At 43.9% G+C, this 144,179-nt stretch overlaps 5 protein-coding genes across 11 annotated transcripts in view; 3 read left to right on the top strand and 2 right to left on the bottom strand.

The window, feature by feature from the left end:
* pde1a (phosphodiesterase 1A, calmodulin-dependent) overlaps positions 1-4,750 on the top strand; it is a 95,555-nt gene extending 90,805 nt beyond the window's left edge. For all 3 annotated transcript variants that reach the window (XM_064976645.1, XM_064976648.1, XM_064976646.1), the window contains 7 exons: positions 1-22; positions 2,278-2,398; positions 2,780-2,861; positions 3,123-3,243; positions 3,564-3,757; positions 3,925-4,206; positions 4,566-4,750. The exon at positions 1-22 is cut by the window's left edge and continues 80 nt beyond it. In XM_064976645.1, the coding sequence (XP_064832717.1) occupies positions 1-22; positions 2,278-2,398; positions 2,780-2,861; positions 3,123-3,243; positions 3,564-3,757; positions 3,925-4,206; positions 4,566-4,621 (878 nt within the window). In that variant the 3' untranslated portion in view covers positions 4,622-4,750. The remainder of the gene's footprint in view (positions 23-2,277; positions 2,399-2,779; positions 2,862-3,122; positions 3,244-3,563; positions 3,758-3,924; positions 4,207-4,565) is intronic.
* An 8,655-nt stretch (positions 4,751-13,405) lies between these two features.
* ppp1r1c (protein phosphatase 1, regulatory (inhibitor) subunit 1C) lies at positions 13,406-33,675 on the bottom strand. The gene is made up of 6 exons (XM_064976649.1): positions 33,400-33,675; positions 30,654-30,720; positions 22,344-22,363; positions 20,673-20,739; positions 18,910-19,098; positions 13,406-14,073 (listed from the first exon to the last, which is right to left on the bottom strand). The coding sequence occupies exons 1-6, from the start codon at positions 33,490-33,492 to the stop codon at positions 13,985-13,987; spliced, it is 525 nt and encodes a 174-aa protein (XP_064832721.1). The 5' UTR covers positions 33,493-33,675; the 3' UTR covers positions 13,406-13,984.
* Positions 33,676-36,821: 3,146 nt separating this feature from the next.
* On the bottom strand, positions 36,822-84,888 carry itprid2 (ITPR interacting domain containing 2). 4 transcript variants are annotated; one of them, XM_064976650.1, is made up of 18 exons: positions 84,755-84,888; positions 62,422-62,693; positions 62,104-62,146; positions 60,494-60,543; positions 59,784-59,837; positions 57,571-57,613; positions 57,316-57,414; positions 56,823-57,031; positions 50,643-51,283; positions 47,411-47,471; positions 42,354-44,434; positions 41,015-41,089; positions 40,713-40,840; positions 40,413-40,557; positions 40,056-40,121; positions 39,334-39,777; positions 38,600-38,719; positions 36,822-38,473 (listed from the first exon to the last, which is right to left on the bottom strand). In XM_064976650.1, exons 2-17 carry the CDS (start codon positions 62,624-62,626, stop codon positions 38,612-38,614), a joined length of 4,452 nt encoding a protein of 1,483 aa, XP_064832722.1. In that variant the 5' UTR covers positions 62,627-62,693; positions 84,755-84,888; the 3' UTR covers positions 36,822-38,473; positions 38,600-38,611. The 4 variants fall into 4 exon arrangements, with proteins under 4 accessions (XP_064832722.1, XP_064832723.1, XP_064832725.1 ...); XM_064976651.1 differs by lacking the exon at positions 84,755-84,888 and adding an exon at positions 63,196-63,374; XM_064976653.1 differs by lacking the exons at positions 60,494-60,543; positions 62,104-62,146; positions 62,422-62,693; positions 84,755-84,888 and adding an exon at positions 60,188-60,205.
* Positions 84,889-100,105: 15,217 nt separating this feature from the next.
* On the top strand, positions 100,106-103,137 carry LOC135547553 (neurogenic differentiation factor 1-like). The gene is made up of 2 exons (XM_064976658.1): positions 100,106-100,246; positions 100,875-103,137. The coding sequence occupies exon 2, from the start codon at positions 100,884-100,886 to the stop codon at positions 101,952-101,954; it is 1,071 nt and encodes a 356-aa protein (XP_064832730.1). The 5' UTR covers positions 100,106-100,246; positions 100,875-100,883; the 3' UTR covers positions 101,955-103,137.
* Positions 103,138-106,249: 3,112 nt separating this feature from the next.
* Positions 106,250-144,179, top strand: part of LOC135547552 (ceramide kinase-like protein) — a 92,719-nt gene continuing 54,789 nt past the window's right edge. For both annotated transcript variants that reach the window (XM_064976655.1, XM_064976657.1), the window contains exons 1-2: positions 106,250-106,741; positions 129,137-129,370. In XM_064976655.1, the coding sequence (XP_064832727.1) occupies positions 106,390-106,741; positions 129,137-129,370 (586 nt within the window). In that variant the 5' untranslated portion in view covers positions 106,250-106,389. The remainder of the gene's footprint in view (positions 106,742-129,136; positions 129,371-144,179) is intronic.

Genomic DNA, 144,179 nt, shown 5'->3' on the forward strand with positions numbered 1-144,179 from the left:
ACGCCCTGCAGCAGCCCGAGGGGTGAGTGGACTGTCTCTGGACCCTGACCTATGACCCCTGAACCCTTAGCCCCCACCGCTAAACCCTAACGTCTAACCTATAGCCCCAGCTCTCTGGACCATGCCTTTCATCTTGATCCTTTATGTGTCCCTGTATGATATCTGTGTGTGTGTGTGTGTGTGCGCCCGTCCGTCCGTCTGTCTGTTTGTCTTGAGTGTATCTGATGTACTGTTGTCTGTGTGGTTGATTGACCGAGTAGACCAGGCTAAAGCCCTACTGCATCTCTGATGCTGTCTGGCTGTCTGTCTTAGTGAATCAGTGTATATGTATTTGTGTTATCAAATCAAATCAAATTTTATTTGTCACATACACATGATTAGCAGATGTTAATGCGAGTGTAGCGAAATGCTTGTGCTTCTAGTTCCGACAATGCAGTAATAACCAACGAGTAATCTAACTAACAATTCCAAAACTACTACCTTATACACACAAGTGTAAAGAGATAAAGAATATGTACATAAAGATATATGAATGAGTGATGGTACAGAGCGGCATAGGCAAGATGCAGTAGATGGTATCGAGTACAGTATATACATATGAGATGAGTATGTAAACAAAGTGGCATAGTTAAAGTGGCTAGTGATACATGTATTACATAAAGATGCAGTAGATGATATAGAGTACAGTATATACGTAGACATATGAGATGAATAATGTATGTATGTAAACATTATATTATGTAGCATTGTTTAAAGTGGCTAGTGATATATTTTACATCAATTCCCATTATTAAAGTGGCTGGAGTTGAGTCAGTGTGTTGGCAGCAGCCACTCAATGTTAGTGGTGGCTGTTTAACAGTCTGATGGCCTTGAGATAGAAGCTGTTTTTCAGTCTCTCGGTCCCAGCTTTGATGCACCTGTACTGACCTCACCTTCTGGATGAGCGGGGTGAACAGGCAGTGGCTCGGGTGGTTGTTGTCCTTGATGATCTTTATGGCCTTCCTGTGACATCGGGTGGTGTAGGTGTCCTGGAGGGCAGGTAGTTTGCCCCCGGTGATGCGTTGTGCAGACCTCACTACCCTCTGGAGAGCCTTACGGTTGTGGGCGGAGCAGTTGCCGTACAAGGCGGTGATACAGCCCGACAGGATGCTCTCGATTGAGCATCTGTAGAAGTTTGTGAGTGCTTTTGGTGACAAGCCGAATTTCTTCAGCCTCCTGAGGTTGAAGAGGCGCTGCTGCGCCTTCTTCACGATGCTGTCTGTGTGGGTGGACCAATTCAGTGTGTCTGTGATGTGTACGCCGAGGAACTTAAAACCCTCTCCACTACTGTTCCATCGATGTGGATAGGGGGGTGTTCCCTCTGCTGTTTCCTGAAGTCCACAATCATCTCCTTAGTTTTGTTGACGTTGAGTGTGAGGTTATTTTCCTGACACCACACTCCGAGGGCCCTCACCTCATCCCTGTAGGCCGTCTCGTCGTTGTTGGTAATCAAGCCTACCACTGTTGTGTCGTCCGCAAACTTGATGATTGAGTTGGAGGCGTGCGTGGCCACGCAGTCGTGGGTGAACAGGGAGTACAGGAGAGGGCGCAGAACGCACCCTTGTGGGGCCCCAGTGTTGAGGATCAGCGGGGTGGAGATGGTGTTACCTACCCTCACCACCTGGGGGCGGCCCATCAGGAAGTCCAGGACCCAGTTGCACAGGGTGGGGTCGAGACCCAGGGTCTCGAGCTTGATTACGAGTTTGGAGAGTAATATGGTGTTAAATGCTGAGCTGTAGTCGATGAACAGCATTCTCACATAGGTATTCCTCTTGTCCAGATGGGTTAGGGCAGTGTGCAGTGTGGTTGAGATTGCATCGTCTGTGGACCTATTTGGGCAGTAAGCAAATTAGAGTGGGTCTAGGGTGTCAGGTAGGGTGGAGGTGATATGGTCCTTGACTAGTCTCTCAAAGCACTTCATGATGACAGAAGTGAGTGCTACGGGGCGGTAGTCGTTTAGCTCAGTTACCTTAGCTTTCTTGGGAACAGGAACAATGGTGGCCCTCTTGAAGCATGCGGGAACAGCAGACTGGGATAGGGATTGATTGAATATGTCCGTAAACACACCAGCCAGCTGGCCTGCGCATGCTCTGAGGGCGCGGCTGGGGATGCCGTCTGGGCCTGCAGCCTTGCGAGGGTTAACACGTTTAAATGTTTTACTCACCTCGGCTGCAGTGAAGGAGAGTCTGCATGTTTTGGTTGCGGGCCATGTTAGATGATGTACTGTTGTTTCTACAGAGTAGACAAGGCTAAAGCCCTATCTCTGATGCTGCATGCAGCTGACATCAGCCACCCAGCCAAGGCCTGGAAGCTGCACTACCGATGGACACAGGCCCTGATGGAGGAGTTCTTCAGACAGGTACAGTACCAACAACGTCCTACCCTACAGTCCCTGACAGATACCACGAGAGAGGGAAACTTGACCACTGTATTATGTATGTATCCTGTATTGCTAAGGATATGGGATACCATTCCAATAGCTTTAGGAATATCTTCACTTGGATCAACTGGATATGTTACATTGAGCATTATGGGTATTGTAGTGAATCATGTTACATTGAGCATTATGGGTATTGTAGTGAATCATGTTACATTGAGCATTATGGGTATTGTAGTGAATCATGTTACATTGAGCATTATGGGTATTGTAGTGAATCATGTTACATTATACAGTAGAGCCGCTCCTGCCATTCTGCATTGATATGGTTATAAAGGCTGGTATTGTTGTTGTTTCTTACAGGGTGATAAGGAGGTTGAGTTAGGGCTGCCATTCTCCCCTCTGTGTGATCGTAAAGCTACCATGATTGCCCAGTCACAAATAGGTGAGCATCACATCCTGTTATTGCCCCCCTGTGAGCTATTTCATACAGCTCTGAAGGGTTTGTGTACTCAGACAGGCCAGAGCGCAAATGCACCACCATGTGGACATTGAGAAATGATCAGATATTTTTCCCTTGCTACGATAAGGCATGGGAATCTTCACTGTCTGTCATCATAAATTACATTTGCTGTAACATCACACACTGTTTTTTCTCCTGTTTCTCTGAAAAGTACAATCATCAGTTTCTCTGTCTGTCTCCCAGGGTTCATTGACTTCATAGTAGAACCCACATTCTCTGTGTTGGTGGACACGACAGAGAAGATCATTACACCTCTCATAGAGGATACCTTAAAGTCACACGACACTGGTGTCCGCAGGTCAAGGTGAGACACATTCCCATTATTATAAACTCTGGAAAATCCCAGTTTTCCCGGCTCAGTTTTCCCAGATTAGCATCTCTGACGTATTCAAAATGCCTACCAGTATCACCAGTACCACTCACACTCAGAATGGATCTGTCTTCTATCTCTATGATCATTCTAAGCTGTGGAATAAGCAAACAAGTATTACTGCCGTGTTTTCTGTTCTATATAATATGTCCATATTAGGACAGCCACACAAAGAGTTGGTGTCATTGTCATTCTGACTTACGGAATGGACATAATTTGACAGAGTTTCTGTTGTAAGTTGCTTGTTGGTTCAGTTTGACAGGTAGTGGGTCAGTGACGGTGGTGGAGTCAGTCCAGAGACACAGTGGTCGAGGGTCCAGCCAGGGGGTCGACAAGGGGCTCACTACAGACTATAGCCTGGCTGGCATTGACTTGAAACGGGTCAGACACACACTGGCAGAGGTCATCCAACACAACAAAGACAGATGGAAGGAGCTCTCTGTACAAGGTATAGTTGTTGTTGTTGTTGTTGCTCTTCTTCCTTTTTTTTCTTTGTCTTCTTCAGTCACCTGAATACCTATCCTTCTTTGTGTTTTATGTTATTTCCATTGTCAGAAGACTATGACATGACATTACAGGTTCATTCCTGTTGCTTGTGTTATCTCGTTTCTTCAGAGTTGGCGAGGAAAGAGCAAGCTGAGTTGACTTCTGACCCAGAGGAGGAGTCCCTGATGAACACAGAGGTTACGTTGACTCACACCAGCCCTGAGAGACACAGCCAGGAGCTTCAATCAGAGCCCTTCATTGAACTGATGAACAACACAAACACAAACTCCAATAACTCTTCCCAGGAGGACTCAGAGCTGGACCACAGTCCTCACAGGCCTCTGTCACCGTCTGAGGATAAAGAGACAACATCACATGGTTCCATCTCTCCTGAACACCTACCATGGAACGGTAGGAATGCTAGCTAGCGATATGATATGATACGATATACAACACAATATACGATAGAATGTACAATACAACAATGCAACATAATGTAGTGCAACGTAACATAACGCAACACAACAACATGCAATGCAATACAACACAGCACAATAGCACAGTGAAACCAACAGTCATGCCTTTTAACAATGCTGTTGCCCTGTCAGTAAGCTATAGCTATGTGGTATTTTTCTCGTTTCTATAATTGTGTTGTCAGTTACAGCCATCTGTGACCAAGTGTCGAAGAAATAGATAGCTGCCGAGTGGAGGGTTGTCAAGGTTACAGCTGAGTGACGCTGTGTTGTCATGGTAACTGTTGTTGCTTGCAGGAGAAGGCCCTGAGCCAGTCCTTGAGCATGGGGAGGAGTCTCTTCAGAGCCCTTGATTTTGATAGGCTACCCAACAACACTGCCACTTCCTGATTCAACAGGCATTATATTTGTTTGTTTTTTTATTGTAAATTTGTTCTGATTCATTTTATTGTTATTTATTAAAGATAGGGGTCTTCATGCTCCATGTGGTTTTTGTCTATTTTCATTCAGTCTTTATGGTCTATTTATCAGTCTATTTTCATTCGGTCTTTTAGATGGGTCTGCACCGTACACACTCACTATATTAGACTGCAAGGGTAATAATAGGACGATCACGATAGTGTTCTCTGTTGATCTGTTGACATACACAGATTTACTCTAGACCAGGCCTGGGCAAAGGCTGGCCCGGGGGCCGTATGCAGCCCGCGACCTGATTCAATACGGGCCGCGGAATCATGCTCAGATCACATAAAGAATTTGTGATAGTAAAGTTTTGAAGAACATATTTGTTGTTCAAATTTAAAGCCCAATGAATACTCGCCTTTTTGTAATGATTTAACTCCCACCGCTTGTGGGACATTTATTTTGAAGGATTGTATAAATAACAACTGCACGAGGACCGACAGTGACTGACAGGATGACACACATTTCACAGTTACAAATAGTAGCTAGCTAGAAATTGCGCAAAGAGGAGTTTTTCAAAGAAAAGGAAAGTAGACAATGAATGTAGGGTGTTCCAACAAGAGTGGACATTGAAATATTTCTTTATTGAGGTATCAGGGAAAGCTGTGTGCAAACAGAGAATCGCTGTCTTGAAAGACTACAACTTGTCCCGACACTTCCAGACAAAGCATGTAGAGAAATATAGGAACATGTCTTCAGAGCAGAGAGCAAGTGCATCAAAAGAGTTGCTTTCTCAGTTGCAAAAGCAGCAAGGACTTTTCACAAAGCTGCATTCAGCAAATGACGGAATTGTGAGAGCTAGCTATGTACTGTCCCACAAAAATGCTAAACATAGCAAGCCATTCGCGGAGGCCAAATTCATTAAAGAATGTTTAATTGACTCTGCAGCAATACTTTGCTCCGACAAGAAAAAGCTGTTTGAAAATGTTTCCCTGTCTAGATGAACAGTGACACGGCGTGTTGAGGACATCACAGAGAATATGGAACAACAGTTGAAAGACGAGGTGAAGGATTTCACCTATTTCTCCTTGGCCCTGGATGAGACCAGTGATGTACGTGACACGGCGCAGTAATATTCTTACGAGGCATAACCCCAGACTTTGAAATTACAGAGGAGCTTGCTTCAGTGCAGTCAATGAAGAGCACAACCACAGGGAAAGATTTATTGGAGGAGGTTAATAAGTGTGTGGGACTGAGTTGTGAAAAGTTATCCAGTGTGACCACTGATGGGGGCCCAAAATTGACAGGAAAAAACTGGATACAAGATCATGTATCAAGAGTTGAACCCAGGTCAGATTTTTTTCCCTGCATTGCATTATTCATCAGGAGGTGCTCTGTAAATGTTTTCTGAAAATGAGCCATGTTGTAGATACAGTCACTAAAGTGGAGCAAAATCTTTAAACCACAGGCAGTTTGTCTCACTGTTGGAAGACACAGAGTCATGCAGATCTCCCCTACCACACAGGCAGTTTGTCTCACTGTTGGAAGACACAGAGTCATGCAGATCTCCCCTACCACACAGGCAGTTTGTCTCACTGTTGGAAGACACAGAGTCGGGTCATGCAGATCTCCCCTACCACACAAACGTGATGTCGTGTCTTTGGCATCATTAAAGTGAAGACTGTTATTTTATCAAATCAATTCTCTGTAATAATTATTATGTGATTAAACTAATCATGTAAATGTAATTAACTAGGAAGTTGGGGCACCAAGGAAAATCTTCAGATTACAAAGTTATAATTTTCCTAATATAATTCTTCAGATATTTTAATATCTGATCAATTAGTCTTCTAATTAATGAATTATTCTTTAACTCAGTCTCATTCCAAACGTCGTAAATTGTTGGTTATCTGCACGTACCCAGCCTTTACTATGAATCATCCATACATCAATTTTCTTAATCATTAATTTACTAACTAACTAAATAATCACAAACAAACAGTAGATATGGTTACAAGGAAATGATAGGGGATGTTCCCTAGTGGGCTCAGCCAACATGACGGCTTGGTGGACAAAGGGTAGAGGGTGAAAGAGAAGGGTGGGAATTACAAAAGAGTCACTACACAGTTGATAATTATATTAAATGAAATGCTAATCCTTTGCACATGAACGCTCACTCATTTGAGAATAATTGCAATCAATATATATTCACGCCCATTGTGTCGCCGTGATCTCTGTTGGAATCATCAGTCCTTCTGTTGGAAAGTTCATCCGAGCATCTCTCTGCTTCCCTGGAGTCTTTCGTGGTTAGAATGGATACTTCAGAGTACCATTCAGAAATCAAATCAAAAAAAATATATATAGCCCTTCGTACATCAGCTGATATCTCAAAGTGCTGTACAGAAACCCAGCTTAAAACCCCAAACAGCAAGCAATGCAGGTGTAGAAGCACGGTGGCTAGGAAAAACTCCCTAGAAAGGCCAAAACCTAGGAAGAAACCTAGAGAGGAACCAGGCTATGTGGGGTGGCCAGTCCTCTTCTGGCTGTGACGGGTGGAGATTATAACAGAACATGGCCAAGATGTTCAAATGTTCATAAATGACCAGCATGGTTGAATAATAATAAGGCAGAACAATTGAAACTGGAGCAGCAGCACGGTCAGGTGGACTGGGGACAGCAAGGAGTCATCATGTCAGGTAGTCCTGGGGCATGGTCCTAGGGCTCAGGTCCTCCGAGAGAGAGAAAGAGAAGGAGAGAATGAGAGAACGAAAACTTAGATTCACACAGGACACCGAATAGGACAGGAGAAGTACTCCAGATATAACAAACTGACCCTAGCCCCCGACACATAAACTACTGCAGCATAAATACTGGAGGCTGAGACAGGAGGGGTCAGGAGACACTGTGGCCCCATCCGAGGACACACCCGGACAGGGCCAAACAGGAAGGATAGAAATGTTCTTATAGATTAGATGTTTCGGTGGTTGTCGCTCTTCTCATCCCATGGTACATAATTTCTAGCTGCAGACTAGTAATTAGTATCTAAGATTTGCTCTTATTCTGTCGGGATCAATAATCTCAGAGTTGAACCATTTCCACCCGTGTAGCCATTGCTCCATGTGGTATGGTTAGGAATTAAACAACCATTGTAACCTTAGCGGACACTGAGGTTTTTGTGGTCTCTACTCAAACTTTCGCCCCCTCAGCTGACCGAGGTACGCATGGTCTGAATATGATTTCTTCAGGTGGGGTTTTTATTCGGAACAGTAGAAAATGACTGTCCCATGAGAGAGATGATGTCTGTGCTCATGGGGGCAGGCCGATGAGTTAAACGTTAAAGGGAATACAATTCTCTCACATTAACATCATTACATCATTTCACAAATAGTTTCATCTTTACTCATTTATTTTATACAATAATTAGACGCAAACCTCATAATGGAGGCACCTGTATTAGCAGAGTTATGGTAATGTGGCTGTATTGTCTTTCATGAGGTCACAAACATGAAACAAAATGGACCGGGTCATAGCTGGCTTCTCCACCGACCATTTACAAATTCTCCAAAACATATAAATAGATATTGTTCAGTTCTCAAGTTCTGTGATGTAGAAGAAGTTCCTTTATTCTACTGTGAAACTCTCTATATACACTGCTCAAAAAAATAACGGGAACACTTAAACAACACAATGTAACTCCAAGTCTATCACACTTCTATGAAATCAAACTGTCCACTTAGGAAGCAACACTGATTGACAATAAATTTCACATGCTGTTGTGCAAATGGAATAGACAACAGGTGGAAATTATAGGCAATTAGCAAGACACCCCCAATAAAGGAGTGGTTCTACAGGTGGTGACCACAGACCACTTCTCAGTTCCTATGCTTCCTGGCTGATGTTTTGGTCACTTTTGAATGCTGGCGGTGCTTTCACTCTAGTGGTAGCATGAGACGGAGTCTACAACCCACACAAGTGGCTCAGGTAGTGCAGCTCATCCAGGATGGCACATCAATGCGAGCTGTGGCAAGAAGGTTTGCTGTGTCTGTCAGCGTAGTGTCCAGAGCATGGAGGCACTACCAGGAGACAGGCAAGTACATCAGGAGACGTGGAGGAGGCCGTAGGAGGGCAACAACCCAGCAGCAGGACCGCTACCTCCGCCTTTGTGCAAGGAGGAGCAGGAGGAGCACTGCCAGAGCAATGCAAAATGACCTCCAGCAGGCCACAAATATGCATGTGTCTGCTCAAACGGTCAGAAACAGACTCCATGAGGGTGGTATGAGGGCCCGACATCCACAGGTGGGGGTTGTGCTTACAGCCCAACACCATGCAGGACATTTTTCAATTGCCAGAGAACACCAAGATTGGCAAATTCGCCACTGTGCTCTTCACAGATGAAAGCAGGTTCACACTGAGCACGTGACAGACTTTACAGAGTCTGGAGACGCCATGGAGAACGTTCTGCTCCCTGCAACATCCTCCAGCATGACTGCTTTGGCGGTGGGTCAGTCATGGTGTGGGGTGGCATTTCTTTGGGGGGCCGCACAGCCCTCCATGTGCTCACCAGAGGGAGCCTGACTGCCATTAGGTGCCGAGATGAGATCCTCAGTCCCCTTGTGAGACCATATGCTGGTGCGGTTGGCCCTGGGTTCCTCCTAATGCAAGACAATGCTAGACCTCATGTGGCTGGAGTGTGTCAGCAGTTCCTGCAAGAGGAAGGCATTGATGCTATGGATTGGCCCGCCCGTTCCCCAGACTTGAATACAATTGAGCACATCTGGGACATCATGTCTCGCTCCATCCACCAACGCCACGTTGCACCAGACTGTCCAGGAGTTGGTGGATGCTTTAGTCCAGGTCTGGGAGGAGATCCCTCAGGAGACCATCCACCACCTCATCAGGAGCATGCCCAGGCGTTGTAGGGAGGTCATACAGGCACGTGGAGGCCACACACACTACTGAGCCTCATTTTTACTTATTTTAAGGACATTACATCAAAGTTGGATCAGCCTGTAGTGTGGTTTTCCACTTTAATTTTGAGTGTGACTCCAAATCCAGACCTCCATGGGTTGATAAATTTGATTTCCATTGATAATTTTTGTGTGATTTTGTTGTCAGCACATTCAACTATGTAAAGAAAAAAGTATTTAATAAGAATATTTCATTCATTCAGATCTAGGATGTGTTATTTTAGTGTTCCCTTTATTTTTTTGAGCAGTGTATATACTGCATGGCCAGGAGAGAGTCTCCTGCAGGAATTTATGACGTGAGATAACAGAACCTGGGTGTAGGAGAGTGAGAGGAGGACGCCACGTTCTGTTCCCAGAAAGGGCCACGTCATGACAGTGAGATGGCTGAGTTTGGGGAAGGTGCTTAAAAGGGTGTGGGACCTGAAGTCGGAGATTGCTGAGTTTTTGCAAATTAAAGGAACGTGGATTTCCCTTAACTGCAAGATAAAGAAGGATTGGCTGATTTTACCTTCACCGTGGACATCATGGCCCTCATGAACGAACTGAATTCCAAACTACAAGGGAAGGGCCTTTTTGCACATCAGATGTACAGCCTGATCAAAACCTTCAAGGGAAAATTACTCCTCCACCAAGTAGAAGCCAACAATCTCACCCACCTTCCGACACTACAAGTCCCTATCAGATGACCAGCGGGAGAAGTATACATCACTGCTGCGTGCTTTGAACTGTGAGTTTTCTTGTCGTTTTGAGGATTTCAAAGTGCTGTAAAATTACATGTTGTTTGTTTCCTCTCCTTTCACCTTCAATGTGGATAACACTCCCACTGACCTGTAACTTGAGCTTATCGACCTTCAGTCTGATGCAGTGATTGTTGTGAATAGTTCTCCACTGTCACTGACGAGGTTCTAAGCATCTTTCGATGAACAAAACTTTCCAAACATTAGGAGTCATGCTCAGAAGATGTTTGTACTGTTTGGGTCAACCTATGTATGTGAACAGACATTTTCAGTTATAAATATAGCAAGTCAAGGCACAGGTCATCTCCTACTGACTCTCACCTCTCAGCAATCCTGCGCATAGCGACGTCAGAAACTATACCTGACTTCACTGCTCTAGTCAATGCCTATCAGAAACTATACTTGACTTCACTGCTCTAGTCAATGCCTATCAGAAACTATACCTGACTTCACTGCTCTAGTCAATGCCTATCAGAAACTATACCTGACTTCACTGCTCTAGTCAATGCCCATCAGAGACTTCACTCTTCACACTGATTGAGTAGTTTAAATGTAATGTTGAGCTCTCTCTCTGTTTATTGTGTTTTTGTGCATACCCGTTAAAACAAGAGTTCTGTCCATGGTGCTGAATGCACAGTGTACTTTTCCCTCCGTGTAGTTCATTGCATGTTTAATAATGATAATACCTACCAAAAGGAGAACCTGGATGTGGTTAACTTCTGTGCACGTGCAAAAAGTAAAATAAGTAGCATATCTGGACATGATTTACAGTAGATATATCTGTCAACACAGTCATACACATGTTGTATAATTCTGTAATATGATTCTGGCCCGCGATGGCAAAAATATATTTTATTGTGGCACTCCATAGAATATAATTTCCCAGGCCTGCTCGAGAGGTAATATTGGAATGTTGGCCTCTAGACGTGGTGTGGTCACAACAACATACAGGAACTCAAGTCCTTCTGTTCACCTGATTTTAGAATTCCTCACAATCAAATATCGACCGCATTATCTACCAAGGGAATTCTCTTCGATTATAATCACAGCCTTATATATTCCCCCCTAAGCAGACACATCGATGGCTCTAAAACAACTTTATTTGACTCTTTGCAAACTGGAAACCACATATCCTGAGGCTGCATTCATTGTAGCTGGGTATTTTAACAAGGCTAATCTGAAAACAAGACTCCCTAAATTGTATCAGCATATCGATTGTGCAACCAGGGCTGGTAAAACCTTGGATCATTGCTATTCTAACTTCCGTGACGCATGTAAGGACCTCCCCCGCACTCCTTTCGGAAAAGCTCACTACGACTCCATTTTGTTGCTCCCTGCCTACAGACAGAAGCTAAAAACAAGAAGCTCCCGCGCTCAGGTCTGTTCAACGCTGGTCCGACCAATCTGATTCCACGCTCCAAGACTGCTTCCATCACGTGGACTGGGATATGTTCCGCACAATCCTTATCCCAGTCTGCTGTTCCCACATGCTTCAAGAGGGCCACCATTGTTCCAGTTCCCAAGAAAGCTAAGGTAACTGAGCTAAACGACTACCGCCCCGTAGCACTCACTTCCATCATCATGAAGTGCTTTGAGAGACTAGTCAAGGACCGTATCACCTCCACCCTACCTGACACCCTGGACCCACTCTAATTTGCTTACCGCCCAAATAGGTCCACAGACGACACAATACTGGACTTCCTGACGGGCCGCCCCCAGGTGGTGAGGGTAGGTAACAACATCTCCTCCCCGCTGATACTCAACACTGGGGCCGCACAAGGGTGCGTTCTGAGCCCTCTCCTGTACTCCCTGTTCAACCACGACTGCGTGGCCACGCACGCCTCCAACTCAATCATCAAGATTGCGGACAACACTATAGTGGCAGGCTTGATTACCAACAACGATGAGACGGCCTACAGGGAGGTGGTGAGGGCCCTCTGAGTGTGGTGTCAGGAAAATAACCTCACACTCAACGTCAACAAAACTAAGGAGATGGTTGTGGACTTCAGGAAACAGCAGAGGGAGCACCCCCCTATCCACATCGATGGGACAGTAGTGGAAAGAGTAGTAAGTTTTAAGTTCCTCGGCGTACACATCACAGACAAACTGAATTGGTCCACCCACACAGACAGCATCGTGAAGAAGGCGCAGCAGCGCCTCTTCAACTTCAGGAGGCTGAAGAAATTCGGCTTGTCACCAAAAGCGCTCACAAACTTCTACAGATGCTCAATCGATAGCATCCTGTCGGGCTGTATCACCGCCTGGTACGGCAACTGCTCCGCCCACAACCGTAAGGCTCTCCAGAAGGTAGTGAGGTCTGCACAACGCATCACCGGGGACAAACTATCTACCTTCCAGGACACCTACACCACCCGATGTCACAGGAAGGCCATAAAGATCATCAAGGACAACAACCACCTGAGCCACTGCCTGTTCACCCCGCTAGGTCAGTACAGGTGCATCAAAGCAGGGACAGAGAGACTGAAAAACAGCTTCTATCTCAAGGCCATCAGACTGTTAAACAGCCACCACTAACATTGAGTGTAACATGTAAAATATATCACTAGCCACTTTAAACATTGCTACTTAATATAATGTTTAAATACCCTACACTACTCATCTCATATGTATATGTATATACTGTACTCTATATCATCTACCGCATCTTGTCTATGCCATTCTGTACCATCACTCATTCATATATCTTTATGTACATAATATTACCCACTTGGGGGTGCTGTTGCATACCTTTCCCCTTGTAATGCTGTTAACATACAGTTACACTCCCTTTATTGACACAAGATATACACTGACGACATGTATGGGTACATATTTTTATTTTGTTTTATGAAATCTTCCCATAATTCATTTGCTGAGATAAGAATTAGCCTACTAAAATAATGGTGCCTGCCATTCAGGAGAGGGTTTGGCAATAGATGTTAAATTACGTGTCCGTGAGGCTGTAGAAATGACATTTGTTTGTCATTTTTGTACAAAATGAATGATGAAAAAACATACAGGTTTCGCCAAGTGTTCATAAAGTGAGTAACTTTATTAGGGCTTAAGACACTCCAGAGAAGACCCTTGTTTGCAGGACGTCTTTGTTTGTACCTCAGTGTACTGTATGTAGTACACAAGTCTGCTATACTGTATGCACAAAAGCCCAGTTTCAGTATAAAATACTACAAAAATATATGTGAAATATCAGCAAGTGTTTTTACATTATGAGATGACAATGTGAGATGCAAAAAATAGAAGTAGATATTTTCTTTTATAAGAAAATTAAAACTAAAACCTGTATATTTCCAGTGAATGTTAAGTGCATATCAGTCAGTATTGCTGTTGATATTCCCCACATACTCTCTTATTACAATATATAACAATAATACACCATACATTACCAAGACCTAAAAGAAGAGTTTGAGATAGAGAAATTCATTAAATTGTCCTTTCTTGACCTCAACAATACAAGGCTGAATAAAATGGATTATAAGTTTAGAAATTATAACCTAATTAAGTTTAGATACATTTCTAACCAAGAGTTCTTAACCCAGTCATGTGTTTGAACTTTTAACCATCAGAAACATGGATCTGCAGTTTGTGTTCCTCTTCACTTTGGATCCTTGTGCTTGTCTTCCTCCTCTTTCTCTTCTTCCTCAGGGAAGGATACTTTTGATTTGCTCTTGAGCAGCTTGACCCCTGGGGATTGGACAGACAGAGTGCAGGATAGTCATGGGTAATGTGGCAGACTGTGACTGCAGTCACATCAGAGAGATCAATAGGAAACCCACTCAGTGTGTTCTAACCGCTACTAGCTCTTCACACTGACACACACTGTGTCATGATCTACAAGCCTAAACTACAATCATTTCTGTCTGTGTAGTCCCCTTGCTGTCAAAGGATGAAACTATATGTCCATCAGTGTTGGGACTGTAGTAAGTGTTTCTGAGGATGATGCTGTGTTGATGTTGTGTGTAAGCATGATGCTGTTTGAGTCAGAATAGGGGCCAACTGTCATCTGTCCTGTGACCAGACCATCTGTTAGTTAAGGTTACCAGAGTGCTCCTTGCAGCTACAATCAACAGCTCATGTTTCAAAGAGCTTTTTTCACTCTCTTGATAAACACTCAGTGATGACCACACTTATGACTCAATATTCTTTCTGACTCATATCCGCTGACTACAATCTACATCAGTGGTATAGTGGTTTACCCACCTTTTTTTGTGGAAAAAAGCATTGAAAGGATAAGGAGCGTTACATTTTTCAACACAACTGGTGATTAGTCCCCCCCCCACACTACAGCACTGATCAACATCAACCCACAAGCCGTTGTCTCAAGAAAATACAGTACATAGTGTGTGACTCACTAGACTTGACAATGTGAATTTGTTCACCCGCACCTCCTAAACAACAGTATTGAGATACAACTGTTAGTAAGCATTCTACAAATAAAACAACATTGGCTTTTCCTGGCCTACTTGACTGGCCTGGTCTTAGATCGCTTGAGGTGACAAGGCAGCACATAGGCCCAGATTCCAACTCCAGTTCCTCCCACCAGCAAACTCTGCTCTACAGATATGCCATATTCTGTCCTTGACTAAATTCTCTAATTAATTCCACCACCTTTAAGCGTGAAGAAACCATGAATATGGTTGAGCGAACCTACTGGTTCCAAGTGGAAAAAGCATCTACTTTCTTTTTTCTATAGAGAACACCATTCTCCATGCACTGCTTTATTCATTATATTTTTTTCAATAATTTTAATATATATATTATTATTATGAACAAAACAAATACCAAAACATAATTATACAAACAAATGTACATAAACCTAACAGACGGGCATTACATATCGAGATACATTTTCAATTTGCCAAAACGTTTGATGGTACGCAATTGCATTTTTGTTTTTACACTGACTGATCATTTCAAAATAATAATTCTATCTTAAACATTGTGAAGAGCAGTTTGTACTCCACCCATTTCATTTTATGGATAAAGAATATGCCATGAAAAATAAACACATGAACAATGAAAGTTAAAATCGGGGTCCATATCATTTGTTTCCAAATAAAACATAATATCAGAGTCTTTGAAATGAACATGAACTCACTCCAAAATCATCTGACATAAGAACAGTCCCAAAATAAATGTTCAAGACTCACTGGGTCACAACCACAAAATACACATTTGTTATCAATAGCTATTTTGAATCTGTGTATAATAAAGGTCTTTACAGGGTAGATTCTATGAATGAGTTTGTATGATACTTCACTTTATTAGATATAACATATTTTCCAGACAACAACAAGACTTTGTTCCAGTTCACTTGTCCTAGGACTGCATTCTAGTATCTTCTAGCAGAGGGAATAGTAACATATTGACATTGTTTTTTTATATACACATTATTACATTTATAGTTTAATATATAAATTCCTTCTAACTGTGTCGAAGCTACAAAATCCTCAACAGTTGCACTTGGAGTACTGTTATATTCTAAACGAAGAATAGCACCTTAAGGGACAGCTCTAACGACTATTTGAAACGACTCAAGAGTGAATGTAACATTGTGTGTTCTCATGAATTCTGGGTAACAAGTTTCTCTTCCCTCAATCTTTTAAGTTCAGCCATTTCTTTACCTCTCTTCAAGGCTGTTTGTCATACTTCATTAATTCCCAATATTTCCCATAAAACTTAAATAGTTGGGCTTTCCTCCAATTATCTTGTATATCTTTGGCATCCATCTTGAAATTATCATCTTCCAACAGTCTAATATTGAGTTTCCAATAACTCTGATTTGATTTATTAACTTCAGATCCATTAATATTTAAAGATGAGAATATATTTTTATGATCAGTAAGAATTGATGGTTCAATTGATACCCTGACTCATTCTTGATTGTCTGGACATGTCCTTGTTACTCCAAGTGAAGTCCTTTTTATCTGGATATTTAGATCTCCAAATATCGAATAATCCAAGACCAAGACATAGATTATTAAACTCAGGATTAACAATGCTGGATCTGTTAGTTTTTACTTCTCCATAAAGTCAACATATTTTTTGTATGGCCTCAATTTTCATAGTTTTTTCCCTAACCGTGTCCTCCAAGCCATATGCCCTTTCACCCATCTTTGCTGTCAAAAGCATCACAATATTGTTTTGCATCTCAAGAGGTGACACCCTCTTGCCCTCTCATCTTTTTCCCCTGGGGCTTGACTGGAGTGTCGTGGTTGTAAAGTGACAGCCTGAGCTGGGGACTGGATGGGTGCAAGTTGTCAGCATTGTTATCCGTGCTCACCAGATTTTCATCACCCACAGCAGTATTTCACCCCACAGTTACATTCTGAAGAGGAGTCCCCAAAACCATACCATCTTTTGTGGTTAATTGTCCATCTGATGATCGATCAATTTATTTTATTTTGGTTCTGGAAGTTTTCATGAAGACATTCTCGTTTTTGAGCTAGCTAGCTGATCTGGCTATCTAGTGTTGTCACTAAGTTAATAGTTTGAAGTGAATAACTTGCAGAAAGTAATCAATTACTTTGGTAAACACACTACACCATATTCATACAGGGTTTTATGACCATAGAAATTACCACGTGGTCCTATTTGGGTGAGGAAATCCAATCATTCCTTCAGCTACCAGAAATCGCATCTGCACTGACCACCATCTTGGGCGCCTGCACGGCGTTTTGATAAATGTATCATGTTAGACACTATCGGGCGCCACCGTCGGTAATAACCACATAAATTCATTTTCGCATAATTCCATTCCGTTTACCTTTTTTTTCCGCTGTCACATCCTTGTAAATTGTTCCTAAGGGTCGCTAGCGTTAGTGGATCATGGCGCACGGTTCACGACAACTGGACCGTTGTCATACAGTTCCATGATAGTGAAAATTAGGGTAGATTCATAGGCTTATTGTTCGACATTCCAATATTTCATGTATTGAACTTGAATATGACATCATTCAGGATTAATCAAACCTCTGTATTTTGTATTCATCAATAGAAAGTATTCCGTGCATAAATGTGCATAAATAATCTATAAAATCAGAGTATTTGTATTCTTCCAGTTGGTGCTGAAATGGAGACGAATATGCATAGATTGCCTTCTTTCTTTGATCCCTATAATGTGAACCTCTCTCGATGTATTTGTTCTATTGAGTCTGTCGACAGAATTCTAATTAATGTGTAACGTATTTAAAGGGATGAATAAAAACTTGTTTTTCTGAGGTCTTGGCTGATATCTTTTGATTTTCCCATGATGCCAAGCAAAGAGCCACTGATTTGAAGGTAGGTCTTGAAATGCATCTACAGGTACACCTCCAATTGACTCAAATGATGTCAATTAGCCTATCAGAAGCTTCTAAAGCCATGACATAATTTTCTGGATTTTTCCAAGCTGTTTAAAGGCACAGTCAACTTACTGTATGTAAACGTCTGGCACACTGGACACATTATAAGTGAAATAATCTGTTTGTAAACAATTGCTGGAAAAATTATTTGTGTCATGCACAAAGTAGATGTCCTAACCGACTTGCCAAAACTATAGTTTGTTAACAAGACATTTGTGGAGTGGTTGAAAAACAAGTTTGAATGACTCCAACCTAAGTGTATGTAAACTTCCGACTTCTACTGTAGATAGCGGAATAGGCCGAGCATAAATCAAATAAATCAAAAAATACTTTAATTTTGCAGCTCAGGATGTTATTCTAGACAAATCTCTTCTGTGTCTTTATCATTCTCACACAAGTCATTTGCTGATGGCCCAAGCCTATACTACGCCATCTACTGGTACAACGTTGTTATTGAATGCAGTTCTAAAACAAGCTCTCGATGTGGTGTATTGAGAAATGTGTTATGTGTTAATGAGTTTAGATTTAAAATGGTTGCACATAGCCAATGGGATTTCTATGCAGAGGTTGAGTTATTTGAATTAACAAATGACAATGGGGTTTCCATTCTTGCATTGAACTGATTGGATTATGAGATGCAAAGGGGGTTAAAGTTCAATGATGTATTGGGGAGTTGGGCTGAAAACACTATACAGAGTAGTAGACTGGAATGTGTTAAGGAGAACATGAAATGAATCTGTTCCGTTTATTATAAGCACGCTTCGGTGTCTTCAGTAAAATAACCCAGCATCTTAGGATGCAACACTAGACTTTTATTATGAAAATGAAACCAGAAGCTGCAAAGCAACTCTAACATCTGGGCAAGAGTTGCTTGATTGACTAGCTAACTTCAACTAGCTACTGTTTGTCTACTGCCAAAAGTTTGTACATATACAAAAAGATCTGTAACTGAGTAAATGGTGACGTAAAGTAAGAATCCAACATGTGAATGTTCATTCAGAGTTGTAACATAGGGTTTGTACGTACTAATTGAACATTTAGGTTTTATGTCTCAAGCATGGCTTTTCTTACGATCCTAACAATTTACGTATGGATTTTCGTGCGATCAAAACGATACGTACGTTCAACCTTTTGGCAGCTATCTCACTCCATATGTGTGGAGTTGTGATGGCCTTACCTGGAGTAAAGGGAGGCTGGTGTTGATAGGGGGTGTCTTTGCGCCTTGGTGTGTCTGCCAGTCGCGGCAGATCCCCTGATAGCTCATCTGCTTGGGCCAGTGTATCTGTGTGGGACTGGGGCAGTCTGGTAGGAGGCAGGCTGTCTCTGTCCTCACTGTGGCCTCTACAGCAGTCTGTGGGCTCTCTGCCTGTGGAGGACACACACAGTACATTATAGAGGTCCACAGTATGGCGAAGTGGGTGGGGTTACATCCTGCCTGTTTAGCCCTGTCCGGGGGTATCATCAGATGGGGCCACAGTGTCTCCTGACCACTCCTGTCTCAGCCTCCAGTATTAATGCTGCAGTAGTTTATGTGTCGGGGGGCTGGGTCAGTTTGTTATATCTGGAGTATTTCTCCTGTCTTATCCGGTGTCCTGTGTGAACTTAAGTATGCTCTCTAATTCTCTCTTTATTTCTTTCTCTCTCTCTCTCGGAGGACCAGAGCCCTAGGACCATTCTTCAGGAATACCTGGCATGATGACTCCTTGCAGTTCCCAGTCCTCCTGGCTGTGCTGCTGCTCCAGTTTCAACTGTTCCTCCTGCGGCTATGGAACCCTGACCTGTTCACCGGACGTGCTACCTTGTCCCAGACCTGCTGTTTTCAACTCGCTAGAGACAGCAGGAGCGGTAGAGATACTCTTAATGATCGGCTATGAAAAGCCAACTGACATATACTCCTGAGGTGCTGACTTGCTGCACCCTCGACAACTACTGTGATTATTATTATTTGACCATGCTGGTAATTTATGAACATTTGAACATCTTGGCCATGTTCTGTTATAATCTCAGAAGAGGACTGGCCACCCCTCATAGCCTGGTTCCTGTCTATGTTTCTTCCTAGGGAGTTTTTCCTAGCCACCGTGCTTCTACAACTGCATTGTTTGCTGTTTGGGGTTTTGGTCTGGGTTTCTGTATAGCACTTTGAGATATCAGCTGATGTAAGACAGGCTATATAAATTAATTTGATTTAATTTGAGTCCAATGATCACAATTATAATGGTGTGCTTAATTTGTACGGAAATTGGTCTCCCACTCTTAACCTTTGCTCTCGTGACTGAGAAATGTGTGTTTTCTATTTCCTTTCAGATTTTTTTCTGGGAACACAGAATGTTGTTTTTGTGTTTCCGTAATTGCATGAATGACCAGTATAATCTGCAGCCCGATGCCTTCCAGCCATGTACAAACCTGTGCCGGTTATTTTACTGGACCATATACAGCATGCAACTGAATTCAAGGCCATCCAGCCTGGGGTGTTTGGCCATGTTGGATACTTTCTCATCTACACACTAATTAACAAGCCAGGTTTGTGAAGAAAATATTTGTTGTGGTATAAAATTGGACCATAAATAGGCTGCTGTGCTGAAATGAATTTTGATCCTCTGTACATATTGTCTGATTAACAACTATCTATTTGAGAGACATGCAGTAGGATGGTGTAGCTCTCTCTTTGCCCTGTCTATCACTGTAGCTAAAGTAGCATTGTGTAGCTTCCCTGGTCAGTCAATCAATATCTAATGGAGATTTACAGTGCTACCTCCTGTCTAAGTCGGCACCTGACTAGCTCTGTCACACATTTCAGTGGTCTCTGTGGAGGTATAATGCTGACTACAGACGTTTCATCAGTTTCCTACACTCACCAGAATAAAAGGGAGAGTATGAACTAATGGCACTTCCATCTCATCATGTTATGGCAGTTTGTGTAAACAATGTTCTGTACTGTACCTTTCATGGTGGGTGGAGAGTAGACGCTGTGTTTCCTCTGAGCAGGAGACGACTCTGCACTCTGGACCTGGTGGTGTAGAGGGATGGAGGGAGGAGATGTCGAGGGATGGAAGGAGGAGGTATAGGGTGGAGGGAAGAGGTGTAGAGGGATGGAGGGAAGAGGTGTAGAGGGATGGAGGGAGGAGGTGTAGAGGGATGGAGGGAGGAGGTGTAGAGGGATGGAGGGAGGAGGTATAGAGGGATGGAGGGAAGAGGTATAGAGGGATGGAGGGAGGAGGTGTAAAGGGATGGAGGGAGGAGGTGTAGAGGGATGGAGGGAGGAGGTATAGAGGGATGGAGGGAAGAGGTATAGAGGGATGGAGGGAAGAGGTGTAGAGGGATGGAGGGAGGAGGTGTAGAGGGATGGAAGGAGGAGGTGTCGAGGGATGGAAGGAGGAGGTGTCGAGGGATGGAGGGAGGAGGTATAGAGGGATGGAAGGAGGAGGTGTCGAGGGATGGAGGGAGGAGGTGTAGAGGGATGGAGGGAGGAGGTGTAGAGGGATGGAGGGAGGAGGTATAGAGGGATGGAGGGAAGAGGTATAGAGGGATGGAGGGAAGAGGTGTAGAGGGATGGAGGGAGGAGGTGTAGAGGGATGGAGGGAGGAGGTGTAGAGGGATGGAGGGAGGAGGTGTAAAGGGATGGAGGGAGGAGGTGTAGAGGGATGGAGGGAGGAGGTATAGAGGGATGGAGGGAGGAGGTGTAGAGGGATGGAGGGAGGAGGTATAGAGGGAGGAGGTGTAGAGGGATGGAGGGAGGATGTGTTGAGGGATGGAGGGAGGAGGTGTAGAGGGATGGTGGGAGGAGGTGCAGAGGGATGGAGGGAGGAGGTGTATAGGGATGGAGGGAGGAGGTGTAGAGGGATGGAGGGAGGAGGTGTAGAGGGATGGAGGGAGGATGTGTAGAGGGATGGAGGGAGGAGGTGTAGAGGGATGGAGGGAGGAGGTGTAGAGGGATGGAGGGAGGAGGTGTAGAGGGATGGAGGGAGGAGGTATAGAGGGAGGAGGTGTAGAGGGATGGAGGGAGGATGTGTTGAGGGATGGAGGGAGGAGGTATAGAGGGATGGAGGGAGGAGGTGTAGAGGGATGGAGGGAGGAGGTATGGAGGGAGGAGGTGTAGAGGGATGGAGGGAGGAGGTGTAGAGGGATGGAGGGAGGAGGTGTAGAGGGATGGAGGGAGGAGGTGTAGAGGGATGGAGGGAGGAGGTGTAGAGGGATGGAGGGAGGATGTGTAGAGGGATGGAGGGAGGAGGTGTAGAGGGATGGAGGGAGGAGGTGTAGAGGGATGGATGGAGGAGGTGTAGAGGGATGGAGGGAGGAGGTGTAGAGGGATGGAGGGAGGAGGTGTCGAGGAGGAATGGTGCGGGTGGAAAAGAACAGCATGAGAACCAACAAGGCAGATCCAGAGATCCCATTTCACTGATGCTATTTCAGGAATCAATGACAACTGCATCAGAAATGCCTCCTGAACCATAGACAACAGCTAGAGATGAGGTTTTTGCAATCTGGCTATTCTGTCCATATCCAAACATGCAACATTTAAATAAAAGTTGATGTTATGGGAAATTATATTTGTGACATCACATGAATTTGAAACAGAGCAGTCGGCTATGGTTGACAGTGTGTGTAACCTACCTCTCCTTGATGCTTGTCATCTGTGGGAGAGAAAAGCAGACAGTTAGTGATGTGCAGCCTATCTGTGTGTTGAGGCTCTGCACCCACCCACCCACCCACCCACACACACACACACACACACACACACAGAGAGAGAGAGAGAGAGAGAGACAGCGTGTGACATGTGACTTGGTTAATTATAGACTAAGACCCTGGGAGAGAGATGGAGAGCGATAAGATGGACGCCATGAGGCTGAGAGTTTATGGTTCAGTGTCAAAACCACTGCTGACCTCAGGCTCTAATGGCTGACTGGTGACTATTCCACTCCACCTCTATTGACATTTCTCTGAATTGAAATTGAGATCTCCAGCAAGCAGAGGGTGATTCATAGGGTGTCATTGAGACAGTTCTGATGATGGGTTTTATCACCATGAACATGACAGCTGGAGCTTAAAATCAATAACTAGCTAACCATTTTGTTGAATGAACAGCACTGGGCCATTGATAAAACCTTCTTGCCTTTGCTTGATGAGGAGAACACAAGGACAGGACAAACATGTGAAACACACATGAGCACGTTTATAAATGAATTGGACTGCATCACAGACACACCTATGTTGTATTCTGAAGGTCAACACAGTACAAGAGTACATTCTTTGTCCCCAACGCTCTCGGTGACCAGTTTTGATAGCTTTTAGCCGCACCCTTATACTACTCCTCCTCTGTTCTGCGGGTGATGTGGAGGTAAACCCAGGCCCTGCATGTCCCCAGGCACCCTCATTTGTTGACTTCTGTGATCGAAAAAGCCTTGGTTTCATGCATGTCAACATCAGAAGCCTCCTCCCTAAGTTTGTTTTACTCACTGCTTTAGCACACTCTGCCAACCCTGATGTCCTTGCCGTGTCTGAATCCTGGCTCAGGAAGGCCACCAAAAATTCTGAGATTTCCATACCCAACTATAACATTTTCCATCAAGATAGAACTGCCAAAGGGGAGGAGTTGCAGTCTACTGCAGAGATAGCCTGCAAAGTAATGTCATACTTTCCAGGTTCATACCAAAACAGTTCGAACTACTAATCTTAAAAATTACTCTCTCCAGAAATAAGTCTCTCACTGTTGCCGCCTGCTACCGACCCCCCTCATCCCCCAGCTATGCCCTGGACACCATTTGTGAATTGATCGCCCCCCATCTAGCTTCAGAGTTTGTTCTCTTAGGTGACTTAAACTGGGATATGCTTAACATCCTGGCAGTCTACAATCTAAGCTAGATGCCCTCAATCTCACATAAATCACAAGGAACCCACCAGATACAAACCTAAATCTGTAAACAAGGGCACCCTCATAGACGTCATCCTGACCAATTGGCCCTCCAAATACACCTCCGCCGTCTTCAACCAGGATCTCAGCGATCACTGCCTCATTGCCTGTATCCGCTATGGAACCGCAGTCAAACGACCACCCCTCATCACTGTCAAACGCTCCCTAAAACACTTCTGTGAGCAGGCCTTTATAGAAGGTCAATGTCCTGGAAGGACATTGACCTCATCCCGTCAGTTGAGGATGCCTGGTCATTCTTTAAAAGTAACTTCCTCACCATTTTAGATAAGCATGCTCCGTTCAAAAAATGCAGAACCAAGAACAGATACAGCCGTTGGTTCACTCCAGACCTGACTGCCCTCGACCAGCACAAAAACATCCTGTGGCAGACTGCAATAGCATCGAATAGTCCCCACGATATGCAACTGTTCAGGGAAGTCAGGAACCAATACACGCAGTCAGTCAGGAAAGCTAAGGCCAGCTTCTTCAGGCAGAAATTTGCATCCTGTAGCTCCAACTCCAAAACGTTCTGGGACACTGTGAAGTCAATGGAGAACAAGAGCTCCTCCTCCCAGCTGCCCACTGCACTGAGGCTAGGTAACACGGTCACCACCGATAAATCCATGATTATCGAAAACTTCAACAAGCATTTCTCAATGGCTGGCCATGCCTTCCGCCTGGCTACTCCAAACTCGGCCAACAGCCCCCCCCCCCCCCGCAGCTACTCGCCCAAGCCTCTCCAGGTTCTCTCCTTTACCCAAATCCAGATAGCAGATGTTCTGAAAGAGCTGCAAAACCTGGACCCGTACAAATCAGCTGGGCTTGGCAATCTGGACCCTCTATTTTTGAAACTATCCGCCGCCATTGTTGCAACCCCTATTACCAGCCTGTTCAACCTCTCTTTCATATCGTCTGAGATCCCCAAGGATTGGAAAGCTGCCGCAGTCAGACACCCTGGACCCAAACTGTTACAGACCTATATCCATCCTGCCCTGCCTATCTAAGGTCTTCGAAAGCCAAGTCAACAAACAGGTCACTGACCATCTCGAATCACACCGTACCTTCTCCGCTGTGCAATCTGGTTTCCGAGCCGGTCACGGGTGCACCTCAGCCACGCTCAAGGTACTAAAAGATATCATAACGGCCATAGATAAAAGACTGTACTGTGCAACCATCTTCATCGACCTTGCCAAGGCTTTCGACTCTGTCAATCAGCATATTCTTTTCGGCAGACTCAGTAACCTCGGTTTTTCTGATGACTGCCTTGCCTGGTTCACCAACTACATTGCAGACAGAGTTCAGAGTGTCAAATTGGAGGGCATGCTGTCCGGTCCTCTGGCAGTCTCTATGGGGGTGCCACAGGGTTCAATTCTCGGGCCAACTCTTTTCTCTCTATATATCAATGATGTTGCTCTTGCTGCGGGCGATTCCCTGATCCACCTCTACGCAGACAACACCATTCTATATACTTCCGGCCCGTCCTTGGACACTGTGCCATCTAACCTCCAAACGAGCTTCAATGCCATAACACTCCTTCCGTGGCCTCCAACTGCTCTTAAACGCTAGTAAAACCAAATGCATGCTTTTTAACCGTTCGCTGTCTGCACCCGCACGCCTGACTAGTATCACCACCCTGGATGGTTCCGACCTTGAATATGTGGACATCTATAAGTACTTAGGTGTCTGGCTAGACTGTAAACTCTCCTTCCAGACTCATATCAAACATCTCCAATCGAAAATCAAATCTAGAGTCGGCTTTCTATTCCGCAACAAAGCCTCCTTCACTCACGCCGCCAAACTTACCCTAGTAAAACTGACTATCCTACCGATCCTCGATGACGTCATCTACAAAATAGCTTCCAACACTCTACTCAGCAAACTGGATGCAGTTTATCACAGTGCCATCCGTTTTGTCACTAAAGCACCTTATACCACCCACCACTGCGACCTGTATGCTCTGGCTCTGTCAGCTGGCCCTCGCTACATATTCGTCGCCAGACCCACTGGTTCCAGGTCATCTACAAGTCCATGCTAGGTAAAGCTCCGCCTTATCTCAGTTCACTGGTCACGATGGCAACACCCACCTGTAGCACGCGCTCCAGCAGGTGTATCTCACTGATCATCCCTAAAGTCAACACCTAATTTGGCCGCCTTTCGTTCCAGTTCTCTGCTGCCTGTGACTGGAACGAATTGCAAAAATCACTGAAGTTGGAGACTTTTATCTCCCTCACCAACTTCAAACATCTGCTATCTGAGCAGCTAACCGATCGCTGCAGCTGTACATAGTCTTATCGGTAAATAGCCCACCCAATTTTACCTACCTCATCCCCATACTGTTTTTATTTATTTACTTTTCTGCTCTTTTGCACACCAATATCTCTACCTGTACATGACCATCTGATCATTTATCACTCCAGTGTTAATCTGCAAAATTGTAATTATTTGCCTACCTCCTCATGCCTTTTGAACACAATGTATATAGACTTGTTTATTGTTTACTCCATGTGTAACTCTGTGTTGTCTGTTCACACTGCTATGCTTTATCTTGGCCAGGTCGCAGTTGCAAATGAGAACTTGTTCTCAACTAGCCTACCTGGTTAAATAAAGGTGAAATAAAATAAAATAAATAAAATAAAAAAACGCATTAACATGACTCATTTGTTGAATGCATGGCAAGGGGCAACACACAAGCCCTGTATTGTACAGTATGTTGTCCTCTGAGGCCAGCTCCATGGTTTTCACATATTATATATCTGTTTGGGAGTGCTCAATTAAAGCCATAGGTCACTGCTTCTCAAATATTTTGATAACACATCTGGTTTTCAAGGATACAATTCTGATTCAGGACAAACAATAATCCAGAGACACAACACGACAGTAAGGTTCAGTATTAACCTTCCGAAGTGGCCTCTCTTCAAGAGACAGTTCAGATGACATTCACAGGGAAATATCAGCAAGACAAAGAGCTGCTTGTAGCTGAAATAATGGCTGTGAATAGTGAAAAGGGTCCCACGCACACTACAGTGTGCAGCTCACATACACAGACAGAGTTGAGCAAAACAAGTTTCACCCGACACAAGCAGACAAACTACAGACAGACTACATTACAGTACACCACCCAGTACCATTCACAACACACAGGCAGGGTAATGTCATTGTAAAAGGCCATATAGCATAAAGAGTTGATCAACTAAACAAAGAGCTTGACGAGACAACTCGGCTGGAGAAATCTGTCCATAAAGCCATTGACTACACCCATGGAGACGCAGGTGGAAAGAGGGATGGAGGGAGGGATAGAACCAGGCTCATGAAGGGAACAGAACTGTCCCATTGGCAGCAGTTCTTATCAAATCAAATTGTATTATTCACATGCGCCTAATACAACAGGTGAAATGCTTACTTACAGCAGCAGTAAAATAACAATAGCGAGACTATATACAGGGGGTACCGGTACAGAGTCAGTGTGTGTTGGCACTGGTTAGTTGAGGTAATATGTACATGTAGGTAGAGTTATTAAAGTGACTATGCATAGATGATAACAACCAAGAGTAGCAGCGGTATTAAAGGTGGGGCAATGCAAATAGTCTGGGTAGCCATTTGATTAGATGTTCAGGAGTCTTATGGCTTGGGGGTAGAAGCTGTTTAGAAGCCTCTTGGACCCAGACTTGGCGTTCCGGTACTGCTTACCATGTGGTAGCAGAGAGAACAGTCTATGACTAGGGTGGCTGGAGTCTTTGACAATTTTTAGGGCTTTCCTCTGACACTGCCTGGTATAAAGGTCCTAGATGGCAGGAAGCTTGGCCCGAGTGATGTACGGCGCTGTACGCACTACTCTCTGTATTGCCTTGCGGTCGGAAACCGATCAGTTGCCAAACCAGGAAGTGATGCAACCAGTCAGGATGCTCTCGATGGTGCAGCTGTAGAACCTTTTGAGGATCTGGGGACCGTGCCGAGTCTTTTCAGTCTCCTGAGGGGGAATAGGTTTTGTTGTGCCCTCTTCACGACTGTATTGGTGTGCTTGGACCATGTTAGTTTGTTGGTGATGTGGACACCAAGGAACTTGAAGCTCTCAACCTGCTCCACTGCGGCCCTGTTGATGAGAATGGGGGCGTGCTCTGTCCTCCTTTTCCTGCAGTCCACAATCATCTCCAGTTACCTAAGTATCACATAAACACAGACCTGGAACTGAGGAGGAAAGATCCATGGATAAAAGACAACCTGGGTCTATGATGCAACACACACACACATACCGATGCCATTCTGACAATGTAACAACTCTAAACTGGCTCCTGGATGCAGGGCCCAGGCCTGGCTTCTGTCAGACTATTTCATTGCCACCCAGTAGATTTGTGTTATATGGTTTGTCACTGAGACAGGAGTGGCCCAAATGGCACTCTATTTCCTATGAAGTGCACTACCTTTTACCAGAGCCAATAGGGTCAAAGGTAGTGCACTATATAGGGCCCTCAAACTCAACTCTGGACCTCGAAGCCAGTTCCACTGCTATTTTAAATTGTTCTCCTCTAATCAGGGATTTAGATGGGACACAAGGTGGGTGCAATAAATGATCACTTCTAACAGAAAACCATCAGGCGCCGGACCTTGAAGGGTAAGAGTTGAATATTCCTGATGTAGGGAATAGGGTTCCATTTGAGAAGCAGACAAGAACACCTCCTACTCTGCCAGGACCTCTCTATACGGGCCAGCACCCCCTCCATCAACTAACAGTACCAACCCTTTCCCTTTCTCAGTACAATGGGATAGATACAACCTGTTTGTATACTGTACAGGCACGCACAGCTTTCTATCAGCTTTGAAGTGTAAAACATACACCAGTGTTTCATTACAGACAGCTCCTGTACTCACATCTCTAGTTTGGTCCTTATGGCCTCTTCTAACTGTCTCACTGTCATCCACAGCTGTGCCTGGGGGCTTTTGGCATAGGTCCTCCCAGTCTTACTCTATGGTGACCTTTCCAAAAGTAGTGGGGAGGACCAGAGTGTGGACAAGGCAGCTTGTTTTGCTGTGACTGTGCTGCAGTGTATGAGTTGTGACTATGGCTAAGCAGCAGGCTGTGCTGCAGTCTGAGCTGTAAGCTGTGGCTGTGTCACAGGGAAGGTATTTGTGCTGATGTCACATTGTGACCCTCTCACACAATGTTCTGGATCTCTCACACCAGGTTAGATTTCAATCTCACTGTTTCAGGATGACACAACACAGACAGAACATTCACCTTGCTGTGCACAGCCTTGTCTTTCTTTTTTACTCTCTTCTGGTTACTCCCATTCACGAGGGCCGACATCACCCTCCATCCATCCTTCGGTCACCCCCATCCATCCTTCTATCACCCTCCATCCATCCTTCTATCACCCTCCATCCATCCTTCTATCACCCTCCATCCATCCTTCTATCAACCTCCATCCATCATTCTATCAACCTCCATCCATCATTCTATCAAACTCCATCCATCTTATCACCCTCCATCCATACTATTAACCTTAATTCCATCCTTCTATCAACCTCCATCCATCATTCTATCACCCTCCATCCATCATTCTATCCCCCTCCATCCATCCTATCACCCTCCATCCATCCTTCTATTAACCTTAATTCCACCTTTCTGTCAACCTACATCCATCCTATCACCCTCCATCCATCCTTCTATCAACCTCCATCCATCCTTCCATTACCTTCCATCCATCCTTCTATCACCCTCCATCCATCCTTCTATCAACCTACATCCATCCTGTCACCCTCCATCCATCCTTCTATCAACCTACATCCATCCTGTCACCCTGCATCCATCCTGTCACCCTACATCCATCCTTCTATCAACCTACATCCATCCTATCACCCTCCATCCATCCTTCTATCAACCTACATCCATCCTTCTTTCAGCCTCAATCCATCCATCCTATCACCCTCCATCCATCCTTTTATCACCCTCCATCCATCCTATCACCCTCCATCCATCCGGTCACCCTCCATCCATCCTTCTATCAACCTACATCCATCCTTGTTTCAGCCTCCATTCATTCTTCTATCACCCTCCATCCATCCTTCTATCACCCTCCATCCATCCTTCTATCCCCCTCCATCCATCCTTCTATCACTCTCCATCCATCCTTCTATCCCCCTCCATCCATCCTTCTATCACTCTCCAACCATCCTTCTATCACCCTCCATCCATCCTTCTATCACCCTCCATCCATCCTTCTATCACCCTCCATCCATCACCCTCCATCCATCCTTCTATCCCCCTCCATCCATCCTTCTATCACCCTCCAACCATCCTTCTATCACCCTCCATCCATCCTTCTATCACCCTCCATCCATCCTTCTATCACCCTCCATCCATCCTTCTATCACCCTCCATCCATCCTTCTATCACCCTCCATCCATCCTTCTATCACCCTCCATCCATCCTTCTATCACCCTCCATCCATCCTTCTATCACCCTCCATCCATCCTTCTATCACCCTCCAGACCTCTTATAGTAACACTCCATTTTGTGTTCCCCATAACAATAGTCTCAAGCCCTCATTCAACCCATATTAACAAAACTCCTTCATATCCCACAGCTCTTCATTAAATATCAACAGAGGGATGTGAAAGAAAACACTGTATTGACATAATGAGATCGAGCCAAAAAGTCTTCATTCTTCTCTTTAGCAGTAAAACTTGAGTAAATTGGGATACATACATAAACAAAACCCCTCTAAACCCAAATGAGCCTCTACTGAAGCATAACATACTCAATGCCAGTAGACTAGAGCATAACAAAAACAAAACAATTGTCACATGAAGACACACATAACTTCCATGACAGTTTGTGAGTCATGCGGAGTGAAGCTTGGCAAATGGCTTCAACATTCCATTGCGACACAGGAAATAAAATAAATTCCAATTCCATTGCTTTTCAGTGAGGAAAATTACAATTGGAATTTCAGTTTATTTGCGGAATTGAATGAATTGACCCCAACCCTGTTCTTCACTCAGAAGCAGTGTCTTACCTGCTGCAGTTAGGTCTGGTGGAAGATAAATGACATGGGTAGCTGGTGTAGGTCTCCTCTTACGGATCTGTTAGGTGGAGACAGGACATGGCGGGATAGGACAGGACAGTACAGGAAAGAGAGGTGTTCAAGTGTGGCACTGAAGATAACTGGAGACAGACAACAAGCACCAGTAACCCAGTAGCATATGATACAGACTTGCTGTGTGTGCATGTTTTACAAAGTGGTAGAGTTTAGTGTCAATACAATCAATGACCTACAGTACCAGTCAAAAGTTTGGACACACCCTACTCATTCCAGGGCTTTTCTTTATTTTTACTCTTTTCTACATTGTAGAATAATAGTGAAGACATCAAACTATGAAATAACACATATGGAATCATGTAGTTACTGAGAAATGTTTAAACAAATCAAAATATATTTTATATTTGAGATTCTCCAAAGTAGCCACCCCTTGCCTTGATGACAACTTTGCACACTATTGGCAATCTCTCAACCAGCTTCATGAGGTAGTCACCTGGAATGCATTTCAATTAACAGGTATGCCTTGTTAAAAGTTAATTTGTGGAATTTCTTCTTAATGCGTTTGAGCCAATCAGTTGTGTTGTGACAAGGTAGGGGTGGTATACAGAAGATGGCCCTATTTGGTAAAATACCAAGTCCATGTTATGGCAAGAACACCTCCAATAATGTTTCTTTATTCAACATTTAGTTAACTAGGCAAGTCTAACCTGGACTACGCTGGGGTAATTGCGCGACGTCATTTTGGACTCACAGCCAGTTGTGATACTGCCTGATGCAGTGCCTTAGACCACTGAGCCACTCAGGAGCCCAAAGAGAAACAACAGTCCATCATTACTTTAAAACATGAAGGTCAAAATTTCAAGAACTGAAAGTTTCTTAGAGTGCAGTGGCAAAAACCATCAAGCGCTATGATGAAACTGGCTCTCATGAGGACCGCCACAGGAAAGGAAGACCCAGAGTTACCTATTCTGCAAAGGATAAGACCATTAGAGTTACCAGCCTCAGAAATTGCAGCCCAAATAAACGCTTCACAGAGTTCAAGTATCAGACTCATCTCAACATCAACTGTTCAGAGGAGACTGTGTGAATCAGGCCTGGCTGTGTAAGGGCTATTTGACCTAGAAGGAGAGTGATGGAGTGCTGCATCAGATGACCTGGCCTCCACAATCACCTGACCTCAACCCAATTGAGATGGTTTGGGATGAGTTGGACCTCAGAGTGAAGGAAAAGCAGCCAACAAGTGCTCAGCATATGTGGAAACTCATTCAAGACTGTTGGATAAGGTTTCCAGGTGAAGCTGGTTGAGAGAATGCCAAGAGTGTGGAAAGCTGTCATCAAGGCAAAGGGTGGCAAATTTTTTAAAATTATTATTTTTATTTCACCTTTATTTAACCAGGTAAGCTAGTTGAGAACAAGTTCTCATTTACAACTGCGTCCTGGCCAAGATAAAGCATAGAAATTCGACACATACAACAACACAGAGTTACACGTGGAATAAACAAAACATAGTCAATAGTACAGTAGAACAAAAGATAACAAAAAGTCTATATACAGTGAGTGCAAATTAGGTAAGATAAGGGAGTTAAGGCAATAAATAGGCCATGGTGGCGAAGTAATTAGAATATAGCAATTAAACACTGGAATGGTAGATGTGCAGAAGATGAATGTGCAAGTTGAGATACAGGGGTGCAAAGGAGCAAGATAAATAAATAAATAAATACTGTATGGGGATGAGGTAGGTAGATAGATGGGCTGTTTACAGATGGGCTATGTACTATGTACAGGTGCAGTGATCTGTGAGCTGCTCTGACAGCTGGTGCTTAAAGCTAGTGAGGGAGATATGAGTCTCCAGATTCAGAGATTTTTGCAGTTCGTTCCAGTCATTGGCAGCAGAGAACTGGAAAGAAATACGACCAAAGGAGGAATTGGCTTTGGGGGTGACCAGTGAGATATACCTGCTGGAGTGCGTGCTACGACTGGGTGCTGCTATGGTGACCAGTGAGCTGAGATAAGGTGGGGCTTTACCTAGCAGAGACTTGTAGATAACCTGTAGCCAGTGGGTTTGGCGATGAATATGAAGCGAGGGCCAACCAACGAGAGCATACAGGTCGCAATGGTGGGTAGTGTATGGGGCTTTGGGTGACAAAACGGATGGCTCTGTGATAGACGGCATCCAGTTTGTTGAGTAGAGTGTTGGAGGCTATTTTATAGATGACATCACCGAAGTCGAGGATCGGTAGGATGGTCAGTTTTACGAGGATATGTTTGGCAGCATGAGTGAAGGATGCTTTGTTGCGATATAGGAAGCCAATTCTAGATTTAATTTGGATTGGAGATGGCCAAAAATGGGGATGAAGCGATCTTTCTAAAATCACAAAAATGACAAATAAGGATACAATGAAATAGTAAAAAAAATAAATCCCAATCAATATTCACTCAAAGCACTGATAAGTTGTAATAACATTTAGGCAACTAAGATTGTGACAAATAAATCCAGAAAGTGGTGGGGGCAGGGGAAATCCATGTCATAAAACATGTTTTCCTACCGGGCATTATATGATCAAAGTAAAGCTTATTCTGCCAGTCAGTCTCAAGAGGAGCTAGCTCTTCACCGTCCCCACTCATTCAACAAGCCCACCATCCCATTAACCTCACATTACCATGTCATAATGGTAAAAACATTTATTACCATATCGTGTTGAAACTGAATGTTCTTACTCACATGCTCTGATGCCTGAGGGTCCAGCTGACTCTGAAACACAGGCACAGAAAACTGGATCTTCTTAGGACTGTTGGACTCCATGCTGGACTCCATATTTGTGGAAAGAGAGAGTAGGAAAGAAAGTAAGAGAAAGAGACGAAGAGAGGGGACTGCGTTGGGAGCAGCTGCACACAGCAGCAGCCTCTCTTCTGTTCCTTTCCCTTCCTTATGAGCCCTGGGATAGCTTTACTGGACAGCCCAGCCTGCCTCCCCCTGCCCCCGTCCGAGAGAGAGAGGGAGAGAGGGAGAGAGAGAGAGAGAGAGAAAAGGAGAGAGAGATGGGGAGAGGGAGAGAGAGAGAGAGAGAGAAAGGAGAGAGAGAGGGGGAGAGAAAAGGAGAGAGAGAGAGAGAGAGAGTGAGAGAGAGGGAGGGAGAAAAGGAGAGAGAGAGAGAGAGAGAGGAGAAAAGGAGAGAGAGAGAGAGAGGAGAGAGGGAGGGAGAAAAGGAGAGGGAGGGATAGGGAGGGAGAAAAGGAGAGAGGGATAGGGAGGGAGAAAAGGAGAGAGGGAGGGAGAAAAGGAGAGGAGGGAGAAAAGGAGAGAGAGAGAGGGAGGGAGAAAAGGAGAGAGCGAGGAAGAAAAGGAGAGAGAGAGGGAGAAAAGGAGAGAGAGAGAGAGAGGGAGAGAGGGAGAAAAGGAGAGAGGGAGAGAGGGAGAGAGGGAGAGAGGGAGAAAAGGAGAGAGAGAGAGAGAGGGAGAGAGGGAGAAAAGGAGAGAGAGAGAGAGAGGGAGAGAGGGAGAAAGGAGAGAGAGAGGGAGAAAAGGAGAGAGAGAGAGGGAGAAAAGGAGAGAGGGAGAGAGGGAGAGAGAGAGAGAGGGAGAGAGGGAGAAAAGGAGAGAGAGAGGGAGAGAGGGAGAAAAGGAGAGAGAGAGGGAGAAAAGGAGAGAGAGAGGGAGAGAGGGAGAAAAGGAGAGAGGGAGAGAGGGAGAAAAGGAGAGTGTCCAGTTCACTACCTCAGCAGTCTCCCTTCCCCCAGCTGGGTCAAGTGCTCTCTCTCTCTGTATAATGACACCACAGCTCAGAAGTGCAATATAAGCCCCCGGAGGAACAAGGCTGGTGCAATGTTAATTATTGATAAACTAAGTTCAGGAAGTCACTGGCCTCTCACCCCCCTCTCTCTCCCCAGGGGAGGGGACTGAAAAATGCTAACATTCTGCGATGTATGCTCAAGCCTGTCATGTTTAACAGTAAAAATTACACATACAGAAGTTTCAAAAGAATAAAGGCATTACAAATGTCATATGTATATATACAGTGTTGTAACAATGTACAAATGGTTAAAGTACACAAGGGAAAATAAATAAGCATAAATATGGGTTGTATTTACAATGGTGTTTGTTCTTCACTGGTTGCCCGTTTCTTGTGGCAACAGGTCACAAATCTTGCTGCTGTGATTGCACACTGTGGTATTTCACCCAGTAGATATGGGAGTTTATCAAAATTGGGTTTGTTTTTGAATTCTTTGTGGATCTGTGTAATCTGAGGGAAATATGTGTCTCTAATATGGTCATACATTGGGCAGGAGGTTAGGAGCTCAGTTCTCTCTTAGCTCAGCAAGACTCACAATCCAAGAGAATGTTATGTATTGTTTGCCTTGGATTCCAATATTCCTCTCACCTGATATAAATCAAATGTACAAAGATAAATAAATACATAATAAATAAATAAAACGTTTGTGGGATGGTGTAGTAGTCTGCAAGGGCTGACCAACACTTTCCCATTTCAGTAAGATGAGGTGGCAATACCACAACAACATACTGACATGCTATCAGTCCTCAATGTGGAATTTGATAGATGAGCCGTAAATGAGCCATTTCTCTGTCTGGCATCTGTCTAGGAATGGCAGAGGATCCAAGCTGGAAAGACATGACACAAAACACAGTACACTGATGTAATGCTCACACCAAGTCCTCTAGTTCTCCAGGAGTCAAAGTGCTGTCCACAGTAAAACCATATAAAGGAAAGCTCTGGAGAAAAGTAATAACCTCAGCAACAGACCTGTTATTTACACCTCGCCAAGTCAGACAGCAAAACACAGGTCTGTGGCTTTCACAAATGGCACCCTTTTCCCTATGTAGTGCACTACTTTCACCAGAGCCCTGGTCATAAGGAGCCATTTGGGATGCAAACCTCAGTGCCCACATGTTGGGACAGTATGTTTTTGCACTGCTGTTAATAGTGCCCATTTATGCTCTGAGGTCATTCTGAGCCTCTAAACACCTACTACCTCTGGGGAATTAAAGGCAGGGGGTGGAGGTATGGAGCAGGCCAGACAGGCGACTCTGGGTGCCACTGCAGTTCAGCATTTAGGGGGAAGGTGATGTTATCAGTTGCATGTTAGTCTGAGTTTCACCAGAAGTACAGAATCTACAGGTATGCATTAAGCATCAAAAAATATCAACATACAGTACCAGTCAAAGGTTTGGACACACTTACTCATTCAAGGATATCTATATATATATATATATATATATATATATATATAAAATATATATATATATATACACACACAAATATTGTACATTGTTGGATAGGGAAGACATCAAATAACATTTTCAAAAGACATTAAATAACACATATGGAATCATGTTGTAACCCAAAAAGTGTTAAAGAAATCAAAATATATTTTAGATTCTTCTAAGCAGCCAGCCTTTGCCTTGACAGCTTTGCACACTCTTGGCATTCTCTCAACCAGCTTCACCTGGAATACTTTTCCAACAGTCTTGGAGTTCCTACATATGCTGAGAACTTGTTGGCTGCTTTTCCTTCACTCTGCAGTCCAACTCATCCCAAACCATCTCAATTGTGTTGAGGTCGGGGGATTGTAGAGGCCAGGTCATCTGATGCAGCACTATCACGAGAGGGGTTTTGATGTACCTGTGCTATCTATTGAGAAACATCATTGAATCCCTTAATGGAATATGTGTAAACTTCCAATGACCACCTCTATCAGCGGTTCATTCTCCTCCTATTCAGACCTCTTATTCTTGAACCACTAGTACAATAGCCTGGTCCCCTGTATCAAATCCCAGAACACACCTCAGAGCCCTACAATAAGCCCTCATGCACAGAGCCAGGTTACCATGGTGATCACAGGCTACATGGGATTTCTCTGCTTTCAAATTAAAGTGGTTTTATTTTTAGTCAAACAAACATTTGAGATGGACGTTGAACAGAGGAGCACACTATGAAAACAATGCTATCAACTCCGCATTAGTGTAGTCTAACTGAAAGTGGCTTTATATATTTGTCTCTACACATTGTCTATTTGGAGACGTCCCATGCTTTCAATATACCTTTTAGAATCCCAATCCCAGATGCAATCTGCTGAAAAGCCCTTTAAAAGCAAAAATATATCACAAATAAAACCACTCCAAATCTATTGAAAATAAATAAATCTTTATTATTTGCTATAGAGACAATCCCTCATGCATCCCAAAATAAAGATAAACAAAATCTGATTAAAAAGAAGCTCCCCATTAGCAGGAAGTAGCCACATGTGGAAATAAATCAGTTAGTAACAATAAATCATTTTGGAAAACAATATAATTAAACATCTGTGGTAAAATAAATGTCTGTTTCATCTTATAATTACAAATCCAGCAGGAAAATACAACATTATAATCCTCACATTTGAAATATAATATACTCATAAATACACAATGATTCTGTCCAAAAGTATGAGCGGGAACAATAGGCTCTATTGACAGTTCTACCAGAGTCTATCAGATGAGATAGACGGTTCATTCTACTCTCCAGTTCAAGACAGAAGTCTCTCTTTTACAGTATCTCTTTCCTCATTCCTTTAAAGAAAATATATCAGGACAAATACATTTAGTGGTTTTAACATCTGTTTAAGATAAGAAATACAGTTAGGAATGTGAACTTGGTTTGTTTTTCACGTGAGACAGTTTTCTAACAAAAACGCGTACATCTGGGTCGGATTCATTAACCACCAAACGGAGGAAAATGGACAAACAGGGAGAGACTTACTGGACTTATTAGTCCAATAAGAAACGTTCATTTAGTTGAAAAATGCTTTTAAACGTTTTCCATTGTTACCCTAATGAACACGACCCAGGACAAAAGTGTGGAATTAATATAATGCATACACTTATCTTCAAGTGGTGCGTTTCAAAAACAGTAGTTTCTACTATTGATCTTTTCAAGTTCAGAGACAGTGAAATGTATTGCACAGTTAGTTCTAGACCTGGGTGCAAATACTTTATCGGAGCATGCCTGGATTAATTCACTAATATAATAGTCCCAAAACAGTAAACCCCACCAATCTGACCCTCCTGGCAGGCAAGAGAAAATGTTCAAAGTACTTCAAAGATTTCAAATAGTATTTGAACCCAGGTCTGGTTCATTCCTCATAGAGGTTGCATTAGAAGAGGGCATGGTCATTTACAGCAGACACTAAACTCCCATACAACCATTATCATCAACCAGGCCTCAAGTCTCCTCAACCTTGGTCATCTTACACCTACAGGACAAGACATGCACTCTGACCCACATCTACGTGCTTAAATACAACCCATACACAACGTCAGAATAATGGCATAGGCCTAACGTAGCATAACGTCACACACAGCCAGGATGGAAAAACAAAATCCTAGAATTAACCTTAAACACATTTTTGCATGTCAAAATAATTTCATTTTGGGTTAATGTTCATGATTGTTTAACAACATAGTTAGTCTTCAGCTAAATAAACACACCAAGTAACATTCTGTGTTTGAAATTGGACCGTTAAGACAGAAGAAGAGTTCACTATAAAAGCAAATATATAGCATCATGTGTCTCCCAGGTCACCAGGCATACGGGTGTTAAGGTACCAGCCACAGTCACACTCTCTGAAGTAGAAACCATAGAAATATAATTCTATTCCTACGGTAGAAACACAGTGTTCACGTAGCTGCCATTATCTCTGTAAATAGTTGAAACAGTGTTAAGGGGTTGTTGGGCTGTTCAGTGCATGGCTTCACCAGTGTTCAGGTTGGGGAGACTACACCAGGCCTCATCAGTGTTCAACTGCAAGAGAAAACAACATTCTTTTAGAAATAGAAGCACCTGCCAAGGGGTATGGGTTGAATTGGAACAGGTCGATCCGGCTTGAAGAACCGATTTATACAACTAATGAATTAATGATATCAAGACCTGTCGTCAAGTTCACAGCGGATATTCTCTGGTCGACACAGGTGATCGTCGTGGAGACACGGCAGCTAGGAGCTCATTGACTATCTCCTGTCGGATCTCATCAGCTAGACTCTCTTTGATCTAAAGCGGGGAGAAGGTACAGAGATGGAACGATGATCAAACACACAAATACTATGAGGACACTAGGGAAAAGTCCATTTCCTGTAGGTTTGATAGCTTAACAAACATAATGGAACACTGTTATTTATTACATTTCTATCTGCAATGTTCTGAAGGTTTCACCTCACTGAAAACCAGGAACATCCTGTACTGAGAGGTGTCAGAGAACAGAGAACTGAGAAAGAACATCTCATCCCTCAGAAGAACTGGGACACTGCCAGACAGTTACATCAGGCCACATGGCTAAGACATAGCCAACAGGATTCAAAAGTTCCAAGTTTCCTTTTGGACCTTTAAAATGTGCTCCATTTGTCCCCTGCCAAGCTCTTAAAATTAGACCAGTAAATTATTTTTCATGTCAATAGCTACGTAATCACCTCTTCTGTCAGCAGAAAAAAGTTTATCCATATCGGCCAAGGACATAATAAAACATGTCCTGGACATTTGGGCAATATTGGCATTCCCTATTCAACAAATACTGTAGGGCAAGGCCAATTTAAGAAGTTCAGGTAAGGAAACTTCTTAATGTTCTCTACTATTCAAAACAGAAACGAAGAACTTCCGGTCTCACAAACCTCCTTGATGAGCTCCTGTAGATTGGAGTTGTCTGCTCTTCCTTCTCCTAGACCACCTCCTCCCTCTTTGCCCCTCTCCTCCAGTAGGTGAGGGTCTACAGCTGCTATCCCTCCTCCAACCTCCTCCTCCTCCTCTCCAGGACCTTGCACTGGCAGTGCCTGGTCTGAGCACTGGGATACCCATGTGGCAGCACCAGGCCGTGGAGGAGGTGCCGGGGTGAGGGAGACGGAAGCCCGGTACATCCCAGTCTTCTGGGGACCTGGGAGGGACAGCTCCGGGGCGTGGGCTGGGCCAGGGTGACGTCCAGAGGACCTCGTTGGACTGGCTGACCTGGAAGAGAGGCCCGAGCTAGGGGTGGGGGCCATGCTAGCTCCACCCTCTGCCCTGCCCTCATAGCCCAGCTCTGTCTGCAGGTACAGCTGCTCCCTCAGCAGGTCTGACATCTGGAAGGGAGAAACCACACCATACATGTCACACAGTGAGGAAAGAAGTGTGACAACAGTAGAACCATAAAATTAGATTGAGTAGTACAGACATTTATTTTCAAGTCAATGCTCTGATGGGTTGACCGGCAGCCATTGACGGTACAAATACTAGGAAGGAAGTAAAAACATTAATTTTTCATTCTATTTCTATGAATAGAGCACACACAATTAACAGGAGGAACAGTCTAGAGGAATGACCTAGAAAAGAACAGTCTTGAGTCAATGCAGGTACTCACCGGCTCCATAGCTCTCAGAGCAGAACTGTTAGACAGGCTGTCCATGCTGTGACCTCTCTTCATACCCTATAGGAGAGAAATATCAACAACACTAATGATACAATATAGGAGAGGAGGGGTAGGTGATGATATGATGGGTGGCTAAACAACAAACAAGAGTAGTGACGTACATGTAGCCTGATGTCAAATGAGAAGAACACAGAGGAACCCACAGTACTGGTGCCAAGTGGAAACATTCATGACAAACCATTTATCAAACATGTTTATGAGTTGAGAAAAGAGACAGAGAGAGAAAGATGGTATCTGCCTGTGTGTGTGTTTGTGCCTGTGTTCCAAGATGTAGTTCCAGGTACTGACCATGCTGTGGCGGTAGAGACTGTGCTGGCTGGCAGAGCGGAGCTGCTCGTTCAGGGTCAGCAGCCGATCCTCCAGCTGGAGCTCTAGTTCCTGCAGCTCCTGTCTCACTTCAGACCGTAGACCCTGCAGCTGCTCCGCCTCCTGCCTGGCAACCACAGACAGAGAGACCACTGTTAACACTGTCTGCCTGCCTGGCAACCACAAACAGACAGATAACAGTGCTAACACTGTGATAGCCAGGCAGGCAGACAGACTATGCCAACATCCGTGTGCTCGCCAGGGTGAGGGCATCGAGCCTACCTCTCGTCGTGACTGAGGTGCTGGTAGACTAAAGCCTGTTGTTTCATCAGGGACAGTTCCAGATCCATCATCTGAGTCCGGAACACATTCAGACTCCTCCTCTTAGCCTGCAGCTCCTGGAGAGAAGTCTGAAGGGAGGAGGAGGGGATGTAGAAGAGGAAGAATATGACTGTGCTGTCAAAGAGGCAGAGATTCTCCTTTATCCTAACCCACATGAGACACACCCACAGGGAGGTTTGAGGACAGAAGTGATAATCATTCGTTTCATTTGTTTAAGAGTGGCAGTTCAGCTGAGTGTATACCTCATACAGTGGCTGGGCAGGTCGCTGAGGGTTGAACATGTTGGAGGGAGTGTCTGCTCCGCGTTCTGATGAATTCTTGAGGGCAGAGAAACCATAGATAAAACACTTAGTCACTGAAACTGTTGCAAACGTCTGTTTGCATTATGGGTGGGATGGAAAGTGAAACAGCATATGATTAATCATTATAGTGCTCACATCAGAGACGAGTTGATAAAACTGCAAAGAGCCTGGCAAAAAGTTGTATAACACCTATGTACCTATGGTTCCCCTCTTTCCACTGGGATTCTCTGCCTCTAACCCTATTACAGGGGCTGAGTCACTGGCTTACTGAGGCTCTCTCATGCCGTCCCAGGAAGGGGTGCGTCACCCGAGTGGGTTGATTCACTGATGTGGTCATCCTGTCTGGGTTGGTGCCCCCCCCTTGGGTTGTGCCATGGCGGAGATCTTTGCGGGCTATACTCAGCTTTGTCTCAGGATGGTAAGTTGGTGGTTGAAGATATCCCTCTAGTGGTGTGGGGGCTGTGCTTTGGCAAAGTGGGTGGGGTTATATCCTTCCTGTTTGGCCCTGTCCGGAGGTGTCCTCGGATGGGGCCACAGTGTCTCCTGACCCCTCCTGTCTAAGCCTCCAGTATTTATGCTGCAGTAGTTTATGTGTCGGGGGGCTGGGGTCAGTTTGTTATATCTGGAGTACTTCTCCTGTCCAATTCGGTGTCCTGTGTGAATCTAAGTGTGCGTTCTCTAATTCTCTCCTTCTCTCTCTCGGAGGACCTGAGCCCTAGGACCATGCCCCAGGACTACCTGACATGATGACTCCTTGCTGTCTCCAGTCCACCTGGCCGTGCTGCTGCTCCAGTTTCAACTGTTCTGGCTTATTATTATTCGACCATGCTGGTCATTTATGAACATTTGAACATCTTGGCCATGTTCTTGGACTGGTCACCCCACATATAATTCTCTTTCTCTCTCGGAGGAGGTTCATGATGACTCCTTGCTGTCCCCAGTCCACCTGGCCGTGCTGCTGCTCCAGTTTCAACTGTTCTGCCTTATTATTATTCGACCATGCTGGTCATTTATCTCTGTTATAATCTCTACCGGCACAGCCAGAAGAGGACTGGCCACCCCACATAGCCTGGTTCTTCTCTAGGTTTCTTCCTAGGTTTTGGCCTTTCTAGGGAGTTTTTCCAAACCACCGTGCTTCTACACCTGCATTGCTTGCTGTTTGGGGGTTTAGGCTGGGTTTCTGTACAGCACTTTGAGATATCAGCTGATGTACGAAGGGCTATATAAATAAATTTGATTTGATTTTGATTTGATGTAGTTTGTGGTTGTTTTCTCTCACCTGAGCCAAGTTCTGCACAGTTCCTCTGATGTCGTGAAGGACCCTTCTCAGTTGCATCTCAGTGGTAGACAGGGCTGGGGGAAGACGGGAGGTTGTAGCCATAGGGTCATGAGGGTATGGGATCAGAGGGTGGTGGCCCAAATATGGAGTACTATATGGTCCTCCATAGGGGGCAGTAGAGAGATGAGGCAGGTTGGAAGGTGTGTTTGAAGGGTTAGAGTAAGAGCTATGGGCAGTATAAGGATTGTTGCTGGTTAGCTCATTGTAGGATCCACTATAGGGGTTACCGTTGTAGTTATGGTAAGTTGAACTGAAGGGGGCACTAAGGGGTGGGGTGTTACAGGAGGAGCTGTACAGGGAACATGGGAAGTTGTGTGGAAGAAGGTTACCCATGTTGTTAGTGTATGGAGCACTAGAAGGAGGACAGTTATGGGCCACATGATGGGGTAAGGTGGGAGCTGTGTGCTGGGGAAGGTTAGGTACACTACCATATGGATGGGTAGGGAGGCTATGGAGGGTGTGGTGGTGGTGGGTGGAGGGCTGATACTGGAACAAGTTGGGGATACTGCCATGGGGTAGGGTGGGACTATTGTGGTCGGACAAGTAGGGATTAGGGTTGCTGTATTGGGCTAGGTTGGGGACACTGCCATGGGGCAAAGTGGGGTTGTACTGGGCTGGGTTAGGGTTGTTGTGCTGAGCAAGGTTGTGTTGAGTAAGGTTAGGTTGATTGTGTTGGACTAGGTAGTGCTGTGTTAGGTTGGAGTTAGGGTTGATGTGCTGGGTGAGGTTAGGGTTATTGAAGTGGGCCAGGTTATGCTGGGTGAGGTTAGGGTTATTGAAGTGGGCCAGGTTACGTTGGGTAAGGTTAGGGTTATTGAAGTGGGCCAGGTTACGTTGGGTAAGGTTAGGTACGCTACAGGTGCTCCAGGCATGGTGGTGCTCCCCCAAAGGCCTCTCTCCCCACTCAGGAGGGGGGCTGTGGCTGTGCAGTGAGACGGTTGAGCGGGTCAGGTGGCGGGGGATGGCCAGGGGGTAAGGGGGCAACCTGCCCTGAAGGCCTCTCAGTTCACCATCTCTTTGTAGCCCGGGGCCATGCGATATCTCGGTCCCTCTGTTGATAATCAAGGTAGAGAGGCAGCTTTCTCTCCTCTGACACCCATCTTCAACAACCTCCTCCTCCTCCTCCTCCTCCTCCTCTTCCACGATGGACCCCACCTCCTCCTCCTCCTCTTCTGGGGTGTATTGGTAGGAGAAGGCTGGCTGGGTGCAGTGCCTGACTGTACCCTGGCCAAACTGGATCCTGACAGAGGAGACCACACGGGAGGGGATGAGGAGGGAGGTAGGCAGGGATCGGGACCTCGTCAGGGGGGCTCGTCTCCTGAACAGATCCCTGGCTGTCAACTTCCCCTCCATCCGGTGACCCTGGAGGCCTGAGGACAAGGCCCTCTGCTGGGCCCTGTGAAGGGCCCCTTGGACCCTGGTTGAGGCACCTAGGCTAGGGCAACTGGCGCTAGGGCTGGGGGTTCTGGCTTCCATCTCCACCTTGTCAGGCACACTCTCCCTGGCTGGGGCACCAGAAGAGCTACAGTCTGGTGCCGGGACAGAACCATGATCTTCTATAGAACCAGGATCATCTTCCACGTGAAGCTCAGCAGTACAGTAAGTCTCACGAGTTAACTGAACAGAAGCAGCTTCCTCAGCAGTGTTATGCTTCTGGTCCTGCTCTGAGTCTTGGGCCACCTCTCTGTCTCCTTGTTTAGCTAACTGATGGGTGGTGTACTGTGGCACTTCCTGTTGCTCCTCCTCCCCCCCATTAGGGCTCCGACTCCTCCTTCCGTCTGCCACAAGTTGTTTCTGTCCCTCCTCCTCCCCCTCCTCCTCCCCCTGCAGCCTCCCAAAGGCAGGGTGTTCCAGCGCTAGAGGAGTGGTCCCCTCCCCAGCGTGAGACGTCACTGTGGTCTCACTGTCACAGCTGTCCGAGCTCTCCTGTACCTTTAGATAGTTAGCTGAGCCGTCAGTAGAAGGGTCCTCTGCAAAGCCACTACTGTCTGACTGCTGGCTGGCTGTTCTTAGTAGTTGCTCTGTAATGGACAGAGGGAGGGAGAGAAAGTGAGAGAGAATTAAAAGAAGATGTCAGAGTGTAAGAAGAACCATCAATCTGGGTTTAAACAAAACAAATAATTTAACAATTCACAGTGTAGAGTCAAACATGTGTTCCATCAGTATATTTGCAACACAGTGAGATAACACACTTGTAATCCCTCTATAAAAGGTGTATTATACACCAGAGGGTAGACTTGATCAGCTCCAAATCAAATGACATGTCACATGCGCCGAATACAACAGGTAGACCTTACAGTGAAATGCTTACTTACAAGCCCTTAACCAACAATGCAGTGAAGAAAATAGTTAAGAGTAAAAGTAAAAAATTAACAATAACGAGGATATATACAGGGGGTACCAAGTCAATGTGTGGCGTTACAGGTTAGCTGAGGTAATATTTACATGTAAGTAGGGGTAAATAAACAGGTATAAACAAATAGGTAATAAACAGAAAGTAGCAGCAGCGTAAAAAAGGGTTTGGGGGGTGTGTCAAATCAAAGTTTATTTGTCACATGCGCTGAATACAATACAACATTTCACCTTACAGTGAAATGCTTACTTACAGGCTCTAACCAATGGTGCGGGGGATAAAAAGAAGGTGTGTGTGTGTAGGTAAGTAAAGAAACGCAAATAGTCCGGGTAACCATTTGGTTACCTGTTTAGGAGTCTTATGGCTTGGGGGTAAAAACTGTTGAGAAGCCTTTTTGTCCGAGACTTGATGCTCCGGTACCACTTGCCGTGTGGTAGCAGAGAGAACAGTCTATAACGAGGGTGGCTGGAATCTTTGGTCATTTTTAGAGTCTTCCTCTGACACCGCCTGGTATAGAGGTCGTGGATGGCAGGAATTTTGGCCCCAGTGATGTACTGTGCAGTACGCACTACCCTCTGTAGCGCCTTGCAGTCGGAGGCCGAGCAGTTGCCATACCAGGCGATGATGCAACCAGTCAGGATGCTCTCGATGGTGCAGCTGTAAAAACCTTTGAGAATCTGGTGACCCATGCCTAATCTTTTCAGTCTCCTGAGGGGGTATAGGTGTTGCCCTGCCCTCTTCATGACTGTCTTAGTGTCTTTAGACCATGATAGTTTATTGGTGGTGTGGACACCAAGGAACTTGAAGCTCTCAACCTGCTCCACTACAGCCCCGTCGATGAGAATGGGGGCGTGCTCAGCCCTCCTTCACCTGTAGTCCACTATCATCTCCTTTGTCTATCACGTTGAGGAAGAGGTTGTTGTCCTGGTAGCACACTGCCAGTTCTCTGATCTCCTCCCTATAGGCTGTCTCCTCGTTGTCGGTGATCAGGCCTACCACCGTTGTGTCGTCTGCAAACTTTAATGATGGTGTTGGAGTCGTGCTTGGCCACGCAGTCATGGGTGAACAGAGAGAATAGGAGGGGACTAGCACGCACCCCAGAGGAGCCCCGTGTTGAGGATCAGAGTGGCAGATTTGTTTCCTACCTTCACCACCTGGGGGCAGCCCATCAGGAAGTCCAGGATCCAGTTGCAGAAGGAGGTATTCAGTCCCAGGGTCCTTAGCTTAGTGATGAGCTTTGAGGACACTATGGGGTTGAATGCTGAGCTGCAGTCAATGAACAGCATTCTCACGTAGGTGTTCCTTTTGTCCTGGTGGGAAAGGGCAGTGTGGAGTGCAGTCTCCAGGGTAGAGTCCCGCTCCTTGAAAGCCGGCAGCTCTACCCTTTAGCTCAGTGCAGATGTTACCTGTAATCCATGGCTTCTGGTTGGGGTATGTACGTACGGTCACTGTGGGGATGACATTGTCGATGCACTTATTGATGAAGACAATGACCGATGTGGTGTACTCCACAATGCCATCGGATGAATCCCGGAACATATTCCAGTCAGTGCTAACAAAACAGTCCCGTAGCTTAGCATCTGCGTCATCTGACCACTTCCAAATTGAGCGAGTTACTGGTACTTCCTGCTTTAGTTTTTGCTTGTAAGCATAAATCAGGAGAATAGAGTTATGGTCAGATTTGTGAAATGGAGGATGAGGGAGAACTTTGTACGTGTCTCTGTGTGTGGAGAAAAGGTGGTCTGGTTGCACATGTAAAATGCTGGTAGAAATAGATTTAAGTATCCCTGCATTAAAGTTCCTGGCCACTAGGAGCCCTGCCTCTGGATGAGCATCTTCTCGTTTGCTTATGGCCTTATACAGCTTGTTGAGTGCGGTCTTAGTGCCAGCATCGGTTTGCGATGGTAAATTGACAGCTATGAAAAATAGATGAAAACTATTTGTAAATATTGTAGTCTGGAGTATAGTGATTCCCTAAAGAGCACACCCCTGAGGATTTACGTTGTTATCATGGTCAGTCGGGAAAGAAACATGCTTAGTGGTTACACAAGGTTTTTATCTACAAACGGCCCTCTGTTTTAGATGGGTCACCCACTTGTAATGGATTGTCATGGGGCCATGTGTTCTAAGTACCAATGTTCTTAGAAATAAAAGCTAAATTAAACTTAATTCAATCAGCATAATGAAGATGCATCCCTAAATATCTACCCTCCTCTTCCCTGACTTCACTAATCTAAAACGTATGCTATAATTTATTATCGGTGAACAAAACTGGACAGGAAAGACCTGTGTCTTTTTTTGTACAAGTATCTTTTGTACAAGAATTTTTTGTCTAAAAGGTCACTATGGAACATTTCATCAGAGTACACTGAAGCTAGAAAATATTTAATTACCTGCCATAAGACACAATTATTTCATATTTGAGAGATGGGTGATTATGACCAGTTAACTAATTCTACTGATAAAGCAGAGAGCATTGTTTTTATGTCATAATGTGATTATTCATATTAGTGGACATCCACTATGGAAAGTTCAGGAACACTTTGCATTCAGCTAAAAAGGTATACTGTTTTATGACTTGTTATAAGCATGTATGAGCCTCTATAATGTGTAATAAGGTATATAATATGCAGGCCAGACTCACCACTGCCAGCTCTAGAGGTGCTGTGTGTCCCAGGTAAAGCTTCATCCTCATTACTCTGGACCTGAAAGACACACACAGAGTGAAAGACATACACAGAGTGAAAAAGACACACACACAGAGCGAAAGACACACACACACAGAGCGAAAGACACACACACAGACAGAGCGAGAGAGAGACACACACACAGAGCGAGAGAGAGACACACACACAGACAGAGACACAGAGCGAGAGACAGACACACACACACACACGAGAGAGAGCGACACACAGACACAGAGAGACACACACACAGAGCGAGAGAGAGACACACAGAGACACACACACAGACACAGAGAGACAGACACACACACAGAGCGAGAGAGCGAGAGACACACACACACACACAGAGCGAGACACACACACACACACAGAGCGAGAGACACACACACACACAGAGCGAGAGACACACACACACACAGAGCGAGAGAGACACACACACACACACACACAGAGCGAGAGAGACACACACACACACACACACAGAGCGAGAGAGACACACACACACACACACACAGAGCGAGAGAGAGACACACACACACACAGAGCGAGAGACACACACACACACAGAGCGAGAGAGACACACACACAGACACAGAGCGAGAGAGACACACACACAGACACAGAGCGAGAGAGACACACACACAGACACAGAGCGAGAGACACACACACAGACAGAGCGAGAGAGACACACACACAGACAGAGCGAGAGAGACACACACACAGACAGAGCGAGAGAGACACACACACAGACAGAGCGAGAGAGACACACACACAGAGCGAGAGACAGACACACACACACAGAGCGAGAGACACACACACACACACACAGAGAGAGAGAGACACACACACACACACAGAGCGAGAGACACACACACACACACACAGAGCGAGAGACACACACACACACACAGAGCGAGAGAGACACACACACACACACACAGAGCGAGAGAGACACACACACACACACACAGAGCGAGAGAGACACACACACACACAGAGCACACACACACACAGAGCGAGAGACACAGACACACACACACACACACACAGAGCGAGAGAGAGACACACACACACACACACAGAGCGAGAGAGACACACACACACACACAGAGCGAGAGAGACACACACACACACACAGAGCGAGAGAGACACACACACACACAGACAGAGCGAGAGAGACACACACACACACACAGAGCGAGAGAGACACACACACACACAGATCGAGAGACAGACACAGACAAACACACACACAGAGCGAGAGACAGACACACACAGACAGAGCGAGAGAGACCCACACACACACACACAGACACACACACAGACAGAGACAGAGAGACAGACACACACACAGACACAGACACACACACAGAGCGAGAGAGACACACACACAGAGCGAGAGACAGACACACACACAGAGCGAGAGACAGACACACACACAGAGCGACAGACACACACACACACAGACACACACACAGAGCGAGAGAGACCCACACACACACAGAGCGAGAGAGAGACACAGACAGAGCGAGAGACAGACACACACACAGAGCGAGAGACAGACACACACACAGAGCGAGAGACAGACACACACACAGACACAGACACACACACAGAGCGAGAGAGACACACACACAGAGCGAGAGACAGACACACACACAGAGCGAGAGACACACACAGACGAGAGACACACACACAGCGAGAGAGAGACACACACACACACAGAGCGAGAGAGACCACACACACACAGACGAGAGACAGACACACACAGAGCAGACAGAGAGACAGACACACACACAGCGAGAGACACACAGACACAGACACACACACAGAGCGAGAGACAGACACACACACAGAGCGAGAGACAGACACACACACACACACACAGAGCGAGAGACAGAGAGCGAGAGACAGACACACACACAGAGCGAGAGACAGACACACACACAGAGCGAGAGAGACACACACAGAGCGAGAGACAGACACACACAGAGCGAGAGAGACAGACACACACACACACAGAGCGAGAGACACACACACACACACAGAGCAGAGACAGACACACACACAGAGCGAGAGAGAGACACAGACAGAGAGAGACAGACACACACACAGAGCGAGAGACAGACACACACACAGAGCGAGAGACAGACACACACACAGAGCGAGAGACAGACACACACACAGAGCGAGAGACAGACACACACACAGAGCGAGAGACAGACACACACACAGAGCGAGAGACAGACACACACAGAGCGAGAGACAGACACACAGAGCGAGAGACAGACACACAGAGCGAGAGACAGACAGACACACACACACACACAGAGCGAGAGACAGACAGACACACACACACAGAGCGAGAGACAGACAGACACACACACACAGAGCGAGAGACAGACACACACACACACACACACAGAGCGAGAGACAGACACACACACCACACACACTTACATCTATGGTGTGGTAAAACAAAGACCAAAAAATACTACACTATTATTATTACATCAGGTCGCAGTGATATTAACAAAGTCCTATTTTAAACTTGAGATCTATGCCTTTTTCCCCCCTCAGGACATTTCTACACAGACACACTTCTGATACATACACCCCCTCCAGTTACCGGAGCTATAACAACCCTGTTCTGTAAGATCTGGAGAGGAGGGGAAAACTGCAGATCGAGCCACAATAACAACAGCCTCCAGGGTCGTCCATATGCTCTCTCTTACGATTCTAACTTATTTATAAGCTTAAGTTCGTGTCCTTTTTTTTCTCACAATATCTGCTAGGACAGCTAAAACCAGGATTGTGGGAAACACAATCAAGCGATGAAAGATAAGAAAATACAACTTTGTATTGAACTGAGGGCAGTATTACGATCAAAATTGAACCCCCTGCTCAACCCGTAAGCAACCCCAAACAAAACAAACGTTGCATTGAACTGAGAGGGCAGTATAAAGAAGCTCAGCCAAGAATTGAACCCCCTCTCCTCAACTCTGTGTTTGTGCAGACTATTCTACCTCCATCTCAAACTGGGAGGACGGTAATGCTAAGTCTAGAATTGAACCCCTCTGCCCAACCTTCTGTGTGCAGTCAAAACTCATACTGAACTGGAAAGGCAGGAGAACAGTACAACTAAGCCAAGAATTGAACCCTGCCTCAAACCTTGTGTGAGTATAGCCCTACCTCTTCCATCTCAAAGGAGTCCTTGGTCTGTGTGCGGAGGTGGGCGATGTGAGGGTTGGGCAGCAGGCTGTAGTTAGGTTCTTTGTCTGGGGTCGATGTGATTGTTCGCTGGCCCTTCAGTTGAATGTCTTGGTGCTCTTTCTCCAAGTCAGCCTCGTTGGACAGGCTAAGGTCACCCCCCTGGGTCAATGCCTGGTCATCTCCATTGACACTTAGGGTGGCCTCAGTGCTGCCTCCAGAGTGGCTCTCCTCAGTCACAGTGGCCAGAGATGGAGAGTCCTTCTTCCTAAAGGCCTTCTGCTTGAGCTCACCCTTATGGTCGGAGTCAGCTGTGACGGCGCTGTCCCCTGTACCTGGACTCACATGGTCTGACAGTTTCTCTGTCGGAGACAGGGCTGTGATTGTAGGAGCACCCCCCTCCCCCAACCCACCCAGCAGGTTGTGTTTAGTGATTGTCTTCTTCAGGATCTTGGCTGCGTTCAGGGCTGAGTTGTTCCTCCTCAGAGGAGAAGGAGGGACGATGGTGAGCGGTTCCCCATCCAGGCTGCAGATCTTCTGGACGGGCTGGCCGGAGACCTGGGAGTAGAGATGGAAGAACTCGTTGGCCACCGTGGTCAGGACCTCGATCTGACGGAAACGACCTTTGGGGGGGGGAGAGGAAACTAGAATTAAAATACAAGCTTTGGGGAAAGAATAAGACTTGATCAACTTGATAAAGAGAGGAAACTAATAGAAACGAGCTAGGTAGTCCCCAGAAGGCCTGGGAATATGTCCCCTCTTACAGCAGCAGATTCAGCCCTCATCACGGGTTAGTTTGGAGGATGGAAGACAACGCTGCATCCTGACGTTAATACCAGCCCCATGGGCACAGATAGGCATAGCCTGTCACAGGCAGGGCAACCATAACTCCCTTGAACCATCATTGCAATGACATTGAAGAGAACAAACCTTCCCACATTTACAGTGTGTCATAAACGACATGATAACGCAATAGTCCGAGTGACTAAGTACGCCAGTCACCATGATATCTATCCCCACCACATGCATGTAAGCGACTAACATACTTCTGCAAGTAAGTAACCAACACTTCCTCTGGCCATTATCTCTCTGAGCGCAGAACACATTCTCTTCCTGATTCCTGACCACGGCTGACTCCACAGAAGAAAACAGAAGTAGGAAGTGAAATTTCACAAGGCCTTTATATTTATTATGAGAGCACCATCCCTTTTAGCTGCTCACAGCCAGAACCCCAGGGATGTTCTCAGGGAGAGAAAACAGGACTTACATAAGAAAAATCAACATGACATTGAAGAGAAGAGGGCCGTTCCAGGACTTTGAGCTGCTAACGACAGTACATGTTGGAACATCACTGAGACAGACAGCAGCATAAGAATTCTACATTCCAGGGCCTGAACCTTCTGAGGATGCTCACTGATCTATGATCCCTAGAACCCTTAGAAGTTGTGACTTGTAAATCCCTGCAGAGCTGCCTGTGCTCAGTGTGCTGTAAGTCAAGTCAGTCCACTGTTCTGAAACAGAAACAGCAGGGCCTCCAGTTAGTGGGGCTGCTGCAGCGCAACAACAACTCAATAGGTAGACCACAAAAACTCCTCACATTAACTTAACGGAGGGGTGAAACTTCAAAAAGGATTGAAAAGACAGTTACTCATCCCCCCTTTTAAAATCTAATCTAGACCAGATGAAGATGAAACTGACTCGAGAGCTACTGCAACAACAGCGCTTCCTGGGCCTCGGTCCAGCAGTTTAAAAACAACAAGAGAGTGCTGTTACAAGGCTGAGGCCACTCTCTGTCCCCTTCCTGTTCCTCTCTGGCTGACCAGCCAGGGTGCAGAGTGGCTACTTTGTCCCCGACTCAGATCTCACACACAGCTCGGGCTCTGACAGCAGGAGTTATGCCAATATGGGTCTATAAAGAGTAAAGCGGACGGTGCATGGTGCTGTGTGCTCTGGCAGAGTGAACAGACCCAGGACCAATGTGTGTGAGGCCCGATGTGAGCAGAGTACAGAGAAGAATCAGGTCCTCCACTCCATCTCGTTTTGGGGGTGTCCTAAATGGCACCATATATAGTGCAGTACTTTTGACCAGGGCCCACAGGGAGGGCTCTGGTCGAAAGTAGGGCACTATATAGGGAATAGGGTGCCATTTGTGAGGTAGACCCTGTCTCTCTCTCTGCCACTCTGGTCACCACATTGTTTGCCCAATAGAAGACAAAGTCTTCCTTGTGCTGTGGCTCTGTTCACCCAGCTGCACAGGAATGGGCCCTCACACTCACCATCCCAGCTTCCAGCCCAGGCCCCCAGATCTACATGCTCGTTTGGCAGACAGAAGCTAAATCTGCCAAGAGGAAGAGGAGAACAAGAAACCTACCCACAATGCAATGGCTTGGTGGGAACAGAACCCATTGACTGATGGTGTGCCATTGATTATTACACCACCTACAAAGATACCAGACTACCCCTACATGTAACTAGGGCTGGGAATTACCAGGGACCTCACCATACCATATTATCACCATACTTAGGTGCCGGTATGATGTGTTGCTTTTCTCCATTCAATACGTATTGCGATTTGATACTACGATTTTATGGTGATTTGATGTTCCAAACATATTGCTCACTATATGTCTGAGAAAATGAGTTTTGATCAGTCATGGAAATAAGTGCTAAAAACATCTTGGCTCAATATTTAAAAAATAAATGAAGAACACGCTGTAGGGAGAAATATTCTGGAGCAGGTACCATCACCCAGTCAAACACTACCAACATCCCCACCACCGTACCGTCACCCAGTCAAACACTCCCAACATCCCCACCACCGTACCGTCACCCAGTCAAACACTCCCAACATCCCCACCACACCACCGTACCGTCACCCAGTCAAACACTACCAACATCCCCACCACACCACCGTCACCCAGTCAAACACTCCCAACATCCCCACCACACCACCAGTCAAACACTACCCATCACCCAGTCAAACACTACCAACATCCCCACCACCACCACCAGTCAAACACTACCCATCACCCAGTCAAACACTACCAACATCCCCATCCACCACCACCATCACCAGTCAAACACTCCCAACATCCCCACCACACCACCGTACCGTCACCCAGTCAAACACTCCCAACATCCCCACCACACCATCACCCAGTCAAACACTACCAACATCCCCACCACACCACCGTACCATCACCCAGTCAAACACTCCCAACATCCCCACCACACCACCGTACCAACCGTCACCCAGTCAAACACTACCAACATCCCCACCACACCACCGTACCATCACCCAGTCAAACACTACCAACATCCCACCACACCACCGTACCCTCACCCAGTCAAACACTACCAACAAACACATCACCCAGTCAAACACTCCCAACATCCCCACCACACCACCGTACCATCACCCAGTCAAACACTCCCAACATCCCCACACCCACACCACCCAGTCAAACACTACCAACATCCCCACCACACCACCAGTCACCCAGTCAAACACTACCAACATCCCCACCACACCACCACCGTCACCCAGTCAAACACCCAACATCCCCCCACACCACCGTACCGTCACCCAGTCAAACACTCCCAACATCCCCACACCACCACCACCCAGTCAAACACTCCCAACATCCCCACCACACCACCGTACCGTCACCCAGTCAAACACTACCAACATCCCCACCACACCACCACCACCCAGTCAAACACTACCAACATCCCCACCACACCACCGTACCAATCACCCAGTCAAACACCCAACATCACCAACACCCAGTCAAACACTACCAACATCCCCACCACACCACCGTACCCATCACCCAACATACCAACATCCCCCCACACCACCGTACCATCACCCAGTCAAACACTACCAACATCCCCACCACACCACCCAGTCAAACACTACCAACATCACCCAGTCAGTCAAACACTCCCAACATCCCCACCACACCACCACCCAGTCAAACACTACCAACATCCCCACCACACCACCGTACCATCACCCAGTCAAACACTACCAACATCCCCACCACACCACCGTACCGTCACCCAGTCAAACACTCCCAACATCCCCACCACACCACCGTCACCCAGTCAAACACTCCCAACATCCCCACCACACCACCGTACCGTCACCCAGTCAAACACTCCCAACATCCCCACCACACCACCGTACCGTCACCCAGTCAAACACTCCCAACATCCCCACCACACCACCACCCAGTCAAACACTACCAACATCCCCACCACACCACCCAGTCAAACACTCCCAACATCCCCACCACACCACCATCACCCAGTCAAACACTCCCAACATCCCCACCACACCACCACCCAGTCAAACACTCCCAACATCCCCACCACACCACCATCACCCAGTCAAACACTCCCAACATCAAACACTCACCCAGTCAAACATCCCAACATCCCCACCACACCACCAGTCAAACACTACCAACATCCCCACCACACCACCCATCACCCAGTCAAACACTACCAACATCCCCACCACACCACCCATACCATCACCCAGTCAAACACTACCAACATCCCCACCACACCACCGTACCATCACCCAGTCAAACACTACCAACATCCCCACCACACCACCGTACCATCACCCAGTCAAACACTACCAACATCCCCACCACACCATCACCCAGTCAAACACTACCAACATCCCCACCATCACCCAGTCAACCAGTCAAACACTACCAACATCCCCACCGTACCATCACCCAGTCAAACACTACCAACATCCCCACCGTACCATCACCCAGTCAAACACTACCAACATCCCCACCACACCACCGTACCATCACCCAGTCAAACACTACCAACATCCCCACCACACCACCGTACCATCACCCAGTCAAACACTACCAACATCCCCACCACACCACCGTACCGTCACCCAGTCAAACACTCCCAACATCCCCACCACACCACCACCCAGTCAAACACTACCAACATCACCAACCATCACCCAGTCAAACACTCCCAACATCCCGACCACACCACCGTACCATCACCCAGTCAAACACTACCAACATCCCCACCACACCCTCACCCAGTCAAACACTACCAACATCCCCACCACACCACCGTACCATCACCCAGTCAAACACTACCAACATCCCCACCACACCACCGTACCATCACCCAGTCAAACACTACCAACATCCCCACCACACCCCGTACCATCACCCAGTCAAACACTACCAACATCCCCACCACACCACATCACCCAGTCAAACACACCAACATCCCCACCACACCACCGTACCATCACCCAGTCAAACACTACCAACAACCATCACCCAGTCAAACACACCAACATCCCCACCGTACCATCACCCAGTCAAACACTACCAACATCCCCATCACCCAGTCAAACCACCAACATCCCCACCACACCACCGTACCATCACCCAGTCAAACACTACCAACATCCCCACCACACCACCATCACCCAGTCAAACACTACCAACATCACCCAGTCAAACACTACCAACATCCCCACCACACCACCGTACCGTCACCCAGTCAAACACTACCAACATCCCCACCACACCACCATCACCCAGTCAAACACTACCAACACACCACCGTCAAACACTACCATCACCCAGTCAAACACTACCAACATCCCCACCCACACCCATCACCCAGTCAAACACTACCAACATCCCCACCGTACCATCACCCATTCAAACACTACCAACATCCCCACCGTACCATCACCCAGTCAAACACTACCAACACCCCCACCGTACCATCACCCATTCAAACACTACCAACATCACCCAGTCAAACACTACCAACATCCCCACCACACCCCACCGTGCACCACCCAGTCAAACACTACCAACATCACCCCCAGTCAAACACTACCAACATGCTCAACACCCTGCTGACACTTTCTATTCATTTTCCTTCATCACTACCAGTTTGTCTGCATGTACGTAGGTTGTACATTGTTGTCTGTCTGGACCATTTTATAGCAGTGAACAGCAATATGAGCAGTGTTTTCACAGCTCGAAGAAAGCTAGAGAAACAGACAGAGAGCAAGGAAGACACACAAAGCGAGGTATAAAGCTGGAGACGCACAAAGTATATGAGAAAAAAGCAAGTTAAAGCTGGTACTTGTCAGGGCATAGTTGGGGTTCTCCATCTCCATGCGTTGCAGCTGTGCTCCCAGATAGACCTTGATGTCGATGCCCTTAGCTCCGGAGGAGCCGTTGAAGAAGCGCGGGGGGATCTTAGAGGCAATGTCCGGCTCCTCCCGGCCGAACCCCAGGTTATACAGGATCTCTTCTGGATCTTCTTCATAGAGGTCCAACAACTCAGACACACTGGACAGAACACACAAACCATGTATTACAGGACTCCAAGTATGAAAGCATATATAACAGCACTCTACAGCAAATGATGTAGCTAGTGAGGTTAAGTCAAATGAAAAACCTGAGCTTTAACAGAGTACATCTGGCTAAAATCAGACCCAATATTGTATTAAACTTGATCTATTATATGTGCTTTTCAGTTTTTCTTGAGACCTGAACTGAAATGTCCCAGTTACAGGGATTGTCATCCCCAAACCACAGCTCTTGGCTCAGGGCCTGTCTACTTGTCTGCTCACCTGGACACAGTGGTGCTGCTCTTCCCTGATCCTGTTGAGTTCATACTCCTGCCTTTCTGCCGGAACTGGCTCCTCTTGTCCTTCGCAGGCATTCCATAGCTGAAGAGCAGAGTGGGCATGCAGTGATCAGTTCACGAGTCACACCACAGCCACAGGCAGTAAGACTACTGCATAAGACTGGACTGAGGGTGGTGAGAACTGAGGGGGGTGAGGAGTGGCCAATAGCATAAAGGGGGGTCTCACAGTCTCACTTACCAGGGTGTCTCTGCTTTGGCACTGTTGGGCTGAAGGTGGTTGGCTGCAGGGAGGTTAAAGAGAGAGGGAGGGAGAAGGAAAGAGGGGGAAGAGAGAGTGGGGGAAGGAGGGAGGGAGAGAGAGGAAGATAGAGTTGAATACAGGAGCTTTGTATGCTGCTGTGTGCTTTGGTCAACTAACTATATACAGTTATTGCTGATTCCTGCATTTCTCTTCAAAGTCCATCTGTCGAAATCTAACGTTATACACTGTCAAAAAACATATACAAGCAACAATAAATGTCTACCTTTGTAAAAAATATATTTTTTTTTACAAGAAACCCCATCTAAACTGCCTTCTCTTCCACGTATGATATAAGTGAAAGAGGCCAGAGTCAAAATGACAATCCCCAGAAAATTACAAAAGCCTCAGCTCTGAGACAGCAAGGAACATAATGACAGAATGATGGCTTGAGTACAGTAGAGACAGAGAGAAAGTGCTCCTGAAGTACGGACTGGCCTCATCTGTCAGAAGATAATCGTTCTCTCAGTCTGAAGGCCTCTTCCAGGTTGTCTTAGTGACATAAAGAATGCAAACTGATGACTGTGGGCAATCCTCAGAAGTCTTAGTTATGGAGACCCGAGCTGGGTTCAAACACTATTCTAAATCATTTCAAATACTTTATCTGTGCATGGTTGAGTTTGCTTGGCTTGATGGACCAATAGAATCGCCCCCACAACTGTAAATCCCGCCCATATGGCACTCCGGGCAGGTTAGAACAAACACTGAAAGTATTTAAAAGATTTATAATAGTGCTTGTGCCTGGGTCTGGTGAAGACAGACAGGAGAGCACACGTTGTCTGTCAGTTGCCTGAAACTGAACAAACTCAAATCAGCCTAACTGGTTCTTCAGCCTCAAAGAGCTCGATTATCATCAAAGCATGCTTTTCCATAGAATGACTATTGTTGTGCGTGTTAGCCTGTTAACAGTAAGTTGTTGCTACTCACTGATGGATTGGAGCCAGAAGGGCCCTCATACAGGTGCCTGTTGAGACTTGTAGCATGACATGGTCACAATGGAAGACGGATCTCAGGTATGACTCGGACCCTTTCCTTTGCTTCACTGTATTTGTATGTCCCAAATGGCAACCTATTCCCTATTTAGAGCACTACTTTTGACCAGAGCCCTATATAGGGAATAGGGTGCCATTTGGGCCACAACCTGAGACTAAGCAGGTCAGAGCAGACCATAACAGGAGCCAACCCCAGCACGACACACGAACTACCTCCCACCGTCTCTGGTCTGCACAAACACAACAGTAATGTGTGGAGTGCAACCATGCGGGCAAGTACAAAATCTGACTGACCCCATCTCTCAGAGACGAACAACAAACGGTAGCAAATTAGGGAGCATACATCAGTACAGCTGTTTCAATGGAAGAAAGAGACATTAAAAGCACAAACTCATCTGGCACTCCAGGCGCCTAAAGCAAACGCTAAAAGTATGAAGGTCTGCAAGTGACAACAGGACACTGCTCTATACACGGTAAGCCTACAACTATGTGACTTGAGAAGTGGGAAGTGTTGAGGAACAGATAGTTATCATGGGGGAGTAGAAAATAGCTGTATAGCAGGTCCAGAGGACATAAAAGCTCATGTATGTTCCTATTTAGGTCCGAGGAGACAGTTTAAACTGAGATAGATCCACTCTTTCATTATTTACCCTCCTCTACTCCTCCACCAACAGGCAGGTCACCCAGAGGGTGAAATGAGAGCTAGATATGCTATCTGATCACACTGCTCTGCTCTCCTTTCCTTTTGACTGGGAAAGCTAGGTGTGTGTCCTTGAGTCCTCATGTGCACGTCCGCTCATAAAGCGCAGTAACAGCAGGGAGTACTCCCAAGGTCCTATTGCAGCTTTATTAAAAACTAAAGAGGCAAATCACTTCAACAACAAGAAGCTTCCAGCTCAAAATGGTTTGGACACACAGATTTCTAGGCCGTGTCTCAAATGGCACCCTATTGCCTATTAAGAGCACTACTTTTGACCAGGACCCAGCCAGAAGTGCACTATAATATATAGGGAGCGGGGTGTCATTTGGGATTCAGCTCCAGTCTCTCTCAAAACAGCTCAAAGCATCGTAAAACTGTCAGCAGTGTGATCCTAGGTCATATTGCTCTAGTGACAGAGAGACACACGCACAGAGAGAGACACAGAGAGAGAAGTTACCCACCCTCAGCTCCCAGAGACAAGTCGTCTTCAAAGCTGCATCCATTCTTCATCACTCCTGTGAAGTACAGAAGATCTTTCATTAAGCCCTCAAACAGCACTTATAACCTACAATAGACTAAATAACCATTCACATAAAAACGTCTGCACGTGCCTGTAAAACACAATGGACATGGTTAACTGAAGACATTTTAAACAGAGTAGCTGTAGTAGTAGTAGTAGTACAGACAGACACTTCAAACCACAACAAATATTTATGCTTGGTTAGGAGAAATATTTACCGTGGCTGGTTGGTAAGTGTTACCTACTGTAGATAGCACCAGCTGCACATGTAGGTTTACATTACCCAGAAGACTAAAGCAAATGCAGGGAATCCAAATGTTATTCCTTTCAGTTTAGGATACTCACATCGTGCCTGGCTCTGTTTCTTACTTGGGTTTAGAAGGACAATAAGACGACCTGAGCGACAGAGTTTGAGAAAGCTACCGACTGGTAACTGGTGTGTGGGTGGATGTGTAAAGCAGCTGGTTACAGAAACACTCCAAAGTTCACTAGGGCTGCAAGGTGTGGTGAGAAAGGGAGTTGCAGAATACTCCACAAACACCCCCTTGACCCACACACACACACCATCTGCACAGACACACATTCTCTTTTTCCATTGGAGAGTTACAGTTGTATAGCATATGACTGGTGTTGTAGGAGAGGGAAATTCACCCTTGGACTGCGTGTTGCTCTGCTCATCCAAAGACGCCCCAAGAGGAGTCCTGTGAAGAGACACACACTGTTAGAGACACCAGTGTCTACAACACAGAGACACACACTGTTAGAGACACCAGTGTCTACAACACAGAGACACACACTGTTAGAGACACCAGTGTCTACAACACAGAGACATATACAAACACTACAACTGTTTCTTACTATTAGTCAACTAACCATATAAGCATGATCAATATACTATACATCCACAGATACAGTAGTCCTACATCCACAGATACAGTAGTCCTACATCCACAGTAGTACTAGACAGTGACTGTCATGTTACCAGTCACAGAACAGTAACAGAGCCTCCAGTCTCCACTGTTAGTGTACAGGAAGGCCTGGATAAAACTAAGTCAAGTCTGGCTGAGGAGTGTGAGAAAAAACAGCAAGTCAAACACAAGGCTCTAAGTCTAAGGGCTAAAGATAGCAACGTGGCACAACATCCCTAACACAGCGCCGTGACGCTCCGAGCTCACCTCTACGTCGACAGATCAAACAACTTCATATGGTCACTGTCAGAGACCTAAGCAGGTCTATAGGCTTTCTGATGTCCTACTGTACTCTGATGGAACTATACTTCTATACTGAGTGAGTCAGACCAAGTCAAGTTGATATGCTTTCTGCTCATGTTGTTACATCTAGGACTGGGACAATCCCAGCATTGCAATATTTTTTCCAAGGCAAAAATGAAAACACAAAGCAGAGCTAACTATTTGGTCTTTTAAAAACCTGCTGTATGTAAAATATTGTGATCTAGATCTTTGAAAATAAATACATGACTCTGGGTGACAACATGATGTTTCCAACATTAGGGCTGTTTTCTTAAAGAAATGTTTTGTTTCCTTGCCATGATACTAATGAGTATCACGATGCTGGCATGGCTACGGCACTCGTAACATCTAGGTTAACAGCATGGAACACCTGTCTGAAGGCCTATACCAGCACCAGTCATATGACATGAACATTTCATAAAGAGACATTGACATTGTGTAAACGCTCATGATCAACATCATGTGACTTTCTGTTTGCTCTTTCTCTTCATCACTCAGTCTTGCTCACAAACATCGGTTTGGGGGGTTTACCATCTAGAATTTGACTCAATAACCAGATTCTAAGTTCCATGGTAATGTTTGTTGAATCAACTTGAGGCAGTGGACCAGACCAGTTGCTGACAACATAGGCCCTGGGCTGATGGAAAAACTTCCCAAAGGCATAGATAGCAGCATAAAGCGCACCGCCTTCACAAAGCAAATATAACATGTCTGACAAAGTGAGAGCTGGACCACAGCAGCTTCCAGATACAAGGAAACACAATACATGGTTGCTATGCTGCTCTTTCTCTGTCATTATTAAGGGCTTTACCAGGGCCCTGTCTTGTGTTCATTAGACATCAAACTGAAAAAAAACAATTGAAACAAAGAGGGGCAATCCTGACTGGTCCAATAAGAAACACTAATTTTCACTTTCTGTTGCACAACGGTTTACAACGTTGTCCATTGTGTGCCCTAATGTCAATTTACATGTCAATGTAGAGGTTTCATTATGACACAACATTACTATACCTGCAGTCCTTGAGCCAGCTTGCAATCTTGTTAGGGAAGCGCCCTGAGAGAAGAAAACATGTACAATTCCTATATAACATCATACTGCCTGGAACAATTCTACAATGTCCATAACAACTGGATTCAAACATCTAAATAAACAGTTTGCCGTTGGAGGATTTCATTCCTTTTTGGGCTAGTTACTAATAGAGCAATACAACCTTAAAGTAGGGTTTATTGTTTAATCATGACTTCCATGCTGCAATATATCAAGCTGTCAAAAACCCAAACCAGAATTATTTCTGTCTGCTGCTCCCTCTGAAGCTCTTCCCAACGTACCTGGCTCGTCGGCCGGGGCCGTCGTCTCCATGGTGGGCTCCGGGGACACCATCTCCTCGCTGCAACCCTCCTGATCCTGGGTGTCCTGACTCTCAGAGGGGCCCTGCCAGGAGTCTCTGCTCTGGGCCCAGGCCATCCTCTTCATGGTCGCTGCCTTCCATGGGTGATCTCTGCTGGGGCTCGCAGAAGTCTCACATTGCTCCATGGTCCTCTCCTGGATCCACTCTTCCTCTTCTCCACAGGCTGTGTTGCTAAAGCGAGGGGCAAGTCACCTGCAGTAGAGAGGAGGGAGGGGGGAGTCATGAGACCAAATGGAAGCCAAGCCTCCTCTTTAGTAATTTATTACTACTTTATTACAGAGTTTAGTACGGCTCTCTAAATATGCTAGGTTACATCACACCACACTGGGAGGACACACACACGGGCACGCCAAGGACACACCATTTAATTCTAGAAGGAAAGCTCTGCAAGCCTGGCAAGGCCTGTAATAGATCAAACTACATGATAACCATGTATGCTAACAGAACAGCCACAGCATGGAATGACAGTAACATCGAGCTGGAAACAAGCAAATGACCAATAATCCAATAACAAAATTGACTTAGGAAAATAAGTTATTATACAAACAATGAAAAACAAGACTACACAATGTTTATTTCCATAACTTCGATGGCTAAACGAATTAAGAGCCGAACACCAAATTAATACATGTGATAACCTCTGCAAGAAGCAAAACAACAAAACAATCCGCATGAAATGAGACACTACTAATACCTGGTGGGTATTCCTCCTTCCTCCAGAACTAGTATCCTAAGAATAATTCCAAAGCAGTCTGAAATGTCACTTAAAAGTAGTGCCTTCCCAGCCAGGCAGAGATATGGGACAGAGGACGCAGTAAGGATGGATGAGTACAGAGGAGCTAATGAGAGCTAGAAGTCCAACTGACAACAACTGGAGCAGGAAATGTCTGTTTAGTTAAAAGATTACGAGTTGTTTCCTGTTGTGGATCAGCTCTTTTCTGAAGGGAGGGATAAATGGATAGACCGATGGAGTTCTCACTGGAGTGTAGAAGCCAAACCCCGATGGACAAATGGAGGCTATTATTAGGTTACTTCTATTTCCAGAGTAATCATCTGAATTAAGGAATGTGACTAAACAACACAGACGATCACTCTGCTTTCCAAACAAACCGATGGCAGTGACGGCGAGCAATAGATGTGTGGGAATATAAAAAGTGGTCAGTACAAAAACAACAAATAGGCTTGCCTCTTTCAATGACGTACAGTGAGACATCTTGATGACAGGTGTTGATCAACTTAACACGGGGTTTTCTGATGTCAAATACAGTATCTGAGAATGTGTCAACACAATCCAGTCCCATCCTCCTCCTCTCTTGCACAATCATTTTGATTTCAAATCAAATCAAATTTTATTGGTCACATAAACATATGTGAAGTTAATGCGAGTGTAGAGAAATGCTTGTGCTTCTAGTTCCGACCGGGCAGCAATTTCCAACATGTTATCTAACAATTTCACAACAACTACCTTATACACAGAAGTGTAAAGGAATGAATAAGAATATGTACATATAAATATGTGTATGTAAACTTCAGTTGAAATCTGAAGTTTACATACACTTAGGTTGGAGTAATTAAAACTTGTTTTTTAACTATTCCACAAATTTCTTGTTAACAAACTAGAGTTTTGGCAAGTCGGATAGGACATCTACTTTGTGCATGACAAGTACATTTTTCCAACAATTGTTTACAGAGATTATTTCACTGTACCACAATTCCAGTGAATCTAAAGTTTACATACACTAAGTTGACTGTGCCTTTAAACAGCTTGGAAAATTCCAGAAAATGATGTCATGGCTTTAGAAGCTTCTGATAGGCAAATTGACATCATTTGAGTCAATTGGAGGTGTACCTGTGGATGTATTTCAAGGCCGACCTTCAAACTCAGTGCCTCTTTGCTTGACATCATGGGAAAATCAAGCAATCAGCCAAGATCTCAGAGAAAAAAATATTACTACACTATACCTACTATAATTCTGACAATTCACATTCTTAAAATAAAGTGGTGATCCTAACTGACCTAAAGATACAGAAAGATTAAATGTCAGGAATTGTGAAAAACTGAGTTTAAATGTATTTGGTTAAGGTGTATGTAAATTTCCGACTTCAACTGTACATGAGATGAGTAATGTAGGGTATGTAAATATTATATTAAGTGGCATTGTTTAAATTGACGAGTGATACATTTATTACATCCAATTTTTTATTATTAAAGTGGCAGAGATTTGAGTCAGTATGTTGGCAGCAGCCACTCAATGTTAGTGATGGCTGTTTAACAGTCTGATGGCCTTGAGATAGAAGCTGTTATTCAGTCTCTTGGTCCCAGCTTTGATGCACCTGTACTGACCTCGCCTTCTGGATGATAGCGGGGTGAACAGGCAGTGGCTCGGGTGGTTGTTGTCCTTGATGATCTTTTGGGCCTTCCTGTGACATTGGGTGCTGTAGGTGTCTTGGAGGGCAGGTAGTTTGCCCCCGGTGATGCGTTGTGCAGACCTCACTACCCTCTGGAGAGCCTTACGGTTGTAGGTGGAGCAGTTAACGTACCAGGCAGTGATACACCCGACAGGATGCGCTCGATTGTGCATCTGTAAAAGTTGAGTGTTTTCGTTGACAAGTCGAATTTCTTCAGCCTCCTGAGGTTGAAGAGGTGCTGTTGTGCCTTCACCACACTGTCTGTGTGAGTCAACCATTTCAGTTTGTTCGTGATGTGTACGACGAGGAACTTAAAAAAAACAACTTTACACCTTCTCCACTACTGTCCCGTCGATGTGGATAGGGGGGTGCTCCCTGAAGTCCACAATTATCTCCTTTATTTTGTTGATGTTGAGTGTGAGGTTATTTTCCTGATGACACCCTCCGGGGGCCCTGACCTCCTCCCTGTAGGCCGTCTCGTCGTTGTTGATAATCCAGCCTACAATGGTAGTGTCATCTGCAAAATTGATGATTGAGTTGGAGGCGTGCATGGCCACGCAGTCATGGGTGAACAGGGAGTACAGGAGAGGTCTGAGAACGCAACCTCTAGCACAATATTTTTTGCCGATTTATTTAACTAGGCAAGTCAGTTAAGGGACATGGGCAGCTGTGAAGAGGTTTTATTCTCCAGGTTTTTAACCGTTTTCCAGAACTTCTTGGGGTTAGACCCACAGAGAGAGAACTGCTCAATGAAGTAACAAACTTTGGCCTTCCAGATAGCTTGAGTGCACTTCTTTCTCATTTGCCTGAACCAGAGCCAGTCTGCCGGAGTATGCGTGTGCTGAGCCTTTCGCCAAATGCAATTCTTGAGGTGGAGTAACTCTGCAAGATCACGGACGAAGCAGGGGCTGAACCTGTTTTTAATTCTCTTTTTCTTTATGGGGCACGTTTGTTAAAAATACCACTGAAAATATCAAAAAAGAAGGGCCAAGCGTCTTCGACAGAAGGGATCAAGCTGATTCTATACCATTTTACAGAGGCCAGTTCATGAAGGAATGCTTGCTCATTCAAGGTTTTTTAGCAAACGTCTATGACAATTCAGGACAGGTCGTTTCACTGAGCAGCCATTACGAACACAGGCTGTAAAACAGGATAACATCAAGAAGAGTATCCTTTTCTGGGTGTTTGCAGTCATACCTTGTGGGATTGGTAAAAATATGAGAAAGATTTAGGGAGTCCCATTGCTTTAGGACTTGGTCAGGTGGTTTAAACATGTTCCAGTTTAGGTCACCTCGCATGACCAATTCAGACTTAGTGTAAGGGGCCAGGAGAGAGCTTAGGGCAGGTACAGGCCGGTGCTGATGGAGGACGATAGTACCCAGCAACAGTCAACAAAGAGCTATTTGAAAGTATAATACTTAAAACCAGCAAATCAAATTGTTTGGGGACAGCCTTGGTGGAGACAACAGAGCACTGAAGGTGATCCTTGGTAAAGATTGCCACTCCCCCACCTTTGGAAGATCTGTCTTGCCCGAAAAATGGTTATTAATAGAACGGTTAACATCAGTGTTCAAAACACTCTTCCTTAACCACGTCTCAGTAAAGACCAACACATCTGGATTGGAGATGTGAACCCACACTTTAAAATCGATCCATTTTAGGTAAGAAGCTTCTAGTGTTAACGTGCAGAAAACTCAGGCATTTACGAGAGCAGAAATCAGTGAAGCAGATTTCAGAGCACAAGTCAGAATAGGGCTAGCAACAGTAGATGGGCCAGGGTGTACATGCACATTTCCAGATATCATCAACAGTAATACAATCAAGGAACGCATAAGTACAGGGAGAGCTCTACAGTGCTGATTTATGACATCTGAATGTGCATCAGATGGCAACAAGATCATATTGTACAGCAATTTCATCAGGTAACATGAATACAAAGCCGGCAAAGGTGGTTAGAATAGGATGGGAAGACAAAGTCAGCATAACCAATACTGTCGGAATCGAGTGTGGGAACAAACAGTCTGTCCCATGGTTGGGTAAAGAAAAATCATATTCAACAAAGCATGCAGGAGTCGTGAGGCAAATAGCAAAACTCACAATACATTTTTTAAATATATAACGACTTGGGGCTAGCCATTGTATGTTATGAGTCACTCGCCCCAACAGTGCCTGTGTGCTGGAGGCAAGCGAAAGCTCGGGGGGGGGGGGTAGAGACAACCAGGGCAGATGGTGAACAGCTCGCCAGGTGGAATCCAAGCAGGAGGGAAGCAGGCAACGGGAGTAGGTGTCACATCCACTTGGGGGAAGCTTTTACTTCTGGAGGAAGTATCTCCCCATATTAGGCCATGTTCCCAGGCAAAACATCCCAATCAATCATACCACCCGGCTCGACAATCCATAATAGTGAAGTTCTAGACATAGCCTTCAACATTGGTTGGCGACTTGGCAGTATACGGGCGGCAGTTAGCCTAGCGGTTAAGAGCGGTGGGCCAGTAAACGAAAGGTTGCTGGTTAAAATCCCTGCGCAGACTGACAAATCTGTCGATGTGTCCTTGAGCAAGGCACCGAACCCTAAAAGACAAATGTAAATGTAATGATATACAAAGCAACAGTTTCCAGTCCATCTTTGAAATGGAGGGAATGGGATATTCTTCCGCTGTAATCACAACACCCAGCCTTCCTCTCTCCACTCCATTTTAGACCTGTGGAAAAACATCCACTTTACTAAACAATCATGTCTGTACAAGGCTACATACTCTGCTTTAAATGGGTACAGGTTGGAGAGACGGATTGGGGAAGCTCCCCTTTATCTAAATAACTGCCTCCCAACTCAGTGAGGACAAAGGTCTTCTCCTTCCACTGCCTATGAGAGATTGAGAGAGATACGGGAGAGAGGGAGGAGAGACTCGACAACAGAAAGATCATTCAGCCCAACTGTGTGCTGCACATGACAAAGCCATCTTCCCTCAACTCTTCCACCTCTCATAATTTCTCTTTCTTAGGGTATTCTCTTCAGTGGGACAGGAAGAACAGGTGTGTGTGTGGGTGTGTGAGCTCGTGAGGGAGCGAGATGGACAGGTAACCACTGTCTGTCAGTGCAATGACTGATGTGCTTCTCCTCTGGCTTGCTACACTACTCGACAACAGTACAGCTGTGGATGGCATAAGGCCCACCTTACTACCTTCTGTTCTGAACAAATCAGTTCTACACACGGACAATCAGTTACAGAAAACCCAGGCGAGCAGCATTCATTCATTGTGCTTCATGAAGACAGACCCTGATTTTTGGCCTAAGAGGCAGTGCCTACATCCCAAATGGCACCTTATTCCCTATATAGTGCACTTATTTTGACCATGGCCCTATAGTGTACTATATAGGGAACAGGGGGGCATTTGGTACGTACCCTGAGACACAGGAAGTAATCTAGCAGTTTAAATTCTCTGAGGCCAAATATACACAGTTGCAGAGACTCATATGCAGATAAGATGAGAAAGAAGGAAGGAGGCCAACACGGATTAGTGTAGTGAGGGGTCGCTTTATTATAGCAACTGTGTTGATAATCACTCTTTGCACTTATAGGCCTATCCACCGGATCAGACACCCAAACTGACTAACACCTTGGATACACCCCAAATGGCACCCTATTCCCTACATTGTGCACTACTTTGGACCAGACCTCTATAGGCCCTGGTCAAAAGTAATGCACTATATAGGGAATAGTGTGCCATGTGGGACACACCCCTTGCCTGGAGCAAAGATACTAGCTATTTTGTATCAGGGTGTGCTAGGCCAGGCCGTTTGAAACTGTCGTCTCCAGTCCTTACCTCCTTATAAATATTTTAAAAGTGCTGACACTACAGAACAATAGTGGATTGCTGTACGGAGTAGAGGTCGACCAATTATGATTTTTCAACACTGATACCGATTTTTGGAGGACCAAAAATGACAATTACAACAATACTGAATGAATACTTATTTTAACTTAATATAATACATCAATAAAATCAATTTAGCCTCAAGTAAATAATGGAACATGTTCAATTTGGTTTAAATAATGCAAAAACAAAGTGTTGGAAAAGTAAAAGTGCAACATGTGCCATGTAAGAAAGCTAATGTTTCAGTTCCTTGCTCAGAACATGAGAACATATGAAAGCTGGTGGTTCCTTTTAACATGAGTCTTCAATATTCCCAGGTAAGAAGTTTTAGGTTGTAGTTATTATAGGAATTATAGGACTATTTCCCTATATACCATTTGCATTTCATTAACCTTTGACTAATGGATGTTCTTATAGGCACTTTAGTATTGCCAGTGTAACAGTATAGCTTCCGTCCCTCTCCTCGCTCCTCATAGGGCTCGAACCACAACACAACAACAACAGCCACCATCGAAGCGGCGTTACCCATGCAGAGCAAGGGGAACAACTACTAGAAGGATCAGAGCCAGTGACGTATGAAACGCTATTAGCGCATGCTAATTAGCCAGCCATTTCACTTTGGTTACACCAGCCTCATCTCGGGAGTTGATAGGTTTGAAGTCAAACAGCGCAATGCTTGATGCACAACAAAGAGATGCTGGCAAAACGCACAAATGTGCTGTTTGAATGAATGTTTACGAGCCTGCTTCTGCCTACCACCGCTCAGTCAGATACTTAGATACTTGTATGCTCAGTCAGATTATATGCAACGCAGGACAAGCTAGATAATATCTAGCAATATCATCAACCATGTGTGGTTAACTAGTGATTATGATTGTTTATTTTTTTTATAAAATAAGTTCAATGCTAGCTAGCAACTTACCTTGACTTACTGCATACGCATAACAGGCAGTCTCCTTGTGGAGTGCAACGAGAGAGAGGCAGGTCGTTATTGCTTTGTACAGTTAATTGTAAGTTTGCAAGATAGAATACCCTGAGCTGACAAGGTGAAAATCTGTCGTTCTGCCCCTGAACAAGGCAGTTAACCCACCGTTCCTAGGCCGTCATTGAAAATAAGAATGTGTTCTTAACTGACTTGCCTAGTTAAATAAAAAGGTACAAAAAATTTTTTTTTAAACAAAATAAAAATCAGTAAATCGGCGCCCAAAAATACCGATTTCCGATTGTTATGAAAACTTGAAATCGTCCCTAATTAAATCGGCCATTCCGATTAAATCGGTCAACCTCTAGTACGGAGTACAGACTTTCCCTGTCTGAAAGGCAGACAAACCAAGCACAGCACAGAGAGACTAGAGGGGAAATGTGAGCTTAGCAACAATGACCATGGCAAACACCTGGGCTGGAGCTGGAAGTCAAGGACATAGAGAACAGAACAGCTGGAGTTCAGTGGGAGCGTGCTACAAAACTGTGTGTATGTATGTATGTATGTATGTATGTATCCTACAGCATGTCTCTGCTGGCCCAGCTTGGTCAGAATAAACACTACTCTGCTGCTGGCCCAGCTTGGTCAGAATAAACACTACTCTGCTGCTGGCCCAGCTTGGTCAGAATAAACACTACTCTGCTGCTGGCCCAGCTTGGTCAAAATAAAAACACTACTCTGCTGCTGGTCCAGCTTGGTCAGAATAAACACTACTCTGCTGCTGGTCCAGCTTGGTCAGAATAAACACTACTCTGCTGCTATCCCGCCTATGAACATTAAACCCCCTCAAGACCAAACATGTTGTAAAAAGGATATCTATATTTAGGTCCCAGTTTGCACCCCCTACACACATCGGCCCCTCTTCCCCCTGACCCCTTTCAACAGAACTAAGGATGTCTCAGTTCCCACATCACGGGCCAAATGTGACCCATCATCCATCCACTCATCGTGATGTGACAGCCCCCACGTCCCAAACACCCAAGCTGCTGAACAGCAACAAAGATAGACAAAGACACCGCACTGTTGGATACACACACACACACACACACCAGGGTTGTGTAAAGTAGGCACAAAAGGAAATGCGCCGAAACTGAGTGAAGCAGCAAGGTCCTAACTGAATATAGGCGGCAGATAGCCAGGTGGTTAGAGCATTGGACAAGTAACTGAAAGGTCGTTGGTTCGAATACCCAAGCTGACAATGTGAAAAATCTGTATTGTGTCCTTGAGCAAGGCAATCAACTCTAATATGCTCCAGGAGCGCTGTACGGCTGACCAGAACACATTTCACTGCATCTATCCAATGTATTAGAATAAAAACATTTATGAACTTGTCCATTAATCTCTTGATACTACCCGTCCCGGATCCGGGATCGTGAATACAGCCTCAGGCTCATTAGCATAACGCAACGTTAACGATTTCTGAAAATCGCAAATGAAACGAAAATAATATGCCTGCTCTCAAGCTTAGCCTTTTCTTAACACTGTCATCTCAGATTTTCAAAATATGCTTTTGAACCATAGCAATTCACTAATTTGTGTAAGAGTATGCTAAGCTAGCTTAGCATTTTGAGTAGCATTTAGCACGCAACATTTACACAAAAACCAGATAACCAAATAAATAAAATCATTTACCTTTGAAGAGCTTCGGATGTTTTCAATGAGGAGACTCTCAGTTACATAGCAAATGTTCAGTTTTTCCTGAAAGAATCTTTGTGTAGGAGAAATCGCTCCGTTTTGTACATCACATTTGGCTACCGAAACGAACCGAAAATTCAGTCAGCAAAACGTCAAACTTTTTCCGAATTAACTCCATAATATCGACCGAAACATGGCAAACGTTGTTTAGAATCAATCCTCAAGGTGTTTTTTCACATATCTCTTCATTGATATGCCATTCGTGGAAGCCTGCTTTCCCTCAGAATCCCATGGAAAAATACCAGCAGCTGAAAATGACGCACCAATTTCGACGGAGGACACCGGGCGGACACCTGGCGGACACCTGGAAAATGTAGTCTCTTATGGTCAATCTTCCAATGATATGCCTACAAATACGTCACAATGCTGCAGACACCTTGCGGAAACGATAGATACGGCAGGCTCATTCCTCTCGCATTCACAGCCATATAAGGAGACAATGGAAAACAGAGCCTCAAAAATCCTGCTCATTTCCTGGTTGCCGTTTCATCTTGGTTTTGCCTGTAGCTCCTGTTCTAGGGCACTCACAGACAATATCTTTGCAGTTCTGGAAAATTCAGAGTGTTTTCTTTCCAAAGCTATCAATTATATGCATAGTCGAGCATCTTTTTGTGACAAAATATCTTGTTTAAAACGGGAACGTTTTTCATCCAAAAATGAAATTGCGCCCCCAGAGCATCAACAGGTTAACCTCTTGAAACTCTGGGGGCGCTATTTCATTTTTGGATGAAAAACGTTCCCGTTTTAAACAAGATATTTTGTCACAAAAAGATGCTCGACTATGCATATAATTGCTACCGTTCGAAAGAAAACACTCTGACGTGTCCAGAAATACAAAGATCTTCTCTGTGCGTGCCGTATAACGTGAGCTTCAGGCAAAACCAAGATGAGATGGCATCCAGGAAATGACAAGGATTTTTGAGGCTCTGTTTTTCATGATCTCCTTATATGGCTGTGAACGCAAGAGGAATGAGTCAACCCTTTCTGTCGTTTCCCCAAGGTGTCTGCAGCATTGTGACGTATTTGTGGGCAGATCATTGGAAGATTGACCATAACAGACCACATTTACCACGTGTCCGCCCGGTGTCCTGCGCCGAAATTGGTGCGCAAAAGTCACCTGCCAGTATTTTTCCATGCGATACAGAGAGGAAAGCAAGCTTCCATGAACTGCATGTCAATGAAGAGATATGTGAAAAAACACCTTGAGGATTGATTCCAAACAACGTTTGCCATGTTTTGGTCGATATTATGTAGTTAATCTGGAAAAAGTTTCACGTTGTAGGTGACTGCATTTTCGGTTCGTTTCGGTAGCCAGACGCAATGTAGAAAACGGAACGATTTCTCCTACACACAGACGCTTTCAGGAAACACTGCGCATTTGGTATGTGACTGAGACTCTCCTCATTGAAAACATCAGAAGCTCTTCAAAGGTAAATGATTTTATTTATTTGGTTATCTGGTTTTTGTGAAAATGTTGCGTGCTACATGCTACACAAAATGCTATGCTAGCTTTGCATACTCTTACACAAATTAGTCAATTTCTATGGTTCAAAAGCATATTTTGAAAATCTGAGATGACAGTGTTGTTAAGAAAAGGCTAAGCTTGAGAGCAAACGCATTATTTTAATTTTATTTGCGATTTTCAGAAATCGTTAACGTTGCGTTATGCTAATGAGCCTGAGGCTTTAGTCACGATCCCGGATCCGGGATGGGGAGTTTCAAGAAGTTAATAAAGAAACATTTGTTTAAGTGTTCCATTGCAAAATGTTTTGCTACGGTGAACCATAATGAACACGATCCAAGCATCAACTCCCAAGTCCCGACACAAAACAAAGCAATTGTTAGTAAGAACTCCACTTAGCCAACAAGTAGGTTAACATGTAAACAGTTAAGTCCTCATAGGAGCAAACATCCTGAACTTAACAGACAACCCAGGAGTGTAGGCCTACATAAGTTATTTAATCATGCTTCCAACCCCTCGGGTTGTGTGTTTATGTCTCTGGGGTGGGGGGTTAACTTTAAAGCAAGAAGACAAAGTGTTTTATCGGCAAATAAAAATTCTCTGTCTAGTTTCTCAAGGATCTTGCCTCTAGGGACAAACTACTATGCTGTTTTTCTTCTTTCCCATCTATCGGTTATGTGTGACCTTTTAAAACAAACATAATTGCACAGCAGCACTACTATGATGTTGTCTTAAGCAGTGTTCAAATGGCTGGTCAAAATGGGTCAACCCTTAGTATCGAATCTTACTACATAAACTGATCTTACGAAATAAACTGATCTAAATGAGAATGACCTACAAATAAAGGTTACATGATGAAGAACATAGGCTACTTCTTCTGGAAAAATAGGCCTGCTATATCCGTGCCAACAATGGCATTTCGTTATGCCAAACTTGTTTCATCAAGTTCAGATCAAAGTTCAACAAATCCAAACATTCTATGGTCAATTATGACGCAGTCTGCATCCCAAATGACACCTTATTCCCTACACAGTGAACTACTTTTGACCAGAGCCATATGGACCCTGGTCAAAAGTAGTGCACTATATAGAGAGCATCAGTTCTGAGCCGTACCTGCTTTGTCTAGAACGGTAACAGAATACCTGGGCCTCCAGCCACCTTACTGCTTCGTCACACACATAGACACGCACACAGCCTCCTGACCTTTTCTTCTGACAAAAGCATCTAGCTAGCTACCAACTTGGGCAGTTAGCTACCACTGCAGCACACTGACTGCCACAAATACCCTCCATTCTCTATTGTGATATTGTTTCAGAGAGCAGGGTAGCGCAGGGCGTCGACCTGCATCAGTGGAGGGCTGAGGTGGGTCACCTTCCTGTGGCCTTTCTCTTTGTTCTCCAGGGAGTTTAGGGAACCAGCCCCAAGACCATTTGAAAGCAACAGGCTTTGAATGTGTATACCCTTATTCAGTTCATTTGAAGTTATGGAGGATTATATTTACAGTGCCATCATCAGCACCATCATTGCAACTTGTGTAAAATGCACATTAAATCCTAATAAACATGGATGCCAGTCCTGAAGAATCCAATACGTACAAGCCCTTTGAGGTCATAAAAAGTCTAACGAATAAAGTAGGGATGGGCAATATAGGCCAAATATCATATCACGGCATTTCAAATAATAATAGGATGGTATGACAGTATTTAGTTTTTTAATAATAAAATATTTAAAATTTGCTGAGTAGTGCGTGACCCAAGGGTGGCAACAAATACATTCTTAGTGATTTCAATAGGCCTTTCTCCATTCGGATTGTTTTATACTCTTCAATTAAAAACTTACACCCCCCCAAAAAAACAATCTGCGTTTTCAGCTACTTCCTGCACTAATTTGAGATCATTTCCACACTGCTGCGTAGGGTTGCGCCTTAAGGCCAAGCAACCTAGGCCTTATTTTTAACTAAATGTTGCAATTGCGATTTGACTTGTGATATAGCGCCAAAACACTTGGGTGAACTGTTGGAATCATGGAAATATAATAATTATTCCAATACTATAGCTAGAATATAATAGTGGGCACTTTGAATACATTGTTATTTGACATGACAACGAATGAAAACGCCAGGGATAATTGTTGACAAGTGTTTCCTAGGGGACCCTATAATCTTTGGCTACATTTAATGTTCTCTCTTAGCTACTTCATATAGCTAACATATTCATGTTTCACATATTCCTCTATGATTTAAACGATACTGTTGCACAAACAATATGCTGAATGCTGATTTAGGTCTACACCATCACTGGTATTAGCAGGCTGTATAGCTAATTGCATTTGCTCTGACTGAGTGCATTTATTAGATAACTAGCTGACCTCAAGAGGCTCCAGGACTGACATGGCGGAAACACTCTCCAGTGAGTGAGAGTGAGCTTGAGAGTGGTTGTGAGTGTTTCTGTCACTTTAACCCTCGATCCCCTTGTAGAGTCGAGCAGACCAGAGGTAAACACTAAGGTTGCATCCCAAATGGCACCCATAATCCCTAAATAGCACACACATTTGGGGCCCTGCTCAAAAGTAGTGCACTATTAAAAGGAATAGGGTGGCATTTGGGATGCAACCCTAAGTCTAGGCCTAAATCACAATGCCCTAATTTAGAGAGCGACAGTGGAAAAATGATTGCTGTTGGCAAACCATGCCCTGGTTTACAGGAGAATATTTAAACGTAAAATGGCAGGGGAAGTTTAGTTTATCAAGTTTAACCCAACTCAAAAAAATCACTCTCACAGCTGGTGCAGGTGAAGCATGAGACCAAAAGGGTAGCACTTTACATTAAAAGTGCTTTTATACCTGCGGATGTAATAATGCTGTAATTACACTAGTGAAAACATTATTTTAACATGTGGTTATATAGTACCCATGAGGATCATTTAACATAGTTTCGCATGAGTTTCAGTCATATGATTGTCAATAAGCTGCAGGCTAGAAGGTAGGCCCTCGGCCTTAATGACCAGGACTGTAATAAACTGTTCAGTTCCTCTCTGGCTGTTCGCTTTCCTCATTGTTCCTGCTCACTGGTACACTTTGTATGCTGAACACGCTGTTATAGGGACAAGAACAGGAGAACAGGGGTAGGGGGAGCTCTGCTATGCACCCGCCAGCAACACACAAGGACACACAAACCATTAGAGCTATCCTACTGCATCTTCAGGCTTTATAACATGTTTTATAAGCAAAGTCAACTCACCATTTGCAAGACAGATCAGGGGTTAGGCTAGTTAAGAGTTTCTGGGCCTAATCTACAGATCACATGCTTCATATAAGACCAATTAATAACCATAAAACTACAAAGGCCATCTATGAGACGGTAACATATCACTGTCTGGCAAAACAGCATTATGACTTCGGCCTAATTAGAATTCAGTGATTTTGTAATTTATCTAACACTTTAATTACTTGATCTTAGCATTAATTAGATCTACATGCATCTCTCTGGAGCTTTGCCTAATGCTCACAAATTCACTGTACCAGTGACCAGTCCTGCAGACAGACATGAGAGTCAATTGAGGAGAGGGAGTCTGGAGTCACATGAGACTAACAGTGCTTCTCGGAAAAACATATTCAAATTCAAAGCGACCAGCTCCACAATCTGCAGCACATTCATTTTTCAGCGCCTCCTTTATCCAAGCCCCCTCCAGGGCACTTCCACAATGAGAGGACTGGATAGACTGACTGCCTCTTTGCCAAAAACAGTCTGGGAACATTGTCCTGTGCTGTGTTTACCTTCTGAGGCCGCCCGCCTGTCCGTCCCCATGTCCGCCTGCGCGTCCCCCGTGTCCGCCTGCCCGTCCCCCGTGTCCCCATGTCTGCCTGCCCGTGTCCGCCTGCCCGTCCCCCGTGTCCGCCTGCTCGCCCCCCGTGTCCGCCTGTCCGCCCCCATGTAATCCCGCATGTCCGCCTGTCCGTCCCCATTTCCGCCTGTCCGCCCCCATGTCCGCCCGCATGTCCCCATGCCCGCCCCCATGTCCGCCCGCATGTCCGCCTGCATGTCCCCATGCCCGCCCCCATGTCCGCCTGCATGTCCCCATGCCCGCCCCCATGTCCGCCTGCATGTCCCCATGCCCGCCCCCATGTCCGCCTGCATGTCCCCATGCCCGCCCCCATGTCCGCCTGCATGTCCCCATGCCCGCCCACATGTCCGCCTGCATGTCCCCATGCCCGCCCCCATGTCCGCCTCTCCTCTCACATGCCCGCCCCCATGTCCGCCTCTCCTCTCACATGCCCGCCTGTTTGCCTCTCCTCTCACATGCCCGCCTGTTTGCCTCTCCTCTCACATGCCCGCCTGTTTGCCTCTCCTCTCACATGCCCGCCTGTTTGCCTCTCCTCTCACATGCCCGCCTGTTTGCCTCTCCTCTCACATGCCCGCCTGTTTGCCTCTCCTCTCACATGCCCGCCTGTTTGCCTCTCCTCTCACATGCCCGCCTGTTTGCCTCTCCTCTCACATGACCGCCTGTTTGCCTCTCCTCTCACATGCCCGCCTGTTTGCCTCTCCTCTCACATGCCCGCCTGTTTGCCTCTCCTCTCACATGCCCGCCTGTTTGCCTCTCCTCTCACATGCCCGCCTGTTTGCCTCTCCTCTCACATGCCCGCCTGTTTGCCTCTCCTCTCACATGCCCGCCTGTTTGCCTCTCCTCTCACATGCCCGCCTGTTTGCCTCTCCTCTCACATGCCCGCCTGTTTGCCTCTCCTCATGCCCGCCTGTTTGCCTGTCCGCTCACATGTCCGCCTGCTTGCCTGTCTGGCCAACAAAGCTACACCACCAGCCAAGAACACAGCAACACATCATGTACCATCCAGCAGCATTATCATATTGCAAATCATTAACATCCAACAAGGTCAGCGTTGCCCTGGGCTTCCGTTTGACTAGTGTGAAACAAACATATGGAGCGAGAAAGAGGCTCGGAGAGATAGATGGGCAAAGAGGTATTAGAGGTAGAGAGAACAAGAGAGCTGTAGCAATGCAATAAACCTGGCAGAGGATTGTTACATTAGTGGCTTAATTTTCATATTACAGCTGAGAATGAACAGGTAAAGTTGTTATTGACAAATGAAAACATGTCAGTTTGTCACTTTCACGAGGTTAGAGTAATAACATGTTGAGCTACTTCATTAAGACATTGGCACTAATCAAGGTTACAGCTTTAGATTGAGAAAATTAACAACTATGGAAGTTGTTAAATTATGGAAGTAATTAACTATGGAAGTTGTTTAATTTTCAATCCCAAACCCCGGCCTGATCTGCTTGGTCTATTTCGCAATCATTCCCGGAAGTCTTAAGATGTTGCGCATCTGGGTTTAGAAACTCTGTGGTAGTACTGTAAGAGATGTGCATGAATTATTTTCATAAGATAAACATGGCTCTGAATAATATGGCGTGAGGTTTCTCCTTGGCTTTTCGACATCTTGCTGATACTGGCTGAAATAAATCCTGGTTATGAAATAGGAATGAGAAGGCAAAACCACAATTCTTAGGACTAGTCTGCTACAGTACACCTGCAAATACTTAGCTAGATGAATCAAAATAGAGGCTTACTGGCAATGGCAATTATGGATGTTCTTTCACAAAAACATGATTACAAGATTCCGGATTATCCCTCAAAGTCCTTCATAAAGGACAGCGTGACAGGAGGAAATCAACAGCATGAAGAGGTTGAAGTTTTGTACATCTGGAAATCACAAACAAAGCTCCCCAGCAACCCACACTACTCCCCAGATGTCACGTTGGTATTGACCCCGTCTCTCTCCCCCCCTATCATGGTTACAGTAAATGGGAGCTATTCTGTTTGTGGGACTCAGGCCAACTTCATTTCCTGTGTCCAGGCATAGCAGAGCCCCAAGACCTTCAGATTGCACTGAGAAAACACACGCACAAGCGCACAGACAACCCCCCCCGTCACCCTTCAGCAGTGTTGTTTCTGTGCTACGTGACTACAAGGACCTGAAGCAGGCCAGACAAACAAACCATGGAGAACAAACTGATGTTGATAACAACGTCTTGTACATTGGTTCATGTGCTGACTGACCTGAAACATTGGTTTACAGATTGGTCATTTCACACGGGCTGAGATCATTTTCTCACAGCAGTGTGCGTCAAAGGACAGGATCAGATTCAGAACCAGCAGTCAACTTATCACAACCCCATTCATACATACTTCATAGGTTATTAGTGAGTACCAAATAAGTTCTAAATATCTGGGCATGGTTTCCCAATAGTGATGGAACTTAGGCTTAGGTTTTAACCATGCATCTTTCCTACAAAGGCCGAAGACGTAACATGCGTTTCCCATAACACCATGCAGAGAGCGAATGGTCGCTAAGTGCATGGGTGAACACTGATAGGATCGAAAGAAAGAGAGCACTGCTCTCGAATCAGCTTTCTCCTTTCAACTCTTTCCTTAATAACATAATTATTTCACAATACTGACGACGGATCAGCTCCTAGAGAGATATTATAGCATATGGCTGCAAATATTCTGCCGACTTGTTCTAATGCTTACCCAATAAAAATGCGTATATTAGGCTACACATCATGAAATATTTTGAGACAAATTACAGCCAGTAGCCAACAAGTTGCAAAATAGAACTCAAATGACTGAACATGAAACGTATTTCTATATGATTGAAGGAGCCCTATAGAGCCCACTGTTTATATTTTAATGCAGTCATCTCAGTTTCATTTGAAGCATATTTTTATGTCGCTTGTTTGTATCAATTGCAAAGACATTGGAAAGTTCGTATTTGCAGAACACTTTGTTCTGAAGTTATTGGCGGTCACTGAGAGGCGGATAAACCATGTGATTCTGTTTAGCTGAGATTTCTGTGCATAAAGTGTCACGGCAGGGCAAAAAAAGCATCCAACGACACACTTACAGGCTGACTACACTCGTGTTGGGAGCGCTGCAAAATACATTTAGAAATCTATATTTTTTAATTATTGCACGCGCCAACGAGCGTCTGCGTTGCCAAGGGCTAAAATAATAGTAATAGTTCTGTTTCTGATGCAGATCGCGCTGCAGGTCTCTCCCATCTCCTCATTGGTTTATAGAAGCAGGTACCCACGTGACAACTCCTCATTGCTAATACCCACGTGGGTGACTGAAAGACAAACGAGGCCAGTGGCGGTAATGCACCTAATTTATGAAAGTTGCCAATCGCAAAATAAAGTCAAGAGAAGAAAAAGCCTGGAAGGAGGAGAAATTACTAGAAACGATTTGGTTGACCGTTTTATGTGTGGATTAATTGTTGGAGTAGAGGACCTTGTGCATTTCAGGTAAAATAACTCAATGTTTATATCCCAGGACAAATTAGCTAGCTAAATAGGACAAATTAGCTAGCAAGTGCAAGCTAGCTAGCTAAATTGCCATAAATGTTTAATGCTTTTCGACCTGTTCAAAAATTAATATAATTGGTTCAGTGTTTGTTTTGATATTTTAACCTGCGTGTCGTGATCGCATTTGGTGTGGGGGGACAAAATACATTTATGCACGATGGAGCACACGCGCAGCCGGTTTGGGTTCTGTGTGTTGGAATCGGCTAAACTTAGATCATTGAGGTAGTAAATTAATTATAGGAAATGAAATAGACTGGGTGTTGTGTTAGAAGTTAATGGTTCTCTGAAGAAAGACAGAAGGCTTTGGAATGTGTTTGATGGAGGAGAGCGATGTATTGACATAGGGAAGACAGATGGATATCTGTGGATTAGGTGCAGAAGGGGTTGAGGTCAGGAGGTGAGGGGTGAGGTCAGTTCCCCTTAAGGGAGTAATCAGGGTTGGTATCTGGTTACCTTCTTTCCTTTTCTTTTCTTGAATGTAGTATTGTGGCGTGCATGGATGAGGGCGCGCACTTCATTATTTATCTCCGGAAATGAACATACTATTCGCTGTCTTAAATTGAATCGTTTATTTACATATTAGGGTACCCGAGGATTGATGAGAAACATTGTTTGACTTCTTTGGATGAAGTTTATTGGTAACTTTTGGGATTCATTTGTATGCATTTTGATTGAGGGAAACAGGTGAATTACTGAATCAATCGCGCCAACTAAAATGACTTTTTTTGGGATATAAATAAGGACTTATCGAACAGAACGACCATTTGATGTGTAGCTGGGACCCTTGGGATTGCAAACAGAGGAAGATCTTCAAAGGTAAGTGATTATTTTATCGCTATATCTGACTTTCGTGACGCCTCTGCTTGTTTGGAAAATGTTTGTAATGCCTTTGTACGTGGGGGCGCTGTCCTCAGATAATCGCATGGTATGCTTTCGCCGTAAAGCCTTTTTGAAATCTGACAAAACGACTGGATTAACAAGAAGTTACGCTTTTAAACTATGTAAGACACTTGTATTTTCCTGAATGTTTAATATTACGATTTTGTATTTTGAATTTGGCGCACTCCGATTTCACCGGATGTTGTTGAATTTGATCCCGGTAACGGGATTTCCGCGCTATTAAGATGCTTTTAGGAAGCCGGGCCCTGGTCATTTCTTTAATGAAGGGCTAACGAACCCCCTTGTCCTGCTCTACAAGGTTAACACAAGTCTCAATCACTCAGATTGTGTAAAGAAATCCAGGCTACGCGATATGGTTTGTACTGTACCACTCTGAACATCAGGAATGCTTACAGGCTGAAAGCTTATGTAATTCTACATCATGGCTCTGGTTCGGAACCAGCTGTGCTTTGTGCCAAAATAAATTATTCAAGTACAAAAGGGCAATTCCACAGTAACAATGTTTGGCATTTATATGCAGAACAAAAAACATTGATTTCAAAGTTTAACAAACCATACAACACTATGAACAAGGATTAGCCTACTTTTAACTATTTACACTGAACATTTTACAAAAACACATTTCCTGGAAAAACTGTGCAGATGCAAAGTTTGGTAACAGAATTGCCGTAGAATCTCTATCCGTTTTTGTATGTGACCACGTTTTCAAAAACTCTTAAAGGAAAATCCACTCACAATATCTTTTTTTTTTCATTAGTCCACTGTTGACACAAGCCCAAATTGTTTTACATGTCAATATTCATGTTTCAAGACGCAAACTGTCACCGACCACATCATCATGATGCTATACAAAGTGAAACCACCTTCACCACAGTTGCACACCACGGCTGAAGCTAATTGGCAAAATCATTTGGCTAACTCTTCAAAACTGCAAACACACATCAAACCACACACGAAACCAACTCACATTTGAATTCATTTCATGTCCATTTCAGGAAAATACTTTCTGGTAAACCCCTTTACCATTTGTTTGACAAGAAACCAAAGTGTTTGCTTATTCTTCACTTCTTTTTCTCCTAATCTTATTCCTAATTTTAACGGAGAATGGTTGAAAAATGCATATATGCTTCATTTCTCAAAAATATAGACTTGACACCTAATTTTAAATGATCCTATGAACTTCACTTGTTGATGCTAACAGATCTTTTTTACATGGAAATTACAAAAAAAATAGAAAGCACATGAATAATTCAATCAAAATATGGCATGCCTTTGAAATCAAAGTCATGAAATGTCTTTAAAAGGCTTGTGAGTTGTTTTATTTTACATGTCCCTAATTCTTCAAGCATGAGTCATTCAGTCAGGGGCCTTCTCCTAGAATAATAACAGAGCATTTCTGACATGCAGGCCGGTCTGTTCTTTTTCCTTAACTCTCTCCTGTAGTTAGAAATATAAGCTACTGGCAACACTTTCACAAGTCTGGTAGAAATGTAGTCAATGGTCTCAATGCAGACACGCATCCTCTGATAGTCTACTTGGTGGATCCACCTGTGTTACTTCTGCAAACACTCACTTATCAGCACAGGTGTGGCACACCCACCTGGATGACGTCATCAAGAAAAACACAGGCCAAGTCCCAAAGGCCACCCTATTCCCTATATAGTGCACTACTTTTGACCAGGGCCCATATGTCTCTGGTCAGAAGTATTGCACTATGTAGGGAATCGGGTGGCATTTGGGACACACACACGAAGCATGTGACCCCAAGTCAGATCGGCAGCTAGTTTGCTCAAGGAGGAACGTCTGTGCCCTACTGTTTAATATGTAAGATAAAAACCAACACAGCAGGATAAACTAAAGGGCCCTTAGCCACTGTATAGCTAGCATATACCTCTACCAACTGATGTATATTGCTGGTCCTATAACTTAGTTTCAAGTTCTAGTGTTTTAGTCCTTGTTGCCACCTTTATTATTCTGTGCATCTTGTAAAGTACTAGACCACTAGCTACCTTTTAATTATTGGTTAATGTTCTTTGCTCTTATTCATTAAAGCCTTTTTAATGGTTGCTCATAATGTGGAGATGTTATGTAAGTCAAATTAGAATGCCACTAGAAATGAAATGTATTATTATTTATATGTATAGGCTGGCCTCTGAAGAGATGACAGACCTCCCCTGTGCAATACCTGGATTCAGAGAAGCACGTTGGCGCCGGAGAAAATGCCAGACACTAGTTCTGTCTCTAGCCCCAAATACTGTCTGTGTTCGGCTGGCCTCTCAGGAGACTACAGACCTCCTTAGCCCCATTCCTGGTTGTCGAGGAAGCGCGTAACCACACACAGCAAAACGTTTATCTTGAACATGTAAGAACATTGTTGTGAACATTTCCTCATACAGGCATCAACCATTAACATAAATGTCATCTAAGTTACTTCAAGGATGGGACACTCAGATATACAGTAACCTGTAAAACACTGAATACCAGACATGAGTTCTAAGTCCTGTTTCTCCTGTATGAATAGAATACGTATAAAGTGCTTTACCTACTGTACCTAGAAGTGCTGAATCTCTAAGGCTCTCTCTTTGGTCAATATTATGCAAATGCATTGGCTATTTATACACACAGTTCTTTTCTCTCCCACATCTATTCATGAACAGAACATGTAGGAAATAAAGTTATTGAAAAGCAGGCTAAGAGTAGAGGGATTATTACTGCAACTTCTAACCTGTTTAAAGGCGATGTGGACAGTATTTAAACACAACCAAAATACACAGCGAAATTAAAGCATGATATATATGAGTTATGTCTACTCATTGCCCGGGAAGCACACAATGAATAGCATATAATGCTATATTCTATGTCGGGCAGAAATGAGATTTTGAATGAGGAAAGTTCCCTCTCACGACCTCTACAAGTCAGAATGTTAAATAAAATGATATGTTATGTTAAAATATAATTGTATTCAACATTCTAGCTTGTAGAGGTCGTGACAGGAAACGTTCCTGATTCAAACGCTCATTTCTGCTCGTTGCATGTTTATAAACATACTCATTGCATGTTTATAATGTGTCCCATGAGGGGGCGTATGGGACGAGGAATATTGGAAAGGAAATAGGCCTATTGACTTAAACCATTTTAAAACAGTAGGCTACTTCGCTGATGTCTCAGCCTCCAATGTCTGAAAAATAAAGCCTATATTGGTTACACGTCGGGTCTCACAACACGTCTTGCCCAAAAATTGTGTAGTCTCCCACCTGAAGTGTTTTTGCCTTTTATCCTAAACTACCTTTCTAAAGGCTATTCGTGACATAACATATCGGGCAGTGTAGGCTATGTAATTACATTGTTTTGTGACTTCCATTTGCCATCTACATTTCCAGTTGATATAAAAGTCGTCCATTTGTTTCCCAAAAATTACTTGGGGATTGAAATCAGTGACAAGTGAGGTCCATGTGAATTGCATCAGGCAAAGTGCGCCACGGCAAAAGTTTGGCATCAGATTTCGAGTTATCCTCGTATGTTGTTTCCATAAAAACATAAACACTTACCATTGTGATGCGGGTTGAAAAGGAGTTTGAAGCGTTGAAAAGTAGCTCCGTTGAACTGGAATTTGACAAACTTTGCCGAAACTTTATTTACGAAGAAAACTAGTCTTCCGCTTCCGGAGGGAGTAAAGTAACATAACAAGGGGCGGGCGGCCAGCTAGTCTGTATTCATATCTAGGATGAGATGACGTCTTCCACTAGGATATTCTGTAACCTGCTGGTGGTATACGCGTAGTGCAAACAGTGAAATACAGTAGGCGCCGAGTAATAGTAAATTACAATATGTGAATATATTTGAACTTCCTCGGAGCAGGTCCTGACAATACAACAAAATGTAATAACTTTATTTTTCCCAGAGTGTAGGAGCCACTTTGGCCTCGCCTGCATATGATGTTGTTTTGTAGACTATAGTTTGTCTGTCTTAGTATATTCTACTTAATTTGTACACTAGAGCAGGGGTTTTCAAACCTATCCCCGGGACCCCCAGCCAATCCATGTATATGAACTATTTCTGATTCAATTAGCCTGGGGGTCTCCGAGGAGAGGTTTAAAAACTGCATTAGAGGGCACTATATGTTGAGTCATGGGTCACTGATCATGTGAATTTAGGCCTTTGGCACACAGGTGACCTGGAAGTAGGGAAGCAGTTTTTTGTTTGTTCAGAAATTCAAAATCGAAATGTAATTTGTTACCATCCATTAAGTGACACAACCACCTTACTCATTTACACATTGTAACTATGTGTGTTGTCATCTTTGCTGCTAATAAATTGGCAAAATACCCATCCAGATCCACCTCTGGAAAGCGTTTGTATTGCACACATTTATGGACATTTGAAATCACACCTGACCTAATGGCTATGTCAGGAACTTTTGACTAGGTAAGCCATTTTTGACTAGGGAAGGCCTACACTATTGCAGGAGCTTTTAAAATGTTTTAGGAGTTTATAATTTTAACAACTGTGAAAGTAAGAGAGAGCGAGGTATGTTGTCACACTTTTCACGCTGTCTAACATTTACTTGGGCACAATACATCACAATGGTATAAATGTCATACCAAATGAAAGAAGGAAGTCTTGGGAACATATTTTGTATTCATTACATCTTCATATATTATTTCAGTACGGAGTTGTAGACCGTTAAATAGAGAGTGTGCACTTGTGACAATTTTCCCCATCAGCGGGTAAGTTGTCACATTGGATTATCAACAAATAAGATCACAACTAATTAATTGTGAATATTGATTTTAATTTCAATTCAACTTCATTAAAGAACTCAAAATAAAAACAATCATGCCTAGAGAATCTGGCAAATCATGCCTTTCAATCAAAACAATAATTCTGGAAGAGCACACATTCATTAAGTGGCACGACCACCTTACTCTGAACTTTGAAATCGAACGTTCTCTGGCGTGCACATAGATCCACGGTAATTGTTGTAATCGGAATGGAATGTAATGCTGCAGATAACTTGCTTAAATGTTTCAAGTCTTAACAAAACAGACATGGTGTTTAAACACACTGATGCACTAATGCACGGTTTTGTAACAGTTTATACGACCTACATCCGTATCTGACTAATCAGACTCATCTTCTAAGTCACAGTTCTGGCACACATAAATTGCCTGGCCTGAGGTGCATGCATCATGGGCCATTTGTTGCATCTCACACACTTCACCCAAGTCTCTTTTGGAAGGCTGTTTGAAAATGGCTCCACACAGACGAGGCAGAAGCACTCCTCTTCATCTGACGATGATTTTTCTTTTTTTAGCTGCCTTCTTGTTCTTTGCAGATACAGATTTTGACTCCCCCCTTGCTTCCCTTTCTTCGGAAACAGCCTTTTGCTAGATCGTGCCTTATTCTTTTCCATTTCTAGTGCATGCTTCACTGGTGTGTCAGTTAGAATTGCTGTTTTGTGCTGTTTTCTTCCTTTACAAGCTGGTTTTCTGGGGGCCAGCTTTTGGATATGGCCGGATGTCCTCTGGAGATGGTAGTCTGCTGTCAGCAATGGCATTACTGGACAAGGGTGAGCTGGTGCTAGCATAAGAACTGGGCAGGTCTGTGTCTGAGCTCGTGCTAGGCAGGACTGAAATGGTGCTGGGGCCTGGCAGGTTGGGGCTGGGGCTTGGGCCTGGCAGGTCTGGAATAGTGCTGGGGCCTGGCAGAGCAGGGTTGGTGCTGGGGCCTAGTAGGGTTGGGTTCTGAATGAGGCGATCTGTTACGTAGGATGGCACAAACTCGGTTTCCAGAAATACATCCATGTTGTAAGGTTGTACCCCAGCCACCCTAAAGCCAGCCTGAATGTTCAAGGGGGTTGCAGCCAGAGGATAGGTGATTGCCACAATCCCAGGAATGTCATAAACTGACATTATCTTCCCGGGATTGTTCCTCATCCAGGCATCACACACGGTGTTGATGTGCCTCTTTAGCGGCCCGTAGACAGGCCTGTCTAAGGGTTGAAGCCGGTGAGAGCAATGGGGTGGGAATGACAGCATAATTATGCCATTTTCTTTGGCATAATGGAGTCCATCAATGGACAGACAAGACTCATGGTTGTCCAAAAGGAGTAAACAGGGCTTCTCCTATGAACATTTCGTATGCTCGACGAAATGTTTCAGAAAGTCAACAAAGTGCACATCTTTCAGCCACCCAGAGAGATTTGCCACTCCTTTGCTGACAGGTGGCCCATTGATCAGGAAATGATTGTGGAAGTTGACACGGGGGAATATAAAATATGGAAGTATATTAATTCATGTAGCTGAGATAGCACAGGCCAGTGTGACAAGGGTTCCCTTTTCAGGGGAGATCAGTGACCCTACTTGTTTGAATCCACATCTGCCCACCACTTTGTCAGGTTTATGTACAGTGGTCACCCCAGTTTCATCAACATTCCATATGTCTCCTGGTCCAAATTGATATCTCTGTAGCACTTATGCTACATTGTCGAAGAAAGCATTAGCATTTTCTCTATTGAAGCTACTTGCCCTGGCAAGGCTAGTTGCCTCTGGCTTTCTCAGCGACAGCATTGGATGCCGCTTTAAGAAGCCTGTAAACCACTTCGAGCTGGCATTTTCTTTTTCTGCCTACATTAGCACGAACTTCACCTGATGTGCCACAGCAAACTGGTAGGCAAGTCTTCTGACCTCACTTAGAGACAGACCAAAATAAATTTCAGCTGACCTAGTAATATACTGAACAAGCTGCAGGTCCAAATCAGGTGAAAAAACCTGCCGTGGCTTTGTATAGCCAACCACTGTTGTTGGCATGGCTGTCTGACTTTCAACTTCTTCTCTGGTAACCTTTTAACAATACAGAGTCAGAGTACGGTCATTTATGTTAAAATCCTTTGCCGTACTCCTGATTGATTTGTTCTGCAACTTCACCTGCCTCATTGCCTTTAACATTATGCCAGGTGGTGTGCTGCCATTCTCTGTTTTCTTTTATCATTTCTAACCATCTTTTTTTCCTTCCCCACTTTCTTTCTTTCTTTCCTTCCTTCTCCCTTCCTTCAAAAACACATTTCCTCATTGCAATGACATATTCATTACAGGCTTTTACTACGCCCACCTCCATGTCTACTATCCTTGTTGCCACAATGCAATTCATAACACCACACTAAATTCATGACACTGTATGAAGTAGTGTGTGTGTGTGTGTGTGTGTGTGTGTGTATGTGTGGATATACTGTCTCATACAGGTGGCATGTAGTGTGTTAGTAGATACACACACACACCAAAGCCTGTCTTGTGTAGTCCAGGGATATGTCTGCTGCTCTAAACTATACGTATATATGATAATACATTTACAGTAACATTTTATGCTATTATCAGAGCTGATTACACAATATCACAATGTTTTTTGAACATGTTCTATGTGTCTATGTATACTGATGTATACTGGGGCAAATTGTCACATGTGAAGACTTGCCCAAGATCATTGAGACACTTGTCCCAAACTGACATGTGTGCTATTGTTGGCTAAATCTCAAGGTTAGCTCAACATAGGACTGCAACTAAAGTATCAAAAGACACGTTATTGTCTCCATTACTCAGTGCAAAATTATAATTTTAACATTCATACCTTAAAAAAAATATTGCATAAAATGTAACCTGACAATTTTTTAAAACTTTTGCCCACATGTGAACACGAAGTTGACCATAGAACATGTAGTCACATAAAGTAGCTTTTTGAGATTGCGCCTCTCATGTTAGAGGTATGAACAGTTTGACCATTTACCCGAATGACAATTTACCTTGTTCTCCCCTACAACTTTATAGCATAGTTTTAAGATTAAAAGTCAAATAAAAGCTCACCTGCTGCCTCCGACGTAATGTTTCATATCCACCACAAGACGACGCCATTGTATTTCCAATGCAACCGCAGGCAGCATCCTTCAAAAAAAAACACAAAAAAAAACACACTTTTAGGAAGCGAAAAACATTTATTGCTCTGTTGTGCGAAATACAGATCTCTGACAGTGTGCCTGTGCACATATCAGTGACCGTGACGTCAAGGTTTCCCTCACCCACGCCAGTTGAAATCTTATGGACACATATGATGTGTTCCCGTTCTTAACGAATAAACAATGACATTTCATCATTTCATCACATATTCGAGTGGCACCTGTGTTCCTTAATTACAAAAAAACAAAAGTTACGATTACCGTTGTATTGTCTTCTTCGAAGAACGTAGTAAAACATAAGGAAAGATGTAATTATGATATATTGGTGACTGTTATCTGTGTTTTAATAGAACAACAAGACATACAATTAAAGTTCCCAACATTTTACAACATTGATCCCCTGAACATTATTATTGCCTTTACGAAGAGGTGCGTTTTTTTGCCTTAAAATAATTGATTTCTTTACTTTTTCCCAAACTTTTATTCCAATTCAAATCAAATTGTATTTGTCACATGCGCCGAATACAACAGGTGTAGATAGACCTTACAGTGAATGCTTACATACACTACAGCTGCACACACTCTGTGTAGTGCACTATTGGACATCATTCTGAGTTCCCTACAAATTATAATGCTTTTATACTACTTTAATTATTATTATATTACAACTATATGCCTAATATGTTAATATTTATATTACGACATAGTAATAATACTAACACTTATGATTATTTATTGTTATAATTAGGATATTGGTGTTATTATTAATTTCCCTAATAAACTATATAGATCATGTGCACTCCATAGGGGTTCAGGCAGGCACGTTTATGCAGCAGGTGGTCACCTGCTATATGAAACCCCCGGAAGTGTTCTTAGCATATTATTGAAACCAAAATCCATCCCACTATGGGCCACAGCTGAGTCCCGAGCCAGGATTTTACTGTACACATCCCAAATGGCACCACATTCCCTACATAGTGCACTACTTTTGACCAGAGCCCTATATTCGTCCTGGTCACAACTAGTGCAATAAATAGGGATCCGGGTGGCATTTGGGACATCACAACTGTCTGCACCTTCCAGCGTGATTTATTACACGCCAATACCAAATAACTAATCAGTGGTCTAACTAATTAATATACATTTGCATTTTTGCATAAGCAATTAGTGCGATGAAAGTGAATTAATTCCGTTTAGCATTTCATTGCAATCTAAGCGTCTATTCAAGCGGATGGGCATTAGTGAAGACTTGGAGTAGGGACTCAGGATGGTTTCCCTGCTCTGAGACAAGGCCGGACGGGGTTCTGAATAGGGAATGGAAGGTCAGATCCTCATATTCAAATAGCTGCAATGGGTTTAGGTTTTGTTTACAACCAAACACCGAGTTGAACACAATGCATGTTCTCTCTGTTGAGACGGAATAAAGATTCGTTAAACTATGCTATGAGGTCATTGGGAAAACGGCTTGCTTTGCCTGATTTTGACACAATATAAACCTGGTTTATATTTTTGCATTTAATTTTTTGTTTTAAGAGCAAACAATAAAGTATCATATTATTGAGCACATAATACATTAATAATATTTGCAAAAAAGACAACACTATTACAATATGGCTACAATATAAAGGAATTAGTTGAATTTGCACACTTGTATTTGTGTCTTAAAACGCTTAGCAAATATGTTTAGCTAATATGTTCAACCGATAGCCTGGTCTTAGGGCAGTTACCAGAGTTTCATAACATTTGGGGATAAATCCCGAAGGCCATGGACTGAGGGGTTTGCGGGCCTGAGAAAAAAAATAGTATTTTTTCGAAAATAATTTCCTGCAATTCTACGTAACTTTACATGACTATAGACATTTCAATAATGTTTTTTATACCACACAAAATGACAAGCTACTCTGACATTGACATACTGAGATCAATAAAAAGGACGACCCATGTCTTCGATGCAACCAATAGCATAGGCCAATGAAAATACATGTCTCAAGCCTACAATATGATGAGGAAATTATAGTTTCTAGTGGCATTCAATTATTATACAAACAGTTTTTCCCTCAATTGTATTTTGAAATGATGAAAAATATAATTTAGCTGCTGGCTGCTGTTCATTGACAGCCACATTGACACCAGCAACAACTCAACAATCATCTGTTTGATATTTGCCGCGCGATCTGACCATTTGCTTGATTCCCAACTCTAGGCATACACAATCAACAGCAATACATTTTTTAAATAAGCTATTAATCATCTGTGGCTAAATTATGCTCCATGGTGTAGTATTTGCAATTATTTCATCTATTTCTGGAGAGACATAAGTAATTATATAATTTGGCAAATGTATTTCAATTTATCTGCGGCACTTCCAGCACCTCTTGCTGAAAACGCACGAAATTTGCTGAAATGCATTATGTACATATATGCACGAATTGAATGTGAGATTGTGTTGCTTCCTGCGGTGCTATGTTTAATTCCGTACGCTGTGCTCTCTCTCCCTAAGGCCAAATAATCAACACTTCTTGTTATTAAGTGAATGGATTGTGGTCAGTAACCAAATAGGAGATTATTGTGTAGGTAGGCCTACTGTTACAATAATATTTAAAATAATCTATCAGCAAGTAGCCTTGCCTACAATTACAAGATACTAAATGCAGTAAATCAATGAAGCCAATAGGCTAGTGGTTTCAGCTAGATTGTTTTTGAAACGATGTAGGCCTTATGACCTTTTTAACCAATAAGACAATATGTCAAAATCACTTGATAGCCTATAGGAAAGGTGTAAAAGTGTATTCACATCAGTAGACTAAGTGAAATGCATCAGAAAGTTATTGGAAAGTTCAGGAAAACATCAGTGAAGCTCATCAGGTAGGCTGTAGGCCTAATGTGTGTGTGTGTGTGTGTGTGTGTGTGTGTGTGTGTGTGTGTGTGTGTGTGTGTGTGTGTGTGTGTGTGTGTGTGTGTGTGTGTGTGTGTGTGTGTGTGTGTGTGTGTGTGTGTGTGTGTGTGTGTGTGTGTGTGTGTGTGTGTGTGTGTGTGTGTGTGTGTGTGTGTAGAGAATATCTGCATTGCTTTCAATCGCTAGACTAATGATCACTAGCACTCACCTCCACTTAGCTAACATTTCCCAGCATAATTGTAACTAAATATCCAAAAGGAGATTCAGTGCAAACAACAATCTGACATTGATTGATTTATCAAGGCTTGTCTCAAAGCAGCAAGGATCCTGTCCCAATCAAAACATAGCTGGAACTATCAGTTGACTACAAATGGCAATTGCTTTACATTTATTATAACCAGTGGTGTAGTGCTATCTTTTAGGTAGCCTACCAGAGCACAATTTTGTATTGTTATAATTGTTATAATTTCTGAATGAAAGTTGGTACCTACATGTAGCCTATTGTAGGCTATAAAATCATTGTAGAATATACATACAATAGGCCTACATCCTCCACATTGCACGATTCCATATGCCTACACATAAGTGGCTCAATGAAAATTTTATATTTTTTCAATCCTAAAACACCAAATTAGGCCTACCTTATTACAAATTAGGCCGTCATCACTGTCAATCATGAATAATAATTCTTCACATTTTATAGGTAAAACGTCCATGCTGAATGCACGCCAACCATTGGATCCCAATCTGTTTCATGTGAATATGCATTTCGATCTTCTTGAATGATGTAGCCTAACTACTGTTTCATCGAATTTTAGAGCAGATGGAGTTGAACACAGCCACCTGCATTTTGTTTCATTCAAAGCACATTTTAGACTACGGCACCTGCTGTTGAGTTCTATACATGAGAAAAATCCTAAATTGTCTAAGAAATTAAGTGGTGTTTTTGGAATTAGTTTTGTTATGTAAAATACTAATGAATCATTAAGTAATCTTGCAAGACATAGCACCATTCTGAGAAGTGGCTGAGCGTGGAAGTGGCACTACACCCCTGATTATAACCGTTGGGTGACTTCGGGAGTTTCAGCTCTAACCACAGCTTAAATTGCTCACTCAGTTGACAGCATTTTCTTTACACCATCGCAGCAGTGCAAAATATTCGGGGCTGACCCAAAAAGTCAGGTCTTACAGTGTATTATTGAGGCCTAAGTTAGTAATAACGGTCTGTAAAACACTCAAACAAATTGTTTCATTTAGTTGTTGTTTTCCCCCTTTAGAGCAGCCCACGTTAGGTTTTTTGCCCCAGCACTACACAGCTGATTCAAATAACCAGCAGGGGACAGAACCAAGTTTGGCAAACCCTTCTTTGGCGGTGTTGAAGTGCTGTGGGTGGTGTTGAAGTGCTGTGGGTGGTGTTGAAGTGCTGTGGGTGGTGTTGAAGTGCTGTGGGCGGTGTTGAAGTGCTGTGGGCGGTGTTGAAGTGCTGGGGGCGGTGTTGAAAATCTCAACCGTCTGCTACCACAGTTTACATAGTCATAGAAATATATAGTCCGGGAAAATGTGTGATGGACCTTCTTCTAGCATTCTAGCAGGGTACTTTCGACCAACACAACATGCCCTGGTTTTATGAAAGAATCAAGATAAGGTGTTCCCTGCTTCTCTCTCAGGCAGTACTTCGAGGCGACCAGGTTCTGTGGCCACTTGAAGATGACCTAGTTCACCGGAGCCATGCTCTGTGCTACTCAACAGGGCAATTTTAAAAGACCCTGTTAAATATAGACCCACGGGGATGATTCAGTGCCTAGCAAACTGTGTGAACTTGTAAGTGTTTTTCTTGGGGTGTCAGACACTATGGAGTTTAACTTTAGGCATTTTTATGGAGATTGTTGCTGCCCGTAGCATTGAATGCAAGGGAAGCCAGCAAGCATTTGGCCTCCCTTGATAAAGAAAGTATAACATAATAGTCAATCAGCATTGAGCTAAAGTGAGTGAGCTAAACTGTGAATGGTCCTGCTGTGCCAGTTTGGATTTGGCGTCACTCATACTAAATCGCATTGAGAGCATATGTCATATGTCAAACTTTCCTAAGTTTGCCATGGATGGAAATAGGGATTTGGACTTGTGGTTTACATAATTCTACATACTGGGCAATTCTCCATACTGTTAAGATGGCGCTGAAGAGGATGGCTGACGTTTTACATGCTTCTAACCAATTGTGCTATTTTGTTTGTTTTTTTAGTTCTTTGTAACTTTTTTTAAAACCTATTTTGTACATTATGTTGCTGCTACCGTCTCCGACTCACCAAGAACTGAAATAAGCTTTTTCCTTTAACAAGTGCGACGAGAAGGATATACTGCTCTCCTGGGAACAGGCCCAGATCCCCGTCATTTGCTTGAAGAAAAGACGGAGGAAAAGAGGATGCAGAACGGGCTGACTTCTGAGAATCCGTATGCGAGCGAGTAAACTCCCACTGCCATCCATTCTACTTGCTAACATGCAATCATTAGAAAACAAAATTGATAACCTACAATTACGATTATCCTACCAACGGGACATTAAGATCTGTAATATCTTATGTTTCACCGATTTGTGGCTGACGAACAACACGGATAATATAGAACTGGAGTGATTTTCCATGCACCGGCAGAACAGAGAAGCTACGTCTGGTAAGACGAGGGGTGGGGGTGTGTGTCTTTTTGTCAACAAGCTGTAGACCACAAGCAAAAACTAAAGCAGTACATACCAGTGACTCGTTCAATATGGAAGTGTTCAGATGACACGGATGCTACGCTACAGGACTGTTTTGCTAGCACTGATTGGAAAATGTTCCGGGTTTCATCCAATGGCATTGGGGAGTATACCATCTCAGTCATCAGCTTTATCAATAAGTGCATTGACGACGTCATCCCCAAAGTGACCGTACATATATCCCAACCAGAAGCCATGGATTATAGGCAACATCCACATCAAACTAAAGGCTAGTGCTGCCGTTTTCAAGGAGCGGGACATTAATCTGGACACTTGTAAGAAATTCCGCTATGCCCTCAGACGAACCATCAAACAAGCAAAGGATCAATACCGGATTAAGATTGAATCCTACTACACCGGCTCTGACACTCGTCGGATGTGGCAGAGCTTGAAAACTATTGTGGACTAGAAAGGGAAACCCAGATGCGAGCTGCCCAGTGACGAGCTGAATGCCTTTTATTCTTGCTTCGAGGCAAGCAAAACTGAAGCATGTGCGAGAGCACCAGCTGTTCTGGATGACTGTGTGATAACGTTCTCGGTAGCCAATGTGAGCAAGACCTTTAAACAGGTCAACATTCACAAAGCCGCGGGGCCAGATGGATTACCAGGACGTGTACTCAAAGCATGCACTGACCAACTGGCAAGTGTCTTCAATGACATTTTCAACCTCTCCCTAACTGAGTCTGTAATACCTACATGTTTCAAGCAGACCATCATAGTCCCTGTGCCCAAGGAAGCAAAGGTAACCTGCCTAAATGATTACCGCCCATAGCACTCACGTTGGTAGCCATGAAGTGCTTTGAAAGGCTGGTCATGACTCACATCAACGGCATCCTCCTAGAATCCCTAGACCCACTCCAATTTGCATACCGCCCCAACAGACCCACAGATGAGGCATTCCCAATCACACTCCACACTGTCCTTTCCCACCTGGACAAAAGGAACACCTATGTGAGAATGCTGTTTATTGACTACAGCTCAGAGTTCAACACCATAGCGCCCACAAAGCTCATCACTAAGCTAAAGACCCTGGGACTAAACACTTTCCTCTGCAAGTTCCTGACGGGCCACCCCCAGGGGGTAAGGGTGGCAACAGCATCCTCAACACTGGGGCCCCTCAGGGGTGTCTACTTAGTCTCCTCCTGCATTCCCTGTTCACCCACAACTGCATGGCCAAACAACTCCAACACCATCATGACGTTTGCTGACAACACAACAGTGGTAGGCCTGATCACAAACAATGATAAGACAGCCTATAAAGAGGAGGTCAGAGACCTGGCAGTCTGGTGCCAGGACAATAACCTCTCCCTCAATGTGAACAAGACAAAGGAGCTAATTGTGGACTACAGGAAAAGACAGGCCGAACAGGCCCCCATTAACATCAACGTATTTATCAATTGTATTTATCATCATTAGTCATTTAGGTCAACATTGGATCATTCAGAGATCCTCACTGAACTTCTGGAGAGAGTTTGCTGCACTGAAAGTTAAGGGGCTGAATAATTTTGCACGCCCAATTTTTCAGTTTTTGATTTGTTAAAAAAGTTTGAAATATCCAATAAATGTCGTTCCACTTCATGATTGTGTCCCACTTGTTGTTGATTCTTCACAAAAAAAATACAGTTTTATATCTTTATGTTTGAAGCCTGAAATGTGGCAAAAGGTCGCAAAGTTCAAGGGGGCCGAATACTTTCGCAAGGCACTGTATATAGCCCTGTTATTGTTATGTTATTGTGTTACTTTTTATTATTTAAATGTTTTTACTTTTGTTTATTTGGTAAATATTTTCTTAACTCTTCTTGAACTGCATTGTTGGTTAAGGGCTTTAAGGGCTTGTAAGCTAGCATTTCACGGTAAGGTCTACACTTGTTGTATTCGGTGCATGTAACAAACAAAGTTTGATTTGATTATAATGTGGTTTCTGATCCAGCCATTAATTCATACATTGTGCCCTGGCTTCAGAGGATGGAAGTTCAATGTAGCTAGATGTGGAAGGCTAATTTTAACTAGCTAACATTGCCCATGAAAGGAAGTTAGACTAGCAAACAAGCATTTTAGCCAGGTAGCCTAGGACAACAAAAAAATAAACGTTTGTATTGTATGATAGAGTGATAGACCATTTCGGATGTCACTGTTTCGGATGTCACCTACTGTTTCGCATTTCGGATGTCACCTACTAAGTGTAGGTGATTTGATGATGTTGAAATGTTGAAGTTGAAATGTTGCTGGAATAGTGGAGGCAGCTCCTGTTTTTTTTTTGCGACTTTCTCCGTGGTTCTAAATCCATAGTTGTTTAGTGGTCCGTCCAAAAATGTCATAAATATTAACTTGCTTGACCATGCTTTAAGTCATGTAACTGTTTGTTACATGCAATATGCTTTATGGACTTCACTGGACAGAGGTTGCTCTCTGGTTTTGTGATGAAACAAAGCTGTGGTTGAATTTATTCTGCCACTGTATTATTGTCTCAGCCTTTAGGCCTATATCACAGTTGCAAGGTATATGAACTAACAGGTCATAGAGAAAACAACATAACTATCACAACACAGGTTGTAAAATGGCTTTTATGTATGGCTTCCCCACGCATCGCTACTGCAATAATGGCATACTCTTTTGGACCAGACAACATCAGATGTACATACATAGACAGAGGGGCGCTGTTTTGCTCACTCTGATGCTTTCTCCGGTGAGATACAGTACATTCAGCCTCTTTTGAATTGAAGGAAAATGATGAACACAGAGAAAAGCCTGGCTTTTCTTGGCATCCATGAATACACACAAATGGCATATTTCCCATTTGCAAGTTAACATTTTTTGTGATTGTCCATCATTTAGGCAAAATGGTTTTACTTTACGCCTTTTGTTTGGAATAAAGAAGGGAGTTATTTTAGCAATTATCCATCAGCAGGCCTAGGCTACTGTTGGCTATATATACATATACTGAACAAAAAAATAGACACAACATGCAACAATTTGAACGATTTTCCTGAGTTACAATTCATATAAGGAAATCAGTAGATTTAAATAAATAAATTAGGCCCTAATCTATGGATTTTAACAGACTGGGCAGGGGCGCAGCCATGCATGGGCCTGGGAGGGCATAAGCCCACCACTTGGGAGCCAGCCCTTTTTTTCCCCACAAAAGGGCTTTATTACAGACAGAAATACTCCTCAGTTTCATCAACTGTATGTGTGGCTGGTCTCAGACAATCCAGTGGATAAAGAAGCCGGATCTGGAGATCCTGGGCTGGTGTCGTTACACGTGGTCTGCGGTTGTGAGGCTGGTTGGACGTACTGCCAAATTCTCTAAAACGAGCTCGAAGGAGGCTTATGGTAGAGAAATGCACATTAAATTCTCTGGTAATAGCTCTGGTGGACATTCCTGCAGTCAGCATGCCAACTGCACGCTCCTTCAAAACTTGAGACATCTGTGGCATTGTGTTGTTTGATAAAACTGCAGATTTTAGGGTGGCCTTTTATTGTCCCCAGCACAAGGTGCACCTGTGTAATGATAATTCTGTTTAATCGTTTTCTTGATATGCCACACCTGTCAGGTGGATGTTGGCAAAGGTGTAATACTAACTAACAGAGTTTCAAAATTTGAGAGAAATAATATTTTTGTGCATATGGACAATTTTTGGGATCTTTTATTTCATGAAACATGGGACCAATATTTTACATATTGCGTTTATATTTTTGTTCAGTATAAATTGGTTTATTTAAACGGACTTATAAATAAATAAAATATTCCCATTGATTCTTGAAGAATATAACTTATAAATGTCTCATAAGCTTAGTTCAAATGTCCTACCATATCAGAACCCAAAATATAAAATTGTTTTGCTCCAATGTTTGTAAACCAAGTAAAACTTTCATTTTGAAACCATGGATGGTCAGTCTTTGCATCCATAGCTCTGTCTATGAATTTGAGAGTGGTACATTTCTCCAGCCCCATCCCTCAGCTTTTTACCAGGGGAGGGATAACAGCTGAGAGTGGCTTTGTTAATTTTTCTACTGCTGATTGCTATATATATTGATAATTCATCCCTATGTGCTTATGGTTGCATTTCCATGTGACCAAATGCAAGTAACCAATGATTCTATCATCAAGATATAAGTTACTCATTTTGTGAATGACCAGACTATGATTTTAGTTTGGGTAGCAGATGATGTAATTTTCATTATTTATATGGGACACATTTTATAGTCCAGCTCTATAACTATTCTGCTTAAATATTAATGATTTCTCTCGTGGTTTAGTTCTGTTTTGATTGTCTGTTGTTACCCCCACTTGTTACGGTGTCTTTCTGTACAACGGTCAACACGTCGATTTTGTTGGGGGGGATTAAATTGAACAGAAGACTGCAGATTTTGGACGTTACATCAGGGTAGTGAGCTGTGAAACAGGCTTTTGTTAGTGCGCGTGCGACTCGCGTGCCGACCAGCAGATTGAAAAGAGGGGGAGACTCCAGGTTCATTACTTCAACCAGCTCCGTCCAGACCATTACAACCACTGTTGCCAAACAACATCACGCACTGCTAGAGATGGGGGACAAAAACACTTCAACTATTGCAGATAAACACTGATGTAGGCAGCAGTGAGCAAAACAAAAAAAGTAATGCAGTTGGTCTAAATTCATTATTGTAATTACAATGTTGCATAGCATATAATTACTTGCATTAGGTCTTCTCCATGGATTGCCTACTTTTATTTGAAAAAATGTCTCACAGCATTATCATGTGCTGAAAAATAGATATGAAGGGCCAGTGTGTGACCTTTACGGCCAGCAAGGGCCTTATTCTTGTCTTGGTGACTTGACGTGTTTATTAGGCTATTTAATGTGTTCAATATCCGCAAAGTGGGCTAATGTGCATTATTCTATACACTAATGTACATTATTCTATAATTATGATATTTATGATTAATGACATAATAATCAACCCATTTATAAGAGGACACACGTGGGGAATGGGTTGGGCTTGAGTATTAGTAGTGATTGAATATGTCCTATGCTCGAAAGGGTTAATCCATCCTGCGGGTCGACACGGATCCACGGAGGCCCTAACTGGCGACAGATGGCCACTTTCTTTTGGCCACAAAGGAGCGGAATACAGAGCCCTGGCGAATACGAATAGGACCGTGTCACGTGACGCTTGGGGCCGTTTCTGCTTGACGTAGATGGACCATATGGCGCGTGCCGGGAGTAAGGCCATGGGTGGGTGGAGCCTGCTCCTGCCAGTCATTGGGTGAAGCGATGGTGATGGTATTAGGGATACAACCATAGAGACACTACAGGTTCATCTTTCTCTCCCAGTCCCTTGCAGCATCAGCAGCAGCACTATATAACACGAGCATCCGTCGGCGCAGCCACATTACAGTCCATTCACCGGACCTCACACTTCAGAAGGGGCATGCCAGAGTCATAACAAGATCATTCTGCAAAACATAGGTATTTATTTATCAATCATATAATGCAATTACTTATTTATGCAAATGTTTTGGGTGAAAGGAATGCTGTGAGTTGTCTGTTACATTGACATAAAGCAGGCTACAATTATTCAGCAGTTAAAGGTTTTCTGAACAAGCTTGAATTATTTATTGATACAAACCTTCTCAGGTGAGAGGTGATGTGACCATTTCGCACCTGTTACAGAAAGGAAACAGGGATTCGGATATTCTGATTGAACTCAGCAATGACATTTCAGATGTCTCAATTAACTTTAAAAATAAGTAATTTAAAATAATTTTGATCAAATTGACTTGTTATGTCAAGCTATTAGGTGATAATTGAATAATTGATGTATTCTGCTCCTATGTTTTGGTTTATCCTGACCACAAATTAATGTTCTACATTTTGCTCTTAAACTCTTATGACTTTGTATGACATATATAATCATCAGTATTGCAAAAGTAATATTGGATCTGATACAAAAATAGTTTTTTTGTTTGACTTAGATTAGTAGCCCAATGCACCAGTAGCCCATGATCCAAAACGAACTCTTATTGAATAGGCTATTAGTCAAGTACCAAATGATGTCCAAATGAGTCTGCTCACGGTTGTCTTTTTTTATTGACAGATTTCCAATATGACTAAATCCTACACGGAACAGACCATGATGTCATCAGAACCCCAGGATTCTGCGACCTGGACTGACGAATGTCAGCGCTCCCAGGACGAACAGGATATGGAGAAGAACAACGGCGCGCTTGAGTCCATGCACGGGGCCCTCGAGGATGACGACGAAGATGGGTTAAACAGATTGGATGAGGATGATGATGAGGAGGACGAGGAAGAGGAGGAAGAGGAAGGCGACGATCAAAAGCCTAAACGTCGTGGACCAAAAAAGAAGAAAATGACAAAAGCCAGGATGCAGAGGTTTAAGATGAGGCGCCACAAGGCGAACGCGCGGGAAAGGAATCGTATGCACGGACTCAATGACGCGCTGGAGAGTTTGCGTAAAGTTGTGCCATGTTACTCCAAAACCCAAAAGCTCTCAAAAATCGAGACTCTGCGGCTGGCTAAAAACTACATCTGGGCCCTGTCAGAGATCCTGCGGTCAGGGAAGAGCCCAGACGTCATATCATTTGTCCAGGCCTTGTGTAGGGGCTTGTCACAGCCCACTACTAACCTAGTGGCAGGCTGTCTCCAGCTCAACCCCAGAACTTTCCTCCCGGAGCAGACACAGGAGATACCATCTCATATGCAACCAGCAAGTGCTTCCTTCGCCGCGCATCCATACTCCTACCAGACTCCGGGTCTTCCCAGCCCTCCATATGGTACAATGGACAGCTCCCACGTCTTCCACGTCAAGCCCCATTCATACGGAAGCGCGCTGGAGCCATTCTTTGAGACCGCGCTGCCTCTTACAGACTGCACTAGTCCATCATTCGACGGACCCTTAAGCCCACCACTGAGTGTCAACGGGAACTTTTCCTTCAAACACGAGCCTTCGTCAGAGTTCGAAAAGAACTACGCCTTTACCATGCACTACCAGGCTGCTGCGGGACTGGCAGGTCCGCAGGGACACGCGTCCGTTTACCCGAGCTCTGCGCCGCGGTGTGAGATACCGATGGAAAACATTATGTCGTACGAAGGACACACTCATCACGAGAGAGTCATGAATGCTCAGCTTAACGCTATATTTCATGAATCGTAAATACATTGAACGTGCATCAAAGACTGATAAGCGCGCGTCATGATATGGTATCCTCTTGCCACTGATGCAAAATAGCAATTATAATCCGCTTGTATGTATTTATTGTTGTTACTGCCTTTAGAAGTGCGGATGCATATGCATATTCTTTTTCACCTAATGTACTGTATTGTATTCGCTTCTACATTATGGTACAGGTCAGGTTGTGGAAATAGTGGTGACCATACTGAGAATGTGTTGATTGTCCATGTTACAAAATCACAAGCAATAATTTGGAAAACTATGCAATTTATAAACAAATACTTGGGACAGTAAAAAAAATATAATAAATATTTCTATATTTTTCAACCTGCATTTTACAACTGATCCTATCCTATCCTGAATAATTTTGTTGTGATTTTGTACAGCATTATTCATTATTAGTTCATATTTCATTTCACGTAACTCCATGCTATGTTTTATAAAATAGTTATGTCATGTTTATATGATGCAACCGTTTTATGAAAGATCGTTATCTATACAGCGGCAAGTGCTTATACTCTGTTGCCTTAGCGATTATTTACTGCAATTCGTGCAAAGCTGCACAATATTGAACATTTTATTTTCCCCCAAAACATAGCCTATCTTGGCTACTTAACAATCAGGAATGTTATATTGCTGAATAGGTGGACAATACATAGGGGATACTTACTTGCAAAGTAGCCTAAATACATTGATTGTGTGTAAAAAGCTTAACCATCACCTGAAAATACTCATTGTATAAAACGAATGATTTATTATTTCATATAAAACATGTACATTGATGTGGGCCATACCCCATGCAATATCATCTGCACAGCACATTTTGGAACAAACCAGGCACCATCTCATTGTGCCATTGCATGAATGTGCAAATCAGTGAAGAGCCGTTTGCAGCATTTGATGCTCAGATTCAATGTGTGTTGTATATCGTTTGTAAACATTTTACAATGTAGGAGGGTGTTAGAGCCCATTAGAGGACCGCGTGGCATGAAATTACTCATAATATGTTCGTTACTTATCCTATATTTTATTTCGAAGGTTTAAACGTTTAATTCTCTCCCAATGTGATTCAAGTGTACATAATTGCGTTGAGATAAATGTATAATGCATATCTCATGAGGAGCACTCAATTATTTACATAATAAAGTGAATGAGTAGCCTACAATTTCTATCACTATTGTCTGTTAACCTACCAACATCTCTATTATAGGTTAATAATCCAATTATAAGTCAAAATAACATCTAAAGTAAACGTATAACTTAAATTGTCAAACCACGTGTTTTTAAGGCAAAACTAAGTAAGATTTCGCAATGGTTTAAAGTCCCTCAGTCTGCATGGTTGCAAAATAACCTTGACTTCTTTTGGGATGGTCCTTTTGGTCTGGCAAATCATCCGAGACAATCTAGTCCCGATTATTATTTTTCATGCATTACTATTACGCACGATGGATAGTGAACATTTATTTGCCCATATGTAAACTATATTGTTCTCTTAATAAATTATTACAATTACAAAGCAACTTAATATGAGTGAAAATGAGCAAACATCCCCCCTATTAAATGTAGGCAGGCCTTAAGGCTGAAGGACAAAACAAGCGTTTTTCCTGCCATGCCACGGGTAGCTGCAGTCAAGGGGCATTCACATGCCTCCATGGCGGAGTCCCAAATGGCACCCTAATACTTTGGAGCAGAACACCACGAGTCCTAGTCGAAAGTAGTCAGCGATATGTGCCATTTAGGACTTACACCACCGTGTATGCAAACCGAGATAGGCACATATGTTACTTCTGCAGGGGAGGTTTTTAATTTATGAAAATTATATTGTGTATGCATAAACACTCACTGGCTGCATCTATAACCCAAAACTTCCATCATAAGGGAAAACCCCAGCAAGTGAGCTAGCCAGCCAACATCAATATGGTAGTTATATTCTGCATTGTGCTGTATATTTCCTGTTAAAGTCGTATGAATAACAATTGGTGGCGTATTGTATCCGCCTTTCCTCGATAATATACCAGCACCACCGTTCAATTGGCATGGGTAAACCATTGGAATAATTTAATGACTACATATTAGATGAAAGTAAACCCTCACTGCATGCCCCAAAAACGACAGAATTATGCAGTCCTGAAATCTGTATCCCATAGCATCTGTCAACGGGTCTCCAAAACACTTATTTATCATTTCAAACATGCACAGTTTTGTTATTTCAGACCTTTACCCTGGACCAATCAAATCACAGGGGACGTGCATCCCTCGGTGTCATCTGAATCTTTATAAATGGGCGTGCAGGGTTCCTGTGTTAAATCAGGAACTGTCCATGGTGCTGCGATGGTGCCTCAGCTGCCCTGTCGAGGTCAATACCTTTATTGCTCAGTATATAACAACATATTCCATTGAATGTCAGAACTATATTAAGGCCACTGTTCTATATTTAGTTCGATTGAGTCATAAACCCTGATAATAAAACAGAGTTAAACGCAATGTCATAATAGACATCAGGATAGGCATGCACCTGTGCAATGATCATGATGTTGAATCAGTTTCTTGATATGCCACAGCTGTCAGGTTATCTTGGCAGAGAAGAAATGCTCACTAACAGGGATGTAAACAAATTTGTGCAATACTTGACAGAAATAATATTTTTGTGCATATGGAACATTTCTGGAATCTTTTATTTCAGTTAATCAAATATGGGACCAACACTTTACATGTTGTGTTTATATTTTTGTCAGTGCTGTAAAGTACCTAAGTAAAAATACTAAGTAGTTTTTGGGGGTACAGTTGAAGTCAGAAGTTTACATACACCTTAGCCAAATACATTTAAACTCAGTTTTTCACAATTCCTGACATTTAATCCTAGTAAAAATGCCCTCTCCTAGGTCAGGTAGGATCACCACTTTATTTTAAGACTGTGAAATGTCAGAATAATAGTAGAGAGAATGATTTATTTCAGCTTTTATTTATTTCATCACAGACAGAATGCGTCTCCTTCCTGAGTGGTATGACGGTTGCGTGGTCCCATGTTGTTTATACTTGCGTACTATTATTTGTACAGATGAACGTGGGACCTTCGGCCATTTGGAAATTGCTCACAAGGATGAACCAAACTTGTGGAGGTCTACAATTTTTTTTCTGAGGTCTTGGCTGATTTCTTTTGATTTTCCCATGATGTCAAGCAAAGAGGTACTGAGCTTGAAGGTAGTCCTTGAAATACATCCACAGGTACACTTTCAATTGGCTCAAATTATGTCAATTAGCCCATCAGAAGCTTCTAAAGCCAGGACATCAATTTCTGGAATTTTCCAAGCTGTTTAAAGGCACAGTCAACTTAGTGTATGTAAACTTCTGGCCCACTGGAATTTTGATCCCGGGAATTATAAGTGAAATAATATATCTGTAAACTATTGTTGGAAAAATGACTTGTGTCATGCACAAAGTAGATGTCCTAAACAACTTGCCAAAACTATAGTTTGTTAACAAGTAATTTGTGGAGTGGTTGAAAAACAAGTTTTAATGACTCCAACCTAAGTGTATGTAAACTTCTACTGTATCTGTACATTACTATTTATATTTTTGACAACATTTACTTTTACTCCACTACATTCCTAAAGAAAACAATGTACATTTTACTCCATACATTTTCCTTGACACCCAAAACTACTCGTTACAATTTGAATGCTTAGGAGTACAGGAAAATGTTCCAAATCATGCACTTGTCAAGAGAACCTCCATGGTCATCCCTCTGATCTGGCAGACTCACTAAACACAAATACTTAGTTTGTAAATGATGTCTGAGTATTGGAGTGTGCCCCTGGCTGTCAATTAAAATAATAATAATAACAAGGAAATCCTGCTGTCTGGTTTACTGAATATAAGGAGTTTGATGTATAGCATTTACTTTTGACAATTGAGTACTTTTCCCACCACTGTACATAAGTACATTTAAAACCAGATACTTTTAGACTTCTACTCAAGTAGTATTATACTGGGTGACTTTCACTTTTACTCAAGTCATTTTCCATTAAGATATCTTTACTTTTACTGAAGTATGACAATTGAGTACTTTTTCCCATGCTGATTTTTGTTCAGTACCTATAGGTTCACAGCTTCATAAAATGATGTAAAGCTCTATCCTTAATAAACGTAGTCGTTATGTATTATTTATCAAAGTAGCAAAGTCATCTTGGTCCCATATGTCATCCATAAGATTCACGTGAGCAACTTCAAGAAATAAACTATGGAGATGCAGGCGCATGACCGGGAGGGACGGCCACGGGCGCGCGAGGCCGAGGGGGAAGTTTCAACTGGCGGACCTGCCATAATAACCTTACCGCCGCGGGCACGCGCCAACCCAGTAAATAGTCTCCAAGGCACCATTCCGAAAATTAGACTTTACTCTTATCGTATTTAAATCATGTTTGAATCCTCTTTAAAATCAAATGCACGGAACGCTTGGTCAGAGAGCCAGGAGGAGTTGAGCGAGACGGAACCTGTGTCGTCCGTGAGTAAAGGAAACCATGGGAAAAAGAAGAAAAACAGAAGGCAACAACCACAACAACAAAAAAACGAGAAACGCTCGGTCTCAGCTCCCCAGCTCTGCGGGGAGGAGTCGTTTGATCGGGAAGATGAACAGTCAGAGAAACGGTACACCGATTACGACGAACCGATAGTGAGAGGGATATTTCAAATAGGGAAGAAGAGTCACGACGTCCTTCTGACATCGATGAGGGTTACATGGAGTCCTATTCAGCCAGAGACCCCTACAGGTGAGCTCACTGTGCCAGACTGCTGGTGTGTTGGTTTCTTCTGACAGTGATGCAGCCGACTGTAGCACTAGCAAACAACGGGGAGTTGATTCATAAACCATAGTATTTTAACATGAAAACACAGATGTTCCATTTTCACAGCTTTAGTGAAACAGAATGTTCATGCATTCGATAAATTCTCATGAAGTGACAATGTCAGAATAAACTGGATGAACATGTAACTAACCTACAGCTACATGAAACAAGATTAGCCCATGATTCAGGAGCTGACCGGAGAAAATTAGCAACATCAATGACGTAGTGCAGACCATACTTGGCTGAGGCGTCAGCTATAACATTTAAAGAAGGCTTATTAGGCTATTGGCTGGCTCAGCTCTACAAGTGGTCGAATACAATTTAAAATAATGTATTTCGGCCTACAGAAATATAACACAACACCAAGTAGCCTAGTATTTCTTCCAGCAGAACATGCCTGCCTATAAGGCGCATGATATCACTCTCACTTTAAGGTAGATGACCATTAACCGAGCCTCATTATCCTACAGCAGGGGCTGGCCATTGACTGTGCTCTTCCGTTTATGTCACCGTTGACAAGGAGGGATGAAATTGATTTTAGACTTATCTTTGACATAGCTTGACAACTAAAGAAACAGAAGTTTTGAACCATAAAGTTTTGAATATTGATAGGTAGGCTAAGCAACTATATTAGATTAGCAACAGTTAATAGGCCTAGCCCTACATCAAATGCTGTAAACAAATACTGTATGTGTAGGCCTACAGGAAGCTACCTTGTTTAATAACATCAATATTGAATTCTCTGAGCTGTTTGCATAGAACCCCCCCCCCCCACACACACACACACACCACTGAAATAGATGACTAAAAGAGAGAAAGTGTCCGTTGCCAGAAAGTCATGTGTAACAGATGTGTTGGTAATAGACTCCGTCTCTGACCAGCCGGTCGACTGTTCTGAACACCTAAAGCACGGCATCTGGCGCTACTGTGGGCAGTTAGGATGTGTCACAAATGGCACCCATTTCCCTACATAGTACACTACTTTTGACCAGGGCCCGTTGTGCTTCTGTCAAAAGTAGTGTACTGGGTAGAGAATAGGGTACCATTTGGGATGGAACGCTAGAATATGTCCAAGTAAAGGATACTAACACATCGCCATCTGCATCTCCACATTGAAGGATGGATACATGAGACATCGTGATTATCATGGGGTGGTTTAGGAAGCCCTACTTGGTTACATTTTTAACATCCTGAATGTAAATGTGTTGTTCTTTTTTAAATGTACAAATATAGATGAACATTTGTATTCCATCACATTTGTTTTTAATATTTACAATTGTACTTAAGTTGAATTATATGAAGATTTACCTCAACACTTTTCTATACAAAGATAACTTCTCATACTTTTAATTTTTAATTTTTTAAACTTTTCATGATAATCAATTTAAATTCTAGCAGTTTCTAATGTTCAGTCAGACTTCATAAAAATGATGAAAAGCATCCATAATGGTTGATCCTGAGTTGAAACGTTTCCATCCAAATAAAATCAAAATCAAGTACTTTTTACCCCATTTCTCCCCAATTTTGTGATATCCAATTGGTAGTTACAGTCTTGTCCAGTTGCTGTAACTCCCGTACGGACTCTGGAGAGGCGAAGTTCGAGAGCCATGCGTCCTCCGAAACACGGCCTTGCCAAGCTGCACTGCTTCTTGACACACTGCTCCCTTAACCCGGAAGCCACCCGCACCAATGTGTCGGAGGAAACACTGTACAGCTGACGAAGTCAATGTGCATGCGCCCGGCCCACCACATGAGTCGCTAGAGCTCGATGGCACAAGGACATCCTGGGCCGGCTAACCCCCCCCCCCCCCCTAACCCGGACTACGCTGGGCCAATTGTGCTCCTCTCGGGAGGTCCAATTTGCTTAAGCTTTAGAGGTAATACTTTTTGGTTATGTGTAATCCAAGCTAATGTTATTTAGCCAGCACTCCCAGAAAGCATCAGTCTAATAACCCCCTATGGCTGATAACAAATGCTCAGAAAAAATTGCCACATCTGATTCGCTGGAAGTTCTCGATTTGATGGGTTCTGCCCGGGATAGCAGATCCTAACAGTGGTCTCAATCATCACATGAAATACAACTTACAACTTACAGTTGCCTGTATATCTGGCATGCAGAAGTTACCCTAATGTTCAAAGATATACAATGTTGTGGAGTTTTTAATTGACAGAAAATAAGCTTATGTTATTATTGAGGAATAGGTAATAACAGGTATTTAATGAGGTAGCCTACTGAGCCTATTCTGAATTCATGTACTTATTATATAGCGTGGCAATTCTTTCTGCAGTAAATATTCTGCAGTTCTATCACGCTTGCAATGATATCCGAGGGGGAAGAAAACAGTCTTCATTGTTTGCAGTAACTTCTTTGTTGTTGTAATATCGCAAATAGACGTTTCACCGTCACGGAATCCATCTTTAATAGACAGTATCATCCCATTTCTTATTCTGTATGCATCAACTCACCACAGACAGATAATATTCATAGTGAATTCTAATTTCATGTAAACATACTGAAGTGTTGTGTTTTCCCAGAGGCTCCTACAAATGTAGGATCTTCATTTGAGGCAGTTTGCTATAGCAGAAAAATAATCCTGCAGCAATAGGAAATGTGAATTATTATGTGGATTCTAATTAATGGACATTTTTGTAGGGGTTGCTAATATTTTTGAGTGGAAATTATAAACTTAGAAGCACTGACTGATGCTATCTGTGTGATGTACTGTATGAGTTCATGCCTCCAAATCTAATTATATTTGTCACATGCTTCGTAAACTACAGGTGTAGACTAACAACAATGCAGAGTTAAAGATATAATAAAAATAGAAATAGTGACGAGGAATAAATACACAGTGAATAGCAATAACGAGTAAAAATAACATGGCTATATACACTGAGTGTAAAAAAGATTAGGGTAGGGTTAAACATTAGGCTTACCTTCCTAATATTGAGTTGCCCTTTTGCCCTCAGAACAGCCTAAATTTGCCGGGACATGGACTCTACAAGGTGTTGAAATCTTTGCACAGGGATGCTGGCCCATGTTGACTCCAATGTTTCCCACAGTTGTGTCAAGTTGGCTGGATGTACTTTGGGTGGTGGACCAATCTTGATACACACGGGAAACTGTTGGGCCTGAAAAACCCAGCAGTGTTGCAGTTCTTGACACACTCAAGCCCGGTGCACCTGGCACCTACTACCATACCTCGATCAAAGGCGCTTAAATATTTATTCTTGCCCCTTTACCCTCTGAATGGCACACATACACAATCCATGTCTCAATTGTCTCAAAACTTAAAAATCCTTCTTTAACCTGTCTCCTCCCCTTCACCTACACTGATTGAAGTGGATTTAACAAGTGACATCAGTAAGGGATCATAACTTTCACCTGGATTCACCTGGTCAGTCTATGTCATGGAAAGAGCAGATGTTCCTAATGTTTTGTACCCTTAGTGTAAATGGCTATATGTATATGCACGTAGCTTAGCGCTTAGAGCATTGGGCCAGTAACTGAAAGGTCGCTGGTTTGAATACCAGAGATGACAAGGTGAACAATTTGTTGATGGCCCCTTAGCAAGGTACTTAACCCTAATTGGCTCCAGGAGCACCGTACGACTATGGCTGATCCCCCCCCCCCCTTTTCACTGCACCTATCCGGTGTATGTGACAATAAAACATATTTTGAAAATGTATTTATACCAGCACTGAGTCAATGTGCAGGGGTACGAGTTAATTGAGGTAGCTAGGTACATAATGGTAGGGGTAAAGTGACAAGGCAACACGATAGATAATAGACAGTGAAAGCAGTGTATGTGGTGAGTGTGTGTGGCATCAGTATTCATGTGTGTGTGTGTGTTGGGGCGTCAGTGTAAGCATGCGTGAGTGTGCTGAGCCGTACTCACCACTAGTGATGGGGGGAGGAAATCGACACAGTTACATGTCAGAATATTTATTCTGACAATATCGCAATATTATTTTGGCTCTAGTTGGCTGTACCTGCACCAAAACTTCAGTATTATTTTCCTTCATAGTTTGTTCTCCATCTTATTTTTCAATAGGGAGCCAATTTATTTGAATTAAAACGTTTTTTTTTTAAATGACTGATAAAAACTGTCTGTCTGCAGCAGACATGTGGCGGGCAATGTGTTTGAAACACCGAATCGCAATAAAATCACAGTATTGAATCGCAGTACATATAGAATCGTGAGACTCGCAATACATATAGAATCGTGAGAATCGCAATACATATAGAATCGTAAGAATCGCATATTGTATAGGCACCAAAGTATTGTGATATCGTATTGTGAGGTCCTGGCAATTCCCAGCCCTACTCACCACCCTCTGTAGTACCTTGCGGTCGAGTGCCTAGCAGTTGCCGTACCAAGCGGTGATGCAGCCAGTCAAGATGCTCTCAATCGTGCAGCTGTAGAACATTTTGAGGATCTGAGGGCCCATTCCAAAATCTTTCCAGCCTCCTGACGGGGAAGAGGCCCTCTTCTGTCATGCCCTCTTCACAACTATGTGGGTGTGTGTGTGCACCATGCTAATTCCTTAGTGATGTGGACACCGAGAAACTTGAAGCTCTCGACCTGCTCCACTACTTCCCCATTGATGTGGATGGGGGCGTGTTCGGCCCTCCATTTCCTGTAGTCCACGATAAGCTTTGTCTCGCCAAAGTTGTTTCAAATAAATAATCAGAAATCTTATGGATTTTAAACATTTAGGTGCATATAAGTGTCTCATATCGGCTGAAAGCTTACATTCTTGTTAATCTAGCTGCACTGTATGATTTACAGTAGCTATTACAGCGAACACATGCCATGCAATTGTTTGAGGACGGCACCCCACATCAAAATATTTTTCCAACAGGCACAGGTTTCATACATTCACATACAGTGGGGCAAAAAGTATTTAGTCAGCCACCAATTGTGCAAGTTTTCCCACTTAAAAAGATGAGAGAGGCCTGTAATTTTCATCATAGGTATACTTCAACTATGACAGACAAAATGAGAAAAAAATTCCAGAAAATCACATTGTAGGATTTTTAATGAATTTATTTGCAAATTATAGTGGAAAATACATACGTATTTGGTCAATAACAAATAGTTGAAGTGTACCTATGATGAAAATTACAGGCCTCTCTCATCTTTTTAAGTGGGAGAACTTGCACAATTGGTGGCTGACTAAATACTTTTTTTGCCCCACTGTATGTTCAATAAGAAACCGAGTTGGTGCGTAAATGTCTTCATGGCGCGTCCAAACAAATTTCCAAGACTGTGTCCTTCTACTAAAACTGATATTTCATATTTGTTTTTGAAGTTACAAGCCTGAAACCTTGACCATAGACTGCTGACACTCTGTGGAAGCCATAGGAATTGCATCCAGGGGGCTAATTTTTAATATGACCTTTCTCTTGCATTTCTAAGAGGATGGTCTCTCAAAAAAAATCTGTTTGGTTTTTCTTTGGATGTTCTCCTACCATATCTATTGTGTTATATTTTCCTACATTATTTTAACATTTCTACAAACGTCAACGTGTTTTCTTTCCAATGGTACCAATTATATGCATATCCTGGCTTCAGGGCCTGAGCTACATGAAGTTTGGACACGTCCTTCAGGCCGGGGGTGGAGAAAAAGGGGCCCAGCCCTAAGAAGTTTTAAGGGAGAGGTTGTTATCCTGGCACCACACTTCCAGGTCTCTGATCTCATCCCCATAGGCTGCCTCATTGGGGTATGTGATCAGTCCTACCACCATTGTGTTGTTAGCAAACCTGATGATGGTGTTGGAGTTACCAGTCATGAGTGACCAGGGAGTAAAGGATTGGACTAAGCACACACCTCTGAGGGGCCACCGTGTTCATGGTGTTGTTACCTACCTGGCCCGTCAGGAAGTTCAGGATCCAGTTGTAGTGGGAGGTGTTCAGTCACAGGGTCCTGAGTATGGTGATGAGCTTGGAGTGGACTATGGTGTTGAATGCTGAGCTGTAGTCAATTAACAACTTTCCTACATACATTTGAAGTTGGAAGTTAACATACACTTAGGTTGGACTCATTAAAACTCGTTTTTCAACCACTCCACAAATGTCTTGTTAACAAACTATAATTTTGCCAAGTCGATTAGGACATCTACTTTGTGCATGACACAATCATTTTCCCAACAATTGTTTACAGATTATTTCACTTATAATTCACTGGATCACAATTCCAGTGGGTCAGAAGTTTACATACACTAAGTTGACTGTGACTTTAAACAGCTAGGAAAATTCCAGAAAATTATGTCATGGCTTTAGAAGCTTCTGATAGGCTAATTGACATCATTTGGGTCAATTGGAGGTACCTGTGGATGTATTTCAAGGCCTATGTTCAAACTCAGTGCCTCTTTGCTTGACATCATGGGAAAATATAAAACAATCAAAAATTGTAGACCTCCACAAGTCTGGTTCATCATTGGGGGCAATTTCCAAATGCCTGAAGGTACCACGTTCATCTGTATAAACAATAGTACGCAAGTATAAACACCATGGGACCACGCAGCCGTCATACCGCTCAGGAAGGAGAAGCATTCTGTCACCTAGAGATTAACTTACTTTGCTGTGAAAAGTGCAAATCAATCCCAGAACAACAGCAAAGGACCTTGTGAAGAGGCTGATGGAAACAGGTACAAAAGTATCTATTTCCACAGTAAAACGAGTCCTATATCGACATAACCTGAAAGGCTGCTCAGCAAGGAAGAAGCCACTGCTCCAAAACCGTCATAAAGAAGCCAGACTACGCTTTGCAACTGCACATGGGGGCAAAGATCAGACTTTTTGGAGAAATGTCCTCTGGTCTGATGAAACAAAAATGGAACTGTTTGACCATAACGACCATCGTTATGTTAGGAGGAAAAGGGGGGATGCTTGCAAGCCGAAGAACACCATTCCAACCGTGAAGCACGGGGGTGGCAGCATCATGTTGTGGGGGTGCTTTGCTGCAGGAGGGACTGGTGCACTTCACAAAATAGATAGCATTATGAGGATGGAAAATGATGTGGATATATTGAAGAAACATCTCAAGACATCAGTCAGGAAGTTAAAGCTTGGTTGCAAATGGATCTTCTAAATGGACAATGACCCCAAGCATACCTCCAAAGTTGTGGCAAAAAGGTTTAAGGACAACAAAGTCCTCACCTCAATCCTATAGAACATTTGTGGCAGAACTGAAAAAGCTTGTGCGAACAAGGAGGCCTACAAACCTGACTCAGTTACACCAGCTCTGTCAGGAGGAATGGGCCAAAATTCCCCCATCTTATTGTGGGAAGCTTGTGGAAGGCTACCCAAAACATTTGACCCAAGTTAAACAATTTAAAGGCAATGCTAGCAAATACTAATTGAAATGTAAATGTATGGAAAACGTCTGACCCACTGGGAATGTGATGAAATAAATAAAAGCTGAAATAAATCATTCTCTCTACTATTTTTCTGACATTTCACATTCTTAAAGTAAAGTTTGGGATCCTAACTGACCTAAGACAGAGAATGTTTACTAGGATTAAATGTCAGGAATTGTGAAAAACTGAGTTTAAATGTTTTTGCCTAAGGTGTATGTGAACTTCCGACTTCAACTGTTGGTATTCCTTTTGTCCAGGTGGGTGAGGGCAGTGTGGAGGTCAATAGAAATTGTGCCATCTGTTGGTCTGTTCGGGTGGTATGTGAATTGGAGAGGGTGCAGACCACAGAGATCATGTTGAATGTTGAACTGGTCAGAAGGAATGGTCTTGACTGGATCATAGAGGACAGTCAAGGCTTTATTATATGTAGGCTTCTGTTTGTTGCTAAGCCCCTGGCTACAGCAGAGACTAAATGGCATGTCAAATATGTCACTTCATTTCTCAAATGCCTCTTATTACATGATAGGCACCTGAGGAAACAAGATCAACTCACAATTTAGAACACAAGATTAGTTTCATTTTTCAATCACAATTTAGATTGACACACACAGCATTTGTTTTTTTGAAATGTAATTTTATTTTTTTCACTCTGGCCTAGATATCTTTTGGTCAGGATCAGTTCCTAAGAGAGGGATATGATTTCTCTGGCCAGTTCAGTTGTGGGTAGTCAAATGTTGAAGTGAGATGTATAAATAACCTGTCATCCCCAAATCCCTGAGACAGTTCTCGGCTCATCAGAAACCTCAGTCCCCACTACTGGTCAGCCTGGACAGCCTAGTCCCAGTTTTCTGAGTTTAATTACCCCACAGAGGTTTTTGGTAGTGTCTAAAGAAAGTCACATTTATTTTAGTCTAGAACAGAGTCCGATTTTGAAACATTAAAATGTATTATGGAATAGAATCTATGCAGTATGTCCAAGCTTGAAAACCAATGAGGATAATTGGGATTTCAGTTTACTTCATGAATAAACAACTACAATCCCTTCTTATATATATAACATATAACACTATTGTCAGCATAAATCTCAGGCTTGAGGTTTGAGGCTTGATGGCTAATGCAACATGAGCATGTGTAGGCAACATAGAAGTTGAAATATGAGCATGTGTACAGTCGTGGCCAAAAGTTTTGAGAATTACACAAATATTAATCTGCTGCCTCAGTTTGTATGATGGCAATTTGCATATATTCCAGAATGTTATGAAGAGTGATCAGATGAATTGCAATTAATTGCAAAGTCCCTCTTTGCCATGTAAATGAACTGAATCCACAAAAAACATTTCCACTGCATTTCAGCCCGGCCACAAAAGGACCAAGTGACATCATGTCAGTGATTGTCATGTCTTGTTATGTCTGTTCCTGTCCTTTCTCTTCACTCTGTCTCTCTCTGCTGGTCTTTTTAGGTTACCTTCTCTGTCTCTCATTCTTCAGCTGTTCTACATCTCCCCTAACTAGCTCATTCACTCTTTCACACCTGTTCTCTCTTCCCCCTCTGATTAGGTCTCTATTTCTCTCTCTGTTCCTGCTACTTTCAGTGTCTGATTCTTGTTTGTGTTTTTGATGCCAGAAGCAAGCTGTCGTCTCGTTTGCTTCCACCTTGTCCTATACTGTCGGAGTCTGCCTGGCAGGTGCATCCTGCACTATACTACGTTCTTTTTGTTCCATTGTCAACGTTGGAAGAGGATTTATGCCATTCCTGTTTTTCATTAAAGAACTCTGTTTTCTGTTAAAACCGCTTTTGGGTCTTCACTCAAGTACATAACAGTGATTCTCTCGTTAACACAGGTGTGAGTTTTGACGAGGACACGGCTGGAGATCACTCTGTCATGCTGATTGAGTTCGAATAACAGACTGGAAGCTTCAAAAGGAGGGTGGTGCTTGGAATCATTGTTCTTCCTCTGTTAACCATGGTTACCTGCAAGGAAACACGTGCCGTCATCATTGTTTTGCACAAAAAGGGCTTCACAGGCAAGGATATTGCTGCCAGTAAGATTGCACATAAATCAACCATTTATCGGATCATCAAGAACTTCAAGGAGAGCGGTTCAATTGTTGTGAAGAAGGCTTCAGGGCGCCCAAGAAAGTCTACCAAGCCCCAGGACCGTCTCCTAAAGTTTATTCAGCTCCGGAATCGGGGCACCACCAGTACAGAGCTTGCTCGGGAATGGCATCAGGCAGGTGTGAGTGCATCTGCACGCACAGCGAGGCGAAGACTTTTGGAGAAGCCATGAATAAAGAATGGTACCAACACATCCTCCGAGAGCAACTTCTCCCAACCATCCAGGAACCGTTTGGTTACGAACAATGCCTTTCACAGCATGATGGAGCACCTTGCCATAAGGCAAAAGTGATAATGAAGTAGCTCGGGAACAAAACATGGATATTTTGGGTCCATGGCCAGGAAACTCCCCAGACCTTAATCCCATTGAGAACTTGTGGTCAATCCTCAAGAGGCGGGTGAACAAACAAAACCCCACAAATTCTGACAAACTCTAAGCATTTAATATACAAGAATGGGCTGCCATCAGTCAGTATGTGACCCAGAAGTTAATTGACAGCATGCCAGGGTGGATTGCAGAGGTCTTGAAAAATAATGGTCAACACTGCAAATATTGACTTTGCATCAACTTCATGTAATTGTCAATAAAAGCATTTGACACTTATGAAATGCTTGTAATTATACTCTCAGTATTCCATAGTAACATCTGAAGACACTGAAGCAGCAAACTTTGTGGAAATTAATATTTGTGTCATTCTCAAAACTTTTGGCCACGACTGCAGGCTACATAGAGGTTGAAATATGAGCATGTGTAGGCTACATGGAGGTTGAAATATGAGCATGTGTAAGCTACATGGAGGTTGAAATATGAGCATGTGTAGGCTACATGGAGGTTGAAATATGAGCATGTGTAGGCTACATAGAGGTTGAAATATGAGCATGTGTAGGCTACATAGAGGTTTAAATATGAGCATGTGTAGGCTACATGGAGGTTGAAATATGAGCATGTGTAGGCTACATGGAGGTTGAAATATGAGCATGTGTAAGCTACATGGAGGTTGAAATATGAGCATGTGTAGGCTACATAGAGGTTGAAATATGAGCATGTGTAGGCTACATAGAGGTTGAAATATGAGCATGTGTAGGCTACATAGAGGTTGAAATATGAGCATGTGTAGGCTACATAGAGGTTGAAATATGAGCATGTGTAGGCTACATAGAGGTTGAAATATGAGCATGTGTAGGCTACATGGAGGTTGAAATATGAGCATGTGTAGGCTGCGTACATGTTCTGAGACCAAAGTTGTTGACATTTTCAAAAAGCCTTTGTTTTTCATCTGTAGTTTAGGATTGACAGGGAAACCCAATCCCATGCTGAGGTCCTATAGTTGTGTCTGCTATTGTCTTTGATTGGTGATGTATATATCTGCTCCAGGCCACACAGCAGAGTCTATGTTTAGCCCATATTTTATGGGTCACGGCTGTATAAAGGCCAGATCAATACAACACGTAGTTGACAAACAGGTTCATATAACGTAGAGCCTCTCCTCTCTAGAGTCTGACTATAGACATATATTATATATCCACTATGTCTCCAGAGGTCTTATCTGAAAGATAGATAAACCTGTGGGGGTTCTCCCTGCTCTGCTGGATTTACAGTTTAATCCTGAGTACATTTTGGGAATACTCTAACATTAACAATGAGTGCTGAAAGCAGCCATTCAATTTGTGATATAATTCAGTATAGTCATATAATTGTGATAAAAGTTGGATGTCATCATGCCTTTTAATCTGAACACAAAATACAATAAAACATGATAATGTGACATTGATGGAATTCTTTCAGGGTTTTAATGTGGTGTCCCGCAACGTTCCATACAAGGGCCTCACTTGTTCCTGATACACAGTACCAGTCAAAAGTTTGGACACACCTACTCATTCAAGGGTTTTTCTTTATTTTTCAAAACTATTTTCTACATTGTAGAATAATAGTTAAGCCATCAAAACTATGAAATAACACATATGGAATCAGGTAGTAACCAAAAAAGTGTTAAACAAATCAAAATATATTTTATATTTGGCATTCTCTTAATCAGCTTCGTGAGGTAGTTACCTGGAATGCTTTCAATTAACAGGTGTGCCTTGTTAATTTGTGGAATTTCTTTCCTTAAACTCTAGCGTCGAGCAATCCCGTATCCAGGAGCGTAATCATAGCCTCAAGCTCATTAGCATAACGCAACGTTAACTATTCATGAAAATCGCAAATGAAATGAAATAAATATATTGGCTCACAAGCTTAGCCTTTTGTTAACAACACTGTCATCTCAGATTTTCAAAATATGCTTTTCAACCATAGCTACACAAGCATTTGTGTAAGAGTATTGATAGCTAGCATAGCATTAAGCCTAGCATAGAGCAGGCAACATTGTCACAAAAACAAGAAAAGCATTCAAATAAAATCATTTACCTTTGAAGAACTTCGGATGTTTTCAATGAGGAGACTCTCAGTTTGATAGCAAATGTTCAGTTTTTCCCAAAAGATTATTTGTTTTGGAGAAATCGCTCTGTTTTGTTCATCATGTTTGGCTAAGAAAAAAAAACGAAAATTCAGTCATTACAACGCCAAACTTTTTTCCAAATTAACTCCATAATATCGACAGAAACATGGCAAACGTTGTTTAGAATCAATCCTCAAGGTGTTTTTCACATATCTATTCGATAATAAATCATTCGTGGCAGTTGCCTTTCTCCTCTGAACCTAATGGAAAAGTGGACGCAGCTGGAGATTGCGTAATAATTTCGACGGAGGACCCCAAGCGGACACCTGGTAAATGTAGTCTCTTATGGTCAATCTTCCAATGATATGCCTACAAATACGTCACAATGCTGAAGACACCTTGGGGAAACGACAGAAAGTGTAGGCTCATTCCTGGCGCATTCACAGCCATATAAGGAGACATTGGAACACAGCGCATTCAAAATCTGGGGCATTTCCTGTATGAAATTTCATCTTGGTTTCTCCTTTTCTCCTGTAGCATTAGTTCTGGGGCACTCACAGACAATATCTTTGCAGTTTTGGAAATGTCAGAGTGTTTTCTTTCCAAAGTTGTCAATTATATGCATAGTCGAGCATCTTTTCGTGACAAAATATCTTGTTTAAAACGGGAACGTTTTTTTTATCCAAAAATTAAAAGAGCGCCCCCTATATCGAAGAAGTTAATGCATTTGTGACAAGGTAGGGGTAGTATACACAATATAGCCCTATTTGGTAAAAGTCCATATTATGGCAAGAACAGCTCAAATAAGCAAAGAAAAACGACAGTCCATCATTACTTTAAGACATGAAGGTCAGTCAATCTGGAAAATATCAAGAACTTCAAGTGCAGTAGCAAAAACCATCAAGCGTTATGATGAAACTGGCTCTCATGAGGACTGCCACAGGAAAGGAAGACCCAGAGTTACCTCTGCTGCAAAGGTTAAGGCCATTAGAGTTAACTGCACCTCAGATTGCAGCCTAAATAAATGTGTCACAGAGTTCAAGTAACTGACACATCTCAACATCAACTGTTCAGAGGAGACTGCGTGAATCAGGCCTTCATGGTCAAATTGCTGCAGAGAAACCACTACTAAAGGACACCAATAATAAGAAGAGTCTTGCTTGGGCCAAGAAACACGAGCAATGGACATTAGACCGGTGGAAATCTGTCCTTTGGTCTGATGAGTCCAAATTTGAGATTTTTGGTTCCAACCGCCGTGTCTTTGTGTGTTGCAGAGTAGGTGAATGGATAATCTCTGCATGTGTGGTACCCACGATGAAACATGAAGGAGGAGCTGTGATGGTGTGGGGAGCTTTGCTGGTGACTCTGTCAGGGATTTATTTAGAATTCAAGGCACACTTAACCAACACGGCTACCACAGCATTCTGCAGTGTTATGCCATCCCATCTGGTTTGCGCTTAGTGGGACTATCATTTGTTTTTCAACAGGATAATGACCCAACACACCTCCAGGCTGTGTAAGGGCTATTTAACAAAGCAGGAGAGTGATGGAGTGCTGCATCAGATGACCTGGCCCCCCAATCACCCAACCTCAACCCAATGAGATGGTTTGGGATGAGTTGGACTGCAGAGTGAAGGAAAAGCAGCCAAACTGTGCTCAGCATATGTGGGAACTCCTTCAAGACTGTTGGAAAAGCATTCCTGGTGAATCTGGTTGAGAGAATGTCAAGCGTGTGCAAAGCTGTCATCAAGGCAAAGGGTGGCTACTTGAAGAATCTAAAATGTAAAAATATACTTTGATTTGTTTAACACTTTTTTGGTTACTAAATGATTCCATATGTGTTATTTCAATGTGTTGATGTCTTCACTATTATTCTACAATGTAGGAAATAGTCAAAATAAAGAAAAATCCTTGAATGAGTTGGTGTGTCCAAACTTTTGACTGGCACTGTGTGTTTAATATTTGTTTTACCCCAAAATGAATCTAATCAACTCAATCAAACAATGACAGGCACACTGGTCCATAGAAATACTGTAGAATTAGAACAATTCTGATATATCTTATATCTCAAAACTCTTCTCTCCAGCCTGGCTTGTGTCTTTCTCTGTCAAACATGATTCTGATTTGAAACGATATGATAGGTACACCCCTTCATTTGGGGCACAGTGAGGAGCTCTCGAAAACATAATTGCTGCCAGATGGAGACAAGATTCCCCCCAACACTGCTCCTGCTTGCAGCAGACAGGGGGCAAAGCATATCATGTACTGTAAATAATGTATTGTTAATGTATGGACACAACGCATCAATTCAAAACCCATTTTAAAATATGCATTTCATCTGATATCAAGAAATGACTCGGTTTTTGACAGTTTTGGATATATTACAAAGATATTCTCAGATTTGCCTTTTTTTTAACCATCTGTACATTACAGTAGATGTGTAAATATGAATCTGTTGGGTTCTTCTTCATTCAATGTGTTAATGTGTGATCAACAGCAATGGCTACAAGACAAAGAGCAGTTTAAGGAGAATAACAACGTGTTTTAGAGATAACTAAGACATAGTTATCTCTAAAACATGTTTTTCTCCTCAGATGAAACTTCTCTTTGTCTTATTTCAGATGTAGCTGCTGTTGTTTCGTACAGTAGAGTGCTCTGAGTCCCAGATGAGTTTGTTGTGTTGACAAGTGTCCAAGCATAGGCAGTCTGTGCCAGGTCAGTGTAACGCTCTCCTTTCCCCCCATGTTGTGTGGGCCATGTGGTTCACAGTGTGGTGCCTAGGATCCTATTTTCCACCTGTGCCTTCGGTGGTCTGCCTGGATGCGCGCGCACACACACACACACACACACACACACACACACACACACACACACACACACACACACACACACACACACACACACACACACACACACACACACACACACACACACACAATTTTGACATTTTTATATTGCTGTTTTGAAGTCCCCAGGAAGCAAACAGAGCAGACGACAGTGTCTGTTTGCGCCCTTTGTGCAATTAGACTGTGACATTGTCAGTCCCAAATGGCACCCTATTCCCTATTTGGTGCACTATTTTCGACCAGGCCCATTGGGCTCTGGTCAAAAGTAGTTCACTATATAGGGAATAGTATGCCATTTGGGACGCATCCCCTGTCTATCTGTCCCTCTTGTAATATGGAGGAGTCACACACATTCTGAACCCTCACTGTGGTTACTGTACTCACTGTACCATTCAGCTAATTAATTTCGACTGTCATAATTTGTGGCGCAAGTATGACTACAAATTAGTCCTCTCAATCTGTCACTTACTCTTCCAACAATTATGATGCATAGTGTTGATTCGGCTGAGGATACTACAGGATAGTATTTTCTGGCAAATGCAGTCCATCAATGTATTTTATTTTTATCAATCAAAGCATTTCTACACACACACACACACACACACACACACACACACACACACACACACACACACACACACACACACACACACACACACACACACACACACACACACACACACACACACACACACACACACACACACACACACACACACACCTGTCTAACACCAACCTCTCAGGTGTTACTGAGTGAACAGCACAGGTTGTAACATAATGACAAGATGTTGATAGTAGTGAGTAATCCTTTGTATCGTCCTACCCAAAATCCTATTTTCTAGAGAGAGAGAGAGAGAGAGAGAGAGAGAGAGAGAGAGAGAGAGAGGGAGGGGAAAATGCACCCGTCTGTTTTAATTTTCAGTAGTGATGCAGTTTCTTCTATCACCGTCACTTAAGATAGATAGATAAAACCTGAATTTTAAAAAAGCATCAAAAATATTCCCATCCTCTATAGTCTAGAACATAACATTATATATTATTGAATTGCAATTTAATGCTATGAGTTGGAAATGATGAAGGATGATCCATTAAGGACTACATTTGCATCCCATACAAAACAAATCCACCCTTAACTCTTCCTAATTAGTTTCACAGATTTAAGTGCCAAAACCCTAAATAACTCAAACCAAGTTCCAAACATCTCTCAGCCAGCCAACTTTGTTAATGTGAATATGGGTCTGAATGAAGGCATGAGCAGCCCTTTCTGTATGGAGTGAATCTTTATAGGCAGAGCAGAGTAGCACCTGAAAGATTGGACATGTGCAGAAACTGCAAACACAATTAGCGTCAAGCGGATGAGTCCCCCTATAATCCTGTTTACTGTCTGAATCAGGCAGATGTGCCAAGATTGATTCAGACAGGACAGGGTGCCAGCACCAGCTTACTGTAATGTTGGAGGTGAGGGAAGAAATCATAAGCTGAACCCTCCCTCTCCCGCTTTACCAAAACTACCTCTCTTCCTTTAGTGCCTTTTCCCCTATGCATCACTGTATTGTTGGAGGGGAAAGTGCGAAGGAGGTGGGTGAGGAGGTACACTCTTCCCTCCCCTTTCCCAAAACAATTCACCTACCCCTCTACCCCCCTTCTCTCAGTGGCCTTTACCCCTGTAGGTACATCACTGTTGTTAACACAGCCCTGTTTGTCATTCGGTCCCTGTCTCCAGCCAGCTCTCTCTGTCAGTCGGGGGACATTATCTTTATTCCCTCTAATTCAATTGACTTGGTTCTTTTTGCAGCCACCAACAATCGAGTGAGATGGAGAAGTTAGATAAATATAATGATATTGAGGAGTTAGAGGAGGAGACGAAGCCTGAGTATAGCAGACCTGGGTTCAAATAGGCTACTATATGAAATCATTTCAACAAGTACTTTATATTGAGCTGCATCACCCCCTTTTGCCCTCCGCACAGCCTCAATTAGTTGGGGAATGGAATTTACAAGGTGTCAAAAGTGTTCCACAGGGAGGCTGGCCCATGTTGACTCCAATGCTTCCCACAGTTGTGTTAAGTTGGCTGGATGTTCTTTGGGAGGAGGACCATTCTTGATACACACGGGAAGCTGTTGAGCGTGAAAAACCCAGCAGTGTCGCAGTTCTTGACATAAACTGGTGTGCCTGGAACCGACTACCATACCCCGTTCAAAGGCACTTAAGTATATTGTCTTGCCCATTCACCCTCTGAATGGCACACATACACAATCCATGTCTAAATTGTCTCAAGGCTTAAAAACCCTTCAATAACCTGTCTCCTCCCCTTCATCTACACTGATTTAAAGTGGATTTAACAGGTGACATCAATAAGGGATCATAGTTTTCACCTGGATTCACCTGGTCAGCCTATGTCATGGAAAGAGCAGGTGTTCTTAATGTTTTGTACACATTGTATGTACTTTCATTGAACTTACCTGGTGTATTGGAACCAATAGAATAGTCCCACAACTGCAAACCCCGCCCATCTGGCACTTCAGGCAGGCTAGAGCAAATGCTCATGGTATTTGAAAGATTTCAAATAGTATTTGAACCCAAGTCTGAATGAAGCCTGAATACCAGGAACAGATGGTGGCAGCCGGTGTGTCCCGCTCCTCACTGCTCCGTTCAGTAATGTGAGAGGATAGATGGTGGTTAATGTTCTGAAACACAGTTTGAGGAGCAGGCTGGGGCCGGGGCTTGGGATTTTACTAATGAAGAAAGGGTTTCACATGATGGGAGACAGACTCATTTAGGGAAGACAGGGAATCACAGTCAGGACAGGCCAGCCTTCTTGGACAAAGATTTCAGAGCTGTTAAATTGCAGGAGCGCCACAGAGAACAAGACGCTAAAGATATAACGACTCAGGACAAGACACAGATGTAGACACAGGAGGTGGACAGTTTTAATCTCAGATATTTATTATAAAAACAGGAGGCAAGCAAATGGCAGGTCAAGGGCAGGCAGAGGTCAGTAATCTGAGGCAGAGTCAATCAGAGACAGAACGGCAGGCAGGGTCAGGGCAGGCAGAATGGTCAGAACCGGGAAGACTAGAAAACAAAACTAGAGAAACAGGAAAACGGGAAACACGCTGGAACTACTTGACAGTACAAGACAAACAGAAAACACAGGTATAAATACACAGGAGATAATGGGGACAAATGGGAGACACCTGGTGGGGGTGGAGACAAGCACAAGACAGGTGAAACAGATCAGGGTGTGATAGTAACCCCCCCCCCCCCTATGGGCACCACCTGGTGTGGGGACCCTGATATCCCAAGGAACACTCAAAGGGGCGAGAGGCCAGTGGCCGAGCAGGGAAGGGTGGTGCGGGCGTATTCCTCCCACAAGAGTTGCTGGCTCCAGATGGTGGGATTGTCGGAGACGAGGCAACGAAGTGCCGTCTGCAGGTCCTTATTGGCTTGCTCTGACTGGCTGTTATACTGGTGTTGGAAGCCAGAGGGCAGGCTGGCCGGATAAATGAGACCTGGGGCGGTGAGGAACATGGAGTGGTTGAAGAAGGCCCGCCGAAGCTTGCCGCAGAGTCTTATTCTGCGCACACACAGTGCAGGCGGCGCTGAACTCGGAGACGTCAGGAACCATGGTGGGCCACCAAAAATTTTGTCGGACGAAGGCCAAAGTCCGACGGGAGCCAGGATGGCAGGTGAGTCTAGAGGAATGGGCCCGTTCCAGGACCGGAGAATGGACAAAATTGCCCTTGCTAGAAGCATGTGTTTCAGACATAAGGAAGTGGATGGCTGCAAACTTTCTACTTTTAAACTCGGACAAAACAGAGATGCTTGTTCTAGGTCCCAAGAAACAAAGAGATCTTCTGTTGAATCTGACAATTAATCTTAATGGTTGTACAGTCGTCTCAAATAAAACTGTGAAGGACCTCGGCGTTACTCTGGACCCTGATCTCTCTTTTGAAGAACATATCAAGACCATTTCAAGGACAGCTTTTTTCCATCTACGTAACATTGCAAAAATCAGAAACTTTCTGTCCAAAAATGATGCAGAAAAATTAATCCATGCTTTTGTCACTTCTAGGTTAGACTACTGCAATGCTCTACTTTCCGGCTACCCGGATAAAGCACTAAATAAACTTCAGTTAGTGCTAAATACGGCTGCTAGAATCCTGACTAGAACCCAAAAATTTGATCAAATTACTCCAGTGCTAGCCTCCCTACACTGGTTTCCTGTCAAAGCAAGGGCTAATTTCAAGGTTTTACTGCTAACCTACAAAGCATTACATGGGCTTGCTCCTACCTATCTCTCTGATTTGGTCCTGCCGTACATACCTACACGTACGCTACGGTCACAAGACGCAGGCCTCCTAATTGTCCCTAGAATTTCTAAGCAAACAGCTGGAGGCAGGGCTTTCTCCTATAGAGCTCCATTTTTATGGAACGGTCTGCCTACCCATGTCAGAGACGCAAACTCGGTCTCAACCTTTAAGTCTTTACTGAAGACTCATCTCTTCAGTGGGTCATATGATTGAGTGTAGTCTGGCCCAGGAGTGGGAAGGTGAACGGAAAGGCTCTGGAGCAACGAACCACCCTTGCTGTCTCTGCCTGGCCGGTTCCCCTCTTTCCACTGGGATTCTCTGACTATAACCCTATTACAGGGGCTGAGTCACTGGCTTACTGGGGCTCTCTCATGCCGTCCCTGGAAGGGGTGCGTCACCTGAGTGGGTTGATTCACTGATGTGGTCATCCTGTCTGGGTTGGCACCCCCCCTTGGGTTGTGCCATGGCGGAGATCTTTGCGGGCTATACTCAGCTTTGTCTCAGGATGGTAAGTTGGTGGTTGAAGATATCCCTCTAGTGGTGTGGGGGCTGTGCTTTGTCAAAGTGGGTGGGGTTATATCCTTCCTGTTTGGCCCTGTCCGGGGGTGTCCTCGGATGGCGCCACAGTGTCTCCTGACCCCTCCTGTCTCAGCCTCCAGTATTTATGCTGCAGTAGTTTATGTGTCGGGGGGCTGGGGTCAGTTTGTTATATCTGGAGTACTTCTCCTGTTCAATTCGGTGTCCTGTGTGAATCTAAGTGTGCGTTCTCTAATTCTCTCCTTCTCTCTCTCGGAGGACCTGAGCCCTAGGACCATGCCCCAGGACTACCTGATATGATGACTCCTTGCTGTCCCCAGTCCACCTGGCCGTGCTGCTGCTCCAGTTTCAACTGTTCTACCTTATTATTATTCGTCCATGCTGGTCATTTATGAACATTTGAACATCTTGGCCATGTTCTGTTATAATCTCCACCCGGCACAGCCGGAAGAGGACTGGCCACCCCACATAGCCTGGTTCCTCTCTAGATTTCATCCTAGGTTTTGGCCTTTCTAGGGAGTTTTTCCTAACCACCGTGCTTCTACACCTGCATTGCTTGCTGTTTGGGGTTTTAGGCTGGGTTTCTGTACAGCACTTTGAGATATCAGCTGATATACGAAGGGCTATATAAATAAATTTGATTTGATTTGATTTGACAGAGTCCGGGAAAAACATCCGTTTAGCCGGGCTCACACCTGGGACCCGGCTCTCTATACCCCATATGAGTGCAGCCGCCAGACACGAGGTAGGGAGGATGGTCTCGGGGTCAGACGGTGTGGCAGCGGGGCTATACAGGCATGAGAGCGCGTCAGGTTTGACATTATTGGACCCAGGGTGGTAGGAGATAGTGAAATTAAAACAAGTGAATAACAGGGCCCATGAAGCCTGCCTTGGGTTGAGGCGTTTGAAGGTGCGGAGATATTCCAGGTCCTTATGGTCAGTCCACACTAGGAATGGATGTTCCGACCGATGTTCTTCTAACCAGTGCCTCCACTCTTCCAACTCCATCTTAACCGCAAGTAACTCTCGATTTCCCACATCATAGTTCCTCTCAGCGGGGTTAAGTCGATGGGAAAGTAAGGCGAGGGATGCAGCTTTTGGTCCTGGGCAGAACGCTGGGACAGGACGCCCCCCACTCCGACGTTGAGGCGTCGACCTCCTACACGAACTGGTCCGGATGGAATGAGATGGGAGCTGTAGTGAATCGATGCATGATGTCCAAAAATACCCGGTCAGCTGCTGGAGACCGCGTGAAAGGAACCTTGGGAGAGGTGAGTGCTAAGAGGGGGGAAGCCAGGGTGCTGTAAACCCGGATGAAGCTGCTGTAGAAATGAGCAAACCCTAGAAAACGTTGCAGCTGCACTCTGGATGTGGGTTGAGGCCAATCCACCACCACTCTAACATTGTCAGAATCAGACAATGCATGTGGTAGAACGGGCTCCAAGCGTTCAACAGGAGACAATCTAGCCCTGTCCAGTTGCATGGCCTCCAAAGGAAACGGGTCGACTGCCCTCTGTGATTCCCGAGGGAACTCGGGTGACATCGGATTCTCCCAGCCATCTAGACTTTGGAAACTTGCGTGATTCTTCGGAGGCGAGGTGGGAATCGTGGACGAGGGAGTGTGACCAGGAACAGACCTCCTCTTCCTCCTACGTTCCCGAAGCCGGCCATCGATCTGTAGGGTCAAGGCTTCTATCTCAAGGCCATCAGACTGTTAAACAGCAACCACTAACATTGAGTGGCTGCTGCCAACACACTGACTCAACTCCAGCCACTTTAATAATGGGAATTGATGGGAAATGATGTAAAATATATCGCTAGCCACTTTAAACAATGCTACCTAATATAATGTTTACATACCCTACATTATTCATCTCATATGTATACTTATATACTGTACTCTATATCATCTACTGCATCCTTATGTAATACATGTATCACTAGCCACTTTAACTATGCCACTTTGTTTACATACTCATCTCATATGTATATACTGTACTCGATACCATCTACTGTATCTTGCCTATGCTGCTCTGTACCATCACTTCATATATCTTTATGTACATATTCTTTATCCCCTTACACTTGTGTATAAGACAGTAGTTTTGGAATTGTTAGTTAGATTACTTGTTGGTTATTACTGCATTGTCGGAACTAGAAGCACAAGCATTTCGCAACACCCCGCAATAACATCTGCTAACCATGTGTATGTGACAAATAAAATTTGATTTGATTTGAGGCTATGAGTGAGTCATGGTCTATGGGCAGCTCCCGGGCTGCGGGCTTCAACCACCTCCGATAATCCATGCAGGAACGTGTCAAACAGGAATTCCGGGTTCCAGAGTCCTGTGATGTCACGCTCTCTGTCAACACATTAGGAGTAGAACTTAAACACTTAACTTTTAAACCTATGGATAAGAGCGCCTGCTAAAATGTAAATGTAAACCTATTACCTCTCAGAACTAGGCTAAGTTGTTTGTTCATGCATAGGCCAAAGTATTTATGGCAGCATCCTAGTAAAGGGCTCCTGCAATATTTGCAATACAATATTTAGCTATATCATATTCTTTCTTCCTGTGTATCTCCAGGTCAATCGGAGATGCTGAGGCGTAAAGAGTACATGGAGCTGAAGGATGTGTTTGTTCCTTGGATTTTATATACGCTGCCTGTAGCATATAATATCATCTGTCTCTCTGTGTTCCAGGTCAGTCCGAAACTCTGAGGAGGACAGAGTACGTGGAGCTGAAGGATGTGTTTGGAGTGAAGGTGAAGAAACGTCGTTCTGCGGGCCAGGAGACAGGGGGCACTCTCCTGGGCATTACTCTGTTCCACTGTAAGAAGAAGGGACCCAAGCTGAAGGACCATGCCATTCACTTCAACAACATGAGCGTGGACCACTGTGAGATCTGGTTCAAAAAACTTAAGGAGATACTCAGGGGTAAGTGTCAGTGTCCTTCACAAAAAATACTTTAAACACATAAGACTGATTTCTCTGACAAAGATTGAGCCTAATTCTAGACTCAATGGTGATTCGGCTTTTTAGTCTAAGGCTTGGCTTAATCTGGGTCAGGTAAACCCATACAGTATTTGGTATGACTGAGTAGTGCATTTTTATGTAGACTGAACCAATGGCCCCAAACTCAATTGTACTACCCCAAGTGGGCCATGGTTTTGACAAATATTTGAACACCAAACATATCAAGCTGTTTATGTTAGACAGCAATTTGCATTGATTTTGTTAAGTGCAACAGCCCACAATGATTTTGAGGCAGGCTCATATATTTGGTCTCTTAAAGTTCACTGGTAATAAAGCTATGCATTATCGATCTCTATAGTCATAAGGATATCACAGTCTTTTTACAGGTTGTCACACATACAGTCTCCAATATCTTCCTATCATGATTTTTACAACTTATTTTAAGCAGCAAGTGAAAAAGATTCACACAGATGTTTTGGGTAAAACCTGTGTGGAAATTCAAACCATGAAATATAAAAAAGCAGCACTGGAAGTGTCCTGGACATTTGTGTTGCAAGATATGTCATACAACTTAGTGACATATTACCAGACCAGATAAGCTCCTATGTGTTCCAAGCATAGAGATCACATGCTCGGGTTAACACAACACCTCCCAACAATTGCTCACTTTATATCATGCTAACAAACAAGAGGACTCGAAAGGGTCCTTAAGATATTGTTGACGAAACCTGAGATACTTTTTCTAAAAGGATGGAACCATTCCAACAGCAGTTAATAGTTACAGAGGCACCAGAGCCAGCATTATATCTGGATATGAGTTCAATATAAGGCTTAGAGTGGCACCACCATCCCTATGTGGTTATTGGCTCTCTGAGTGTCTCCAGGAAGAGACCTCCCATGATGGGGACACCTGTCTCTGAGGGCCATGCTGGGCTGCCCTGGTCCTGACAGCCTGTCTCCCTGTCTCCCCCCATCAGCTCCGTAGAAAGACAGATAATTACTAACTACAGGGTGGCCACCATCAACCTGTTCTTCAGGCCCTTGTGGCCAACACCTCCTCATTCCACCCTCCCTCCTCCTCTCTTCCACCCTCCCATTCACCTCCTCTCTCCCACTCGCCTCCTCTCTCCTACCCTCCTCCTTCTTATCCACTACTCCTCCTACCACCTCATCTCCTTTCCCACCCTACTCCTCCTCTCTCCCACCCTCCTCCTACTCTTCAGGCACCTCTTAATGAATCTACTACATGCTGCCTCCTCAGACATAATATCCTTGACAATTTAATGTCAACCCCAGACATTTTGACTAATATACAGTGTGTGCATAGAATGTATTTTGTAGTCTGACTGTTTCTGTAAGTGAGAAACCTGGTTTAGAGATAGCCCTACCAGGTGTAGCTTAGACAACCTAGACAGCCCCAGTTAGTGACACTGTCAGTCTGTGCATAATAAAACCATCTCTCCTTTCACAAGCCTGTCTGCTCCTCTCTGAAGCTCTGTTCCATCTTCCCTGTTCTGTTCCTCAGGCAAAACAAGAATGTGCCCCAAATGGCACCCTATGCCCTATATAGTTCACTACTTTTGACTAGAACCCCATGGGCCCAGTTCAAAAGTAGTGCACTACATTACCTATGAAAGAGGGTTCTATTTGGGATGTAGTCCAACTTTGGCACAGCCAACTTTTAAAGCTGTACCTCTCTCAGCCTGAAGAAGATCCAAATCCTTGGCTAAATTCCAAATGGGACCCTATTCTATATATACTGAACTACTTTTGACCAAGACCCATAGGCCTCTGGTCAAAGGAAGTGCACTATGTTGGGAATAGGGTGCCATTTGGGATGCAGGCTTTGGGTTTTTGTGTGAGAGGACTGCAAGTACTTTAACATGAATAAATTAACATAATTAAAACAACATGTCTGGAGGCAGCCTACAGGACACTGAATAAGCTAAAAAAATATTCTAGATTGTCTGCTATTAAAAACAACAATTTGATATTAGCTGGCATTTTTTGGTTAGGAATATGCAGAATAGATCATTTTATGAAACTAAGCCTGGCCTCATTGTACAGAATAGTTTTCACCAAATCTATTTCCAATTCAGCTTTTGATGTAAGACAGTGGCAGTGTATTTGCACTACTACAGTATATATTAAATGATATCATCAAGAGACTGGTTATTGGGAGGCAGGTAGCCTAGTGGTTAGAGCGTTGGGCCAGTAACCGAAAGGTCGCTGGTTTGAATACCCGAGCCGACAAGGTGAAAAATCAGCTAATTTGCCCATGAGCAAGGCACTTAACCCTAATTTGCTCCAGGGGCGCCGTACTACTATGACTGACTCTGTAAAACAACACATTTCACTGCACCTATCTGGTGTATGAGTGAATATGGTTAAACCTGACAAAGATCCACTGCGGCTCAAAACATTGTCGCTATTAAAGCGTGGTGTTTGAAGCATAATGCAGAGGCCTTAGCCTTCACCTGGCGTTATGAGGCTTAAGTAAGTAGCTAAGTAAATTAGGAAAATAACAGACCTTTTTGTCCTTATCAACAAGAGGTATATAATCTTATATAAGATCCAATAATAGCCACATGAATCATTCATATATTCATATAGGCTCTATGCAAAGAGTTAAAACATAAAGGGCTATAAACAATCCTCTCCATTCTGTTGTTAAACAACTTTGCTCGGGTGTTTTATGGAGCTCTTACACTGTCTTATCAAAAGACTTATTCCAATGCACATATGAATTCATTTTAGAGGACAATGGCCAGTGGATCATCTGGGATGACCTTTTAGTTGAACTCTGAGCTTTTTCCCTTCTCTCTCTTTTTGTCCTCTCCTTCTCGCTCTCTCTTTTCTTCCCCCTGAGGGCCTTTAGCGACAACAACAATAAAGTTCAACTTGATGCAGGAGTGTGACCATCCACTTTGACAAGAGCACCAAGGCCACATTATCTGTCCGGAGAGGGGAGACGGCCTGGTGGCGATGCAGGCCTGGTTGGTCTGATTGACCTGCCTGATAGACGGACCACTAATCTGTGAATGAAAGGAGGCTTTAAAAATGTCATGGAGTTGATTGCAGGTCTACACAGTGTTGCTTGCTCGCACAAGGCCAAGGGTATCAGAAAGACACAGACATTCTGCCTTGTACAGGTGTTGGTATTGTTAGCTCTGGCCTCTTGCACACGTTGGTCTGTCTGTGACAGGACTGGAGACATCACACGACTGATGGCTGGTTTAATCTGGTGGCTGACATCCTCAGCTGGACCACGTCACCTCATGTGTCAGACCACATCACATGGCTTGTCACTGCAATGGCCAAGGCAATGTCCCCATTTGATTTCCAGCGTTCAGAATCTGTTTCTAGGAAAGGAGAGAGAGGGGTTGATAAAAAAGGCAAGGAGGGAGACGAGTTTCAGAGCAACACCTTTTGTGTTTAACTGTCAGCTGGGACACTCCCTTCATTGTGCGACGTTATTAGAGGCTCCCTGGGAAACAAGGGTGCAGGGATTCACCGTTCCCTCTGTAACAGGTGAGAGCTCCTGTAGTCCAGCGTGCCGTAGTTTATATTCCCCCTAAGGGAGAAATGATTCAGCAGCACCGCTGACTTAACAACAGCTTCACAATAAAACAAGATCCATAATCCCCCAATGGAAAACAGAGCGAGAGAGAGTGCACAGTGCACTGTGTACCATTGTGTAAGGCTATCCAGGTATAATTGTAACAGGAAGTCATGTGTGCTGAGGCTCAAAGCGACATGTGTTCCAAAGTAGTGCATTTGTCTCCCAGATGGATTATCTTGGCGAAGGAGAAATGCTCACTAACAGGAATGTAAAAATAAATTTGCGCACAAAATTTGAGGAAAATACGCTTTTTGTGGAACATTTGTGGGAGGTTTTATTTCAGCTCTTGAAACATGGGACCACCACTTTATATGTTGCGTTTATATTTTTGTTCAGTATAAATAGTTTTATGGCATATAACTTAATCTGTTTTATAAGAGTCCAGCATGTAGTCATATCCTGAGAATGATATTACTGTCTGTGTTGTGCTGTGCCTGCTGGAGGACTGTATTAAGGACTTTACCCTGGTCCCTGCATGCTAGCTGACTGGAGGAGTGTATTATGTTACCCTAGTCCCTGCCCGCTAGCTGACTGGAGGAGTGTATTATGTTACCCTGGTCCCTGCCTGCTAGCTGACTGGAGGAGTGTATTATGTTACCCTGGTCCCTGCCTGCTCGCTGACTGGAGGAGTGTATTATGTTACCCTGGTACCCTGGTCCCTGCCTGCTAGCTGACTGGAGGAGTGTATTATGTTACCCCCTGCCTGCTAGCTGTCTGGAGGAGGAGTGTATTATGTTACCCTGGTCCCTGCCTGCTAGCTGACTGGAGGAGTGTATTATGTTACCCTGGTCCCTGCCTGCTAGCTGACTGGAGGAGTGTATTATGTTACCCTGGTCCCTGCCTGCTAGCTGACTGGAGGAGTGACTATTATGTTACCCTGGTCCCTGCCTGCTAGCTGACTGGAGTATTATGTTACCCTGGTCCCTGCCTGCTAGCTGACTGGAGGAGTGTATTATGTTACCCTGGTCCCTGCCTGCTAGCTGACTGGAGGAGCTGACTGTATTATGTTACCCTGGTCCCTGCCTGCTAGCTGACTGGAGGAGTGTATTATGTTACCCTGGTCCCTGCCTGCTAGCTGACTGGAGGAGTGTATTATGTTATGTCCCTGCCTGCTAGCTGACTGGTCCCTGGTCCCTGCCTGCTAGCTGACTGGAGGAGTGTATTATGTTACCCTGGTCCCTGCCTGCTAGCTGACTGGAGGAGTGTATTATGTTACCCTGGTCCCTGCCTGCTAGCTGACTGGAGGAGTGTATTATGTTACCCTGGTCCCTGCCTGCTGGAGGAGTGTATTATGTTACTGGTCCCTGCCTGAGCTGACTGGAGGAGTGTATGTTACCCTGGTCCCTGCCTGCTAGCTGACTGGAGGAGTGTATTATGTTACCCTGGTCCCTGCCTGCTAGCTGACTGGAGGAGTGTATTATGTTACCCTGGTCCCTGCCTGAGCTGGAGGAGTGTATTATGTTACCCTGGTCCCTGCCTGCTAGCTGACTGGAGGAGTGTATTATGTTACCCTGGTCCCTGCCTGCTAGCTGACTGGAGGAGTGTATTATGTTACCCTGGTCCCTGCCTGCTAGCTGACTGGAGGAGCTGACTAGTGTATTATGTTACCCTGGTCCCTGCCTGCTAGCTGACTGGAGGAGTGTATTATGTTCCCTGGTCCCTGCCTGCTAGCTGACTGGAGGAGTGTGGAGGATTATGTTACCCTGGTCCCTGCCTGCTAGCTGACTGGAGGAGTGTATTATGTTACCCTGGTCCCTGCCTGCTAGCTGACTGGAGGAGTGTATTATGTTACCCTGGTCCCTGCCTGCTAGCTGACTATTATTATGTTACCCTGGTCCCTGCCTGCTAGCTGACCCTGGTCCCTGGAGGAGTGTATTATGTTACCTAGCTGACTGGTCCCTGCCTGCTAGCTGACTGGAGGAGTGTATTATGTTACCCTGGTCCCTGCCTGCTAGCTGACTGGAGGAGTGTATTATGTTACCCTGGTCCCTGCTGACTGTTACCCTAGCTGACTGGAGGAGTGTATTATGTTACCCTGGTCCCTGCCTGCTGGACTGGAGTGTATTATGTTACCCTGGTCCCTGCCTGCTAGCTGACTGGAGGAGTGTATTATGTTACCCCCTGGTCCCTGCCTGCTAGCTGACTGGAGGAGTGTATTATGTTAGCCCTGGTCCCTGCCTGCTAGCTGACTGGAGGAGTGTATTATGTTACCCTGGTCCCTGCCTGCTAGCTGACTGGCTGACCCTGGTCCCTGGAGGAGTGTATTATGTTACCCTGGTCCCTGCCTGCTAGCTGACTGGAGGAGTGTATTATGTTACCCTGGTCCCTGCCTGCTAGCTGACTGGAGGAGTGTATTATGTTACCCTGGTCCCTGCCTGCTAGCTGACTGGAGGAGTGTATTATGTTACCCTGGTCCCCCTGCTGACTGTATTATGTTACCCTGGTCCCTGCCTGCTAGCTGACTGGAGGAGTGTATTATGTTACCCTGGTCCCTGCCTGCTAGCTGACTGGAGGAGTGTATTATGTTACCCTGGTCCCTGCCTGCTAGCTGACTGGAGGAGTGTATTATGTTACCCTGGTCCCTGCCTGCTAGCTGACTGGAGGAGTGTATTATGTTACCCTGGTCCCTGCCTGCTAGCTGACTGGAGGAGTGTATTATGTTACCCTGGTCCCTGCCTGCTAGCTGACTGGTTACCCTGGTCCCTGCCTGAGCTGACTGGAGGAGTGTATTATGTTACCCTGGTCCCTGCCTGCTAGCTGACTGGAGGAGTGTATTATGTTACCCTGGTCTGCCTGCTAGCTGACTGGAGGAGTGTATTATGCTGGACTGGACTGGAGGAGTGTATTATGTTACCCTGGTCCCTGCCTGCTAGCTGACTGGAGGAGTGTATTATGTTACCCTGGTCCCTGCCTGCTAGCTGACTGGAGGAGTGTATTATGTTACCCTGGTCCCTGCCTGCTAGCTGACTGGAGGTTACCCTGGTCCCTGCCTAGCTGACTGGAGGAGTGTATTATGTTACCCTGGTCCCTGCCTGCTAGCTGACTGGAGGAGTGTATTATGTTACCCTGGTCCCTGCCTGCTAGCTGACTGGAGGAGTGTATTATGTTACCCTGGTCCCTGCCTGAGCTGACTGGAGGAGTGTATTATGTTCCCTGGTCCCTGCCTGCTAGCTGACTGGAGGAGTGTATTATGTTACCCTGGTCCCTGCCTGCTAGCTGACTGGAGGAGTGTATTATGTTACCCTGGTCCCTGCCTGCTAGCTGACTGGAGGAGTGTATTATGTTACCCTGGTCCCTGCCTGCTAGCTGACTGGAGGAGTGTATTATGTTACCCTGGTCCCTGCCTGCTAGCTGACTGGAGGAGTGTATTATGTTACCCTGGTCCCTGCCTGCTAGCTGACTGGAGGAGTGTATTATGTTACCCTGGTCCCTGCCTGCTAGCTGACTGGTCCCTGTCCCTGCCTGCTAGCTGACTGGAGGAGTGTATTATGTTACCCTGGTCCCTGCCTGAGCTGACTGGAGGAGTGTATTATGTTACCCTGGTCCCTGCCTGCTAGCTGACTGGAGGAGTGTATTATGTTACCCTGGTCCCTGCCTGCTAGCTGACTGGAGGAGTGTATTATGTTACCCTGGTCCCTGCCTGCTAGCTGACTGGAGGAGTGTATTATGTTACCCTGGTCCCTGCCTGCTAGCTGACTGGAGGAGTGTATTATGTTACCCTGGTCCCTGCCTGCTAGCTGTCTGGAGGAGTGTATTATGTTACCCTGGTCCCTGCCTGCTAGCTGACTGGAGGAGTGTATTATGTTACCCTGGTCCCTGCCTGCTAGCTGACTGGAGGAGTGTATTATGTTACCCTGGTCCCTGCCTGCTAGCTGACTGGAGGAGTGTATTATGTTACCCTGGTCCCTGGTCCCTGCCTGCTAGCTGACTGTATTATGTTACCCTGGTCCCTGCCTGCTAGCTGACTGGAGGAGTGTATTATGTTACCCTGGTCCCTGCCTGCTAGCTGACGAGGAGTGTATTATGTTACCCTGGTCCCTGCCTGCTAGCTGACTGGAGGAGTGTATTATGTTACCCTGGTCCCTGCCTGCTCGCTGACTGGAGGAGTGTATTATGTTACCCTGGTCCCTGCTAGCTGACTGGAGGAGTGTATTATGTTAGCTGACTGGAGGAGTGTATTATGTTACCCTGGTCCCTGCCTGCTCGCTGACTGGAGGAGTGTATTATGTTACCCTGGTCCCTGCCTGCTAGCTGACTGGAGGAGTGTATTATGTTACACATTAACAGCCTTTCCATTAAGTCACCCTGTGTATCCATGGAGACACTACCTTCTCTCCAGCTCTGAACAGATAGCAGTCCATCGCTCAGCCTCGCTTAGTCCACCATGTTTTCTGTTGTTCGTCTTTGTGAACTTAGTTTGGTGAGGTGGGAAAACTTTCCAATGGGCGAGTCAAGTGAATTAGTTAGAGAGAAAGTGGATTGTGTGAATGTACTGGATGAATGGGTTGGTGAATTAACCAATAAGGGATATAGGTGTTGTGGTGATGGATACAGGACACGGTGGATAAGGGTGTTAGTGATTGAGTGTTTTAATTGAATCATGGGAGACAGTTGTTGAGTTAGATGAGTAGGAGAGTGTTTAAGTGTGTCACTGAATGACCATGTGAGTTACATCAAGGGAGAGCGTGAGTGAATCGGAGTTTGTGTGTGCCTGTGTGTGCCTGTGTGTGCCTGTGTGTGCCTGTGTGTGCCTGTGTGTGTCTGTGTGTGTCTGTGTGTGCCTGTGTGTGCCTGTGTGTGCCTGTGTGTGCCTCTGTGTGCCTCTGTGTGCCTCTGTGTGCCTGTATTTGTGCTTCAGTGTGTGTGTGTTCTCTCATCATGGGAGAGTGGCAGTGTGTGTGTTTATAGCCGTCTGCTCCTGTCTCTCTCTGTGGAGGATGAAACAGAGCGTAGCAGATGCTCAACTCTATACCAAAGGTATCACAGACATACAGTATTACTTTCACTGCATGGAGTACCAGTCCTGTCTCAGTGTATTCCCCACAGACTGTCTGCCTGCCTGTCTGCCTGCCTGTCTGCTTGCCTGTCTGCATGTCTGGCCTCGTCTCTCTGTCACACCAAACCCAGTTATCTGTCATTGTTGAAGCACAGACCACATGTCATGTCTGACACATACACGCTGTATTTCTAAAAGATAACACAGCAGCAGAGGAACACAGGTTTGTCACTTACAGTGAAAACACAGCAGCGGAGAAACACAGGTTCATCACCTACAGTGAAAACACATATGATGCTGTGAATCTCTTCACTGCCCTCATTTTATTTAATATAATATTGTGGTTTATAGTGTACTTAGTGCTGGTACATATTCACAAAGCTGATGTTGTTAACCTTTAGTGAAAGGAACCAGAGACACATTCCCATAGGTGTTTTTGGATTATTTAAGGATGAACCCATTTTCTGTTATAATCACAACACAGTTTTTATATTGGCAATACAGTTTTTATATTGGCAATACAGTTTTTATATTGGCAATACAGTTTTTATATTGACAATACAGTTTTTATATTCACAATACAGTTTTTATATTCACAATACAGTTTTTATATTCACAACACAGTTTTTATATTCACAATACAGTTTTTATATTCACAATACAGTTTTTATATTCACAATACAGTTTTTATATTGGCAATACAGTTTTTATATTCACAATACAGTTTTTATATTCACAACACAGTTTTTATATTCACAATACAGTTTTTATATTCACAATACAGTTTTTATATTCACAATACAGTTTTTATATTGACAATACAGTTTTTATATTGGCAATACAGTTTTTATATTCACAATACAGTTTTTATATTGGCAATACAGTTTTTATATTGACAATACAGTTTTTATATTCACAACACAGTTTTTATATTCACAATACAGTTTTTATATTGGCAATACAGTTTTTATATTGACAATACAGTTTTTATATTGACAATACAGTTTTTATATTGGCAATACAGTTTTTATATTGGCAATACAGTTTTTATATTGACAATACAGTTTTTATATTGACAATACAGTTTTTATATTGTCAATACAGTTTTTATATTGGCAATACAGTTTTTATATTGGCAATACAGTTTTTATATTGGCAATACAGTTTTTATATTCACAATACAGTTTTTATATTGGCAATACAGTTTTTATATTGGCAATACAGTTTTTATATTCACAATACAGTTTTTATATTGACAATACAGTTTTTGGCAATACAGTTTTTTATTATACATTGACAATACAGTTTTTATATTTACAGTTTTTATATTCACAATACAGTTTTTATATTGACAATACAATACAGTTTTTATATTGACAATACAGTTTTTATATTGACAATACAGTTTTTATATTGACAATACAGTTTTTATAATACAGTTTTTATATTGACAATACAGTTTTTATATTGGCAATACAGTTTTTATATTGACAATACAGTTTTTATATTGGCAATACAGTTTTTATATTGGCAATACAGTTTTTATATTGACAATACAGTTTTTATATTGGCAATACAGTTTTTATATTGACAACACAGTTTTTATATTGACAATACAGTTTTTATATTGGCAATACAGTTTTTATATTGGCAATACAGTTTTTATATTGGCAATACAGTTTTTATATTGGCAATACAGTTTTTATATTGACAACACAGTTTTTATATTGACAATACAGTTTTTATATTGGCAATACAGTTTTTATATTGACAATACAGTTTTTATATTGACAATACAGTTTTTATATTCACAACACAGTTTTTATATTCACAACACAGTTGTCACAGTTCTGTCTTCTGGGAATCACTCCTGATGAAATATTACTGTCAATCTGGGATATCTTTGAATGACATCCCTCTGTTAAAAGCAATACAGACTATTCACACAGCCCAAATTATCCCAAATATCTAGTCCATTTATTCAGCATGGATGGAGGATTGGGTTGGGGGCAGAGTACATTTGGACGGGGGGATTGTGTGTGTGTGTGTGTGTCTGTATGAATGTGTGTGTGTGTTCGGAGCCAGATCCAGAGCCTTAGCCCGGTGATCCCCCCTGCTTGAGATGTCCGGGTGGGGAGGGGTGTCGTGGAGGTACTGGGGGCTCCCCTATCGCTAATGCGTTCTAATGCCAGCTCCTGACACAGCGGCAGATGCTTCCGGTTTGGCAGGGGATCTGCCCCCCCCCCCTTTCGTATGGAGGCTACGCCACGAGAAGGAGCAAAAGATGGGGACAAGATGGGGTCAAGACGAGTCCAGCCTAGACGACTCAGTACTCTGTTAGCGTGGTCCCAGATCTATTTGTGCTTTCTTGCCTACACCTATGGTCGTTGTTGCACGTGACCGCAAAAACAGATCTCGGGATCATGCTAGTTCTCCATCTCCTGTATGTCTCTCTTTAAATACCCTTTCCTCTCCTGGATCCAACAGATGAGATCCAGGACCCAGCCATATGAGGCCCGAGCTTCCTCACACACAGGCCTCCCATCGCAGGCTCAGCCAAGACTGTCGTTTACCACCTAGCCAGCCTGCCTGTCAGGGATTTTCAGCAGGGGAAAAATAAGACATCTGTTCCTAAAGGATTAGCAAATATTTGGTGCCCTTCTGAAAGCCTGTCTGTGTGTGTCTGAGCAGTCACTGAGCTGCATATGTGCCTTACATCTTTCTCCTCTCTCTCTCTCTCTCTCTCTCTCTCTCTCTCTCCTTCTCTGTCTCTCTCTGTTTCTCTCTGTCTCTGTCTCTCTCTCTCTCTCTCTCTCTCTCCTTATGTCTCTGTCTCTCTCTTCTTCTCTGTCTCTGTCTCTCTCTGTCTCTCTCTCTCTGTCTCTCTCTCTCTCTGTCTCTCTCTCTCTCTCTCTCACTGTCTCTCTCCTCTCTCTGTCTCTCTCTCTGTCTCTCTCTCTCTCCTTCTGTCTCTGTCTCTCTCTTCTTCTCTGTCTCTGTCTCTCTCTGTCTCTCTCTCTCTGTCTCTCTCTCTCTCTCTCACTCTCTCTGTTTCGTTATTGGTGTCTACTCTCTCTGTCTCTCTCTCTGTCTCTCTCTCTCTCCTTCTGTCTCTGTCTCTCTCTGTCTCTCTCTCTCTGTCTCTCTCTCCTCTCTCTCTCTCTCTCTCTCTCTGTCTCTCTCCTTCTCTGTCTCTGTCTCTCTGTCTCTCTCCTTCTCTGTCTCTGTCTCTCTCTGTCTCTCTCTCTCTCTCTGTCTCTCTCTCTCCTTCTCTCTTTTTGTTTCTTACTCTCTTTGTTTCTTGCTCTCTCACTTTCTCCCTCTCTGGTGAACCCTCACCCTCCCAGTGTTTTTAAGCTCATTAAATGGAAGAATAGCAGCCTACAGTCAAATGAAAAGAATAGGGACAACACTGATCCTGATAGAACAGGAGGCTGAGGCGGCTGATTAATTGGCCTGAGGAATTGACTGTCCCAAATAGCACCCTATTTCCTATATATTGCACTACTTTTGATCAAGGCCCTATGGGACCTGGTCAAAAGTAGTGCACTCTATTGGGAGTATGGTGCCATTTGGGACAGAACTATATAATTCCCATCAGATCCCCATTGTGATCGTTAGCCCAGCAGAGGGGAGGAGGCTCTTCGTCTTCCTGGTACTGGATGGATAGAAACTTTATTTTCCAACAGAATCAATGAGAAACCTGACCTCAGATCCAGGTAATTTACTGGTGGTTATGGGAAAAGTAGTCCCTGGTGATTTGTGGTTGTCTCCAGGGGTAGAGAGAAGCCCTTAGCAGGTCTAAGCAGCAGATGCTCTTGTGACTAAGTCTCGACCACAGCAACAGGAGACACCCTCCTCTCCTCCTGGTTCTGTCTATCTACACTTAGTGGGGCTGGAGGTCCGACAGATGTAGTCACTGTGTTGGGCGACGTGTGTGTGTGTGTGTGTGTGTGTGTGTGTGTGTGTGTGTGTGTGTGTGTGTGTGTGTGTGTGTGTGTGTGTGTGTGTGTGTGTGTGTGTGTGTGTGTGTGTGTGTGTGTGTGTGTGTGTGTGTGTGTGTGTGTGTGTTGGGTGACATTAGGCCAGCAGTATGGTCCTCAGGGGTAATGCAGCATTAAACCCATGAGTCAGAGGCTGAATATATTATCATCTGATGCAAACTGATGATCTCATTTAGTTGTCCTCAAGTGGCTGCAATATCACTCTCTAATCAACCATACAGTAATTCAGTCAATGTATTCAGTCAATGTAGCATCATCATTGGTTGTCAGGTTAAGCTCCCACGAATGTTAGCAACTTATAGGATAACTAATATAAGCTTTGTGTTTGTAAAGCAGATTATTAGAATTTTCAGGGATCAATTGGAAACCATACCTTGCAAGTATTTTTCATCCAGCAGGAAAAAGTCTGTAAATGAGCATATTGATGCATTTTTGGGTGAACTAAAGTGACCCAATAAGTAATGTTGATGTTGTGTGTGTTATCCAGTGTTGATGTTAACATTTCCTTGCCTCATGGTGAGAGAGAGAGAGAAGACTTAGCTAAACCCTGATTGAAGAGAGATATCCCTACCCAGCCTGGCTCCCCTGCCAGCCATGTTGCTATGGTACATAATCCTCTGTGTAGTCTGAAGCCTGTAGGAAAGCTCTACTGAGGACTGGACTGAAACAGCCTAATTCTCTGCATCATATGAAGACTCAGGTTTCATGTTGTTTTAGAAAGCAGAAGGCCAAACGGATTTACAGTCATGGGGTTCCAATTGCCTAATTAGGTTTCCAATGACCTATGGTCACTAACAGTATAATAAATGTTGTGATCCACAGTATGTGGATTATTGTGCAGTTTGTTTTTGTAAACACCAATCTAGTGATCATGTTGCCAATGGTCTGACAGATCGATCTTACAGCTAGGTCTGTCTGTCTGTCTGTCTGTCTGTCTGTCTGTCTGTCTGTCTGTCTGTCTGTCTGTCTGTCTGTCTGTCTGTCTGTCTGTCTGTCCTATGATCAATAGATACAGTGTGGCTTAGTGTGTGTCTGTGGTCCCCTCCCTCTGTGAGGCTGTGGGCTGTGTGGAGTAAACTGGGGTGATGATGAACTCCCGTGTGGCTCCCCTGGCCTCCTCCTAACCCTCCTGAGCCTCCTGGGCTGAGCCTCCTGATCCTTCCCCTGGCCTACCCTGTTCCTCCTGAGCCCCAACCCAGGCAGCAGTGACAGCATCCTTCCTGCACCTGCTCCCAGCATCAGGGCCTCAGAACCCCAGAGGAGTGGGAGAGGATGGAGAAACCAGAGTGTCACAGTGGACCTGAAGGTCTTAGGGGGTGGATAGAGAGATAGGAGCACCACAGTGGACCCTAAGTTCTTAGGGGGTGGATAGAGAGATAGGATCACCACAGTAGACCTGAAGGTCTTAGGGGGTGGATAGAGAGATAGGGTCCACTGTGGTCCGAAGGACTTAGGGGGTGGATCTGGACCCTAAGGACTTAGGGGGTGGATATCCACCCCTAAGTCTTAGGGGGTGGATTCGGAGCACCACAGTGGACCCTAGGGTCTTAGGGGGTGGATAGCGAGATAGGAGCACCACAGTGGACCCTAAGGACTTAGGGGGTGGATAGCGAGATAGGAGCGCCACAATGGACCCTAGGGTCTTAGGGGGTGGATAGCGAGATAGGAGCACCACAGTGGACCTGAAGGTCTTAGGGGGTGGATAGAGAGATAGGAGCACCACAGTGGGCCGGGACATCTTAGGGGGTGGATAGAGAGATAAGAGCACCACAGTGGACCTGAAGGTCTTAGGGGGTGGATAGCGAGATAGGAGCAACACAGTGGACCCTAGGGTCTTAGGGGGTGGATAGCGAGATAGGAGCAACACAGTGGACCCTAGGGTCTTAGGGGGTGGATAGCGAGATAGGAGCAACACAGTGGACCCTAGGGTCTTAGGGGGTGGATAGCGAGATAGGAGCAACACAGTGGACCCTAAGGACTTAGGGGGTGGATAGAGAGATAGGAGAACCACAGTTGACCTTAAGGTCTTAGGGGGTGGATAGAGAGATAGGAGCACCACAGTGGAACTGAAGGTCTTAGGGGGTGGATAGAGAGAAAGGAGCACCACAGTGGACCTGAAGGTCTTAGGGGGTGGATAGAGAGAAAGGA

Source organism: Oncorhynchus masou, chromosome 10 (assembly GCF_036934945.1).
Source record: "Oncorhynchus masou masou isolate Uvic2021 chromosome 10, UVic_Omas_1.1, whole genome shotgun sequence".
Taxonomy (NCBI): domain Eukaryota; kingdom Metazoa; phylum Chordata; class Actinopteri; order Salmoniformes; family Salmonidae; genus Oncorhynchus; species Oncorhynchus masou.

Excerpts from the sequence above, each read along its gene's own strand:
- ppp1r1c (XM_064976649.1), bottom strand. The coding sequence starts at position 33,492 with ATGGAGTCCAGCATGGAGTCCAACAGTCCTAAGAAGATCCAGTTTTCT. Across the intron at positions 22,364-30,653 it reads ACCAGACCTAACTGCAGCAG|ATGACAAGCATCAAGGAGAG; the intron begins GTAAGACACTGC and ends TCTCTCCCACAG. Across the intron at positions 20,740-22,343 it reads ATGACAAGCATCAAGGAGAG|GTCCAGAGTGCAGAGTCGTC; the intron begins GTAGGTTACACA and ends CTACACCACCAG.
- itprid2 (XM_064976650.1), bottom strand. The coding sequence starts at position 62,626 with ATGGAGCAATGTGAGACTTCTGCGAGCCCCAGCAGAGATCACCCATGG. Across the intron at positions 40,558-40,712 it reads CACCTCAGTCACGACGAGAG|GCAGGAGGCGGAGCAGCTGC; the intron begins GTAGGCTCGATG and ends TGTGGTTGCCAG. Across the intron at positions 39,778-40,055 it reads CTCTGAGAGCTATGGAGCCG|ATGTCAGACCTGCTGAGGGA; the intron begins GTGAGTACCTGC and ends TCTCCCTTCCAG.
- LOC135547553 (XM_064976658.1), top strand. The coding sequence starts at position 100,884 with ATGACTAAATCCTACACGGAACAGACCATGATGTCATCAGAACCCCAG.